This window comes from Pinus tabuliformis, chromosome 4_2 (assembly GCF_031772625.1).
Source record: "Pinus tabuliformis cultivar Carrire ecotype Pingquan chromosome 4_2, CPIR1, whole genome shotgun sequence".
Taxonomy (NCBI): domain Eukaryota; kingdom Viridiplantae; phylum Streptophyta; class Pinopsida; order Pinales; family Pinaceae; genus Pinus; species Pinus tabuliformis.
Genome location: NC_142304.1, coordinates 784,092,108 through 784,236,286, shown reverse-complemented (window position 1 = coordinate 784,236,286; position 144,179 = coordinate 784,092,108). Strand labels below are relative to the sequence as shown.

The 144,179-nt window shown below is 37.7% G+C and overlaps 2 pseudogenes; both read right to left on the bottom strand.

Annotated features, from left to right (window-relative positions):
• Positions 1-5,338: 5,338 nt before the first annotated feature.
• On the bottom strand, positions 5,339-17,222 carry LOC149171997 (3-phosphoinositide-dependent protein kinase 2-like; annotated as a pseudogene).
• Positions 17,223-35,126: 17,904 nt separating this feature from the next.
• LOC149171996 (kinesin-like protein KIN-14U) lies at positions 35,127-127,193 on the bottom strand (annotated as a pseudogene).
• Between the last annotated feature and the right edge of the window lie 16,986 nt (positions 127,194-144,179).

Below are 144,179 nucleotides of genomic sequence, written 5' to 3'. Positions count from 1 at the left end.
CCTGCACTTGTTTCACTTGCATGCATCATCATTTAGTCAAATCTACACTCAACATCACACCATCCTTCATATTTTCTTGATTTCCCACTCTCCTTGGGCATATCTAGACTCCCCTTGCCCAGATCTCACTCTTCACTTCATGCCCTGCGCAATCTGGGAGCTCAAGGCTTATGCCTTGGCTTCTAGAATTGCACATAGGTTTTCTTGGCCTGGCTCCAACTACACACTGTGTAGTTCTAGGAGCCATCCTCCTAACTTGGCCACTGAGACTATGCAATGTACAGTCTCCCTCGACCTTGGCCTAAGACATAATTTCACATTTCACAATTCCAGTCACCAGGCTTCCTGATTTACTACTGGAGTTGCGCTATATGTAGTTCCCATACTCAGCTAGTGACCTTTGTCAATCATAATTGTGAAATCTATCCCATCATCAGGAAAATTGGTTTCTAGGTCTTGTCTTGAAGTTTCCTTTGTTTTCGAGTTGACATTTGCTTGCTATCAGTGTCTTCTCTATCCTAGAGGTACAATAGTTGTTTAACGTCTCTCTAAAAGTTACAGTTAACATGGTATCCAAGAGAGATGTATCGAAGGCAACCATCGAAAGAAGTATTGGGGAAGTAGTTGAGCATATATCAGTTGATCTACTAGTTTATGTTGACACTCATTTGTTCATTGAGAAGTGTACAACATTAACATGGAAACAAATCAAATATAGAGGACTTCAAAGAAGACTTAGGGGACCGACAGGTTTATCTTAGTATCCAGCACTTAGGATAATACAAGGTTGCATGCAGGTACCCCATCTTCCCATGTGTGGACATTATTAGCTGGATTGTCTCAAACTCAGATGAACATACCATGACATTAAGCAGTGCCAACATGATAGAGCTTGCCACCTTCGAGTGGAGAAATTTCAATATATGTATCATTTACCTCTGTCGGTGAAGCACATTGATTCATTTTTATATGCCACCCATATCTTTGTGAATACTAGAGATCTCTTCAAGCATTGAGTGAAAGAGACATCAAATTTTAGACAGACACCCAATCATGTTTTCAAGACAAAGTCCCTTAGGAAGGATTATCAATTCTTGATCATCTTTACCTATAGAATATATGGTCAAGAGAAGACAAAAAACTTTCCCGAAGGTTGGGTAGTCATTCTGGACTAGTTGGTGAGTGATGGGAAGCCATTCAATAGGTCATATTTGTTGGCTCATTAGTTGAATATCCATGTGACTAATGCTCACAATCCACTCGATAACGAGCAAGTAATATTTTACATGTTCGCATACTTACTTGATGCAATCTATTCCCAGTAGTAGTTCCCTAGCATGAGCTAGGCATGGAAACCAAAGGATATTTTCATCAACGTTTATTGCAAGCTTCTTTCCAACTATAGCTATCGAGGAGTGATGGAAAAGATAACTAACCATTTTATCATTCTGTTGTACAAGCTAGTCTTTTAGCAGGATCCACCTTTCATATCCCAAGAAGAAATGGATGAAATAGTAAACATTGAAGATTGGTATGCCTCACCAAGTTGCACCTTCATCAAAGTGTTTGGCAGAGAGAATTCTATGCATGTTCTACCAAGGTATTCCACTGACAAGCTTATGATGCAAGAGGTCTCATATAACATCTCCATAGGGTTGTTAGCAGGACTACATAGGAAGAATAAAGTGCCATGGCCCACTCTTCCTTTATGGATTGGATTATATGAGGTTAAGACTTAAGGATGTAGATGCCATGGCCAAGGAGATAGTGAAATTTGAGTTCCACACCAAAGACTTTAATCATATGATGCCCATGGTATTTGCAAGGACCCCTATACGAGGATGTATTTTCCATGGATCCATGGGGCATTTTGTTTTCTAGAGGATGACCCTTGGAGGTATTGTTATAATGACTCCAATATATATAAGCCAGTTAGTATAGAAACAACTTGGAAAGCTTCTCTCAAGATAGCAGCAACATAAGAAGCAATGACAACAACAACAATAGGTAGAAATCCAGTGCAAGGAAAGGGAAAAATGAAGATTGTTGAGAACCTATAGGTGGAGAAAAGCTGCAATATGAAGGTAGATCCTCTCTTGGAGAAAGAAGCTTTGGTAGTGGAAGAAAAGGGAGAGCAGCAGATAAAGAGAGCAGAGTAGAGGAAGAGATAAAAGAAGAGGTTGCAGGAAGAAGAACTGAAGTTGTAGGAGATGAAGAAGAAGTTGAAAGAAGAATAGGAGTTCAGGAGGAGAGAAAGAGAAGAGAAGTAGAAATAGGAAGAGGAACAAAGGCAAGACATGATGGCAGTGTAAAAAAAATCCATGCAAGTTGATGAGTCACAATAGCCAACAACTAAAGAAGAGGGTGAACAGATGCAGGATTAAGAGCTTTCTCAGTATATTGAGCAACTCATTGAGGTGACAAACATGGAGGTGGAGCATGAGCCACAAAATTAAGATACTGAACTTATGTTGAGAGCACCAAAGGTCATCTCTTAGTCTCTACCACCTCCAGTGTCAGAACCAGTCTCAAGTGAGCAATGAGAATTTATGCTCCTTGATGACGATCTAGTCATGGATGTGTATAATCTATAATTTGACGAGTTGCAGAAGAGGATTTTAGAGGCATGAAGGAAGCATTTCCTGGATGATCGCACATCAATTGCATTCATAATGGAAAGGGTGATAATATCAGAAACTAGGTAGCACCTAACCACCCTTGCCCAATCTAGCTTGGCATATGCAGGAGAAAAAGCTCAAATGTTAAGTACATAATGACCGACAATGAAAAACTGGAAATGTACTTGAAGGTTCTAGGCAAGAGGTAGAACAACTCTGAGCATCATCACACAATGCAGTTTTCCACAATGGTGGATGTTTTCACTAAGAAATTTCCCTGGCTATGGAAGGAAATAGCTAAGGTAACCTAAAGCCTCCTTTAGGTTGAATTTGACGCTTCAACTTAGATAGGGATATCTTTGTGAAAACTCAACTACGCTATGGTCATTGTAGTAGAAGGTTTTGTGTAATTGAGTTCAGGTGACTAGATTTAGATCTAGGGATAAAACGGGTTGGTGATCTTCAAAACCATTGGGCATGGAGTCCAGCTATGAAACAATTGAGGTCACAGCTCCAATGAGCAAGTTGCGTAAAGAATTAAATTCACAAGTCCTTTGACTGTTTGGGAGATTTACAAGAAAGGAGGACCAAAAGAAAATAGAGTTTATAGATGACCAGAATAAAAAATATTAATGACTAATAATTTAAGAGAGGAGCATCAACGAAATCTAATCTCATAAACTATCATTCTCAAACATGGAAGAAGACAATTATATAATAGAGAAAATACTGATAGGGAGAAGCAACACATGAATTCCCTACTAGATTCTCATTATACACTGTGAATATATTCAAGATTGCCCAAATATATTTCGACTACAAGTGTTTCTCAAGTAAAATCCAACCTCTGTTACATATTCATAAACTGTTTATATAGAGGTTTACATAACAGTTTTACAAAACAATAGTTCTCACATAATTGCAGAAACAAAGATATTTTAAATCTCTCTCAAGTACATGTATGGAAAAGATACACTTAAAAATATCCTCTATGTTCTAGAATAACTATAAGAAAACATTCTTGCATTCAGGAAAAAGAAATATTTAGTCAACTACCTCCCTTAAAAGTAGGACACATCCCTAAACTGTAGTTTTATCATTTCTACTAGCATAACAGGTCCCTCTGTTACAATCCATCCAGAATTCTTCTTCGTTATTCTTTAATTTTGGTAGAAAATATTAGGCCTTTAAAACTAGAAATTGGTTAATTAATATTGATCCTCTTCCTTGAAATTTGGAGTGGTTGTAGTTGTTGTCATACAAGCTGTTATCACAAAATCAAGCACTGAAGGGCTGCTGATCAGGTAGACTCTGTGTAACTATTTCAGACCAAGCTTTTGACTAAGGATTAGCCTCCCTAGCCTGAGAGGGCTCTCTCAAGAAAAAGTTATTGATTTTGAATGTTGATAAGAGGGCTAACTCTTGTACAATAGATTTAATGAACTTGCTGGCTGGAAAAATATACAAATACATCCATTGGGCTTATGGAGTCAAACATGCTACAATAAACAATGATATTTCCTCTACATAGAAGTCAGGGCATGTGACATTTAAATGTTCAAAATATAACTCTTATAAAACCACAGTTCATAGAAGAGTACAGGAAGTCAGAGCAACATATGTGAATTCTGAGTGATTACTCCTCTAAGCAACTGAAAAAAGACATGAAGGACAAAGTAAAACAATACATTTTGAACATGGAAATGCTGTATGAATCCTGAGAAGAAAGGCATATATCTTATATTACTGCAAACTGTTCTTTACACAAGCCAAAATAGCACTCTGTTTTCATAAAATATCCAACCCTTTCTACATCTAATCTTGGCCCATATATAGGCAAGCAAACTAAAACACCTCGAGCTTCCTCCTCCAGCATGAGGGGAGCCTCGAAGGTGGCTATTAATTATTCCTACATGCTACTAACTAATGCATTAATTATAAACATGCTGGGCTGTAATTACATAAAGCCCTAATCAAACTAAAACACTAATTCTTTTCTCCTCGCAGGCCTGATGCTTTCGTGGATGCTGGACAGCTGTATGATTTCCATTATGGCTAAGATATGTTAAGGGAGCATTCACCGAGCAAGCTGGTCTCGGATGCTAGCTGTAAGACAGCTTACTAATTGATAAAATTAATCATCCTATATCCACGGTCCCCTGTCTTCCATTCCTCTTTATCATTTAAAGACCACACTCCAAGTTCTTTGAACTTTCAATTAACAACGCATAACCACCATATGCTATATGATCTGGATACTTCAAGGACCAACAGGTGTATCAACCAAAGATTCTGGTAACCCCACCAATACGCTAGTAGCTCGGTCATAAATTGCCTTTGAGAAAACTTTATGAAAATAAACAAAATATTTTATTTTCTCTTCAAGAGCTACACCTGTCACTGTTTGAGTTGTTATGAAACCCATGTATGATCTCCCTGCCTGAGTTTGAGACCTTCTTTTACCATCAACTGACCTTATCATCAAAATTCATTGTTTTTCCACAAAACAGCATTCTACAGCAGTTTCGTAGCGCGCTACGAAACTGCTGTAGATGTCAAAACAGAACCTATGTATCTTTGAAGCGTTTTCTGCTTAGATTCATGATCTCTTCAGACATTTGTACAGCTATTAGGAACCTAAATAGTTTTAAGAAGATGAAGCTTGCTTCTGTCATTACATATCACAGCCAACTTGATTAGCATCAAACCAATAAAAAGCTTCATAAATCCCAACTGGAACATAAAGTCACTGTAGTATTCCTTGCTGTCTTCAAATCTTCAAATGAGGTGGTCTTTTTCAAAGTACAGATCTTAAAGTTGGAAGAATTCAACACTTGGACATTAAGCTCCTTAGGATTATCAAACCAAACTATCTCAACCTACTGTACCAATTTAACTGGGTCTACATATATCAACTTCGGCTTGTCTGTCAGAATCAGCTGCATCTTTTTGTTGTAAAGTTTCCGAATTTTCTTAACCAATGAAACCATCACAATGAACTCCCCTGGATCTAGAAATTTCTCCCATTTAGAGTCACAGTTAATGGTGGGGCTAACTTTGGAGCCAGCATACTCCTAACATTATCCCAGTCAACTCCCTTGAAGAAAGGATGACTCTAGAGAGAAGCATACCCTTCAGGGCCAGAAGCCAATCTTTTAGATGGGTCCATATCCAGCAAACAATCAATAAGGTGCCATGCTTCAGAAGAAAAATATTCAGGAAATTTGAAATCTCTATCCATGATCCTTTGGAATGTGAGCCACTCACTGCCATCTTTAAAAGGTAATATGTCAGACAGCATCTGATACAACGCGCAACCCAGTGCCCATAGATCGTTTCCAATTGTTGGAGGTGCATGCTTAAGGACCTCTGGCGGAACGCAGGCAGCTGTACCAACAAATGTGCAGGTCTTCTCGTTTGAAGTAGTCGGAATAATTGAAATTGAGGTGTTTTCCATTGGTTTGAAGAAGTATATTCTCTTTACATCTCGGTGTATCAGTCCTACTTTGTGAAGGTATTCAAGGACATCCACAATCTCTGCAATATAGAAACGTGCTTCATCCTCTGAAAAACGAGATTTCTTAACAGCACGATTTGAATCCCATCCCAGGATAGAAAGCAACATTCCATGACAGTACTATGAAGATTGCAAACATGTTACAGATGGCAGATTGGTTAGCAAACAAATTTGTGAAGATGACACCCTCTCAATTAAGGAATAAGAAAGATGAAAGTTCTAAATCATATCTTAGCACGGTGACCTTCCATTCCATAAGTTAAAGTTATTCCTTTATAAATGTTGTACCTTCCCAACTTATTCCCAAGCATACCAGTGAATATGGCAGCTCAATGCAGAAATAGGGGAATGATACAACGGCAATGGATTTCCCCGAGACCTGTCATTCCAATTAAATGTGGCTTCATGGCTTCAACAATTTAACCATGCAAACTCTAGCCTTCTGTTCCCTTGGGAGCGTTTGGGTTCCTGCTTACTGACCAACGATCCAAATCTTTATTGTAAATATCAGAAACATTTCCACTGCAAACCCACCATGTGGTAGCCAATCTGAGCAACACTACGACAGCAGCGATTTTATGATACTCTTTTATCTATCAAATATTCATCAATATTAACAGTTTGCCCAAAAGACGGATTCTAGAAACCCCAGAACTAATCCTTGCAAATTATAAAAGCGCCATTCTATCTCTCCAAATCCAACCTTCCTTCTGTGTTTATTCAATGTGCACTCGTCTTTTAACGACATCAATCAATATCATTCCAGCTTTTGCGCCACATCTCTATCCCAGTGTCACTAACCATGGCGGCCTTATGGCAATCAAATTCTTTATAAAGCTACTTGACACTTGGCATTAATCGCTGCATTTCATAAGAGCACTTTCATGCCTTCAATATATTCATTAATAATGAAACAACGTGCTTAATAACATTTACGCCATTTTCATTTATATCAGTTATTTTAAAAGCCCGTGTGCCTTGAAGAAACGGCTGCAATGCATTTCGCATAAGCCATGAAAGAGGATTTGCTTGATTTTTTTAGGTAGCAGGGTGTGACTTAAATCACAGATAAATCCCTTTTCTAGCAAAAGCTTGGCTCGCAAATTCTCAAACGATACCATTCGTCCTTCAAGAATTCATTTACTAAACTCTTCTTCTACATTGCTACCATTCGGACCATTGTGATGACAAATACAGGGGCTATGGTTGTTGAGAAAAGTTCTGGCCTCATACCACGTTACCAATGCACAATAATTATAAAATCAACACCAGAAGAGTTCGGCCTCTAATATCTCGTTTTCTGGCTGAAAAGTTCATGTTTCATAGAATGCATAGATGAACTTTAATATATGTTACTCAATGGCTGGGAAGAAACAAATCTCTTACACCGATTCCAAACAGAATTCTCGGTGTCCCTTTTTTCTTCTGCCAGCAATAACACAATGCTGCCTATCTGTAACACTGGCACAAACTTGCTGAGCCCACACTTCGATAATGGTGGAGGGATAATTTGAAAGTTCCACATCAACTCCAGGAAATGCGCTCCTTATCATTCCCTTTAACTGGAATCAATAGGCTGACCCTTCCATCGTACATTTCTAAAATCTTGACAAAACTCACATGAATGATTTCCAACCCTTTAAAGTAGCTTTTTCATTCCTCCACCAGCAGAACTTGGGTAGTAAATCATAACACTGTGATCATATCCATGAACTGTTTTTTTCACAAAAGGCTTCATAATTCACTTTTCATGGACTTGAACAAAATCCCTTGCTCCACAAAATAGTCCAACTCTTGATAGAGGTAATCCCCGTTTACAAGTGCATACTTGGAGTGGGAATGCCAAAATTTTGAAGGCGCTCATATACCTTTCGATTATCATGGAGAGGATGTTAAGATCTAAGCTCATTCAGAAGGAAAGGCTTTCAAAGAGTAGCATAAGCTTCAACTTTCTCAAAAGGATAGCTGGTTTAATAAAAACAATCACAAATTGACCACTTCATCGTTGCTTCTTCAAGAATGATGATGTCTCCAAATATTATGATCTCAAATTCACCAAATTCCCTCAGCCAATCCAGGATGTACTTCTTGGCAGCAGAAGGAACCTTCTTTTCCATTACGCATACTCCAACTATGATTATGGAGGAGAAATCACCGACATTCATCTCCATATTTCTCAATTCCAAAGATTTGAAACAACAACTTGATTCCTATGTTGTTTATGTAGCTGGTATGAAGGAATGTTACTGTGCGATGCTCTTTGGCCACCGTGAGGAACTACACCATCAAATGCCTTGAGAGAATCGACAACCAACCCTAATAGCTCTTCAGATTGCTCTGGCCATTTTGCAAAATCCATAGATCAGAGTATCATATGCAACAACACCAGAGTTATATTCTTTAGTCAACCTTAGACCTTTAAGCACATCAACCTCATCCACAGCAGTTGCAGTCAGTGTACAATAGACATGCTATGATTCAGGCCTCCACTGAAAACTCAATCAAATCCCCAGTTTCGTAGCACGCTACGAAACCACTCAAACAGGTAGCGCTGCGAAACTGCTAAACAGAATTCAGGCGCTGCGAAAACACCCTGACTTTAAGCTAGACTAAAAATTTTTGACAACAGCATTTTCAGTGATAACACAAGCTTTTTGACTGTCCATTTGTTAACTCGCTATATTGTCTTATCATAGAAGTTCTTCCTTTATTGTTTCACCAATATTCATCAGCCCCTTGCACTTTTATCCTTGTAGCTACCGACCCATTCATCTTTTACCTTCTGTGTTATACTATCAAAGCCTTTATTCCATGTAATATAGCCATAATACCACTTTGGATCTTTTGCCTCATCGTAAATTTTTAATTAATAGATGTTACCATCATAAAGAGTTATGATGTCCTTTGGCTCTTTTTTCTTTTAGCTTCTTCCTGCATTTCTTCACCATATGACCGAGTGTTGTGACCATCGGCTTAGCCTTAAGGCATTAAGGATTTTTTTTTCATTACCAGGGGCTATTTCCCTTTTTTAAATGATTTAATTCTAAGGTTATTTGAGTCTTAATAACTTCGATCTAGCTCAAAATTAGAGACCCCTTTGATTTGAACTTTTTTAAGTGGCAAGTGTTCCAAAGATCTGATATCCTCAACCTCTTATCACCGATCATCGATTATGATGTCATCACTCCCATGTGGCACCTCATGAATGCTGACATTTGTCACCCTAATTTCCCCCCTTAGGACCCCTCAAAACATCAGAAATTCCTTCCACATGTCTGTAGTACCTCCACGTCATAGTGATGTCAGATGCCATGTAGCTCTATTGTAACTAATCATATTTCGCAACTAATCCCACTAGAGGAGAGAGAAAAGGCTTGTCCATCTCTGGTTTTTTTCGATCAATTCCTTTCTTATTCTATTTCAGCACTCCCCGATGGTTTAACACTATCAATTCTTTCCCTCATTTCCTAACACTATGAGTGCTTCCAAATCACAACATTATTAAGGTTTTTACCTTGGAAAACACCAATATGTGATTGTCGATGTGTCAATATCTGATATGTTTCGATGCACCATGTGTTAGTGCCTAAATTTGACTTAGGCTGAAGGAAGGCAAAATTCAGGGTAACCACAAACCACGCTTAGTCTGGTAGCTAGCCCTACCAGAACAGGAGAGGTCTCTCTCCAGGTCACGGTCAGGAAAATAAACAACAGGGTCTGAGATGACACAAAAATGGATACTGATTTTAGGCTAGGTAAACAAATATGATGGAGGTATTTTGAAGAATGACTAAGTTTTCTAGGATGTATGGAGCCAAGGAAAGCATGAGCAGAGAATTTAACTCAAAGACACAGATTATTTCATGAGGCAAGACAGGTGGAAAGTCTAGCAATTAAATTCAAAATAATATGAAGTGGAGAGATTGTTTAAGAGTGTGAAAAGGGCATAAATACATGAATCCTTTTCAACAGAAGAAAACATAGAACGTGAAAACTATCCCAAGGCAGAGCAGTACACTGAATTCTACCTTTTTTACTCAAAAGGATTTCACTGGAAATGAATATGAATGAAAATATGAAACATAAAGAAATACATATGAAACATAAATAAGAGACATTTTCTAAACTAACGCCAGAGGAATCTCATGAACCAGAGCTGAAATCTTTCATTAATTCTCTGTCAAAATGTACAGTGAGTGACTGGGTTTATCTTCCACAGTTTCCCAGAAATTCCAACCCTTTAAAAAATGACTCTCAATACAATAAATAAGATTTTCCATGAAAAATTCGATCAACCCAAGAGATGAAGAGCCAACCATCAGCAGTTACATTCAATTTTCTATGAGGACCATTTAGAAAAAAGAAAATATGAGTGCAGATTTTTTTGGGTGGCTGTTCCCCTTCATTTGGCCACTTGGATAGAAGCCAAAAATGTTTTTTAAACTTTTCCTTTGATGCTGAGAAAAATGTATTGTAAATGAGTGGTCCCACTTGGAGAAAATTGCGAATCGAAATTTCGCGAAGCGGGAGCGATTTTGGCCTTTGGGTCTCTGTGCGCCGCACCAAAAACTGTATGCATCACGCCACTTTGGAGCTGGTTTTGAGGCACCTTCTGAAGTCCAAATTGGGCACAAGTGTGCTTGTTGGAAAGCCCTACCTGTCTACTATCCAACCCAAGTGGAATTTCTAAATTCGGTTCCCAGTTTCGCCTCCAAAACCTCAATCTCCCAAGACTGCTTCTTGTGTGTCAAAATAGGGGCAGAGAGGTCATTTTTTTGGGTGTTTTTGACCTCCTGAGGATTCAAAATTGGCCCAAAATTCTTGGCCATGCACCAAAATTCATGATTTTACATGGAAAATCCAAAACTATAAACGTTTTTTCATTTGGAGCCTCCTATTGTAAGCGCGCGCCACGTGGCACGACGAACAGGGAGAAAAACCCTGTTTTTTGCACAAAAATTTCCAAAAATACCAAAACTGCCCCAAATTTCTTGAAATTTGGGTTGGAGCTTCCTTATCAAGTGTTTTGCTGGGCTAAAGAGGCCTCACACAATATTTGAAGATGATCGAGCTCCCTTTGCCTCTTTTGCTTCTTGATTGCTTTCCTCAATTTCGCCTTCAAATTCCTGATTCGGGCCTTGCACACTTTGTTTCACGCCATGTAGTGGAAAGCCACATGTCTCACAAATCCATGGTGTTTGTTGGCCTTGTCAAAAAGCCTCTCTAGGTGCATGTTAACTCTCTCGAGATTGGCCTCCCGATCCTCATTAATCTCTTGCTCCAATGACGTGGGCTCAACTCTTCTCCTTTGCGCGGTTTGGCGATTCTCGTGAATGTTTTCTAGCTCCATGATTAGTTTCTGATCCTCAAGCTGTTTGTTCCTCTGCTCTAGATATTTCATGTTCCATTTGTCTCTTTCCAAATCAAGGGACAAGGCTTGAATCTCTGCTTGATGCTCCTGGATGATCTCTTTAAGCTGTGCACTTTGCGGATCTGTATCTGTATCATCATCATGAAGGAGAACGAATTCAGTCTCTCATTCACCTAATGGCTCACCTGAAGGCCCCTCATCCTGCATTGGCTCCTTGCCTTCCTGTGATGCTGATGGAGGAAGCGAGGCCCCTTCCACCCCAGGTGGAGATAACACTCGCTTTGCCGCTGCAAACAAACGTCTGGTGCCCTTTTGATATGCGATGAAAACTAGCACACTAGCAATCTCATGGCACTCATACCGATGAGAAGGTTCACCCTCATGCTTAACCTCTGATACTCCCCGTGAAGCTCTGAAGAAATCATGCGAGATGAAATCATCCCAAGTGGTGCCCTGCAATGCAAGCTGATGAACCACCAAAATCTTAATAAGAGAAAAATGATAGACACTATTAAGCTCCTACTGAGGTGTTTTGCACTGTATAAAGATGGTCATCCTCTCTATGTTCCGGCAAATGAAATACGGAATGTTCATCATCCGTACCCTAGTGAAATGCATGAGCAATCTGATGTGATAAGCATAAAGATGAGAGAATCGTCCCTCACAGCTGAAATATTTCATGATCAATCTCATTAATGGAGCATATTCGTCCTTTAGATATTGGAACGAGAACACTCTCTTGAGATGCCTTAAGAAACTGGTTTTGATGTATGGCTCATAATGCTACCGGTCAATCTTCTGTTTCTTGTGCCATGGTTCACCAATGTTCGGTATACCGGTTGCTAATGAGACAGATTCTGGTGTAAGTGTGAAGGTGACACCAGCCAAGATAGCTTGATCTCCGTGCAAGTGCAACACAGAAAGACGAGCCAACTCATGATGAAATTGGACACTAGTCACCTTTTGACAAAACTCATAGCATCACTGATGCTGAAAACATGGCATAGCAAGTGGGCAGGCCTGCAATTCTATAAGGGTGGTAGTTTCCTCTATAACATGTCTGCTACTTTTATGAGGCCTCCGGGGTGCTAGTTCTTCCAAGGGAGAGTAACTTTAGGTTTCCACCTCATAGTCCGATGAATGCTTAGATGCCATGACTGCTATAAAAATACCCTGAAGACAAGATGACTACTGTGTATGAACTGTGCTTGAACTGCTCTTTTTGATGTGTTGAAATCTACCACCAAGGGGAAAATGAAACAAGGGACTGTTAGGAAGGGGAATAATATGAAGGGATTAGGGACTATGAGGAGGAATTTTATTTAGGGAGTAGGGAGTTTAGGAGATTTTATATGGGGTAGGGTTTGGGGTTTTACCTTTGACAAATGTGCGGAGGGGATAGGGAATAGGATTTTAGTAGCATTTTAGGATAGGGAGAAATGGAAAAAGTGGAATAGGGAAGAAGGGAATGAGGGCAAGAAGGAAAAATGAAATGGAGGAAGAACCTTGGCACCAACACAATGAATTTGTAACCCTAACAGCATTTGCTTTGATGATTTTAAGTGGTAGGGTTTAAGAGTTTTTGTGCAACCATAAGCCACCATAAACTATCATCATACTAACATAAAAATGGATGAAACACTGAGAGATTGACCCCACCTCGCAAATTCAAGGGATTGAAGGCTATTGGTTGCAAATTCTGGGAAAAATTGGGCTTCTGTGTATATGCGCCGCGCAGCATACCCAGTGCACCGCGCTCTCTATGTGCGTCGTACCTGTTCAAATTAACACTGGGTGGAAATCCCCAGTGCGCCACGTGCTTCCAGTGCGCCACGTGCTTCCAGTGCACCACGCCACTCCACCTGTGCGCCGCGCTCCAACTCTCAACACAGTCGTGGCCTTTTCCAACTGTAGTTTGTTCTTCAACCTCCAAATTCAACTTTGCTGTAAGATTTGATGAATGTAACTTGACACAAATGATTTATATAACTTGGAGAAATATGTTGCAAGAGTTGGATTTGATTTTTTCTTCCTCCAAAACCCATTTTGTAATGTTTTCACTTTGACACTTTTTCACAATTAATACAACTCTGCTTTTCACACTTCCTTTTGATTTCTTTGACTAAAATGATGAAAATTTTGGCGATTTTTTGCAGGGGTAGCCAACATGGAATTTGGCTAAGGAGACCAGGGCTGTGCTTGGAGAAATCCACTGAGAAACTTTTGAAATTTTTTACAAATGACAAACTGTTGACTTTTCTTCAAAACAGAGTTTTGAAGAACAGTCGTATTCTATCAACATGACGATGAAAATCTTTGAATCACAACTTTATAAGAGCCTCCCTCTGGCCTTGCTGGCTTTATTGGACATTGTTTGAAGACCTAATGACTAATCCCTAGACTTAATGACCGAAATGACTCTTGTCCATTAAAAGATCAAACCTTGACTGTCATGGACTTTAATAAACATTGATGAAAAGACCTAAGCCAACAGGTACAGGACATGAGGGGAATGAATGATAAGGCCCTTCCATCAGGTTATGGCATGCCCCTAGTGGAAAGTAGCTAAGTGGCCGGAGCGAGACACCTAAAAATTAAATGCAAAAAGAATTTTGATCTCTGACGGAGGACTGACAAGATCGACTCTAACACCATGGACCTTCGACATGTGATATGTGATCTCCAATATATAGGACCTGATGATTTGTGATATGCGATGGACCTCTAATTTCCAACCACCGATTCATCGATCAACGACATGCTAAATGCTCTAATACGCTCTATATCGATAAGCACTTTCCTCATTTTCAAAGCGTTTAAACCCTTAGACTTCAACAAGCCATATCTTTTGATCCAAGAGTCCATTTTTGGAATTTCACATACTTTTGGAAACCTTGTTCAAATCACTTTCCAATGAATAGGGTTTGATATAGGTTTTGAGTCCTTTTTATGCTTGGAAAATTACTGGAAACTTCTCTGCTTATTTACTCAGATTTGCAAAAATTATTGATATCCCTACTATCAAGAAATTTGCCTATTTATTACAATTTGAAATACTGACAGTACAACTGTCAAAATTTTCCAAAAAATACTTATAAATGTGAATATTTTATTGTGATAACAGCTAGCCCCTCAAGGATTTTGTTGATCAATGATGGCAAAAGGAACTTTTCCATAGGCCAGTTGCTTCATCCATTATAAAATTTATCTAAAAGAAAAATTAATTGAGAAATAGAACTTCATCTTTTTAAGAGATGATTTTACAGACCTCCGAACTCCAAAAGTAAAAAATACAACTGTTTCTAAAAATACTTCTTATGTTTTTGATGAATATCAGCAGAACATTAGAGCCTTATCTTTGGGCTTCAAGTCCTTTAGAAAATTCATCCATAGACTACTGCACAGTGCAAATTGAAAATGGAAATTGAAAAACTCACTATTGAAAAACCACACTTATTACATGCCATTTTCTAATCTAACCTATTAAAAGTATCTCTCGAATCAGGTGAAAAAAAACCCAATGCAACCATGCAAGTAAATGGTTACTTAACTGATTTCTTCTCACCACTAGTACAAAATGGTTAATTAGTTACTAAAGAAATGGCTAAAATTTGCATATAAACGACTATGTTTCCGTCCGTGACCAATAGTAGCTAATTTATAGTATCTTATAACATGACCAAGTTTAGTCATTTTTAGCTTAGTCATTAATTGGTTGTCTCAATTTTATTGTCTATTAGTATATTTGGTCATTTATTTGGTCATTAATTTAATCATTTATTTGGTCATTAATATAGTGATTAATTTAGTTATTTATTTGGTCATTAATTGCCACAATTAATGACCAAATATACAACAAAAAATATTACTAAATGATCACCTGAGAAAACCAATTAATGACCAAAAAAATATGACCAAGATGTTGCTCATGTTATAAGATACTGTAAATTAGCTACTATTCATATATATGCAAATTTTAGTCATCGTTTGAAACCAATTAATGAACAAAGAAATATGACTAAATTTTGGTTATGTTATAAAATACTGTAAATTAGCTACTAATAGAAATATAGATGCGAAATTTAGCCATCATTTGTAATTTTTTTTTTTATAATTTGCAGTAGACATTTATTTTTTTTGGTAGTTTCATACTCGTTATATAAATGACTACTTTAGTAGTTTATATTCATTTCATTTACTTTCATTAACAATCGTTATAAGCAACTAATTTAGTCATATATTCATTTTATTTGTGTTCATCATTAATAAACATAAATTACTAATTTAGTAGTTTGAGATTGATTTTATGTGTTTATTATTAATCAACATAAATTAATTAGTATGATTTTGCAACTAAATTAAAAAAAAATGTCATACAATGTACATGTTCATCTAATATGAAAATGCAAAGTTACATATGCTAATTACAATACTAAGTAATATCAAGTGCAACTATAAATATTTTCAACCGCATAAATTATATTATATAAAATGCCAAGTATTACAATATGGGTTTCCAACTTAATATTTGTTGGAGTACAATTTACACATGAATATTGTTTTATCACTTCAAAGCATTAACATTATGTTGCCAAGGCGTTGTAGGTGAATTCACCAACTCTGAAGATTTGACCATCAGTCTCTATGTGTTTGTCTTATGTGAGATATTGTCTTTACAGGTACCACTAGACCAACTCTCTTTTCTCTCTCTCTTTAATTTGCATTTTGTTTCTCTAGTGCTATTATTCTCCTCTTTCTTCAATCCTTGCTTCTTACCATCAATACTGAGTTCTTTTTTTGAAAGAAAAAAAGAAGATACAATGCAGAGTATAAGACATGAAAGTCGATGAACACTAGAATATAAACTAAAGTAGACTATAAAGGATTTATATGATATATACCTCAACATCAGTAATATTGTTAATGTCATTTTCCCCCATAAAATCAAGAAACTCGGACAAGTTTTCTTCAGTTGGGCAATAGTGGCCGCTATGTGGCCATATAACCTATATAAACAAAGAAAATAAAATGTCACCATAGAATAAATTTTGTACTTACTGTGTTCTCAATGTACAATATTTGTTGATGAAATGTTATCTTCAACTAAAGTAATAAATGTAAATAGGCACACACATTTATATCCCAATATTTCGAATTCCCATGCTTATGCCACACTGCAATTTTGATTTTATCCAACATAATCAAACATAGCAGAGCTAGCAATTTATACTAGGAATTTCTCATGCTCCAGTTTTGCAGTTGTATTGTTTCCTCTAGTTATCTTTAAGTAGTAAAACTCCAACCATAAAATTGGTCAGTAGAAATCTAATTGGTGGAGCAAGATATTGATAACACAATACTACAACAAGAAAGTAAAAAAAATAACACAAGACTTTGAAAATTGTGATACTAACCGGTAATATAGCTTCAATATAGTAACTTTGAATTGTCAGCATACTATTCCAGGGTAAAAAGAATCTAATTCCCAAAAGCCAGCAAATTATGTATGCCCCTTGTTTTCCCTGTAAATAATTGAGCAAGATTACCACATGAAATTTCCATTTAGAATCTCTGAAATGATTCTATAAATATTCAAAGAAAAGTTAATGTTACTCATTCATTTTTCTTTGATGTAGACAAAATTGAATATTCTAACCTGCTTTTGAGTTGGATAGTTATGTAATTCATCATGTCCAAAATCATTGCTTATTGTCATCCCTATTTTTTTAATGATCAAACAACAAGCCTATATTTGATCATAAATTTTTATAATTTAAAGCTAAATTTCCTTCCATTTTATGACATTCAAACAAATCGAAATCTATTTCTTTTAACAAGTCATTGTTGTAATATGCTACTAAATAGAAAGGTATGCAATGCTATTATTAGTGGTATAATACTAATAAATCACAAATAAGGCAAGAAATAACAACAATATGTCTTAGGTATGCCAATTCTTTATTCTCTTGGTTGGAAATATTACTTCATGAAAACAACATATTTGACAAAGAGAACTTTTCTAAAACTAACCAATGCCAGTGTATCCAACAACATTGACATTTCTATTGGCATGCCCTCAAAATGTGTGGAAGTATCAAACAAGTGTAGTGCACTTCCCTATACACACTCCTCTTTCTTCATGTGTCTTTGTAGGAAGCCCTCAAGTTCGATACTCCTACAAGTATTGCTACAAAGTTCTATCTCTAAAGGCACTCAGATTTCAAATAGATGAATGTATTGTATCTTGGTTCTAAATGATAGGCACAATGATGGAAGCATCAACTAATCCTAAACTCAATTATATGTCTCTATGAAATAGAATTACATAAATGATTTCTATAAAGCTTTAGGTCCAACTCAACAAGGACAAAAAAACAAGTTCTAACTTAGATCAGGCAAGACTTATGAGTTAATTCAAGAAATTTGGTAGAAAGAAAATAACTTGGACCAAACTTTTGTTTTTTAATTGTCAAGTTTTACGTGATTATTGCTCAAGCACAATTCAAATCTTAAGAGATTTGTACTCAAGTCTGAGTTAGACCTTGACCAAGTTAAGCTTCAACTCCATCTGATCTGCTCAAATTTAGATCCTAGATGATTCATACCGGCCAAGTTAACTCAGCTGAGTCTAGTAACTATGGCTACAAGTATCTTTACCAGTTAAGGTAACAATGGCCCAAATGGGATATGAAAAATAAATACAATGTGATGAATCATTTCTTATGATTTAGGAATGACACCTTTCAGGTGATGGAAATGATATGTTGTCATGTATAGATAGGGTTGACAAGGATATGGTGAAATGCTCAAAGTCTCCAGGTTGTCACAAATAACGGTACTATAATTCAAGACCATAACATAACCATATCATAAGTAAATAAGAACATAACAATATCACACGTAATTATCAACATAAGAAAATATTTCTGTCGTTTTTGTTTTCTAACAAAAAGAAGAAGTTTTTATATAAGGTTTTTATCTCATGTCAAGCCCACTGGAAATGTCTTCGTAAAAAGGTCATTATGTTGTGGTGAACATTTGTTCTATGGATCCTAGAATGATTGTGCACAAGATGGATCATAAACAACCCATCCCACCAATGGTATTTCTAGCCACAAGGAACTATTAGTTGTTTGGTGGAAGCCATTAGCTATTCGAAAAATATTGGGCTTCTACAAAGAGCTTCAGTCTCGAGAATCAAATTCGTATTAGACAGCAAAATGACAATTCCACCAATAAATGGAATTTAAACAGATATACGTAGTAGAAATTAAAAAAAAAAATCCAAAATTATATTAGCGTAGTTGTGCAATTTAATTGGTTTGGAGTCTAATAAAGTTATTTTCCCAAGGTCAATCATAGTTGAGTGAACATACACCGACTAGAAAACCTTGAAGTAACTAAGAAGAGAGGCACCCTTCAGAAGCCCATGGTGTTGCACAAGAATGGAAAATGAAATATGCTAAAATATTTTCTTAAGGTGTGCATTACAATAGTAAGATATTGAATGACATCAAATAAGATTCTATGTGTCGTGTAATAGTAATATATTGAATGACATCCAATAAGATTCTATAATGTTATTGTTGATGTCATTGATCTACAAAAGTTATCCATGTAGCCATAATGCATTTCTCAAGCATTTGGATACTTTGGAAGGCATACATACTTGTGTTTAAGCAAACAAAGTCAATGTTCATTTGTAATTTCATGCTTATTAGACACCCACATTCTCACCATGGCTTCAAAGATCCACCCATAAATATATCCTAATGGCAGTTAAAAATCAATCAAAAGTAACTATAGCGGTCAACAAGGTCTTGGTATGAACATAAAGAGGGTGTGTTTCATACCCTAGCTGAGGGACGAAATCCCATATCCCTTTGTCTCATGGGCCATCTCACCCATCCAAGAAAGTCATCATGACTGTGTATTCAAGTCTTGTTGGATGGGACTAGGTGTAAGCCCTTGGCATATCTGGTAGAGAAGACTCCCCATCTGTGTTTTCTTAACTAAGATATTCTTTCAAAGGTTTTAAACTAGCTATATTTCATCGTAATATTCCCATACTAGAAAAGTACATGCTTGCAACAAAGTTAAAATACCCAAATAAATAGAAATAGTTTAGTCTCTATAGTTGTACAAAACGATCCCAATTAGTTGGAAAAATCCAAATAATGCCATATTTGTTGTTATAAAAAATCAACCCAACTATCTAAAGCCCATGCAGTCTTGATCCACTATGATTTTCCCTATTTAAAACAAAAAGTAAGAAGGGAACACTAGAATCTCACCATGGATATTGTTGAAAGGATTGTGAAGAATGACCTTGGGAATAACGAGAAGGAAGTTGAACTTTTGATTGACTAGGCTTCATGAAATTAGTCTAATGTTCATGCTTTAGTGTTTGAAACTATTGATGTTGAAGGAGTAGTGCAGATGGAGGTAGAGGTGGCAGAGTCTGCATAGAAGGCCATACATATTGTGTCATAAGAAACAGAGAAGAAAGTCTTTGTGAATTCATGCTTTGGCACTCATATTGGAGGTCATCCCCTTTGAAGTGGTTGGGAGAGCTTGCCCTCACTTGATTAGTGTGGATAATAGAAATCCGTTGATGTCCAATTGTGTGTTCCTTCTATTCTTGTTATTATTATGCACTATCGATCTTAACAAGTAGTATCAAAGCAGCAATTTGACTCATGTGAAATCATTTTGTTTTGGTTTTTTCACATTATCTTGTGGTAGAATTTATCCTTGCTTGGAAGCCATATTGTAGTCACAAAAAATGCCATAAGAAGTGTAGTTGTGTCACCATTTCTGAAATCAGTTATAATTTCAATTCTAAGCCATACAAAGGAAGTTACGACCATTTTAAGTTGCACCCTCAAAACCATAGCCAAAAAAATGAGATCAATTGGTTATTATATTGTGGCATGACTTTAGTCTTTGTTTTTGTTTAGGAGCCTAATTGCAATCACACCAGTGTTATCCAAAGAAAAGTTTTGATGTCATTTTCAGATTAGGGTCATAATATCAATTTTAAGTAATATTGAGGAAGATATACCCTTAAAAATTCAACTTTCCAACTCTACAAGTTTTGGCTGTGAAAACTGGAAACTTTTCTCGTGGCTTGATTTTCTCTCTACTTGTGAACCAAATTGAGGTCATTCCAATGCCACTTGAAGCAAAGGATTGTTGTCATTTCTAATTTGGTTTCATCGTAGTTATTCTAATAAATTATTAAAAGAGTTGCAACCACTTTATGTTGTTCCATTCAACCACAAAATCCTAGTGGAAGAAGTAGATCCATTTAATATCAATATATTATTCCCCCTCATTGATGACTATTTTGATTTATGGGAAACCTACATGAAAGGAGTCCCTGAGAAAAGTTTCTACAGCCTATGAAGAGTGTAATCAAAAGTGCTTAATAGAACTTGAAGAAATGTTGAAGGAGAACCATGATCACTCAAGCATTGAAGTCATTCAAAATGAAAAACTACTTGTCATTCACCCCATTACACAAAGTACATAAAGCATGTATTCTAAATTTTAGTGATTGTGAGACAACAAATTTGAACTTTTTAAGTTAAGTTCAATAAAGGAATGGCATGAGAAAACACTACTTCCAATTCCACCTGTTATCATTTGAATCTTTTGAAAAACAGAATTAGAGAACATCCTTGTTGACATGAGCTTGAAAACCACTTAACATGGTCAAAACCCACTTCACCAGCATTATGGTTACAATGGAAGCAATAAATGACCTTTATCAAGGAGCTCTCAAGCTAGGAGGCTAAATGCACTTTGAAAAATAAAGTTGTGTTTTACTTAGTGACTAAGTAATAGGACACCTCCAAACAGGCCTCATATCTTGTATCCTAGTGTCAGACACCAATACGTGAGGATACATGTCTGACACATTTGGCACATGTCCTCTTCATAGGACACCAACCAAACATATGTCTGACACATGCCCTAAATAAAAAGGAATAGAATGAAAAATATAATATAGACAGTCATGGGAAAGAAGGAAATCACTTCATATCCTTCAGTGAGATTCTTGATATTCCCAAGCAAGAAACTTAGAGAGGTAGGAAGGTCAATAGAAACATACTCAAATATTATCAGCCTCAAGACTATCTTGGAGTCTCCCAAGTACCCTAGAATGAGCAACCACTAGCCCAATTGATCAGCTAAAGACAGAGAAGTAGGGTAGGTGCAATCTGACATCTCATAATGCAAATAAAAGCTTGGAAAATTGGAGGAAACTAATAAAATGTTATCCAAGTCAATGGGGTACTTGAAGGAGTGGGTGAGGGAAGTAGAATAGTGCAAAACATTAAACTCCATTCACAAGGTGAGTAGCAGAAAAAATTGGATAGATGCAACAAAGGCGAAATTGAGCTATTGAAAAGTTGAACCAACCCCTAGTATACCAGATTAGCTAGATCAAAGAGGGTCATGATAACCCCCCTCATAATAGAGAGAGAAGAGCGAATAGCATATGGAAAATCCACCAACCAAGAAACCATCATTGCCAATCATCATACAAAGAAATAAGCTAGTCATTTTTGACATCTAAGTTGTTTTCTATCTTAGCAAATGTTGGGATTTTGTATAAGGCTCTGCCTTCAGTTTGTCTATATCTTCATCTACAGGAATGATAGTCAAGTAGAAATGGGTTATGATTCCCATATTGTAGTTCACAGTAAGAACCACAGTAAGTTGCAGGCATGAGGAATATTTATTACAAACCGAGATAGAAGACGGATTCATTTGGGAATTCAAGAAGGGGTTTTTCTATATAGAATTACCCTGGTATAATGAGAGTAGAACTCATAAATTGATGGTGTTGGTATCACAGAGAAAAAGGTAATGAAAGGGATTAGGTGAGTATCATAACCATTTTGAATCAGTTGAAATCTTCTTGTATATGAAATGGGCACAATATCTTGAAGCAAAGACTTAATGTGGAGAAAAGCATGATTTCAAAGCTAGGAATTATGAGATGAAATACTAGCATACAAAAAGAGAAACCTCTATATTAGAAGGATGAGAGGAAAACCTTTAAATGATGCCTAGTGTTCCAATTAGACATATGTGTCTTGGAAATGTGAGATGGACTCAATGGGGATAGTTGATTTTTGATCTTTGCAATAAATTTTTAAGTATAGAACTTGAATGTCATGAAGTATAATGTCCCTATGAGCTGTGTTGGAGAAGTTGTGGTTTGAGGCTTGTTAAAATTGGAAACCAGGGAAAAACTTCATGTGTGTCATCTTATTCATGGTTGATAATATTTTTATTAGATTCCTCCCGTCGAGAGGTTTAGGATTGATATAAAGATCATCCAATTCCGATAAGTATTCATGGAGATATGAATTTATTTTGATTATGGAATTATTATCAAGCTGACCTACAACTCATGTAGGCTCAGAAGCCCAATAGTTGCATCTATTCACCCACCAACGTTGTGTATAAATATAAGAGGACTTTTCCTCATTTGGAATCACTCATCTCATCATATCTCTCTCTCTCTACTGTGCAGAAATAAGTCTCTTCTCTACTGCGCTGAAATGGGTCTCTCTCTCACACATGTGAAGCCAGAAACTGCTGAATTTGAAGCTGCAACTGCAGAAGTAAAGATTGACTTGTGTCACCTAGAATATCTCCTCTTTGTAACTGCACTATAGGTTCATCTGAACCTCCTCTGAAAGCCACAACTTTTGGTGGTGGAATGAATTCAATCCGATGAACGGTTTGCAAGATATCGACTGCCCTAGTTTGAAGCCGGAAACTGCTGAAACTGAAGCTGCAACTTCAGAAGTAAAGATTGACCTACGTGGCCTAGAATATCTCCTCTTTGGAACTGCACCGTAAGTTCATCTGAACCTCCTCTGAAAGCCGCAACTTTTGGTGGTGGAATGAAGTCAATCCGACGAACGGTTTTCAAGATATCGTCTGCCCTAGTTTGATAATGCATTCAAGAAGAAAGAAGGGAAGAAGTGCAAGAAATGCCCATGCCTAAAGGTCCTCCTGCTGCCTTTTCTTCTCATGCAAAGAAAAGAAATAATTCTGGGACTAAATCAAAAGGAAAGGCTGGACCTAACGCTAGAAGAAAATGACGATGTTACATTTGCAATAAAGCAAGTCACTATGTATGAGATCATGAGCATCATGATGAATGAGATCATGGACATAAAGGGCAACATGAGATCATGGAAATATAGGATAGCATGATGATGATGCACACTAGTTTGAGTAGCATTATGATGGATAAAATCATGGGCATGGGCAGCATGATGATAATCATGATTAGAGAAGCATGGTACAGTATGCAGTGGTGCAACTCGAAATCCCTCTGGTTGCAGTCAAAGGAATGATAAATTCAAAAGCAAAGGTAAGAGGAGAGTTGGGAATCAAGGAAGAGGACAAGCATTCAAGAAGGCTAGAAATTCTAGGATGTATTAAATACACCTGAATCCATGGATCCGATTGATCCTCATCCACATGAGCCTTCCACTTCTAGGAAGAGGCCTACATGGCTTAGGGGATACTTGATGATGCCGAAGGACATGCTACACCCTAAGGAACCTTCCATCAAAGTATGAAACTTAACAGGTATCAGGGATACCTGACCATCATGAGCACGATCATACAAAATAAACCTTCATCATTCTTAGATGTCATCAAGCATTAACTATGGAAGGATGCTATGACCATAGAATATGAGTCTATTATGGAGAATGATGTCTGGGAAGTAGTTCCTAGACCCTGGACAAGACAATTGTTACTTCAAAATGGCTTTACAAGATAAAGCATGCAGCAAATGGAAGTATGGAAAAGTATAAGGTTCATTTTTTTTCTCGTGGTTTATCCCAGAAGGGAGGTATAGACTATGATATTTTCACCTGTTGCCAGATATACGACCATCCGCTTGATCATAGCCCTTGTGGCTTCACAAGGATGGAACCTACATCAGATGGATGTTAAGACCGCGTTCTTGCATGGTTCTATCAAAGAAGAGGTCTATGTGGAGCAACCTGAAGGATTTGAGATTTATGATTGAAAATCTCATGTATGCAGGTTGAAGAAGGCTCTCTATGGGTTGAAGAAAGCACCCCGAGCATGGTATGAGAGGATCGATAGCTACTTGATGAAGCTAGGATTCACTAGGAGTGACGCTGATCCTAACCTTTACTTTAAGGTTGAAGATGACAAGCCTCTCATACTGGTGTTGTATGTGGATGACCTCTTTCTAACAGGTGCAAACCCTCTCATTCAGAAATGTAAGAGGGAGATGGCTTCTGAATTTGAAATGAAGGACCAAGGACTTGAAGTGTGGCAGAAGCCAAGGGAAATTTTCCTATCTCAAGGAAAATATGTGGTAAATATATTGGAAAGATTCGGTATGATGGACTGCAAGCCTGTGACTACCTCGAGGATCTTAACTTTTAGAAGTTATTGTTAGGATATTCCGACACATAGGAAATAGTTAAGTACAACTTGGTCTAGTATAGAGTTAGGTAAAGTGTGTTTCTTTACCATTGTACATTTTGTAACTTACAATCCGACGGTCACGATATGTAGTGATCCAACGGTTCATTCTCTCCTCGGTATTACCGAAACTTGATCCGTGGCTTGACACCCGATTGGTCCATGAATTCTATTTAAAGCGCATGGAGGGTCATTTGTAGGGTAATCTGTGCATGAGAGAAACATATGTAAATTTTCATTCTTTTATTAATAAATTGCCTGAAGTGGCCGCGTTGGCTTAGTTCGTGGACTATTTCCCTCTTTGAGGGTTTTAACCACGTCAAAATACTAGTGTATTGATCTGCGATCTGGTTGTGAGCAGTGTCCTTTTGGTGTTCTGTCTGAGGAACTTACCCTGTAAATTCCTACATGGTATCGGAGCTATTTGAGGGCCGCGTCCATTGGTGATCCAAATCTGAAGCCGGTAGAACTGCATCTGACTGTTGTTTCCTAGATCTACTGTTTCTAACTGCTTTCGGGCCGAGAGGACTGCTCTGTTGTATTGGGAGCATCTGTTCCAGTGAGGAACCCGTTTTTTTCACGCGAAAAGGTTTCCGGTAGCCCTAGCTGCGTCATTTTTAAGATCTAGAGGTATACAATGTTTATTTGTTGTTTATTGTTAGTTTCTCTCTGTTTATTTCGGTTTCGGTTTATTTAGCCTTTTTTATTACCGGATCTATACCTTTCATTTCTGCGTATGCTCTTTGCCCTGCGACTCTGTGCGATCTGGGCAAATCAGAAACAGAAAGGAAGGATTTTTCTCATGCGTATGCTCTTTTCCCTGTGCCTTAGGGTGATCTCGGAAAATCAGAAACATTGAGGAAAATATTTAGTTTCTGGTTTTCAGAGCCGTTTTTTTAAACCAGCCTGATTTTTCGAGATCTATCCATTGGAACACTTATTTTTAGCATCTTTAGCTTCAATTTCCATTGAAATGGAAAGTCAATACCAAGTTACCCTTAACAACACCAACTACTTCCAATGGTTGGCTTACATTGAGGATTTACTTAGAAGTAAAGGTCTCTACAGAATAGCCTCAGGCCAAGAAAAGAAACCGAAGGATGAAGATAAGGCTGCTAAATGGGAAAATAGGCAAGATCAAGCACGTGGATTGATAGGGATGTCTATTTCTCCAGATCTTAGATTCCATATTGCAGAAATTGATACTCCTCATGAAGCAATGAAACAAATCAATAAAGTTTTTGGGATTAAAAATGAAATTAGAGCCCATCAACTTGAAAATGAGTTGCTTACATTGGACCCTAATAATTTTTCTTGCATTGAAGATTTCTTGTCCAAGTTCAAGACCCTTAGATATCTTTTGGAAGGTGTTAAAGTTAAGAAAGAAGATAGTAACCTTATCTATTCCATTCTTACAAAGTTGGGACCAGCCTACTTTGTGTTTGTTTCCACCTTCCATTCTACAAGATAAGCCTTCATTTCTCAAGGAATAGACTACAAGCCCCCTTCCTTTGACTCTTTTTGTGATTCTTTAATAAGAGAACAAGAAAAACTCTTACACCTTGGTCTTCCTAATCTTGGAAACGCTTCCAAGAAAGCATTAGCCGCCCAGCAGCAACCAAATTCAAAGAATCCTAAGAAGTCATATCCTAAAAAGAATGGTCCTAAACCAAACAAGGGTCCTAAGAAATTTCGGCCCCAAAATGAAAAATCATTTCAACAAAATGATAAGACAAATAAAAACAAAGGGAAGAAGACTGATAGACATTGCAATTTTTGTAATCGAGATGGACACTTAGAATCAAAATGCTTTAAGAAGATGGAAGCCTTGGAAGAAGCAATGAAGAAGCATAACATCCATTTGGGGCAATCTTCAACTTCAACTTCATCTTCAGGAATGGCACTTTCTGCATGTGGTTGTCAAGCATCTCGGTCTGGCTATGCATTAAATGTATCTTCTTCTTCTCATTCTCATGAGTGGCTCATTGATTCTGGAGATTCTTATCACATGGCCAAAAACAAAGCCATGTTTTCTTCTTTAAATGATTGTAACACCAAAAATATATATGTTGGTGATGATAGATCTATTAATGTTGTAGGGACTGGAACTGTTCATCTAGACAATGGTCAGTTTAATGATGTATTATGTGTTCCAACCTTATCCTGCAACCTTCTATCTGTATATCAGATAACTCATTCAGGTGAAGGTAAAATCGTTGAATTTTCACCTCATGATGTTGTAATCAAGGACATAAGAGATCCTAAACAGATTTTGGCTATTGGCATTGTTGATGATTCTACAAGGTTGTATAAGTTTCACAACTTTGGGTCATCAAATCTTCCCTCAGTATTTGTTTCTCATAACGATGAAGTGAGCAAACTTTGGCATGAGCGATTTGGTCACTTAAACTATCGCTCCCTTCAGCATCTATGTAAAGAAAATATGGTGACAGGTCTTCCTATGGTATCTTGCAGAGATGGTGTTTGTTCCGGATGTGTACTCAGAAAACATCATCGGAACAGTTTTGAAAAACGTTCCTCTTGGCACGCCTCAGCCCCTTTACAGCTTGTGCATAGTGATTTATGTTGTCCACTTCCAGTTATGTCATTCTCTGGCTGCAAGTATTTCTTAACTTTAATTGATGATTTCTCCAGACGCACTTGGGTATACTTCTTAAAACTCAAGAGTGAAGTATTTAACACTTTTTTGGCCTTCAAGGCCTTTGTTGAAAAACAATCTGGACTTCAAATTCTTAAGTTAAGATCTGATAATGGCGGAGAATATGTTAAAAACACATTCATCAACTATTGCACTGAGAATGGAATTCAAATGCAACATACTGTTCCATATACTCCACAAAAAAATGGTGTAGCTGGAAGGAAGAATCGCACCTTAAAGGAAATGGATAATTGTATGCTACAATCTAAAGGACTTGGTCTTATTTTTTGGGTAGAAGCAATTAACTGTGAAAATTACATAATAAATCGCACTCATACTAAGGCTTTAAAGAATATCACTCCAGAAGAAGCATGGAGCTCAATCAAAACAGATGTAAGTCACTTTCGTCTTTTTGGAAGTGAAGTGTGGGCCCATATTCCAGATGAAAAGCATAAAGCTTTAGAACCTAAGAGTGAAAAATGACTTTTTTTGGATATTCTGAAGATGTCAAAGGCTATAGACTTATTCCATTTAAGTCCAAAAATTTTATCATTAGAAGAGATGTAAAATATGATGAAAATATATCGGCCTGTGAGCCTAGTCCGACGGATGTGCCACCTCTCCCTATCTCTTCTACCTTTGAAAACATTTCTTCTTCAGATGATGAAAGTGAGGATGACAATCCTCCCCCACCATCTCAGGATCCTCCTTCAGCTCCTGAGCTTCCAAAATGGGTTCGTGCTACTCGAGATGCAGCAGGTGATCTTGCCGGTGATCCTACAGATCAATGACGCACACGTTCTCAGTTCGAGAGAGCCTCTTCTTTACTGGCTCAAGCTCCAGTAAATTATGATCCTGACACCTTTGCAGAAACTTCAGGCCATCCAGATTGGGAAGAAGCTATGAATGAAGAATATCATTCATTATTGGCAAATGATACATGGGATCTTGTTCCTCTACCAAAGGGACGAAAACTTGTTAGATGCAAATGGGTTTACAGAACCAAGTATGGACCAAATGGGAAAGTTTATAAACGTAAAGCTCATCTTGTTGCTAAGGGTTTTTCACAGGTTGAGGGCATTGACTACACTGAAACCTTCTCCCCTGTTGCCAAAATGAACTCTATCCGCCTTGTTCTTTCCCTTGCTGCCTCTTTCAAATGGGAAGTCCATCAGATGGATGTTAAATCTGCCTTCTTCCATGGGGACTTGCATGAAGAAATCTATATGGAACAACCCATTGGCTTCATACAAACAGACTCCAACCTTGTATGTCGACTTAAGAAATCCCTTTATGGTCTCAAGCAAGCTCCTCGGGCTTTGTATGCCAAAATGGATAGCTTTCTTTTAGAATCTGGCTTTTCTAGTTGTCATTCTGACAATACTGTCTACACCAAGAAAATGGACAACTCCCTTATCATTCTTGTTCTTTATGTTGATGACCTTATCCTTACTGGTAGTGATCCCAACCTTATAAACCATGTGAAGTCTAGCCTTAAAAGGAAATTTGAAATGACAGACTTAGGACACTTACACTATTTTCTTGGTCTTCAAGTCTTGCAATCCAAGGAGGGTATTTCCCTTTCCCAGTCCAAGTATGCTTGTGATATTCTACGTCATTTTCACATGGAAGACTGTAAGCCAGCCCCTTCTCCCTTTCAGTCTGGAGTCAAACTTTCATTCACTTGTACTTCTCCTGAAGTTGATGCTGCCTTATACCGTCAACTTGTAGGAAAACTTTTGTATCTAACCCATACTCGTCCTGACCTTTCCTTTGTTGTTGGCCTTGTTGCGCGGTTCATGAAAAACCCCCATGAAAGTCATTGGAAAGCAACTAAAAGAATACTTCATTATGTTTGAGGTACAATTCAGTATTGGATTCATTAGAGTGCCAAAGCATCTCCTCTATTGGTTGGTTTTACTGATTCCTATTGGGCTGGTGACCCTGATGATCGGAAGTCTACTGCCGATTATGTGTTCACTCTTGGTTCAGGACCTATTACATGGGCTTGCAAGAAACAAGGTGCCATTTCTCTTTCATCAGCAGAAGCAGAGTATCGTGGTGCCGTAGAAGCTAGTAAGGAAGCCTTGTGGCTTCGTCAGATCCTATCAGAGTTTGGATTTGAGCAGCAGCATCCGACTACACTTTGGTGTGATAATCAAAGTGCCATTCAGCTATGCAAAGATCCAGTCCAACATCAACGCAGCAAACACATTGAACTGCATATGCACTTCATCAGAAAGCTCATTCACGACCATGTTCTTGAAGTGCAATATTGTTCAACAGATGATCAAGTTGCAGACATCTTCACAAAGGCTCTCATAGAGGCGAAGTTCACTAAACTTCGATTTATGGTTTGAGTTCAGGAAGTTGTCACTAAGGGGGGATAGGCTCTAGTGCCTCCTTCCTTCTCCTATTATGTCATATTTGTAAATCCTTCAATCCTATCCCAAGTTGTTCTTAAGGGGGGATGTTAGGATATTCTGACACATAGGAAATAGTTAAGTACAACTTGGTCTAGTATAGAGTTAGGTAAAGTGTGTTTCTTTACCGTTGTACATTTTGTAACTTACAATCCGACGGTCACGATATGTAGTGATCCAACGGTTCATTCTCTCCTCGGTATTACCGACACTTGATCTGTGGCTTGACACCCGATTGGTCCATGAATTCTATTTAAAGCGCATGGAGGGTCATTTGAAGGGTAATCCGTGCATGAGAGAAACATATGTAAATTTTCATTCTTTTATTAATAAATTGCCTGAAGTGGCCGCGTTGGATCAGTCCGTGGACTGTTTCCCTCTTTGAAGGTTTTAACCACGTCAAAATACTAGTGTATTGATCTGCGATCTGGTTGTGAGCGATGTCCTTTTAGTGTTCTGTCTGAGGAACTTACCTTGTAAATTCCTACAGTTATATGGTACTGATGTCGGACCAGACTTGGGAAATGCCTCTGAGTTTCAAAAACTCATTCGCACTGATGTTCTTGGTGAACCTCCGTCCGAACATATGTTTTGCAGTTAGCATTTTGAGCTCAGATTTGGTTGAGCCTCACTGGATTGATGCCATGAATCTTTTGAGATGTCTTCAGGACACAATCTCTCATGGATTAAGATACATTGCCGGAGATGTGAGACTACTTGGATATACTGATGTTGATTGGGTAGGCAGTGTGGTGGACCGTAAGAGCACTTCCGGGTACTATTTCACCTTGGGATCTGCTTCGATATCCTGGATGATCAGGAAGCAGAAGTCGGTGGCTTTGAGCACCGCCGAAGCAAGATATATTGTTGCTAGCATAACCTCGTGTGAGGTAGTCTGGTTGCGAAAGCTCTTTAGTGAGTTGTTTGGATTTACGTTGGATACCACTATGATTCTCTGTAACAACCAGAGGTGGGATTCGATTATTGAGGAATCACGTATTCGTCAATTGCTCCAGTAGATAGACATCATCTAGGATATGGTAAGTCAATGAGCAAGGAAGCTCCATCACATTAAGATGATGTACAGGTTGATACACCTTGTCAAAGCCCCGTGGAAAGATCTAATCTATGATTTTCCCAAATGACTTGCAGACGGAAAGAAACCCTTGTACAAGGGTCCTGCATGTTGCATACATTGAGCTCTGGGCGCTCTGAGGGTTTGCGGTTCCTACTGGAGCAACATATGACCACATGGTGACTCACCCTCCCCTGGTGGTGCACACTGGAACAAGATGATTCACTCTCTTGTGGGACAAGATGATTCACTCTCTTGTGGAACAGGATGATTCGCTCTCCTGTGTATCAGGATTATTAGTTCTCCTGTGAGGCCTGGATTGATGTGTTCTCCATGATGATTGTAGCAGGATTGATGTGTTCTCCTATGAGGACATGATTGATTAGCTCTCCTGTCGAGGCATCCTACCCATGCAGTCTGGGACTCATGGGAAGCACCTCTCATCTGATCAATGAGTAGGGAAATGAAGTTAGGGACCATACTAGTACCGATGGACGCATCGTTGTATCTACCATACTCCCTACACTAGGATGACCTCCATTGATCTGGGATCAATGATACTGGCCTAGGACCAGTGGTAGGAGTTGTACCATACTATGATGCTCACTTCGGGTCAATTGAGAATGGTCTCGGACCAGTGGTACATACTCCGAGACTGACTTTGTGTGAGTGCAGTACTCGTTTGGGACCAATGAGAGTGGTACATACTATGACGCTGACTTCGGGTCGGTTGAGACTGGTCTAGGACCAATGGTACACTCTCTGAGATTGCGATACTAGTTTGGGACCAGTGGTAGGAGTTGTACCATACTATGACGCTGACTTCGGGTCGGTTGAGACTGGTCTGGGACTAGTGGTACATACTCGGAGACTGACTTCGTGTTAGTACAGTACTGGTCTGGGACCAGTGAGAGTGGTACATACTATGACGCTGACTTCGGGTTGGTTGAGACTAGTCTGGGACCAGTGGTACACTCTCTGAGACTACGATACTGGTCTGGGACTAGTGGTAGGTGTGGTACTTACTATGAAGCTAACTTCGGGTCGGCTGAGACTGGTCTGGGACCAGTGGTACGCACTCTGAGACTGACTTTGAGTCAGTGGAGGATGATACTGGTATAGGACCAGTGGATTTGTATTCACTATGACGCTGACTTCGGGTTGGTTGAGACTGGTCTGGGACCAGTGGTACATACTCTGAGACTGACTTTGAGTCAGTATGATACATCCTCGATCATTTCTTCTTCTTCATAATTCAGACAAAAGTAGAGCAAAACAGAACAATGCAAGAGCAGAGCAGAACAGAGCAAAACAGTACAGATCAGTGCAGGGCAGAACAAGACAAATCAGAATAGGTAGAATAGAGCAGAGCAGGGCAAGGGTCAGGTTGTACAGGGTAGTGCATTTGATGGATGAATATTAACAACCGATAGATAGATTGCAGATGAAGTTCTCCATGGTTGAGAGGGAGTGTTAAAATTGGAAACCAGGGCAAAACTTCATGTGGGTCATCTTAGTCATGGCTGATAATATTTTTATTAAATTCCTCTCGTCGAGAGGTGTAGGATTGATATAAAGATCATCCGATTTCGATAAGTATTCGTGGAGATATGAATTTATTTTGATTATGGAATTATTATCAAGCCGACCTACAACTCATGTAGGCTCAGAAGCCCAACAGTTCGCATCTATTCACCCAAAAACGTTGTGTATAAATATAAGAGGAATTTTCCTCATTTGGAATCACTCATCTCATCACATCTCTCTCTCTCTACTGCGCAGAAATACGTCTCTTCTCTATTGCGCTGAAATGGGTCTCTCTCTCACACATGTGAAGCCGCACACTGCTGAATTTGAAGCTGCAACTGCAGAATTAAAGATTGACTTGCGTGGCCTAGAAGATCTCCTCTTTGGAACTACACTGTAGGTTCATCTGAACCTCCTCTGAAAGCCGCAACTTTTGGTGGTGGAATGAAGTCAATCTGATGAACGATTTACAAGATATCGACTGCCCTAGTTTGAAGTCGGAAACTGCTGAAACTGAAGCTGCAACTGCAGAAGTAAAGATTGATCTGTGTGGCCTAGAAGATCTCCTCTTTGGAACTGCGTTGTAGGTTCATCTAAACCTCCTCTGAAAGCTGGAACTTTTGGTGGTGGAATGAAGTCAATCCGACGAACGGTTTGAAAGATATCATCTGCCCTAGTTTGATAATGAAGCCGCTAGTGCTGATGTTGTTGATCTAGGGCTTGCTACTGCTGATATGAATCAGATTTATTGTACTATTTCTCTGTGCTGAATTATTGAAGATAAAAGAAGATTTGATCAAAGGGTTTCCCCACACATTGTGGGGTTTGTCCCTGGCTAGCGCCACATCTTGTGTCTCTTGACTTTGCTTGTTTTCTGTTGAACATTTAATGTTTTGTTAATGCTCGAATTTGCCTCAGGCTGAGGAAGGTAAAACTCGAGGCAACATCATACCACGCTTAGCCTCGTAGCTAGCCCTACGAGGACAGGAGAGGGCTCTCTCCAGTCAAACTCGATAAAATGAGCAATAGGGTGCGAGATGAATCTAAAATGGGAATTGATTTTAGGTTAGTAAATTGATAGGAAAATAAGTTTTAAATAAATGTTTGGGTTTTCTGGGCTACATGGTACCAAGAACAGCGTGAGCAGAGATTTAATCAAAGGCACAGATTATTCCATAAGGCGAGGTAGGAGCAAAATTTAACAATTAAATTGAGATTAAACGGAATGGCAAGACTGCTGAGAAGTCGACAAGGGCATGTGTGATGAATCCTTATCGAACAGAAGAAAACATTAAATATGAACACTTCCTCAAGACAGAGCAAATAAATTGAATTCTGCCTTTCTCACTTAAAAGTATCCATTTAGAAATGATTATAAAATGAAATGGAAACATTACAAAGACATATGAAATAGAAGAAAAAACATATGTTAAATTTCCACACCACAAGAATCTTACAGATCAGAGCTGAGCCATTTAATTAATCTCTATCATTCAACTGTACAATGAAATGCTCTGTTTTCCTCCACGCCTGGCAACTCCACTGGGGACCAAACCCAGAATCTCTGGTTTTGCAGAGATTCTGTTAGGTCTCTCATACCAACATTTATTATTTACATAGTTCCTTCATCTCATTTTCTTCAATGGGGGATTGTGAGATAGGTTTTGATAATGTTGGCATGGGTAATTGTTTGCAATTCTGCTCATTTTGAGATGGATTTGAACTGTCTTCATTCTTATCATTTATAACTTCCTTTGTCAATGTTACTTATATTTTCTCAATAGCAGGAGTAGATGAAATATCTTTGTTTGGTGTTTTATTGGGTGATGTTTGGAAATAAATCACCCTTTTACAGTGTGGAATTGATGAACGTACTCATCTTCGCTCGGGTGTATTTCCCTCTGACAAGAACTAGTACTTGGCAATGGTGAACTCAAGATATGCACCAATCACCTCATGTTCAAGAAATCCACTATCTTTAGGACTATTACACTCTGAAAGGCATTGGGATTGATCAATATTATACTACTTATAATATTTTTCATTGGCCTTCTTTTCATTGCCCATGGGTGTCTTACCCTCAGAAGAGCATTGAGATTCAGAAATGGTACTCTACTTGGAATAAATTCCAGTCCTAATCTTATTTTTGGAGATTCCACCAACCTTGGGTGAATTTCTGTCTGAAAATCATAGTAATTCATCAATACCACACCTCTTAGAATAAATTTTATTCATTTTCTTTTTGTTGGGCAGTGAGGAATGCGTAAGAACACTGTCATGAGATACATAGCTTTCTGAACCACAAACTGATTGATCCATCTAGGGAAAAGTCATACTTGTGGCATTCTCTGATAAGAATTTTTTCCTTTCATTACTCAATTGCATTCTCTTTTTTGTTATTCCTAGAGTTTTGAATTCTGCATCCACTGACTTACCTCAGATGTGACTACAAGCTGTGGAATTCATATATCTGGGCAAGCCCATGGACCCTTGTGCTACATTCCCTAATTCAATATTGTATGTCATCTTTGTTTCTTGACTAGCTTGACTATCTGATGTTTCTTGGTACCCTAAGGATGGATCACTCTTTGCAAGATGTTTCTTCTTTTCTCTCAAAAGAAACTCAATGGTTTGAATATTGTTTCTTGCACTTTGGCAGTCATCTTCAAGGCATCTCATCTACTGCATCAGTTCAACCATGTTTGCTTTTGTCTGAACTTTGACTTCCTGCATGGCACAATAAGAATAAGCATGGTACTCATTCCCTCAAAAATTGGAATCAGTTCTATGATAAATTTCTATTACTAGGCATTCTATGACCACTAGACAAAGACAAAGAAAAGTGTTCATTGCATATATGTAGCACACCCAAGACAAGGAAGAGGGAAATAGACAAAGACAAAGAAGAGTGCGCATTGCATATATGTAACACACCCAAGACAAGAAAGAGAGAACTTGACAAATGGTTTTTATTCTAAAAGCAACATAAAGTTGTCTACTGTATCACAAGTCCACTGATTGTACCTCACAAGAGTCAGATATAAACTAACACCACTCAAGAAAATATGCATGCAGCAATATCAAAGACAAGAAAGAGACAACTAGACAAAGACTGGCGTGAAATGTATATATGTAGCACAACCAAAGGCCATGACAAGGAAGACAAAACTAGACAAATAGATTTTATTTTAAAAGCAACATAAATTTGGTTGTTGTATCGCAGGTCCACTAATTGTGCCTCACAAGAGTCATATATAAACTAATACCACTCAAGGAAATATGCATGAGGCACTGGTTGTATACAACGATCTTTGGATAATAAACCTTTTCATAGAACATGCCTGTTAAATACCTAAATAGAATGAACACGTGGCTTCCTCCTTTGGGCATAAGGATTTACATAAGATAGTTCTCGTCCAAGGTGAACCCCCATTTCTCTAGTTGTAAAACTCAAAGAATAAATCATCTCACTTAGATCATCTGCCTTAGGACTAACATGGAAAAGCATCAATGTTTTTGAGTCTTCTCCTACATTTTTTCAAAAGAATGTGTTTTAGAATCTAAAATTAATGAAATAAGACACCATAAGTCCATGTGCAGAAGAACCAAGAAAACAAACCTTCACGGCATACAAAGAGAACAAATGGACAAAAAAAAGTGAATTGGTTACCTATTGAGTCTCTTAGGATTTGCGTAAGTTTGTTGTTCCCAATCATGTAAAACTTTATATAAGTAATCACTCTATAAAATCAGACTACAAAATGCATCAAATGTAGTGAACAAACATGAAACTAGGTACTCCTTTTGGGCTTGCAATCAGCAAATCAAGATTTTGTTTTTTTTACACTATAAAGACCACTAGATTTTCTCGCCTCACAATGCAGAATACCATTACAATATGAAATTCTTGAGTATGAATGTAGATCTCCATAGGAATTTTATCCATGCATCCCTCCCAACATGAGTAAATATATTAAATTAAATTACTATTTCAAAATAGACAGAAAAGTGTTGATTAATATTAGGAAATATGAAATTACAATCCACAATCAAGGAAGCTTTCTGCAAGCTCCAAACCCTAAATCTGGTAGCACAAGAAAGCTACCAAACTCAACCCAACAATAATTCACAAAATTTATCACCACCTCCTCAGTTGGAGTATCCCTTACAATGGAATCCTTTTTAACCACTGAAAGAGGCACATAACAAACTATGACTAACTAATTCTAATTCAATAATACATTTTCGTGTGCAAAAATGTGTGGGGCGGGTGGGTAGGTCTAAACTAGCCTAATCACTAACATTCCAAGTATTGTGGTTTTTAATACTGACTAAACTAAACAGTGCTGCCAGTAACTACAACATTTCCTTAATTTCAGGAAATGCCTAATCACTTAACTGAACTAAACACTACACTCTAACGGCAGTACTTTTAGCAAGCTGTCCTTAATCTCAACAAAACTGGATTGTTATAGACAAAAAATAAATGAGTACACTCTATAAACCTCAAGGAATTATTATACATGTTGCCCTATTCCTCAAGTGCCAAAAAATTAGCTCTATTTTTTCCATTTCATGGGCTCTTTGTAGCCTTTATATGTAGCATGCCTTCTTTTTACAGATCTCATAGGAAAGTATTGACCGAAAGGGATCCACATCTTAGAATATGAAAAATGTAGAATCCCGAGTCCCTGACCGATGTGACAAACATACTTTGGAAGCTTCGCATGAAACTAGTTGCACCAAGAGGTGCATTCTACAGCCCAAGTGGAGAGATGTGCAATGTCTGTGTGTAACACTTACGCTGTTGACCTTTTCTATATGGAAGGAAAACAAAAAATTTAATACTTTAATGTTCATTTATGGTATAATAATAATATATCGAGAGAGGAGAGTGTTTTAAACCAGCCTAGATGTGTCCTAACCACAGATCTAACAAACACCAAGAGAGATCAAAGACCTCTAGGTGGAAACCTTTCCTCAAGTATTTGCACTCTAAAAAAGATTTTCACCTCAAGGGATTTTATCCATCTCAGCACTTGATAGATCCAAGGTAAAGATGCACCTAGGCTGGTTAAGGACTCAAGAGTATTTACCTATAAGGAATGTGAGCTTGCTTATTCTGTAATGCACTAATCACATCACCAAGAGCTGAGAGGGACATATTTATCACCTTCCCTTCCTCCATAGTCTGACCTGTGGCCTGTGTCTTTTGCAAACATTCACTTCCACCAAGATCTACCATCCAAAGCTTGCTGGTATCTTTGTATCTTTCTAGAGCACCCGAGCAACTGATAGCAATCCTGATTAAACTACAGACAACAGAAGAATTACCTAGATGAATGAATGCGACTAAATCCCATCTTTATTGCAGGTGCAGATGATAACAACAATTAGCTCCACCCTTTACTTTGTGGGGGGACTTATCTTCTTTGGTCCACCCTTTTGCTAGCTATGCTTTAGGGTTACTAATTTAGATTTAGATTTAGGACTCATTTCCATTTTAATGTTGTTTTTTTTGTTAGATGCATTATGCACTCCCTTTGTAGCTGCTAGTGTATGTAGTAGTCTCCACTCCCATTGAGCCATTTTTGGTCATTCATGGACATTAATAGAACTTCAAATTCAATTTATAATTATATTCACTGTACCAATCCAGTATTGTCAGTCAAAAGAGGTGCGTACCAATGTGATCTACTAGATGACTCATTGGCATTGGTCCAAGCTATAGATCGAGCTCTGCTACCTTTGCTATACAATTTTCTTGCTTGGCTGAAATTGGTCATGATCACTTCCCATAGGTTCTCAATATCAACTCTACACTTTGCATCCATTTGGATAGACGGTCTAAACAGAAAGAAGAAAAATAGTCTGATTGCATTACAACTCCATAGACATTTAACTTTTGAAGAAGGATACCATGTTGTCAGTGTAAAATATCATTTTGGAAAAATGGTCTACTAACTTTGTTGATTGAGAGGTAAGTAAATCCCTCAAGTGTCCCATGTATAGTTCTAGCATGATAAATGACAATGTGAAGCTAACAGTCCTGTCTAGAGAGGCCTCACGAAATAGTTCTCGTATCATATGGAGAACTATCCTAAGACAATCTGGCATGCCTTCCTGCAAAATTTGACAAGAATCAAATAGTTAATAGCCTAATTGTATCCACCAAGTGGTTAAGAAACAATACCATCATTATAGATGGCTCAATGAGAAGTCCAAAATAGAAAATACCAACCATAGTAAAAATTTTGCCAGTCCCTGTCTATCCATAGGCAAAAATGCATACATTGTGTCCATCCAAAGCTGATCTGATAATTGGCTCCACTTCTGTAAAGATTTCATCTGTAGAATTGCAAGACACATTTTTTTATATAATGTACTGCTTAGATATACTGATGACAAAAAAGTGAAGCTTCTATTAAACAATAACCTACAGTCTAACTGCAAAATATAGTGTTTTTTGTGCACCTTGTGAAGCACCAGGAAGGAAAACCTTGTCAAAGTTGTATTCTTTAGTTTTCCCTCCAGCTAATTTTATGACCACTTTGTCTAGATCAGGAACTACAAGAGGCCCAAGTATTGCCTACTTCTCACTAAAGAGGAAAGGCCTCACTCGACAAAAAACATGGATGTTTCCTACATAATTCAAAATGTATGATTTCAAGCATGAAAATCATGGATCAACTTTGAAACCATCTATGCCATCAAGAGCATCTTGCTAAGTATATTAAGTTCACAGGGCTAATTTAAGGTCTAAAGGATTTTTAATGACTTTCATAAGGTGAATGAAAAAAATATGAAAAAAGGCATATGACTGTTATGGTTCCCAATTCAAGTTAAGCGCATGAATGGGTCAAATGCGCATAAAGAAAGTTACATGGGCTGTGTTTCAAAAATGAGTTTGCAGAAACACTTGCAGATATTTCATGGTATACAAAACTTGTAATTGGAGGCAATTTGATGCCATAGCAGAATTCAAATAAAGACTTTCTGAATGTGGTCACAAATGTTTTGTGTGCTTGGATACTTTGTTCTGATGTAAAAAATGATAATGTCCATATCAAACCAAAAATGGAAGGTCTACAGGATACACTTATATTACAGAAAAAAAGCATTCTTCAACACAAAATTCAAAGTCTAACAGAAAATCCCAAAGGAATTAAAAAAACATCAGATTGGAAATGGTGTATATAAAGGCAAGTGACCTATCAAGCACTTGAAAAGAAATAAGGTGTAAACACCTGAAATTCACTTGAATCAATATAAAGGGATGCTATTAATGTGTTATGGGCTACTTTTAGACACAACACGGAAAGACTGCTCTCTTCAAGCTTGAATTTTGGTGTGATATGTTGTAATGAAGCAAAAAATTTCGGCAAAACCTTTCCACAATGAAGAATTCTTAGATCAGATGCAAACTCAAGCCTCCTCGGGGATATCAAAAGTCTATCTAAACTGTGAAGCCAGTTCTTTGTGCCTATTTGAGATTTTATAGGAGCAAGGTAAGACACTTCTATTTGTATTCTTAAAAGGGCTGCTTAGGTTATATCTATATATATATATATATATATATATATATATATATATATATATATTTGAGCGAACCTGCAAGCTGTATTGAAACATATTTCATGGAGGACTAATTTATATTGTGTTTTCAATCAGTTATTCTATATGGAACCGATGCATATCATTACAACAATTAGGTGTCGACCTCTGTTTTGGGTGAGTTATAGATATGAGAAGTAGAGATAAAGCCTATTTGAGAGTATTGTTAGCAGATTTGTATGTTGAGCATTCACCTTAGAAGATTTTTCCCACATTTGTGGACACTTGGAGGTCTCATGCACATGATAAGAAGAGTTGTTCCACCTCTTCAAAGTTAGATGTGTCCACTTTGAATCCACTGTGCTGATTTTCTAAGAGGGTTTGGGATCATTCTTGACAGGACAGGAGGAGAAGACCCACCATTAAGGGCAGACAATTTACTTTGGAGCCCATTCTTTTACTTTGGAAGACACCTAGGGAGTTTACTAGTTGATTTTTAGAGGAGAAGCACCTTTGAAGGGCCTTTGGATGCTGGATGCTGCACCAAAACCATTTTTCCCCTCATTTGTTAGAGATGTGTCACTTTTTTGGACCTACTACCTCTCGTGTAAGCATGGGTACATATGAACATCTCGCAATAATTATCACCATTATTGTAAGCCCAAGGTCACATTAACCCTCTTTTAGTAGGGGTAGTCCAAAAAATTTGGACACACCATATAATCCCAAAGAATGTGCCTTATAGCCTTGTAAAGTCATGTGGGTGTGTGTTATTTTGTGAAAGTGACTCTAAGATCCCCATTGGTGTGGATGTTCCTGGCTAATTTTAGTTTTGTTTTATTCATGGTATGCCTAGATTTATGGCACTGTTGACTTCCCCTTGGTGGGCAGTAACTCCCTACCTTGATGGGTATCATTGCAATATTTATTTTCAAATTTATTTTAATTTCCCAAAAAGTATTCTATGAAATTTCTTCAGGAAAAGCACATAATAATTCTTGCAAGAATTTGAGTGATTTAATTTTAAAATCAATAATTGCAAAGTTTGTAGACAAATTCTATTGTAAAAATCAACTCCTGGTTTGAAGCAACACCATCACTACAAACACATAAACATGTTCAACTTTCAGAGGCCCCAAATGAAAATGATCAGATTTTCTATAGATACAACCTATCTTATTCAAAACTAATTACCTATGACCTTTGGGGTGGCTTGTTACGAGATGGAGTTTCTGATGGTATTATTGGAATTTTGGTTGCTTGCTTGTCTTCATATGCCTTGTTAAATATGGGGTTTCTTTAACTCAAGGCTCCAACACTAGGGATAGGTGCACCTCTGCCAAGCTGCAACATGTTGAAAAACCTTGACATCAATGAAATATAGAGTTGTTCCTTTGAGAGAGTTATTTCTTTATGAGATCTTATGTTAATGCCATTAACCTTGTAACAAATATTCATAGTGCTCAATCAATTTGCTTCAGCCAAGAAGCTGCCTAACCAAATATTAATGGATTCCTCTGACCTGTCAGATAATACACAATAATATTTTAATGTTTTCCTAGAAGTATAGGTATAATAAATATCCATATTGCAAATTTTGATGCAAAGTTAGGCCCTGCTAGTACCTAACTTAAGAAGGCTTCACAAAGACCTATATTGTCTCACAAAAGGTGCAAAATCATTGGAACTTTTAGAATAATTAGTTTGAACAATAGGTTGTGAGAAATGTCCTTAGTCAACCTAAAATCTTTAATTTCAAATGTTACAGATGAAAGGGCCTTTATTTTAATCAACCTATGCCATTAATAATTTCTCAAATCAGTTGTGTGCAGACTTGGTTTGTAAGTACCTAAGATTTGTATTCATGGCTTGCAGGACGCTCACAAATTTTGCACGCCCATTCTCCACAAAGCATGTAATTTCATGGCTTGATTTCTAAAATCTTACTGAAAGTAATAGCATATCTTGGTCCTAGACAGACAAATTTGGAGTTATATTTATAAAAGAATTAAATATAATAAATTATTCTATTTAAAAAAGGATATCTATCAATCCAAGATCATGGCTATTCAAACCACAAGAAAAAAATAATTCCCTTTTCCAATGTTATTGACCACTTTATCCAGTGACTAATTAGAAAAATTCAAAAAATTTGGCTTATTTCTACATTCGGAACTATTACCTTAACAGGCATTCTAACATTATAAATTATGGTTTAAATTTGAATTATGTCTGTTTTGACTGAAAGCAATTTACAAGACGGAAAAACTATGAAAGAATTACGATTTCATTGGTTCGTATGTTTCCATCATATGACTCTTGCCCAGTTGTTGAAGGTGGTAACATGCACTCTGCTCCGGTTTGTTCCCAAATATTTGGCATATGATACCCTCATCTTCCTTGTTAGAATGTTCTTCATGGCCAGGCCTTGCACCTCTAGCAACATGGGCACCCTCAAAATAAGATGTGTAACCAGTATCTTATTTAGTATTCTAGTTCCCAAACTTTAGAACATGTGTTGGCCATTGTGTTTTGGCCAAAACTACCACCCTATTGAAACATGCTCTTACAACAAATTTCCAATGGGTCCCCTAGAAGTTTGACTTTTCATCTTTCAGAATGATATTTTTTATCACATGGATGTCAACTCCTTGTCGAGTCAAATTTTCAAGGCCTGATGGCAAAGCCATTAAATATACCTCTGTTGTATGGATCATTCATGAGACAGCCTGTCCCTTTATTCTATCCCTTCATCGGGATCTTTCGATCTTCACAAACATGCATGATACATTGGCGCCCACACAAACCATCACCCCTACCCTTATCATAATCATTTGTTTCTTTAACTTGCAAAACCCTCATCGCGTCATTATTCCCATTACAACGCCTTATAACGAAAATCCTTCATAAAGCATGCATAAATCCTTTTAGGGCCTATCGCAATTAACACAACGTATTCATGATTTCCAGACCCGATAGGTTGTGTTCACCGAAATGAATATATCTTCGGGTCCGAAGCTATATCATGCATCGCTATTGGCCTTGTCCCAAGGCTTATACATACAGCGTGCCTCTGTCTGCTGGATCCACCAGCCCTATCAATAATATCACATACATATATTGGGTCTGGTGTTAATCACTTATCGCTATTGACCTAAGTCCAAGGTTTATGTATATATGGCGTGCCCCTATCCTCCAGACCTGACACTATTTATAAACTTCATCATATATCTTTTAAGGTCTAGCTTGAGCGATCAGGGTGCAATTTCTTGTGTTTCCATGCGTTTTCCAAATTTTCTGAATTTACAAAGGGATCGGGTTTTCAGTGTAAAGGGCGGGCCTGTGGAGTCCCGATAGTGCAATTGCGCATCAGGGGAGTGGAAGGCATTGGTACTGTGACCAGTGGGGGGCTGATACCCGATTGCGATTTAATAGAAGCCTTCAAAAAATAGTGCCAAGCCTATGGGCTGAGCAGGAAATTGTATGTTGGTTGTGTATCGAGAATAAATCCTTTACACTCTTGTTCCATAGTTTATGAAATGAATGAAGGCAGCGTTTACATTTGATTGAACATTTATGTTTTATTGTTCTCAATCATCAAGCTAATGATAGCTATCCTTGCGGGTGAGAGGTAAAGGACGCAGATGGGGATTTGAAGAGCCATATATGCAGAAGCATTGCGTTTAAGGGTCTATCTGCAAGCATGCCGGGTCGGAGGCCCAAGCATTGCCTATACATTCCGTAAGCAGAGCTGTCCCAGTCTTCATTATGGGAAGGAAACACACAGTCACTCTTTTGCTAACATCTGTTCTCTTCCTCAGGAAAGGAATCAATCCAGCCATTATGATTTCTACCTACCGGTAGTCACACTGAAGAGCCTACCTCTGTGTACTCGATTGGCATATCTGAAACAGTGGAAATATGAAGAGGCAGGCTAGACATAGAGTCAAGGGCCACATAAGTATTACCTCGGAAGAGGAGAAAGGGCTTTTGATTTTCGAGAAGAATAGTGTTTCTTTATTTTGAATGAGGAGGACTGTTTTTTAGGGAAGAAGGAGCCATTAGTTTTAGACTTATTGTATTGTTTTGGATCAGAGTTTTGTTATTGGCATGAATGTAAATGTGGTTTATATTTATGCATATTGATGACTTATTGTTCACTATTAGTCTTGTTAAATTGAATGTGATCTAGTTTCATGGTTAACTTGTGAATGGTCTCTGATTTGAAACTAAATTAAACATCACTTGTAGTTTTAATCCCATAGAAGAATGTGGATTCCTATATGAGTGATTGGATTGCAATTTAGCTTTAATACAGTCTTGTCCGGTTGTGAATTCAATGATTGATTAATTTGGACTTGAATCTATGCATGATGTTTAACCTTATTTATCACGCTCATGTTGAACATATATATGATGTTTAGACCTCTGTATCATGCTCTTGCAGGATAGATTAGAGTAGTTAGAAGTAGTATAGATAGGATTTAATACATAGAGATTAGCTATTTAATTTTGCTAATTTAATTGAATTCTTCCTCCTGGAAGCAATCTTTCGACATGTTCAAGTGATTTACGGGTTCCCTTAAAACTCGTCAGAGCTAGCTAATTCAAACAAAATCAAGTCTAATTGGGGCTAGTGATCAGGTTAGTTTCCCTTGTTAGCATTGCGCACATTTGCCATGTCAACAAATTGGCACCAGAAGGAGGGCCTGAACCACCCTCTCCAGCTTTTCAAGATTTCATCTATAAGTGCCACGCATGGATTCAAAAGGATTAGTGTATGGATCGTAAAGGTCAGAGATATCTTGCCACACATTTGAAATTGCCTCATCTTGAAGAAACATAGACCCCTCTAAGTCCTGTTTCTGAGTCACCCAAGGAAGAGAGACAGTGGGAATATCCTATCACTCAGTAAAAACCCGTCAGAGCACTTACTCGGGCTTATGCTCATTCCCTCTCTCAGATTCCCATCTTTCACTCCTTACCTCCGACAACTAAGAGAAAGCCAAGGATCTTTACCCTGAAAGAAGATACATCAGTAGTCACCTCTCTCGAAGACATTGTGCTAGAATCCTTGCAAATTTTCAACACCCCTTGGGAAGAAATTCCTAAGGATTCCTCTTTTAAAGGTAACTCCTTGCTTGATTTTGAGAATCCTAGTGGAGAAGCCTTCGACCAAAACTTCCCTACCCATAATATGGCCAACGTTCCCCCTCTAGGTGGGAATCAACATTCACCTCCTCCTCCAGGTGGGAACCAACCTCCACCTCCTCCTCTAGGTGGGAATCAACCCCCACCTCCTTCAGGAGCACTCCCTCCATGGCTTGCACAAGATGTTGTAGTGGTACCTGGGTAGCAACATCTTGTACCCAAAAATAAAGAAAAAGTGTTACGTAATTTCAACCTTGAGTAGGGAGATGCCGTTGATAACCATATTCACCCTTTCTTCCTAGCCTTGCATAGGCTGGGGGTTGCCGATGAAGATGTGGTGTGCTGCCTATTCTATTTTACTTTGATTGGTGCAGCCTCCACATGGTATTTTAGTTTGAGAATAGGGTTGATTACCTATTGGAATGCTTTTCAACATGCCTTTTTAGACAAGCATGGTGATGACAAAACACCTACGGCCTTAGTTTTATAATTATCCCATTTGAAAATGGAAACCAAGGAGAAGGTTAAGGATTTTAACATCTAGTTCAACACCTTGTTCAACTGAATCCCAACCACCACTAGACCTACTGAGGAAGTGCTCATAGAGTTCTATATCTCTGCTCTCCCTGTCCCTACAGTGATGTGGGTTAAAAGGAGTAATGTGCAAACCTTACAAGGTGCTATCGATGAAGCAATAAAGGTCGAGAATGAAATGCTCAGTCTTGTATCATGCCACCTTATAACTAGAGAAAAGAAAGGCTCTCAGACATCCAAGAAGAATAATGGAAATGATAACAAAGGGGCTCAAAATAAATAAAAGGACACCATGAATGTGGATGGGTTGCATCAGATAATTAAGAAACTAACGAACACAATCATTGATATGAAAAGGAATCATGGAGACAGTAATAGTGGTAAGAGAGGAGATTATAATAACAAAAAACCCTTCAAACCTTTCTACCAGAAGAAACTAGAAGGCAGTCATGGCCAACTTGCATTTCCTGCTCCACCTAATGAAGGGGCTTTAGACACAGAAGAATTGGCTCTGATTGGATCACTCCTTAACAAAGAAGAACCTATACTGGAGTTCGAACCAGAACAAGGAGATGGGGAGGAATACCAAGTAGAAGAATCGTTAGAAGAGGAAACCTAGATTAATGTGTTGTGGGATTTCCATAGTAATGAGAACGACGACGAGGGAGATAACACTGCAGAAATCAATGCTAATGAAATCCACACACAAAGTATAAGGCCGCTCCCAGGTGTGATAAAACCCATAGACCGTGCCAAGCAAGATGCTCACCCTGTGAAAACATCCACTCCCAAAGTTTCTGTTGGAAAAGATAGATCTAGTGGTGATTCTCAGAATACCCCAGTTGCAAACCATCTAGAAATGGATAAGACATCTCCCACTACAACTAAGGCTACTCAACATGGTAAACTCCCACTTAAAAATGGCAAGACAGGTATGTTTACTCTACCCTATCCTATTTATGACATTGATTATAATATTGTGGATGATCTTAAGAAGTCTCAGACTAATATCACATATTTTGACTTCTTAAAATTAACGCAGCAAGGAGATTTTCTGCTGAAAGCTATGAATGAGCTGAACTGCAAAACCCCCACCACCTCAAGCACCCAAACCAAGAAGCCAATGTCCAAACCTGTTAGTATGGCTAGCACAACCCAAATACCATCAGCTATGGAGGTCACGTTATCTAAAATGAATTGAAAGCCCCAAGATGCCAGTGCAACCATGATAGGGAAGAAATCAAGATCTATGACTCCACCCTTCCTTATCACATTCGAAATCTTCAACATGACTGTGCATAATTGCTTGGTAGACTCTGGCGCCTCATCCACTATTATGCCTTACACTGTTGTTAAGACACTTCAGGCAATACCTGATAAAACTGAAACTCAAATTATGCAATTGGATAGAACGAATGTGAGAGTTATTGGGAGCTAAAAGACGTGTTGATTTGGATGGCTCCCAAACCTCAATACACTCAGGTCAATGATATAGTGGTAGTGGATATACCCGAGGCTTATGGAATGCTGCTTAGTAGGGACTGGTCATCAAATCTAAATGGATATTTCTCAACTAATTGGTCCCATATTTTGTTGCCTTAGAGGGGAAAAAGTGATATGCTGAGAGTGGATCGAGAGAGATTCATGAAGTACATGGTAACGGAACCAAACAGCCCCAATGAACCTGTAATGTTCTATAACTCTATCCTTGAGAATTTGTTAGGCCCTTATACTGCTAGTGTAACCCCTTATTGTTATTAGTACAACCCCCTTATTATATTGTTCTACTCATGTAGTCCCCATATTGTTATTGTTGTGCCCCATAGAAGCCCACTATTGTTATTATTGTCTCCTTACATTATTATTTTTATGTCAGCTCTGATTATATTATGAACCCTTAGACTCCTATATATAGAACGGATGTATTTTCATTTGTATCATCCAAGAATTGTTCATTTGTGTAATGTAAAGGAGGTTTCCCCCTCGAAGAGGCTGAATTCTAAGGCATTCATCTATGTTTTCTATCATTTTGTGAGCTGGTATCATAACATTTGGTGTCAGAGCTTGGATTTTAGGGTTTTCACTGCTCCAAATAGGTCATCGTGGCATTTTCGCTATAACCTTTTTTTTGTGACATTTTAGAAGCTAAAAGGTAAACCCATTTGAGACGAGATCTCGCTGAACCTTGGGTCCGAATTTTAGAGCTTGTCTTGCTATATTTGCATAGATATGATCTGAGGAAGTTATAGATTTTGCAAGCTCCAGAATTTCATCTAAAACTGTTAGGTCCCTATAATACTAGTGATTACCCCATTACTATTGTAGTTGTATCCCTTATTAATATTGTTGTGCCCCTATTGTCCCCATATTGTTATGACTGTGCCCCATAGAATCCCTCTATTGTTATTTTTGAGGCTTTATATTATTATTGTTAGGTCGACTGGGTTATATTGTGACTCCTTAGACTCCTATATATAGAAAGGACATTTTGTCATTTGAATCATATAAGAATTGTTCATTTGTGTAATGTAAAGGAGGTTTTCCCCCCGAAGAGGCTAAATTCTAAGGTGCTCAACTATCTTTTCTATCTTTTTGTGAGCTGGTTTCATAACATTTGGTATCAGAGCTTTGGATTCTAGTGTTTTGCTACTCCAAATAGGTCATCGTGGCATTTTTGCTATACCTTTTTTCTAAGATGTTTCAGAAGCTAAAAAAAAACCCATTTGACAAGAAATCACACTAAATCTTGGCTCTGAATTTCAGAGCCTTTTGCACTATATTTGCGGAGATATGAGCTGAGGAAGTTGGTCTTTTTGTAGACTCGTGAATTACATTCCAAGTAGGTGACCTGGGGAAAATTGTCATAACTTTCTCTTTGAGCATCGGATTGAAATTTCATAAGAAGGTGCAGAAAGAGGATGGACTTTAGTTTCTTGTATATATTGTTTAGAGCCAAAGGTCAAAACAGTGACTCGTGGCACATCATACAATTTCGTTCTACTGAACTAGTCTATAATCAGGTCACTATGGGAGATTTGGCATAACTCTTCCCTGGAGAATCCAATTTGGATCAGACTAGTGGCATTGGAAATAGGAAACAGAGGGCTACTATAGGTCGCAATTTCAAAACTAGATTATTTGAAATTATAGAGATACATCAGATTCAATATCAAGCTCCTACAAAGTGAAAAAAGGTGTGTAGTTTTTTTTTTAATTTTTGCATAAGCTTGGTTTGAAAAATTAGTTTGAAGGAATTAAAAGGGCATAGTAAAGCATTATTATCAGTAATTGATGCCCTGAGGAAAGAAAATGCAAACACCTAGTAAGAAACTTGAAAGCTCTAGCATGACTCATGAAGAAGAGGAAGAAATGCAACATGATATATCAAAATTACGAGACCAAGTGCAACAAGTGTCACTTGCACAAAAAGTAACAGAATCTAAGATGGATGGTTTAAAGAAAGATGTAGAAGCTAAGATGGATGGTTTAAAGAAAGGCATAGAAGCTAAGATGGATTGTTTAAAGACAGGCATGGAAGATTTGAAGACAGATTTGAAGACAGATTTGACAAAGTTTCCACAAGAAATGCTTACTAATGGTGAAAGGGTAGTAAAGGAAACTCATGATGAGAACAAAAGAAATGTTAATAATTATTTCATAGACTATAATGTTGGATCGAACACCCACCATATTCGAAAAATAGATATGAGGAAGTTTGATGGCAAGGATCCCGCAACATGGATATTACAGATGGAGCTATTTTTCGATCTCAATAATGTGCAAAACACACAAAAGGTACGTATTGCAACTTTATATTTGGAACCAAATCAGTTTGTATGGTATCAATGGCTTTGATCTCGTAAAAAATTTATCACTTGGGCAGTTTTTACGAAATAATTGACAGCACATTATGAGGATACAAAAAGCAACACTTTTTTTAGCCAATTGAAAAGTCTCAAACAAAAGGGTTCAATAATGGAGCAGATTGAGGAGTTCCAAAAATTGAACATAAGGGTAAAAAATATTCCAGAGGAGCATAGAATTGATGTGTTCATAGGTACTTTAAAGGATAATATCCAACATGATGTTCGCCTTTGGGAACCTGATTCATTAGAGAAGGCATTCAGGTTAGCAAGAAAAATGGAAAGAAAAATTATGGCAACCAGGAAGCATACCACTCACAACTATAAAGATGGAAGTGTTGTTGCCCCTAGTCTTCCACAACCTATAAGGTTGACACCACAACAATTGGAAGAGAAAAGAGCAAAAGGGCTTTGTTACAGTTGTGATATCAAATACACTAAAGGTCATAAGTGTGCTGAGAAGAAATTATTCTACATAGATTGTGAAGAGAAAGAAGAAAAGGAGCAAGAAAGGTCAAAAGAAGAGGATATACTCCAAGAACAAAGCCTAGATAAAGAAGAAATGAATCCGACCACATCTTGTAATGCATTGGCTAGAATTACCACTCCTCAAACCATCAAGATAGAAGGACAAATCAAGAAGAAAAAGGTAATAGTGTTGATTGATTCAGGAAGTGCCCACAATTTTATTCATTGTAAGATAGCAAAAGAATTGAATTGCTTCCTGTATCCAGCACCAGAGTGTCAAGTGATGGTTGCAAATGGAGTAACCGTAAATTGCTCTAGAAAGTGCCATAATATCAAGCTATATATGGGAGAATATGTATTGACTAGCCCAATGCTTTCCATTCCAATGGGAGGTGTTGATGTTGTACTAGGAGTGCAATGGCTACAATCCTTGGGTACAATAGCTTTTAATTTTCAAGAACTTTTCATGAAATTTTCTATGGAAAGAAAAGAAGTTGAATTAAGGGGTATTGCAGGGAAACTGGGAAATATAATTAGCTCTAACGGTATGACAAAGCTTCTAAAAAAGGAACAAAGAGGTGTAATTTCACAATTATGTTCACTAGATGTTTTCATGTCAGAATCATATATTTCTCCATATCTCCCAAAAGTCTTGGAAAATCATTCCAAGGTATTTGAGACTCCGAAAGGTCTCCCAGCTATTCGTGATCATGATCATGCTATTCATATGATTCTAGGAACTGTTTCTCCAAACATCAGGTCGTATAGATATCCCTATGCCCAAAAGAGTGAAATTGAACGTATGGTTGTAGAAATGCTAGAGGCTGGTATAATTCAACCTAGCCAAAGTTCTTTCTCTACTCCAGTAGTATTGGTGCACAAGAAGGATGGATCATGGCTCATGTGTCCGGATTATAGGGAGCTCAACAAGCTCACTATTAAAGACAAGTTTCCCATTCCCGTCATTGATGAATTACTCGATGAATTGTATGGATTGATTTACTTCACCAAGTTGGATCTTCATTCACAATATCATCAAATCAAAATGAAGACTGAAGACATTCCGAAAACAACATTTAGAACTCATGAGGGTCATTATGAATTTTTGGTCATGCCTTTTGGCCTTACCAATGCACCTTCTACATTTCAAGGTTTGATGAATTCCATTTTCAAACCCTTTGTTAGAAAATTTGTGTTAGTATTTTCTGATGATATACTAATCTACAGCAAGTCTTGGAAGGATCATGTTGAACATGTTGAGAGGGTTCTACAACTATTGGAGGAGAAACAATTATATGCAAAAAGATCCAAATGTTTCTTTGGAGTACAAGAGGTGGAATATCTGGGTCATATTGTATCTCATGAAGGAGTTAAGGTAGATCCTAGCAAAATTAAAACCATTAAGGAATGGAAAATCCCCACATCCATAAAGCATCTGCGAGGATTTTTCAGGTTGATAGGGTATTATCGCAAGTTCGTTAAGAATTATGGGAGAATAGCAGCACCTCCGACAAAATTATTGAAGAAAGATGCATTTTCATGGACTCCAGAAGCAACACAGGCCTTTGAACATCTTAAAGAGGGAATGTGCCAAGCACCAGTCTTAGCTACACCGGTCTTCACAAAAACCTTTATTGTGCAATGTGATGCTTCAGGAAATGGAATTGGTTCTATTTTAATGCAAGATGAAAGAGCCATTGCTTTTGAAAGTCATCCAATCAAGGGAAATTTTGTACATAAAGCTATTTACGAGAAGGAAATGTTGGCAATATTACATGCACTTAAGAAATGGTGACCCTACCTAATGGGAAGACACTTCAAGGTAAAAACAAATCATGATAGCCTTAAATAATTTTTAGAACAAAGATTATCCTCAAGAAGTGAACGTTCACATCGAGAAAGAATAAATGCACCCAACCATATCTTGTAATGCATTGGCCGAAATTAGCACTCCTCAAACTATCAAGATAGAAGGACATATCAAGAAGAAAAATGTTCAAGAAGTGAAATATCACATTGAGCATCAAGAAACGAATCCGACCATATCTTGTAAAGCATTGGAAGAAATTACCACTCCTCAAACTATAAAGATAGAGGGACATATCAAGAAGAAAAAGGTTCAAGCAGTGAAAGGTCACATCGAGCATCAACAACAAGTTCTCCAACTTTTAAAGGATAACAACACTTTGGTGCAGAATCGAATGAAAGAACAGGTAGATCAACATTGCAGCGAAAATTGTTTTGATGTATGTGAATGGGTATTTTTACGGCAACATCTCAAGCAAGCTATTTATGAGAAGGAAATGTTGGCAATACTACATGCACTTAAGAAACGACGACCTTACCCAATGGGAAGACACTTCAAGGTAAAAATGGATCATGATAGTCTTAAATACTTTTTAGTACAAATATTATCTTTAGAAGAATAGAAAGATGGGTCACAAATATGTTGGGTTATGACTTTGACATCATCTATAGAAAAGGGAAGCAAAATTTTGTTGCATATGCACTCTCAAGAAAGAATGGGGATGTGGAAGCATTGTTCTGTGCTATTTATAATATCCAACCAGATTGGATAAATGAAGCAAGGGTTGAATGGAAGAAGGACAAAGAAGTGTGGCCACTCATTCAAAAGCTGCAGAAGGTCCCAATTCAATCAATATTTCTAGAACTTGAAGAGGAAGGAAAAATCATATTGGAACCTAGAGTAGTCATAGAAACAAGAACCCAACAGCTATGAAATCAATCAATTTTAGAGTATCTCATCAAGTGGAAGGACTTAACCACTGAAGATTCCACATGGGAGGAAAATAATTTCATACGGAAGCATCAAGAACTACTCAAGCGTTGATGACGACACTTTTTGAAGGAGAGGGGCATGTTAGGCCCCTATACTACTAGTGTAACCCATTATTGCCATTAGTACAACCCCCTTATTATATTGTCGTACCCATGTAGTCCCCATATTATTACTATTGTGCCCCATAGAAGCCCACTATTGTTATTATTTTGCCCTTACATTATTATTGTTATGTCGGCTCTAACTATATTATGACCGCTTAGACTCCTATATATAGAAATGAGATCTTCTCATTTGTATCATCCAAGAATTGTTCATTTGTGTAATGTAAAGGAGGTTTCCCCCTCGAAGAGGCTGAATTCTAAGGCATTCATATATATTTTCTATCTTTCTGTGAGCTGGTTTCATAACAGAATTATAGTTCCGATGTTTATGCCATAGAAACCTGTTTCGGAGAGTGCCATTCAGAAATAGTCAAGGAGGCTTTGACAAACACACAGTTGGAAGAAAGAATTAAACACCCCGATAATCCAACTGATGAATTACCTTGTATTATAGTAGGTGATAGGACTAATTTCATAGGAAGTAGTTCTTTTAGTATAACATTCGAGTTTATTTCCAGGACACTCCACTTTGGTGACTCTAACCGTCCTGAAAGTGTAGACACTGGGAACATTTTCACCGACCCACTAGGGAACCAACATCTGATGGCCAGCCGGTTGGAATGCACGCGCACCAGTTACACATCAGAAGATGAAGGCCCGCTAAACGGGTTGAGAAGAGCCATTGAAAGGAATGTAAAAAATCTCAGAGTTTTTGATGGCCCACAGATAATGGTGAACAAGGTAAAGAAAAATATACACTACAGTCTGCCACACCTAGTGAGGTACCAACATGAGATATGGAGTTTAATTGACAATTTTGATTCTTTCAATGTCACATACATACCTCAAAAGTATAACCACGATGCTGATCTGATGGCTACTATGGCTGCGAAACGTTTTCCCAATATTAGATTAAACAAGAATAAATTTTATGTTGAATTGATTTTCAGATCATCCGTAACTGATAACATCTCAAATTGGCAGGTGTTTGAAGGTGATTATCAAATCCTTGAGTTCCTGCATTGTGAAAGAACACTCAAAAACACAGCCATTAACAAAATCGAGCATCACAAACTTATAAATGGAAGTGAAGATGAGGTGACATATTTCATTGAGAAATTTATTTACTTTTCATCTCTCATGAGTGAGACAACAAGTAAGCACACAAAATTACAACACTCATGGTTAAGCCCATTACAAGTTGTGGAAAAAATTGGTCATGGAATTTACAGATTGAAAACCTTACAAGGAGAATCTCAAAAACTCCCTGTTAATGGCCAACATATCAAGAGATACTTCCAGTAGCCACCACATGGTGGTTTCCTCCTGAGTAGGTTAGAGTTCATTTCATTTCACTATTAGTGTAGTTGTATTCCTGTCCTTTCTTTTTGTTTTCTGCAAAGTGTATTTTCCTGCTATTTTGAATTACATTCCTTTCAACCAACTGATTGTAGTCCTCCAGTCTCGTTCTACCCTTTATATTTTCCCTCATTCACTACTCTCTGCCTTTCCCTTCCTCAGTAACTTGCTGATGATTTTGTTGATCTTGAATCCATTATTTTCCCTCAAATCAAACAAACTTTCTATCAGCCCATGGGCACTTGAGAATCAACAAAGGAATGCAAACCAAAACCCCCCATTGGCATCTGTTGGGAACTGTGTGAGATCTGTTGGTAACTTGGACATCTAGAGCATGTAGGGGCATCTTTATAAAACAAAAAATGTGTAACTACAGCTGGACTAGCATGGAGGAACGTTGCATTTAAATAAATCCTACTCAGACCTAGCCTATACTTGTTTGTAACGTTTACAGTCATTCTCCATGGTCCCATCCACCACACTAAATGGTCCAATACTTGTTACTCACAAGTAAACCTCCATTCATGGGCTAAGCTCACTATTTCACATCCTGTAGCAAGTCTAATTGTGCTCTAGTCATTATACCTGAAACTAGAAGGACTTATCTAAAAATAGATGAAATGTCAAGTCCGTGTTCCAATCCGAAAGGATAGGTTGTTTGGGAAGCTAGTTAGAGTAAGGACTATTGCTGGGCTCAGAGTACCGGTTGACATGGCAAGCCCAACCTTGCTTAAGCAGTTTAAAAATATGGCATGATCCATGAGTGCACCCCATTCAATCAATGAAAATACAACACTGAAATTCTCATGTAAAGTGCAAGAAAAACATGTCTATATCAACCTTGATGAGAAATAAATAGCTGAGGTACACACCTAAACAGATATGGACACACCAGTGATGGCCCCAAAGGGATTTTTGAAAGTGGGAAATAGGTAAAGGAAGGTCAATAAACCCCATAATACTGCCATTGGAGAATGCCTGTCAAAATCATATCAGTAAGTAGAAGCTATTTTTCTCTATCCCTCCTGAAGTAGTTAATGTTTAAGTGGAACTTGTTCTTGTCCATCTATATAGTTTTCATTTCAAGTTTATCTTAACACCCTGATATTTTATTGATCTGAAGGTTATTTGGAAACAGAGATAACTGGTTCACCCAGCGGTTCGTCGTTTATTGTGGCCACAACTACCACCCTATTGAAACATGATCTTACAACAAATTTCAAATGGTTCCCCTAGAAGTTTGATTTTTCATCTTTCGCAATGATCTATTTGATCACATGGATGTCAACTCCTTGCCGAGTCAAATTTTCAAGGCCTGATGGCTAAGCCATTAAATATACCTCCACTGCATGGATCATTCATGACACAGCCTGTCCCTTTATTCTCTCCCTTCATCAGGATCTTTCGATCTTCACAAACATGCATGGTACATTGGCACCCACACAAACCACCACCCCTACCCTTATCATAATCGTTTGTTGCTTTAACTTGAAAAACCTCATCGCATCATTATTTCCATTACAAGGCCTTATAGAAAAAATCCTTCACAAAAAATGCATAAATCCTTTTAGGGCCTATCGCAATTAACACAACATATTCATGGTTTCTGGACCCAACCGGTTGTGTTAACTCAAATGCAAATATCTTCAGGTCTAGAGTTATATCGCGCATTGCTATTGGCCTTGTCTCAAAGCTTATACATACAACGCACCTTTGTCTGTCGGACCCGCCGACCTTATCAAGCATATAATATATATATATATATATATATATATATATATATATAGTTTTGGGTCCAAAGTCCTATCACATGTTGCGATCGGTGGAGCCCCAAGCTTGTGCATATTGTGATATGTGATAGGCCAGACCCAAAGATATTTATAAAATCTGTCATATAACTTTTTAGGTCTGGCTTGAGTGATCGAGGCAGAATTTCCTGTGTTTCCATGTGTTTTCCAATTTTTTTGAATTTACAAAGGGATCAGTTTTTCAGTGGAAAGGGTGGGCCTGTGGAGTCCCGATAGTTCAATTGCACATCGGGGAAGTGGAAGGCATGGGTACCTGACCCGGGAGGGGGGAATGCTCAATTGTGATTTAAAAGAAGCCCTCAAAAAACAGTGCTAAGCCTATGGGTTGAGTGGGAAATTGTATGTTGGCTCTGTATCAGGCATAAATCCTTTGCATGCTTGTTCCATTGTTTATGAAATGAATGAATGTAACATTTACGTTTGATTGAACATTTATGTTTTATTGTTCTCAATCATCAAGCTAACGATAGCTATCCTTGCAGGTGAGAGGTAAAGGATGCATGAGGGGATTCGAAGAGGCAATAAGCGCTATGTTTAAGGGTTTGGCTGCAAGTGTTTCGGGTCATAGGCCCACGTGTTGCCTGCACATTTCGTAAGTAGAGATGTCTCGGTCTTCATTATGGGAAGGCAACACACAGTCACCCTTTTGCCAACATTTGTTCTCTTCCTCAGGGAAGGAATCGATCTAGCCATTATGCTTTCTACCTGCCAGCGATCACACTAAAGATCCTACCTCTATGTACTCGATTGGCATATCTGAAATAGTGGCAATATGAAGAGGCAGGGTAGACCTAGATTCAAGGGCCGCATAAGTATTACCTTGGAAGAGGAGAAACGGCTTTTGATTTTCGAGAAGAACAATGTTGCTTTATTGTGAATGAGGAGGACTGTTTTTGAGGGAAGAAGGAGCCATTAGTTTGAGACTCATTGTATTGTTTTGGATCAGTGTTGTTACTAGCATGAATGTAAATGTGATTTATATTTACACATATTGATGACGTACTGTTCACTATTAGTCTTGTTAAATTGAATGTGATTCAGTTTCATGGTTAACTTGCGAATGGTCTCTGATTTGAAACTAAATTTAACATCAGTTGTAGTTTTAATCCCATAGAAGAATGTGGATTCCTATATGAGTGTGTTACACAAAAATATCATCACCATGATTATTTACAGTCAGTATGGGTCTATCATCACTTGTACTGTCCCCCTAAGCAAGTCTCAGACCTCAGCTCTTCAAGTCAAGCTTTGAAAATGAGAGAAAGACATTGAAAATCAACAAAGTTCTGGTTCCGCACTTTCTCTCACTATTGCCTGCGGTCCCGCACCTTCTGTTCACAAAAACTGCGGACCTGCCCGCTTTGTCCCTAAAGGTGTGGATGCGGACCCCTGTAAAAGTCAAAACGATGCAAGTTTATTCTAAAAAACTCACTTTGGGTTAATTCTAGATGATTCTAGAATGAATTTTGACGTGGATTGGCCGCTTTTAGGTGGTTCATGCATCCCAAAAGAAAAGGAGCTAATCCCTTGATGAGAGGAGCTATCCCTTTAAAGGAGGGTTTTATCCCTTTGAAGGAGGACCTAGTAACTTCCCTTCATTGCACTATAAATTCAGGCATTGGGCTGGTTGCTAGAGAGGTTAGAAGCTGGACATTTTTGAGGGTAAATGCTGGTGAAATTAAGACTTCCTAGTTGAGCTTAAGAGGAGAGATCACATACCTTTTTGGCTTCATTGGGAAGAGAGTGAAACTTGTCAAAGTAGAGGATACTTCTTGCTGGACCCTAGGAGGAGCTTGTACAACGTCAAGGCACAGGTTGTAAAGTTCTTCTTGATTTGAATTAATACAATCAAACTCATTTTTCTCAACAAATTGTTTCATGTCATTTGTTTCTGTTGGACGCCTAATCCTAAGTGGGTTAGTGTGGAATTTGAATGGACAAAAGGAGTCCAAGAGACCTTGGGATCTGAAACCCAAGAGTCACATAATGTACTATAAATGTAGATCTCCTGTTAATAAAAATGTATTGCATGATTTATCCTTCACATTTGTTTGCTGTCCATGTGTGTTTAACATGGTATCAGAGCAGGCGTATTCCTGACCTGCATAATTAGTGTGAGCCATTTGCCTTATGGCCTTTATGTGCAGATCATCTCTGCCATCTATTCTTCATTTCATGAAGAATATTTTCTCAGCTAAAATTTAGCTGCAACCTGTTATTTTCCAGTGCCATTTTTATTCACCTGCCTTCTAAAAAAAATGTTCCTTGTTTAGACCTGCCATCTCTGCCGCCCCAGCAAGAACACACCTCTGACTTATCATTGTTGGCACGTTTTTTACTAGTGTAACGTCTCTTGATCTTCCAGAACTGGAGCGTTGAATCTCTATGATGACTGCTCAGCTCCCGCGTCGAATCTCTATGATGAAGGCCCTCTAAAAGACCTGCTGTAAACACTGTGTGAGTGTCATAGAAGTTTTATATTCTCTGTTTTCCTGCCACATATACTGTGTTGAATCCTCTGGCTGCATTAATTCTCTGCGCTGAATTGAAGGCTGTGCATTCTTGTATCGCTCCTCCACACTCTACTCCCGCAATAATCATAACTCCTATAATAATGATGCTGGCCTGTCCGTTGCATTGGCCTGGTGCATAGAATCGTTGGGCGGAAGTGTAGTGAACCTGACATTACAACTCTCAAGAAAGAAGGTGAATTTGAAAGGAAAGTAAGGCTGCTGTAGCATAGCTCGGGACCCTTGAAGAGGACGAGTTAAGCATAAGTGTAGAGACAATTTTCTCAGCTGAAGGATGCATTGAGTACTGAAGGTAAATTATTCTCTAATTTTGTGATGATCGTGAGTTCATTCTTCTTGCCGCTGGTGCATTTGAAGGGACAATGCAGGTTTGCAACCACGTTACAACTACATGTGCAGTGCATGATTTTTCCGACTCTTTTTAATATATTTGCCGTGATGTCATGGGGACGCGGGATCCTCTCTGTCTTTGTGTTGTGATGTGATAAAGATAGGCAAAATTCCCTTACCTTTGTTGCTTTTTAATGAGACGAATCCGCCAACGGCTCTTTTCACGATCTCGGGCCATCTATATATATCTATTTTCGCTCCTTTTCTTCCCGTCCTGGTTACCAGTGATAAGACATCCAGAACTTAGAAGCAGCATAAGCATTAGGGTTTCCCGTCCTGGTTACCAGTGATAAGAGATCCAAAACTTAGAAGCAGCATAAGCATTAAGGTTTTTGCTTTCGCTGGGCTTCTACAGCACCAGAGGGAAATACAAAAGCAAAACGTGTCAAGCAACTCACTACGTGATTGCACCGTGAACAGTAATATTTCATTATCACGTTTCTCAGAGGGAAATACAGTTGAGGCAAAATAAAAGACACAGAGGCCAATCCATCGACTATCTTCATTCTTCGCGAGCCTCGTGTTCTGAATTATAACGGTGGCCAGACAATAGCATCATCTGATGGCTTGAATTTCCGCTTCTCGAGAATGATGGGGGTAATCACCATAGTCTTACTATTAGCCATGGTCGGCCCAATAAAAATATGAAAGAACCAGAGTTACATGCCAATTTTCGAATACAAGACTACCAGACTTTACCAAAAGGCAAAGTTGCCCACTATCTCTCTTTAAATATGCCGAGTGTGAGTGGAGAGTTACTGTGAAAAATGAAATTGGTAATGGAGTTGTGGTATAATTCTCACACAGCCTTGATGCTGCCAAATCATTAGCCCAGATGTTTCTACCATCAATGACTCCAGCGAAAAATATATATTGACGTCCCATCACCTCATTTCAACCATCAATTTTCGGTGAGGAATTCAGTGAAGGAGATTTGAAGAAGATAAGAGGCTGAAAAAAAAAAGGATTACTATTTGGGAAACTCTTTATGAACTCAGAGTTGCAGACTTGTTATCTTGATATATATATCTAACCACCTGTGAAATTAACGAACAGGCCTGTGGAATGGTTTGAGTGCATGCGCCTTTTTTCTGGAGCCAGTAACAAGTTAAGTGTTGTTCTTGAGTAGTAAGCGGTAATTTCAATTTTGTAGACATCACATGCTTATGCATGGAAGGTCGTGATCTGTACCAGTTTCAATCTGAAATGAGATGAGGTTGTGATCTGTGCGAGTTTCAATCTAAAATGAGATGAGGTTGTGATCGAGGCTTGAGGCGCTTTCTGGTTTCGATCCTTTGTTAGTAACTGGAACCAGCAGAGGACGTTGGTTTCTATACTAACTGGAACCAACAGAGGACGCTGGTTTCTATACTCTGTTAGTAACTGGAACGAACAGACCTTGGAGTATCATCCTAGAGCACATTGTGAAGCACTTGAAGAATTGATTGGTGCAGAACTTGAGCAACTTATTGAAAATACCTTGAACTATCAGCTGCTAATTTTTTTGAAGTAATTTGTTGGTAGGATACCTTCATTTTCGGAGTTGAATATTGTTGCAGAGGAAGTCAATAGAGAAGCAGTCCCAGGTTCCTGCATATTCTTCCTTCTAATTCTGTCTTCAAAATTCTTATCAATCCTGTTCTCAAATGATTTGAAGAAATTTGTTTACAATAGTACAATGATTGTGAGCCTTATATCATGTACAAACCCGAGTCTTGTATTAGGTGTTGAGTGGGAATAATGTATGATGCTTATGTTGTCAACAAGAATATAGTAGAGTTGGAATTTTGTATGTGGTCAAAGAGTTAAGTCTTATTCATTTGTACGTTGGTAAGGTACCTTGCTGGAGAGTATTCTTGTACACAGTATTGCAAGCTGATTGATTTGAAGTTGTTGCCATAAGTTTATTTGGCGTCCATCTTTTCCTCATTGTTTTACTATCTTTTGAGGTTAAAAATGGCTCCAATCGGTGCAATATTAGAGTTAATGGAAAATCTAATACTCTCTAGTATGAATAATACAGTCAAAATCAGCAAGGATTTTCTCACCGATATTCATAGTTGTTTGCAAAATGTACAAGAAAAGATCGATTTTTTGCAGCTTGAATCACAGCTACAGCAAGAAGAGCTACGGCAAAATAGACACCATTCTGAACCTGTTTTTGTTCAGAACATTGAGACAACCACCCATCAGCAGCATGTTAATAATGTTACAGTTCATTCAAATAAAGCAACAATTGTATATGCAGATGCAGAAACTCAGTCTGCACTTCCCAAGCCCATCATCAGACCTTGGGAACAGCTTGTCCACAACAAGCACATAACTGGTCTTGGATATGACAAGGACTTGTCCTTTCATATTCCAGACTACTCAAAGCCCATTCAGTTTCAGATTGTTGGATTCATTGATGACAGTTCACCTGCTTCTCATAACAGTTCATCTTCAAGTGTTCCAGATTCTGCCCCTCTTCCACAACAACAACAACAACAGATCGTGAAATTCCAACACTGTGACCGAGTTGGCCATTTGAAAGATCACTGTTTTGATCTTCATCCATGTAAGCACTGTCATAAAACTAGTCATTCTTCACACAGATGCTTCAGAAACAAACGTTCTGCAAGAACAAAGATTCATCTTGGATGGATCGCTTCTTGGCAATGGGCATCAACAACCAAGAAGATATTCCAAACACATGTCAGAACTTGTTCCAGAATATTGAACAGTCTTGCAGTTGAGTTTCCTCCATCATCTCACCTTGTATCTGACAGGGGGGGAAATGATGGTCATCTACAAGCTTCAAAGTCACATCAAGCGAGCCTGAGCCACAACCTGCCACACCAGTTTCAGAGTTGTAGCCAGCGACAAAGATGCCCCTGAACATGCCTTCAGTTGGCAATCTGGGATACTTCCTCTAGCAGAAGACTCCAGCTTCTTGCTAGTTTTGGAAGAGTTCCAGGAATTTCATTAAGCATTCCAGAGTTGTTGGTCATCCTTAAACCATCGCAAATTAAGAACACTTCCTCTAGCAGAAGACTCCAGCTTCTTGCCAGTTTTGGAAGAGTTCCGGGAACTGCACTAAGCGTTCCAGTGTTGGTGGTCATCCTTAAACCACCACCCTTTATACCAACATTTCATAGAGCACATTCAGCCTAGTGCTGCCATGCATATTTGCACATTTTGTATTACAGCTCTCTTCTTGGACTCATACATAACCCTTCGGATTAAGGGGGGGAATGTTGGACACCTAATCCTAAGTGGGTTACTGTGGAATTCGAATGGACAAAAGGAGTCCAAGAGACCTTGGGATCTGAAACCCAAGAGTCACATAATGTACTATAAATGTAGATCTCCTGTTAATAAAAATGTATTGCATGATTTATCTTTCACATTTGTTTGTTGTCCATGTGTGTTTAACAGTTTCATGAATTCCTTGACTTTCATGTTAAATATGTCTTATGATATTGGCTTTTCAGGTGATATTTAATTTTTTTTCTTGTTTGTGTTTGCAGATTCGCAACAAAGGAGCTCATCTGGATCGAAGGAGCGAAGGCTTCCACAAACTTGCGTTGGACCTAAGGTAGGCCTAAAACACTTGTTTGCCCTTGTTTATAAAAGCATATTTAGAGAAAGATAGTGTGTGATTGGTTTGCTTGTCATTAGGTGTTCTTTAGATTCTAGGAAGGTCTATCTTGTCTGCAAGATCGACTTATTCCGTGTGACAAAATGGCGACTCCGCTGGGGAGCTTGATTTTTTCCTTGTTTTTACTTTGACTTGAGAAACTGTGTTTTTGTTTCTGTTTTTGGCTTGTTGTGTGTGGAATTGGGTAGATTTAGTTGATCTAGGATTATTTTTTGTTTTTCATAACTTTGGGAGAGGACCACACCCTTGGCTTGGAGCACAGTGCGGACCTATCCACACTTTTTCTTTTATCACAGAGCGGTACCGCACCTGTGTGAACTGTGGGCCTGCGGACACTGCTAAAATTTTGAAAAACTTAAGATTTTCTCTTTCAGTCAATTTAGTTTTTGTTTAGATGTTGTTAGCCTCTGCCCAGATCTGCACGTGACTTGTCAGGAACTTGTCTTAAGTTAATTCCATTGCCATTCTTGTTTTAAGCTTTTATCAATTGGGTGTTTTGAGTCTCTTTTTTGAGAAATTCTTAATTTGATTTCCTTTGGTCATTACTTGGAGGTTTGTCACAGTCTTTTCACAATTTTGTATGAGTGTTAATTGCCTTTGAGTGTTTTTATTTTTTTTGATCTTTGGAACTCTCACCCAAATTTCTTGACTTTCACTTGATTGGTTCTTAGATTACATTAGAATCATCTTGTGTTTGAGAATTCTCTTGCATAGATCACATTTGCAGAATTAGAATTCTCATTTTCAGAATATGAATGAAAAATGTGCATAGATTACATTTGCATACTATTCAAGTGAATTGTGCATAGATTACAATTTCATAGTTTACATTCTGAAAAATCAATCGTAGATTTAGATTAGTTTTCTTTGATTTGAATTTACATATTTTTATGCTTGTTTTTAACACATAGAAATAAAAATAAAAAATGTTTTGAAATTGATTTGCATTAGTTTTTCTTGATGAAATTAGCGCATTAGAGAATTTGTTATATTTTCTCTTAGTGATCAATTTTTGCATTGTCGGAAGTGAATGGAAGCTCTCTCCTTACTTTAGTTAGGATTCATCGAATTGAAAGGATTACATTATCATAATCGATTGCATTCAGTTTTGAGTCGGGTCATAACACCATTGTTTTCATATCCATTTACCCCTTTGAGTAATAACAACCTAAATAACACAGCGCTTAATTAAAATTCATCTAATAATTTTTACATTTTTAGGGCTCTTTCCACCAATCTAGCTTAGGCTAGTGTCTTGGAATAAGTTTTAGTTAACTCTCCAAGACAGTAAAACAAACAAGTAGCTATATCTTGCGGTAGGAGATAAATTCCAATTGTTACATCTATGCTCTGGGAAAGCTCCTCTTAAAGGAGAAGCACGAGATCATATCTGAACCAGTTGTGGAATCAATCCTTCCTCATTGGGAACGATAAAAGATATTCACGTATTAAAAATGGTAAACCTCAGATTGACCATTGTCGAGGAGCCTGGGGTCACTTGTTGGTAAACCTTGGATTATGTCAAGGAGCCTTCAAGGGGATTGAGCTTGTTACTCTGCCCTTGCGTGCGTATCGGATCGTAGACTGTTCCCCCAGGTATGTTTGTTTCAGTTGGTAACCTTAGTGGCAATAATCCATAGGATTCTTTCCTCAGGTGACAGTGGTGAGAAGATCCCATTGTACCTGTAGCAGACGTCGGCTAGACTCACTTGGATTTTCTGGGGGGTTCTCTTCACTCGAGACGGTTTAGTGGAGAAACTTGTGCCAGTCTATTCATTAAGCAGGTTGTTGGGGTAACTGTTCCAACTGCCATTTCTGTATTGAATTCTGCGACGTTGGATTTCATCACCAACTAGTGTTTTTAGTACGGAAAGTTACTGTTTGTGTGTGGTTTGACTCCTAGATTTGATATCACGTGTTAATTTGTTTGTTTATACTTTTAGAGACCATAGCTGTGAATTGTGAATTTTAATTTTTAGGTGTGAATTGTGAATTGTTAATTTTAGTTTTAAATTCAGTGAAGTTGAATATAATGGCAAGTGTTCCGGAATTTACCGACCAAGGAACCCCTCTTAACGAGAATCCTAGTACCTTTCCTTATTTTGGAAATGTTGGTACTCCTTATATGGCTACTTTGGCATTACCTAGATTTACAATAGGTTTACCGATATGGTTATTTTCAACTTCGTTGGCCCCAAATACTCCAATTGTTCCAACTCAACCGAATGCTTCACCTCAACAGTGTTCAGCATCTCAACATCACCAACCTTCTGTTGACCCTTTACCTTCTTCACCTAATTTTTCTTCCTCCATTTCTTCCTCTTCGCTTGGTAACAGCCTTGACGCTAGTAACCAGGTGTCTAAGAAGAAGAAGAAAGGGAAGAAGAAGAAGAAGAAGAAGAAGCAAGATAAGAAAGAAGTCAACCAACCAACCATGGCTGTAAGTGTTAGTTGTGTTGAGGAAAACTCCGACATGCATCGTAAACCCAAATACCCTTGCAGGCTTTGTAAGGGTGACCACTTCCTTATCAATTTTCCTGGTATTCCAAAGGTCTTGGAAGTACGGTCAGAAAAATCTCATCAACTTTCCATTGATCCATCAACCAGTGATATTCAGATTCCTGGGAAAAAGGGTAAAGTTAGGTTTCCTTGTAAGTTATGTAAAGGGAGTCATCAAACTCACATTTTCCCTCACATGGATGAAGCCTCAAAATTGTTGGAAAACCTTACTGTTCCACAGCAAGAATTTCCAACTGGTTACCGTAAAATTTCTCCCAACCTACCGTCAACTAACAGAGTGATTGATCTAATTTCAAGTACAGTCGATCACACTCTTCCATTGGAGAGTGAAACTCATGTCACTCAGGTTGATGATCCATTAGTTGATCAAGTGGTCGATTCAATTTCATGTTCGGTCGATCCCACTTTCCCTTTAGAGAGTGAACTTCATACCGCTCAGGTTCTTTTTGTTACGTCAGATTCTTCTACACCGGGGGGCATTTCACCTGTTTCTACAGAACCCCCTCCAAGTACTGAGGTCTTTTCATTTGATTGGAATATACTGACAGAACCTCGTCTTCCTTCCTCCATCCCTTTCCAAATCATTGTCAAGATTGGTCGTAGGGACATGCATTGCACATAGGTAGATGAAGGTGCTTCTGTTAGTATTTTATCCTCAACTGCTTGGAAAGCTTTGGGTTCCCCTCAGCTTGCGCCTATTACGCAGAATCTGAAAGCTTTTAACAGAACCATTAGTGAACCTTTAGGGATCGTTCCCAAGTTTTCTATTACCTTGGAAGGTAAAACTGTCTATATTGATCTTATGGTAGTTCGAGGTCCCTTGGATTTCAATTTACTCCTTGGGCGAGACTATGTTTATGCAATGAAAGTTGTCGTATCGACACTCTTTTGCGTGATGTCTTTCCCTCACAATGGAAATATTGTGACTGTAGACCAGCTTTCGTTCCCTAGTCTTGTTTCAACTACCAATAATATGACAGCCCTAAATGTTCCTGATTCTCAAGTGGTATCTACCCCGCCACGGGTTAATTATGTGGCAACGGGTCCCATGTTTTCAGTTATTGATGTAAGTGAGCCTCTCACTGTTTGCTCATCTTCCTTTGATTTAGATCCAGTAATTGACATGGAAAACTCTATGGGATTACTTGAACACGATGTTCTTATCCCTTTTGAGTCCCTTCACATGTGTTCCTTCCAGAGAACTATTCTTCCTTCTGATGAAGACCTCTTCGAAGCCATGATCAAGGTGTGTCCATTGACATGTATTTCTTCCAATTGGAAGCCATGATCAGTGAGTTGCGAGGATAGTTTTTTCCTGTATAAACCTCGTTAAAAAATGAAACAGGCTGCCTTGAGGATAGTTCTTTTCCTGTGCCAACCTCGTTAAAAAATGAATCAGTTGGTCAGAGGATAGTTCCTGTTACTGAGTCAACCTCGCTAAAAAATGAATCAGGTATGAGGACAGTTCTTTTCCTGTGTCAACCTCGTTAAAAAATGAAACAGGATGTCACGAGGATAGTTTTTTCCTATATCAACCTCGTTAAAAAATGAAACAGGATGTCATGAGGACAGTTCTTTTCCTGTGTCGACCTCGTTAAAAAATGAATCGGTGAGTCAGAGGATAGTTCTTGTTACTGAGTCAACCTCGTTAAAAAATTAATCAAGTATGAGGACAATTTTGTTCCTGTGTCAACCTCCTTAAAAAATGAAATAGGATGTTATGAGGATAGTTCTTTTCTTATGTCAACCTCATTAAAAAATGAAACAACTCCCTTTTCGAGTTGAGATTTCGAAAGTAAAACTTCATTCCATCCACTTGGTTGAATGCAATGAAGCTTGGGGGGCATGTACCTCGCTTTGCATCATTATTCTAGGGGCATGCGAACTTCTGGAGCATAGTTCCTTGTCTTGTGTCAAGCTCATTAAAAAATGAAACAAGGAGTCTTGAGCATAGTTCCTTGTCTAGTGTCAGGCTCTTTAAAAAATGAAACAAGGGTAGGTTATATAGGTAGATTGTAGAGAGTAGAAGCGAGGATAGTTTTGTTCCTGTGTCAACCTCAGTAAAAACTGAGACAGGGTGTTAGAGGATAGTTCCTGTTACTGAGTCAACCTCATTAAAAAATGAATCAGGTAGATTTTAGGATATAAAGGTAGATTGTAGAGAGTAGTCATGAGCATAGTTCCTTATCTTGTGTCAAGCTCATTTAAAAATTGAAACAAGGGTTTTGAGGATAGCTCTTTTCCTGTGTCAACCTCACTAAAAAATGAAACAACTCCCATGAGTATTTCCAAGATTTTGAAAGTAAACCTTCATTTCATCCACCTGGTTGAATGCAATGAAGCTTGGGGGGGATGTACCTCGATTTGCATCATTATGCTGGGGGCATGCGAACTTATAACAAGCATAGTTTTTCGTTTCAAGATTGCATAAACACGAAACCGAATCCAAGCATAGTTCTTTTCCTGTGTCAAGCTCGTTAAAAAATGAAACAAATCCTCCTCTAATTGAGTCGAGAGTTCGACTAGATCTCATAAATGTTAAGTTGTATATTTAGGTTAGTTATTTCAGTTTTTTGCATAATTTTCTTACAGTTGTAGGTCGAGTCTTTCAAATGATCTCGTAACTAAACCTTCATTCCATCTAGCTATCAATTACCACCAATGTACTCAGTTGAATGAAATGAAGCTGGGGGGCATGCGCTCTATCAGTTATGCTTAGGGGGCGTCAAGCACAGTTTTCTCTCTGTTTCAAGCTTGTGTAAAAATGAAACTACTTTGAAGCATAGTTTTTCTCTGTTTCAAGCTTTTGTAAAAATGAAACCTATCTCGACTCAATTTCAGTTATTTTCAAGACTCGTTAAACTCATGAAAATCTCGAGATTATTTTGCTATCTTTCATTCTCGTAAAACAAATGAAAATGGCGAGTTCTTTCCGTCTTTTCCTGCTCGTAAATTAAATTGAAAGTCGGCCATATGAGTACATTTTTATCAATTTTTTTGAACTCATTAAAGCTTACGAAAAAGTGAAAACCATGAGTACATTTTTATCATCTTTTCGAACTCGTTAAAACTTACGAAAAAGTGAAACCTTAGAGTCACCTTTAAGCTCTTTTCTGACTCCTGAAACATGAAAAGTTTGCCGAGTTTTTCTTTTAAACGCGTTAAAACGGAACTAAAAGACGGTCCACTTACAGCTCTTTTCTGACCGTAAAAACATGAAAAGATTGCCATATTTGTTGTTTCAAATTCGATATTGGTTATAAAACGACGTGTCGTTGATCGCTTTTTTACTTTTTCGGATCAGGGGCACTAATTACGAAAATTACTCCTTGGTCGTAAAGATCAAGCGGTTCTCTCAAGTATTATTTTATAGTTTTTCAGGCTTGGGAGACACAAATTTACGAAAAAGGTCAACCCTGGAGTCTTCTTAAGTTTTTTTAGACTCTCTAAAATTGAAAAACGCTGAGTTTCTCCTATACTAGACTCGTTAAAATTTCACAGTAAAGGACCTGTTCAATTACAAGCAGGAACGAACCACTCCTTCTTAGGGTCCGCATTTAAGCTAAGTTGGAACTCATCCGAAGGATGAGCTTATAATCAAGCAAATGTTATCCTCCTCAAGCTTGTCAAAAATAAAGAGGTACTTGCCAGAAATGGTGGGGGAAAAGAGAGAAAAATGAGCTTGTTTGTCATACTTTATAACCACTCTTGAACACGACACTTTTATTCACTTGGGTTGGGAAATCCTTTGCCTAACAGTTGATAAAACCACATTGAAAGTCTTCAGCCAGTTTCTGGGTATTAACTTTGGGTCAATTGTCACCAAGCCATCTGTTGCGTCGTTATGTGTTCAAGAGGTCATTGCCAATAAGCCATTCATCTGCAAAATATCTGTCATCAATCTTGACCATCCCTGAGTCAGTCCTTGCAACTAAATTTCTTCAACTTGATCTATGATTTCAGTTGTGGGCTTGCCTGTGATGGATTGCTTTCTATTGACTTCAGCTCATTATCTAGAAAGATGATCTAGAAATTGTAAGTACCTTGGGATCTGCATGCCTCAATGGCAGGTTTCTTGCCTTTGACGACAAGTTGCATCATTGACCTTCGATCAAAGGATTCCTTGACATGTTCGACATCAACACATTTATTCACATCTCATGGATTGTACTGGGTACTTTGAGAGCCATTAACATCATTGGTGGTTTCTCTCACACTTGTTAACAGTTTACATCATTGACTGGTAATCAAGTGGTTTCTACCATGTTCGACTTCAACACATTCATTCACATGGATAGAATCGTACTGTTTCGGGAAGTAGAAATGAAGACCCTGGATCTAGTTTCCACAATCCAGGCTGCGAGGAATTTTGTATTCATTATATAAATGGACTATTCATAAACAGATAGTTGCGTCCATACTGTGTCCACATGAGTCTATGCTTGTGATGTCTTACAAGATAATACTGTATCAGAGCAGTAGTTAGTTTTCTAAGTCAGTTTTGATCTGAGTATGGGAATGCCTACCTCAGCGATGATATGATCTCATATATATATATATATATATATATATATATATATATATATATATATATATATATATATATATATAGATATATAGATATATCGATATATCGATATATATATATATATATATATATATATATATATATATATATATATATCTTGCATTGAATTTTTTTACAGGTTCCGACCGGGCTCTCCACGAGATGATCCTCGAAATGATAAAGTACTTCACTCTTCCTAAATGATACATGAAATCCTCATCTACTACAGACTTCGCACTTTAGGGGGCAATCTGTTACACAAAAATATCGTCACCATGATTATTTATAGTCAGTATGGGTCTATCATCACTTGTATTGTCCCCCTAAGCAAGTCTCAGACCTCAGCTCTTCAAGTCAAGCTTTGAAAATGAGAGAAAGACATTGAAAATCAACAAAGCTCTGGTTCCGCACTTTCTCTCACTATTGCCTACGGTCCCGCACCTTCTGTTCACAAAAACTGCGGACCTGCCCGCTCTGTCCCTAAAGGTGTGGGCGCAGACCCCTGTGAAAGTCAAAAAGGCACAAGTTTATTGTAAAAAACTCACTTTGAGTTAATTCTAGATGATTCTAGAAGGAATTTTGACGTGGATTGGCCGCTCTTAGGTGGTTCATGCATCCCAAGAGAAAAGGAGCTAATCCCTTGATGAGAGGAGCTATCCCTTTGAAGGAGGGCTTTATCCCTTTGAAGGAGGACCTAGTAACTTCCCTCCATTGCACTATAAATTTAGGCATTGGGCTGGTTGCTAGAGAGGTTAGAAGCTGAACATTTTTTAGGGTAAATGCTGGTGAAATTAAGACTTCCTAGTTGAGCTTAAGAGGAGAGATCACATACCTTTTTGGCTTCATTAGGAAGAGAGTGAAACTTTTCAAAGTAGAGGAGACTTCTTGCTGGACCCTCGGAGGAGCTTATACAGTGTCAAGGCACAGGCTGTAAAGTTCTTCTTGATTTGAATTAATACAATCAAGCTCATTTTTCTCAACAAATTGTCTCATGTCATTTGTTTCATGAATTCCTTGACTTTCATGTTAAATATGTTTTATGATATTGGATTTTCAGGTGCTATTTAATTTGTTTGCTTGTTTGTGTTTGCATATTTGCGACAAAGGAGCTCATCTGGATCAAAGGAGTGAAGGCTTCCACAAACTTGCGTTGGACTTAAGGTAGGCCTAAAATACTTGTTTGCCCTTGTTTATAAAAGCATATTTAGAGAAAGATAGTGTGTGATTGGTTTGCTTGTCATTAGGTCTTATTTAGATTCTAGGAAGGTCTATCTTGTCCGCAATATCGACTTATTCCATGTGACAGAGTGACTGGATTGTAATTAATTTTTAACACAGTCTTGTCTAGCTGTGAATTCAGGGATTGATTCATTTGGACTTGAATCTATGCATGATGTTTAGCCTTCTTTATCACGCTCTTGTTGAACATATATATGATCTTTAAACCTATGTATCATGCTCTTTCAAGATATATTATAGTTAGAAGTAGTATAGATAGGATTTAATACATACAGGTTAGCTATTTAATTTTGTTGATTTAATTGAAGTCTTCCTCCCAGAAGCAATCTTTCGACATGTTCAAGCGGTTTACAAGGTCCCTTAAAACCTGTCAGAGCTAGCCAATTCAAATGAAAGCATGTCTAATTGGGGCTTGTGATTAGGTTAGTTCCCGTTGATGGCATTGCGCACATTTTCCATGTCAACACGTTGTTGTAAACAAATACAAGAAAAATGCTTGAAAGATTTCAATTTATAAAGACAAATACAAGAAAACATCCCTAGATATCAAAGTTCACAAAAGAAAGGGGAACTCTAAAATCCCTTGCCTTCACCTTTTGGGGTACCATTGTTGTTTTTTCTGTTGTAATCCTTCATGTTCCATGATGTACTTAGATCTATGAAGTATATATGAAACATTTCTGAATGAAAAACAAGAGAGGGAGACCTTCTATGCGAAAAAAGAATACTTCAAACTATGTCAATGGGACTAGGAGGACAGTATTTGACAACAACCATAAGGAGTGCCTGGAGAATCTATTAACCATTTCTAAAATCTAAGAAGAATGAAATAAGATTAGATAATAAAGTAGAAAAGGAAGGGAACCCAAAATAGTATCCCTAGAAAGTAGAATTGATAATAGATAATACTTGAGAGAGAAAATCCTCTAAGTCATGATTAGTCGTCTCGAAAGCAAAGACTATGGAGGTGAGTAAGTGCAACATCCTTACTGGAATTTGAAACAAAGAGGAGCCATCAACATCCACCACCATAAATGTGTCAATTTTGACACAGTTACCCCTTGGTTTGTGCAAGAAATCACAAGGAAAATTGAAGGTCTAGAGGATTTTTAATGACTTTCAGAATGTGAATGAAAAAAATGTGCAAAAGGGCATATGAAAGTTATGGTTCTCAATTCAATTCAAGTAGCACGAATGGGTCAAATATGCATAAATAAAGTTACATGGCTTATGTTTCAAAAGTGACTTTACAACACCACTTACAGAGTTTTCATGGAAGACAAAACTTATAATTGGAGGCAGTTTGAAACTTTGATGCCAAAGAAGAATTCAAACAAAGACTTTCCGAATGTGGTCACAAATGTTATGTGTGCTTGGATCATTTGTTCGAAAGTAGAGAATGATAATGTACATATCAAACCAAAAATGAGAGGTCTATAGGATACTCTTATATTATAGGGGAAAAAAAGCATTCTTCATCACACAAGTCAAAGTTTGATAGAAAAGCCCAAAGGAATTAAAAAACATCAGATTGGAAATGGTGTATATAAAGGCAAGTGACCTATCAAGAACCTAAAAAGAAATAATGAGTAAACACCTAAAATTTCACTTGAATTAGTATAAACTTGATGGATAAGTACATCTACAAATGGTATCCCAACAATTAAGAAACAAAAGCTGGGAAGTAGAGTCCCTATGCGGCCTTGGTAAAGAATGCATTTGCCATTATTCAAAAATAAGGAACAACACAGGGCATTTACTGGAATGGAATATGGATGATTGAAAGATCCCTAGCTTATGTACAACCTTGGTATGAAAATTTGATTGAGCATTCACATCTAGATTCTACACATAAATATCCTCTCGATCATATTTCTAAGATAGAACTCATTGATCAAAGGATAAGCAAAGTTCCATCCTATGAATATATTTGTGGATTTTCTCCAACAGGCTTATAGCATGAACAATATTTATTTGTAAGAAGGTGTCCTTTTTATCTATCCTTGGATTATTTTAGTGTGGCTTTAGGTGGTCCAACACCTGCAAGAGCTTTATGGAGAACGTGAGAATCAAAGCTTGCAATGCATGTAAGTCTGGTTAAAGCTATATGTAGCTCCTTCACAATGTTTAGAATAAATGGAGCTATGGTTGTAAAAATAGGACAAACCTCTCCAAGCATTGATCCACTCTTAGTTGTTAAAGCAAAATTGTCCCTTGCAAGTCTAAGGTTTGATGAAGCTGCATGAATGAAGCTTAGGTTTTAGTTTTTGAATTGAATGAAATATCTCACATCTCTCATTATAAATTCATAGAATGGATTTTTATGGTTGTGTTGTAGGAAACATCATACATTCCCCACAGTCACCAAATGTGCAGGATAATGAAGTTTTGAGCAGCATTTGTGAGATGTTCTTGGTCTTCCGCTAGCTGATGCATCTATGAAAATCCATGATATCATTATGTATAATTTTCTTAGTGAATGAAGATGAGGGAATGGTGAAGGAACTAGTATGATTGGCAGATCTACATGAACTCTATTCATAAGAAAGGGTTGTTTAGGAATCAATAGAGGAATATTGGTTTTGTTGGATGCTTTCTTCTAGCCATGCCCCGTTTCGTGATCCCTTCTGTTCTTATTTCTCTGATATTTTTATTTTTGTCAGTGATGTTTGATGATCGATATTTGTCATTGTCCTCTGTTTTTTCATGGGTTCTCAGTCAACAAAATTGGCTTGCTATGATCACAACCTTATCAACATGAAAGAATAACTGAGCCTCCTTCAACATGGAAAAAGAATAATTGAGACTCTTCATATGTGAATTTATCATCCTTCTCTACAGAGAAAAGGATCATCTCTCAGCAGGTAAACACAATGCTCACACAGTTATTCCTCTGATACCGCAGATGATATTTTTTGTACCTTAATGGTGCTTCTTCGTTTGCTACCAAGGGTTCCTTTAATGAGGGAAATTATTCCACCTAGTTAACCAGATATCATTTTGACTGATATATTTATGACCTTCAAATCTAGAGCTGCATATTTTATGCCTTGAAACTCTGCTCATAAAAAATGTAATCCAAAACTTTATCGCCTTTAACAGTAAGAATTAGAGCCTCTTTGTCTCCAGGGTGAAGTCCACTCAGAACACCATCCATATTCATCTGTTCCAAATATGGAAGGAATTAGGGGGACTTGGATTATGAACTATTGCCCTATAGTCACCTTAAATGTGAGTGAAATTGTCCATAACAATCTTCTTCCTGGTCACATCTTGGGCAACAAAGCACACTCCCACAACATTCTCCTTCAAGTCCCTGCTTGAGCAAGCATTAATGAGTAAAAATACTGGGCCTTTTTCCTCCTCTGAGCCATGTCTTTTTAGCTTAATTTGAAAATTTTGCTTTTTGGCTTCTTGCAAAGCCAAATGTAGCATTGTTCTCAGTTGAGGTTTCCTCAACGATATTGATTACACGCTCCTCCAGGACCTCTTCCACTAGCAAACCTCTAAGTTCGACATCTTCTCTATTCCATCCATTTATTACTCCGTAATCAGTCTCACCATCTCATTTTTCACTGCATTCAACTCATCCATTTCCTAAAGTTTCAAATCAGTGAGTTTCCTATTTATCGAGATATTTCTACTACTGTCAACAGTGTCTTTGCAGGAACCTCACAGTATTAATTGCAACGAATGGATGGCATCCATCTCAACATCCTCCCAAGGAAAACTCCTAATTATTACCATTTCAAGGAATGCATCAAAAAAAGATTTTGGATGCATTTTCTTACCATCGTCTCTCTTCTACAGGTCATGCTTGGCACCTCCCCATTTGATTTCTTTTGTAGTATGGGATCTGAATGAAGACAAAATTCTTTTGAATTATTTCTCACCACAGAAATTACACAAACTACATTCCCTAATGATCCTGCTCTAGGATAGCCCACATAAAAAGATTATCTGTGCTCAAACATGTGGAATCCATGTGACGCTTAGACAACCATGCAACAATATCTTGGATATAAGCCTCAGTAGGAGTTACCCCCAGAAGCCAGAATTTTTCTTCATTGTAAAGGGCAACACCATCACATCTGACAATATCCATGATGTTGGGCTTCTAAGTGACAATTCCCAACGGTGTATTGGAAAGCATCATGTCACAGAGCAATGCTAAGTGCGTAGAATTCACTTTTCTCTCAGCTGAGTAGCCAATTCAACTTCCTTATTTAGATTAATTCCAAAAAATTACGTTAAGAACTCATAGGCATACCTCAAAGGAAATGAAACATAACATGGACTAGTGTGATGACAAACCACGAGTCCCTAAAGCCTTCTTCCCTTCTGCTGCATCTACCCCTCGCTACCTTCATCGAATTCCTTCTCATCGATTACTACAGTCATTATTAGAGATGCTATCAAACCCATGTTGGCCATGTATTGAGCATGGCAACCATGAGGTGCTATCAATGTAGATCCACAAAAAATTAGGTCTCTAGGAAATCTCTTGTTGTGACTCACTGTTATAGGTTGTGCATAGAAATAAAAAATCATTCTTACTATGTTCCTCATAAACAAAAATCTTGAAACCTGAAGGAAATCAATTGGAGGGTAGTGAAGACCCAAATAAGGTTCTATATCATATCTTCTAATCATGGATATCACCTCGCCATGATCATCATCATGAAATTTATACGCCATAACACAGACATAGCCAATAAGGTCACACACCTATTGTACAATCATGTAACACAATAACCCAATATTTCCACTAGAGATCAATTTGAAACCATGATATTTCCTTTCGCAGCAAGCTTATAGGATTGTAGTGTTGTCATTGCAGAGGTGGAAACATTTGAAGTCCCAATAGGCTCAAAATCTATCACCAACACCACATCAATTCTATGGAATATAGCATAGAAGGGCTTACCGGAAATCTTGGAAGGGACCAAAATAAGATTCAGAAGATTGAGTTCTTCAAACTTGGTAGCCTTCTACAATGACATGGTGCTCGAACGAGTGAACAAGGTCCTTGATTCACTACCAATACAAAGAATTTGCTAGTCCTCCACACTGGCAACTGCATGAGTTGACACTTGAAACATATCTGGGGGGTTTTCATCGTAAGCAATCACTTCAAAGGTCTTCTCATTCACTACAACCATGCACCCAAATGGCTGAAGCAGCTTTCTCATTTGTATTTGCTGCATATATGCACTAACTACAAATGATGGACCAATCTCTAAATCCTTCTTATTTGTTATGGAGTCACAACTTTCAACACCTTGAATTTTAGGCCAGGCATCCCAGCTTTAAGAAATTTAAGAACTTGTCTCAATCCTGCATCTCCCACATCTACATAATCATTTTTCTTTGTTTCAGTATTCGAGTCTTCAATAGCTTTAAGTGATAATGGAAAGGAAGCATTTGCAAATTGCCCATTCTACTATATGTACACCACCTACTCGTATTTATGATTTTTGTTAAGAAACTTCCAAACATAGGAATGTCTGGAGCTCCTGCAGCCTTTAATGCCAACAAAATTTGCCGATATAAACAATTTTTAACAAAAAATTATATGTGATAACATGACCAAATGCGTGAGAGAGAAGGCACCAAGGGCTAGCCTCAGTTCGAGACTTGCAGAGTCAGAAATCAGGGATTTGGGTTCACAATGCTAACCTTCTTCCCCGCATATACCCTTTGATGCTAGACGAACATGAACACAAGGACTATGGAGCCCCTCCTGGAGAATAGATCTCAAATTTGGCGGGCATGCTAAGCGAAATTGGCATGGACCCTCATCCTTGCAAATGTGCCCTTTCCTTCTCCTTCTTCCCCATGGACAAACATTTCAAATGGAGGGAAAGAAACAATTTTGATATTCTAACAAACCTTTCAAATGGAGGGAAATAAACCATTTTAATATTACACATTTTCTTAAAGTGGAAAGAAAAATTTAAGAAATGGAAACTCAAACTAGAATCTGAATCCAATCCCTCTGTCGATGAACAAAACAAACTCTACCATCACTGATGAATCTAGCAGACTAGCCATAGGGTATCAAAAAAAATGAAAACCACATATTGCCTAATGATATAATTGTTCCTTTTGTTTCAATTGTGAATTGTCAAGCTCATGATTATAGCCATAATACTTTCTATTCTCAAAACCAAGGTGTGGCAATATAAATTATTGATTCTACTGGAATGAAACTTCAAAAGAAAGATCCTGAAATGGAAACATCTTAGGTAAATTCTAACCTTTTAAAGCTTCAATCCCAATTTCAATGTCATTTTCCAACTCTTATAAAAAATAAATTTTATCTTTTTAGATACATTTGCATGACTTTAAATAAGAATAAAAAAATGAAGAAAATTTTTCATCCACTTCATCATTAGTGTACATATCATTCCATTCTTTAAAACCTTCAATGCAAACAGGGTCTACTATAGATTCTCCATCCATGTTTCCAAGAATATAATCCAAAATATTGTTATGGATGTTATGGACTTCACAGAAAAACATCCAATCAAATTTTTGCACTTCCCCTTGAATGAGTCATAAAATAACCTCATGTATACATCTTCACACTTGAATTTAAGAAGATCAGTAAAGCCAAAAAATTTGCAATATGTTTCAAAGTCAAGCTCAAATTCTCTCGACTAAATTTTAGACCATTCCGAAAAAAATATTCATCCTTGGGTAAAGGATTAGGAAAACCAGGAAATTGTAAAATCTAAACTTCCATACTTTGAAACAATAGTAGCAGCATCTGAATTCTTCATTTGCTTAGTAAAATGACCATTGAATGATCTAAGCTATGAATCCTTCTAACGGTGGAGTCACCGTGGAATTTTCTAACTCTGCAATATTGAAAATGGACTCTCCAACAAAAGCACTTTGCAACAAAACTTGGTATACAAGTGTTTGTTTTCCCTCAAAGATCCGATCTTCAACAATCAAATTGTTAGGGGAAAAAATATGATTTCCATTCCCCAACAACGGCACCAAAATGTTATCACTCAAAAATTTCCCTGGATGTGGAAGGAAATAACTAAGGTAACCTCAAACCTCTTTTAGGTTGAAGTTGGCATTTCAACCCAGAGAGGGATCTCTTCCTGAAGACTCAACTACCCTATGGTCACTGTAGTAGAAGGTTTTGTGAAATTGAGTTTAGGTGGCCAGATTTAGATCTAGGGATAAGATTGGTTGCGCGATATTCAAAACCATTGGGCATGGAGTCCAGCTATTAAAAAAATAAGGTCATAGCACCAATGAACAACTTTTACAAAGCATGAAATTCACAAGTCCTTTGACTATTTGGGAGATTTAGAAGAAAGGAGGACTGGAAGAAAACAAAGTTTATAGATGACCATAATAACAAATATTAATGACTGATGATTTAAGAGAGGAGCATCAATTAAATTCAATCTCATAAACTAACATTCTCAGGCAGGAAGAAGAAAATTATATAATAGATAAAATACTGTCAGGGAGAAGCCACACATGAATTTCCCACCAACTACTCATTAAACACTATGAATACATTCAATATTGCTAAAATATATTTTGAATACAAGTGTTTCTCAAATAAAAGGAAACCTCTATTACATATTCATAAATTGTTTATATAGTGCTTTACATAACAATCTTACGTAATAATAGTCCTCACATAATTACATAAATAGAGATATTTTAAATATCTCTCAATTTCATGTATGAAAAAGATAAACTTAAAAATATCTTGTATGTCCTAGAATAATTATAGGAAAATATGCTTGCATTGAAGCAAAATAAATATATGGTCAATTGCCTCCTTTGAAAGTAGGGCATGTCCCTAAACTGTAGTTTTAGCATTTCTGCTAACATAAAAGGTCCCTTTATAATAATCCATCCAAACTTCTTCTTCGTTCTTCTTGAATTCTAGTAGAAAATCTTTAGCCTTTAAAACTAGAAATTGGATTATTAATATTGATCTTCTACCTTGAAATATGGAGTGGCTGTAGTTTTTTTCGTACAATCTTGTTGACTATGCATTTTTTAACACTATAATATCTTATCGAAGAAGTTCCTGCTTTATTGTTTCACCAATATTCATTAGCCGCTTGCAATTTACTCCTTGCAATTGCCAACCCATTCAAATTTTACCTTCCGTGTTATGCTATTGGAGCCTTTATACCCTATAATATAGCCACAATACCACTTTAGAGATTTTGCCTCATCAAATGTTTTACTTAAGAGATGTTATGATCACAGCGAATTCCGATTTCCTTTAACCCCTTTTCATTTTAGTCCCTTCCTACATTTCTTTGCCATATGACTGACGGTTGTGACCATATTCTTACCCTTAAGCCATTAAGGATTTTCGTCCATTTTTGGGGGTTATTTTCATTTTTTAAATGCTTTAAACCAGAGGTTCTTTGAGTCTTGATAACTATGATCCAACCCAATACCGGACCCCGCTCTAATCGAAAACATTTTAAGTGGCATGTTTTACAAAGCTCCCATAACCTCAGCTTCTGATCATCGATCGCCGATTATGATGTCATCACTTCCACGTGACACCTCGTGAGTGGTGACACATGTCACCTTGATTTTCCCCCTTAGGCCCCTCAAAATGCTAAAACTACCTGCAACGTGTCTGTTGTACTACCACGTCATACTAATGTCAGATGCCACATAAATCTATAAGAACCAATCATATTTTTCCAAACTTGCCGCTAGAGGAGAGAGAAAAGGCCCGTCCGTCTCTAGTTTTTTTTATGAATTCCTTTGTTAACCTATTTCAACACTCTCTAGTGGTTTAAAACTATTAGCTCCTTCCCACATTTCTTAACCCTATTGGCGCTTTCATATTTCAACTTTCTTAAGGTTTCCACCTTGGAAAACGCCAATATGTGATCACTTGTGTTAATCGCTGATATGTTCCAATGCGCCATGGACCTCCCACATGCGATATGTGATCGCTGATATACAAAACACGGTGATTTGCGATATGTGATGGACCTCCGATCGTTGATTCACTGATCAACAAGAAGCTAAATGCTTTGATATGCGCTCTCCTCTCTTTCAAAGGCTTTAAACCCTTAAATTTCAACATACCATATCTTTTGATCCAGGAGTTTGATGTAGGTTTTGAGTCTGATGTAGGTTTCAGAGGGTCCGATGTAGATTTTGAGTCCTTTTGATGCTTGGAAAATGACAACAAACTTCTCTTCTTATTTACTCATATTTTCAAAACGTATTGATAGCCCTTCTATCAAGAAGTTCTCCTTGTTTACTACAATTTGAAATGCTGACACTACAACTGTCAGCATTTTACAAAAAATATTTAAAAATGTGAAAATTTTATTGTGATAATAGGGGAGATGAGGAAAGTGATACTTGTTGAAGTATCAACACTTTAGAGTACCATGCAAAATCTCTATGACAAATTTGTGACTACACATAAAGGATTTTTCCATGTGCATGGCCTACAACAACAGAGAAAAGAGTTTGTTCAAACTCTCAAAAACATACATGTTGTCATCACCCATGTGAAGGAATGGACAATGTGGTACAAAGGGGACCTGTTTCACTTAGCCAAGAAGATGAAGCCATAGGAAGAGTTGGATAAAGAAAAGTTTCGAATGTTTTTCTAGAACTACAAGCAGGTCGCCCCATTCCTTAGCAACACACATACCTCATATGCATGGTTGTACAACAATTCAGATGTCATGGTGAGAATGCAAAAGATCCCATCAATTGGTTTTCTCATTGAGACTAGACCCAAGAACCAAGTCTAGCTAGATGTCAATGAGTATATGGAGCAACGAAGACGAGAGACCACCAGGGAAGACTTGGGGTTGAGAACATATAACATGCAGAAGTGCATTAGTGGTCCTGTCATTGTCAACACAATGTTGCACATGCTTCAACATGATTTGGATACAGGTTTCAAGACCATATACCTAGATTCCATGGAGGCAAGAGTCCGCTATCAGAAAGACACCATCAAGAAATTTGGAGACACCATCACACTGTACCAAGCTTGGCATCAATATGTGATCGAGCAGCACCAAGTGGAGGTTGCCGAGTTGGTCTTTCACCAAACTTCAGAATCATAGTATATTTTCTTGTTAGGTTGTCTCTAGCCTATTTTTTCTTACATGGGTACATGTGGAAAATGTAATATTATTTGTAAATATGTTGTAAGTTAAATTCCAAGTGTCATTAGTAGAATGTGAAAGGTAATCATGTTATGTAATGAGTTACGTGTAAGGAAGTTAAAGAGTTGTGAATGTACTCAAAGAGTCACAAAGGGGAATGTAAAGGGTCAGCCCACCCTTTGTTATAAATAGAACTTGATAACTCATACAAAAGACTTTTGGGATCCAAACTTTTGGCTAGGATTAGGCTTAGAAAAGGCTTGGAAGTATTGTGAAGAGATTTGGCTTCTCCATAGCATAGAGCTAGTATACTTGTTTGGAGGAGCCGACGTTCTTGACTGTAATGGTCCACTATTTGGGCTATTGGTCATTAATGGTGTATGTATGTATGGAACTTTTGTTTATAATAATAATATCAGAGCCAAGACGTTTCCATGCATATGTTTTTATTGTAGTTAGAATATTTTGGTTGATTTAGAAATGTATGTTGTTTAAATTATGCATTTTCTTATGAACTACTTTGTATGTAATTGTAAGAATATTGTTGTTTTATGTGTTGTTGGATTAACTCATGACTTTAATTTTTGGACTATTTTGCATTTTTGCTCGTGATGTCATTCCTCTCGTGTGTTCCTTTTGAGATGCATACTATTACAGGCTTCTAAGGCATGCAATTCCTTCTCCCCTCGGCGTGTGAGAACCTTCATGCATCACACTTGAATCTCCATGGGGTCACACACTTTTTGTCACCCAAATTTATCTTACTTACTTCTACGTGCCACCGTGGTCAAGGTATTACACTACCGCCCACTCTTGGGACTCCTACTCCAAACTGTTTGAGGTCTAGTTGGGACTTCATATTGGGGAGATCCCTTGAATGTTGGCGGGTCCATCACCGTACACACAATGAAAGGAAAATCCATGAACACACCATTAACACTAAAACTACTAGATTAAAGCTAATTTTCTTATTACCTGTCATTTTGTTATAAGTAGTTTTAAATGTTATAAGTAGTTTTAAAAGTAATTTTCTTGTTACAACTAATTTTGTTATAACTTGTAAAAAGAAATAGTAGTATCTATTTATATTTTCTCTCCCAAATGCCTCTTCCTTCCAGAAATGAATGAGGGCCTCTTATGTTACAAGAACTACTAAAATTTTCTTGATCTCAATGATCCTCTTCTCTCATAAATTTCTCAAATCATTGTAGATTTCAAATTACAAAACTCTGCTAACCTAGATTTCTCAAATTGGTGCATATTTAAATTTATAGAACTCTTCTTAAAATTGTATAACTCTACTATTTCTAAAAATTAGTGAAAGATATGTGTAAAACTAAAATTTTCTATTCTTAACACAAAATAAAAAAATATGTATACAAAATTCCAATGTAACTACACTTACTTTTCTCTTTGTTGGATAATAGTAGCTCCTTGTAAGTGCCATTTATTTGAGTTTCTTCAATTATGTGAACAATTGCACAAAAGGTGGCTTTCAATAGAATTTTTCCATTTCCATCCTATGCAACTTCATCACACATCTCTCTAATTTCATTCTCCATAGCTCGATTCAGACATTTTTCAATATTTCTCTTTTCTCCATTTGATTTAAATGTATCTCCAGTTGAGTCAGTCTTAAATGCAAATTATCTGATTGGGTGTCATCTACTTGTGCACAGATCTCCTTTACAACTCTCACTCATAACCCAAATTAGGTTTGTTGTAGTTCTATAGGGCTAATTATCTATAATTTGTTCATTCCAATTTTTTGTAATTCCATTACCCATCTCTCCTCCTATATTTTCTACAATTTGATTATTCTTACTTGTACTAATCGTGTTCCTTGCATTTGGGTTTTCTGTACCTCCAATTAACATTTTTTTCTCCTCAATTTCTTTAATCATTTGACCATATCTACAATTCCTCCTATTGGGATCTCTGTAATTGCACATGGATTGGCCCCAAACCCTTCACTCATCTCTCCAACTATTGGGCATGGAATCCCCCCCTAGCATGTTTTGGGACTCAAAGCACAAGTTATGGTCAAAGGTTTTGTAAGACTCTGCGAATTGTTAGCACGGAGTGCGAAGTAGAGGTCAAGTCAATGGGTTTTCTGCCCTAAAGTAATGTAATGTAATGTAAAGTCATGTCGGCCTATCCATTGTCCGTGGACCATGGGATTGTATAAATAGAGCAAGGCTCTAAGTTCTAAAGAAGGAGAGAGTAAAGTGAATAGAAAAGGAATGGTTTGAGCTTAGAGTAGGATTCTAAGTGTATTGGGTCATAGTAGTGTGAAGGGGCTCTTCAGTTGAGTGCGCAGACACCTAGAATAGTCCACAGTTAAGTGCACAGACCCCTGCACCTGAGTGTGCAGGGCAGTGTAGAGTCTTTAATCGAGATTGAAGATTAATAAAGAGAAGTTGATACTTATTTCTGTGTATTTGTTGTACCTTGCATTCTTTACGTTTACATTGGCTTACTTGTCGTGCACACTAATATGATTGATATGCTATAATAATTGTTAGTCTTACATGAACAAGTTAAGTAATAATATAATCATAGATTAAATAACAAGGAACATGGGTATTATACGGGTTGTGCCCCGAATAGGGCTATGTGGAAGTATCACCATAGGTTGTGAAGGGATCGCAAGTGCGTGTAGTGACGGGTCAGATTGCGGAATTCCAGAAGCCCATCAGACATCCCAAGGGTGCAATAACCTGGTTCTAGCACCCTCCCATACTAATTCGAGTGAGATCTCAGTCCGCGCTCCGCGGACTGTTATCGAAAGGGCTAGTAGTACCAAGATTTTCTTGGCTAAATCACCTCTGAACCTGGGTAAGGCCCATACAAGCCAAAAAATGGTTCCGTGGTTAGGACCAAGATCTACATAAAGTATGTATGATGATGTACCACTAGAAGCCAACAAAGAAAGAAATTGAAGAGTGGTTGGACAAGAAGATTCATGAGTTCATAGTGCAGGAAAACAGAAATTAGTGAGTATCTAAGGAATATGGTTGGAGTGCTACTTGTATATAGAAATCCACGAAATTTTCTTTACATCCTTTACTTATGAGTTGTATGAGTGGATCACGAAGCTAGTAGACAACCAGGGAAGGTGTAGGCTCGACGAATCAATAGTGTGGACTCCGGAATTAGTGCGCAAACTAGAAGCATCAGGAGATAATATAGCGCGAGCTGTGGACCATTGGCTTGACTAAATAATAAGAGGATTTATCACTGAGTTCGCGGTAGGCACAACTGTCAGCTACAATGAGGTAGAGCGACATTTTCTCAAGGGACCATGAGGTAAGTATATTAAATCTTTGAACAATTGGATTAAGATGCTATTGTGTGAAAAGTGGGTTCTGCGAATAAATTGATGTTTGGGACTATGTGAAGTGAGAAGGTCTACAAAAGCGGAAGTAGTGAAGAGTTGGAAAATAGTCCCTTAATTTCACCCTCGTGGGAGAGCAAGGAAGAGCTCACAAAGATTTCTCCGAGAAGCACGGTAATTTTGAGAAGACAGTGAATTTTGCATTTACCACCTCCACCCACAAAGCCACCCGCTTCACCCCCCTCACCTCCATCTCCAACCACTCCACCTTTGCGACCACCACCACCACTGCAGTTCAGTATGGCGAGTGCGATCAAACTACCGGTGTTCACAGCAGTAGGGAATGAAGATCCAGACCAATTTTGGCTCGTGGTAAGAGAAGTATGGGAAGCACAGGGTGTCGTGGATGATAACATTAAAAAGGCTATGTTGGTGAGCACGCTACAAGATCATGCATTGATGTGGTATATCAAGCATTCTAATGACCACCTAAACGAAGGAATTGCAGAAACCCAGGTTGCACTGAACAGGAAATTTCGCAGGCCAAAGTTAGAAACATAATCAATCATTGGGTTTAAAGAGATCGCAATACTCCCGGGAGAGACCCCTTGGGATCTGGATCGAAGGCTAAAGAGTACAATCCGTGAAGCCAATATGATGTTACTAGATGTAAAACATCACGCATGGTTTGTGGCCTCACTTACACCACACTTAAGGACGCCGTTGTCACAGCAAAAACTTTCCACCCAGGCCGAAGCATTGGAGATGGCAATAAGATTGCATGAGACCCCTATATAAGACCCTAGGTTGGGAGTCCAACAAATCCACATGCAACTATAGAATCTGTATCTAGCAATGAAAAGTTTGAAGCAGGACAGGACACCTCGATTGGAGGTGTGCAAGGAAGTATGGTGCATAAAATGCAAAGGCCAAGGGCACAACAAGGACCATTGTCCAGTATTCGCGAACTACCTGGCAGGAGGAGCGGTAATGCAGTTAAGACTGGAGGCACAGGTAGGACCAAGCATGGCATCTACATTATGGTGCATGATCTGTTAGATAGGAGGAAAACACACCACAAATAATTTTCATCTGCTGTAGAAGTATATGTAGACATCCCAACAATTGTTTTGTAATTTCTGTAGCTCAATAGGCCATGAAGAATGCACATGTCGAAGCTATGAACTAATAATGGATCAGACCCCTGCCTACAGGGTGTAGACCAAAATGAAATCCCTCAACCCAAATGCAGGGATGGTGCGAGCTGGGTTCCAGCGGCGTGGTGAAGGTCAAGGTAGAATGGGGCTAGGAAGGCGACACAGACAAATAATTTGTTACAATTGCGAAAGGTCAGGGCATTATGCCCATGATTGTAGAAATCAGACATGAATATGATGTTGGTATTGTACTCAGTTTGACCATGAGGTAGAAGAATTCCCTTCACTGATAGCGAGGATGCGCGAAAAGGGGGTACTCCAGCCCCCTACGACCCATAATTTACAAATGATGAGATCTGAGCCACGCGAAGAAGACCCAAGTGTAAACATGATGCTCAGGAGCGGTATGGCCACGGGAGATGATAAATGGAAGCAGCTAGAAGAAAGTATGTGGGTTCTCAAGGCTCCTACAAAGGAACCCAATTTTGATCTAGAACGTGCAAAGGAGACATTCATGGAAGCTATGAAGAGCTTCACGGAGGCCTCCACTTTAGGTAGTAAGGATCAACTAGAACTAGGGATGGATCCTTCAATGCTCACTACCTTTCTGGAGACATGCATGAAACTGCTGCATGACAACAAGGAAGTCAAAGGACTACAGGAACATATCACTAGGTGAGCAGGGTCAGGGGAACCGTGCATGGTCGAGAAACTTGGAAAGCATGCATTGCACACAGGAAGGGAAATGAGGTTGACTGTGCAAATAGGTGAGTATGAAATGGATCAGGTAATCCTAAATTTGGGTTCGGACGCGAACGTACAAACAAAACAAACATGGGAGCACATGGGTAGACCTGCGTTACAATAGTCCCCTATTCAATTACAAATGGCGAAAAAACAGAAGTATTTTGCCCATGGTAAGACTGCAAGGGGTGACAGTAGACATTGAATGTGCGAGTGTGCAGGCGGATTTTGAAGTAATAGAGATTGTCGATGACAACAATCCCTATCCTGTTCTACTAGGAATAGACTAGGCTATCAATATGAACGGGGTCATAAATCTAAAGAAGCACAAAATGATCTTTGAGAAGAAGTCACTACGCGTGGTAGTACTGCTAGATCCAACCAAAGGAGCATTAAACACTAAATCGATGCATGACGACGATAGTGATGACGAACTCAACTGTATTTACAAGATAACTGCATAAGGAGAGGATTGGGTGAATCCAACTGCAAATGGAAGGATTTCACGGGAGCGTGAAAAATCCTACACTTTGGATTCAAACGAAGAGATAGAGCGATGGCAGAATCGGTTGCACGAGGTAACAATGTTGAATTGCAACATGATGGTTCGATCACTACATTGCATGACTACGGAGGCAAGGGAGCTCCCGACATATGATGGATTGTCAGCGCCAGATGAATTTTTGAGCAAATTTGAAAGCACAGTACTAGAACAACAGTTGTTTGATGCGCTAAAGCGGTCACTGTGTGCAGCACCCACACGATGGTGGGGTACGCATCAAGGAACTTTTGAGGACTGGCGCGGATGTAGAAGGATGACGTGCCTACAATTTTGGAAACCACAAATATGGATATTCTACAAATATGACGGACAAGATGATCCACACACACACCTCGTGAAATGAACCAAGGCCTATAGAGAAGAGCCCCAGCCTGAATGGGTACATTTATTTTACCATACCCTGGATGTCATACCCATGAATTGGTATATTAAGACGGAGGTCCACCATGGTACGGGGGAGTGGGATTTCTTCCCCAAGAGATTCTTGTTAACATTCACATTTGAATATCATTGGTTAGATACTATTGATGATGCGCTACAAGCAGTAAAAGTCGTTATCTTTAAAATACCACAGGAGCCAATGGGATTACTTCAGCCTGAATGGGCGACATAGTTAAGCAGCGCACTGGAGTGTTATAACATGAATGTTGAGGAGGATGATGAGGACCCACAGAACATTAATATTTCAGAAACAAAAAACTCTCACAAGATTCATGGACCATCACTCGAAGACCCCGACATCACCGCACCACTAAACACGATGTAGGTCAATATTGGAATAGAGGCAGAACCAAAGTACGCAGTGCTTGGAGACTATTGGGATGATGCCATAGTCAATAAGGTTGCTAAATTACTCTAGAATATCAAGACTTGTTCTCGACCAAAATCACAGACTTAAAAGGGATCGCTGATGATTTAGGGATGATGAAGATCACCCTGAAACCCGATGCGAAGCTAGTGAAGCAACAACCTTACCACTTGAATCCAAAGTATAAAGAAAAGGTCCACGAGGAATTAAACAAAATTCTCACAATCGGAATTATTGAACTAGAGGAAGAATCTGACTTGGTGAGTCCTATGGTAGTACAGGAGAAAAAACAGAAGTGTGAAATAAGAATGTGCGTAGACCTTAGGAAGCTAAACGATGCCTCTGTACATGATCCATTCCCAACACCATTTATAGATGAAGTACTGGAGAATTTTGGTGGTCGGGAAGCATACTCGTTCATGGATGGGTTCTCTGGGTACCATCAAATCAATATCGCACTAAAAGATAGGAGAAAGATGACCTACACAACAGAATGGGGCTGCTTTCAATACACCGTTATGCCGTTCGAACTAAAGAATGCGCCTGCTATATTTTCGCACATCATGGTAGCCATTTTCAAAGAGTACATCCATAAATTTTTGGAGTTTTATCTCGATGATTGGACTATTTTTGGATTATTTAAGCACCGTGTAGCAATCTTACGTTTGACGCTGGATACTTGCCACCGACACTAGATTGTGTTGAACCTGAAGAAATACGCATTCCTCGTTCCCTTTGAAAACGTACTAGGACATGTGGTCTGCAAACAAGGAATGATGGTGGACCCTGCAAAGATTGTTGTTATCCTCAATTTTGAAGCACCACGACGTGTTAAACAACTGCGCACTATCTTGGGACACACTGGATACTATAGGAATTTCATCAAAGGTTATGCCCAAATGATCGCGCCAATGGAAAAGATATTGAAAAAAGATGTCACATATTGCTGGAATGATGATTGCATGAAGAGTTTGGATGTCCTGAAGGGGAAATTGTCCTCTGTGCCAATTCTGGTCTTCCCAAAATGGGATGTGTAATTTCATGTACATGTTGATGCGTCGTGTATCGCATTGGGAGTCGTACTCACACAGAGGGTGTACATCACCGGATCGTATTCGTGAGCCAAAGATTGTCCAAAGTAGAAAAGAACTACTCTACCATCGAGCATGAGGGGCTGGCAATGGTGTACTCCAAAAATACCGACACTATTTACTTAGAGGACATTTGAAGATGTATACTGACCATTCTGCATTGAAATACGTAGTGAACAAGCCTATGTTGGGGGGGCGAATATGCAGATGGATTTTACTATTTCAAGAATATGATTTTGAGGTCATTGTTAAGTCGAGACACTTAAATGCAGGACTAGACCCCTTGTCATGAATTGAGACGGGTGAGGAACCAACAAATTTGGAGGAGGGACTACCTGATGCATAACTCTTTGCAGTACACATCATGGATGGACACTTTGAAGATATAATCCATTTTCTAACAATAGGGACTACACCGAAGGAGTACTCAATCCAATAGAAGAAGGAATTGGTGGTGCATGTGGTGGACTTTTCTGTCATCGCGGGGCACCTCTATAAGATGGGAAACAATGAGATATTGTGAAGATACAAACCTAAATTTGAACGAGGTCAGATCCTCACCAAAGCACATGGGGGCACTATAGGAGGACATTATGTGGGATGTGTGACCGCTCAAAAGATTCTTTGCGTAGGATTATGGTGGCCGACCCTGCACCATGATTCGAAAGCGCACTATAAGGCCTGCAATATATGTCAAAGGAGGGGAAAACCATCATGAAAGGACGAGATGCCACTAAATCCCCAAATGAAACTGTAAGCTTTTGACAAATGGGCGATTGACTGTGTGGGCCTGATCAAACCTCAGGGAAAGACAAGTGCATGCTACATCATCACCGCGACGATGTACCAAACACAATGGGTAGAATCACAGTCGGTCAAGGACTGCACGGCCATTACAGCTGCAAATTTTTTGTTTGAAAATGTATTGACAAGAATTGGCTGTCCAAAAATCTTAATGAGTGATCGTGGAACACATTTCATGAATGAAACCATTAGCGCACTCACAGAAGAGTTCCAGGTGTATCATAAAAAAAGCACACCGTACCACCCATAGGCTAATGGAATAGTAGATGCATTCAATAAAATATTGGAGATTGCACTGACCAAAGTATGTAACATGCAACAGAACGATTGGGACCTGCGCGTACCCACTGTGTTATGGGCGTACAGGACAACGTACAAGAAATTAATGGGACAGAGACCATTCGGGTTGGTCTATAGAAAGGAATCAGTCATGCCAATGGAATACATCGTACCTAGTTTGTGAATAGTAGCACTTGTAGGCATGACAGACCGCCAAGCTCTGGAAGAAAGGCTTGCGCAATTAGAAGAACTCAAGGAAGAATGATTTCTGGATGGATTTCACTAGCACGTACAAAAGCAACGTGAAAAGACCTGGCACCACCACCATATCAAGTCGCAGACCTTCAAGGTAAAGGACTTAGTGCTACTGTATGACAACAAGTTTGAAAAATTTCCGAAAAAATTCAAAATGCACTGGCTCAGACCATATTTGGTAAAGGAGGTCACAGACGGAAGCACAGTTTAGCTAGTCAAACTCAATGGAGAACCCTTCCCAGGAAAATTCAACGACAACTGCTTGAAACCCTACATGAGTGGGACAACTTTCTGACTAATCGACAGAAGCACAGTCTTCGCGGCTCGAGGAGCCAGACAAGGACATGAGACTATAAACACAAGCACTAGAATCTAGTACCAAAGAACGGACATGATTTAGAAGCAGAGGATTCAGAAGCAGGAATGCAGCAGGTCTAGCAAACCACAAAACAGTGCACCGCGGACCTCTGGGTAGTACGGGAAAATTTGGAGGGGCTCCCTGCCAAGATCGTCACACAAGCAGAGTGATTCGAGACGAGTCACGATGATTGTGTTGGGGGCCTGTTGGGCACGAAATCCGCCCCATAGCATGTTTTGGGACTCAAAGCCCAATTTTGGTCAAAGGTTTTGTAAGACTCTGTGAATTGTAGGCGCGGAGCGTGAAGTAGAGGTCAAGTCATACGGTTGTCCGCCCTAACGTAATGTAATGTAATGTAAAGTCATGTCGGCCTACCCATTTTCTACAGACCATGGGATTGTATAAATAGAGTGAGGCTCTAAGTTGCAAAGAAGGAGAGAGTAGAGTGAATAGCGAAGGAATGGTTCGAGGTTAGAGTAGGATTCTAAGTTTATTGGGTCATAGTAGTAGGAAGAGGCTCTACAGATGAGTGCGTAGAGGCCTAGAAGAGTCCACAGCTGAGTGCGTAGACCTCTGCAGCTGTGTGCATAGGGCATTGTCGAGTCTGTAATAGGGATTGAAGATTAATAAAGACAAGTTGATACTTATTTCTATGTATTTTTTGTACCTTACATTCTTTTTTTATATATTAGTTTACCTGTCACGTGCACTAATATGATTGATATGTTGTAATAATCATTAGTCTTACATGAACAAGTTAAGTAATCAGATAATCACAAATTAAATAATGAGGAACTTGGGTATTATATGGGTTGCACCCCGAATAGGGTTGCGCTTAAGCAACACCACAGGTTGCGAAGGGATCGTAAGTGTGTGTAGCGATGGGTCAGACCGCGGACCTCCAGAAGCCCATCAGACATCCCATAGGTGCGAAAACCTGGTTCTAGTACCCTCCCATACTACTTCGGGTGAGACCTCAGTCCACGCTCTACGGACTATTGTCGAAAGGGCCAATAGTACCTGGATTTTCTTGGCTAAATCACCTTTGAACTTGGGTCAGGCCCATACAAGCCAACACCAACTAAGTTCCTATTGACGGTGCTAGACCCGCCAACATCAGTGGATCTCCCCGGTATGAAGTCCCAACTAGACCTCACACCATTTGGTGTAAGAGTCCCATTCAATACGATGGCCAGGTTGCCATTATCTTAAAGGTCTTACTCAACTCTTGCTTGTTAGCACAGGAGAGTGGTTTGCTTTGTCTTCGAGAAGTGACGTTGATGTGCCTGGTGAGTGTAAGTGTCACTTGCATCAATGGTTCTTTCACTATTGAGGGAGAGGGTGATTCCAGGTTGATTAGGAGTAGTCCCAACACTACTAGAACACACAACACAATAGGACATGCATAACTTCCAGAGGAGAAGTCCACACAGATGTGTCAATCACAACATACATGGTAAGATAACACGTACAACACTCAACGGATTAGTCTGAATGAGTGTAATGGTTGTTACAACAAGCTTCATGTGAAAGGTCTATTTGATCTTCAAGAGAGCAATCTACACGGACAAGACAATGTTAACATCATATATAACACATTTCCATTACTAGATTATGCATTACAACAAATGAAACAATTCATATGTAGAACAATGGTTAAAGAAACATGGATTATAAGTGTTAAAGATTAGTCTTATACAATATATGAGTGAAAATGTATTGCCCTATTAGCAGACTTCTGAATTAAGTGAAAGTTCCAAGACACATTGTTACACCATACATCACTAACCGTGAGTGTGAGGCATTGGAGCCACTACTTACTCCTCAAAGAAAATATTACAGACTCTGTTGGCTATGTGGGAGGAGCTGACGTGAATAGTCCTTTGCATGTACAAATGAGGGGCTATTTATAGCCAAGGCTGAGACTGACCCTTGTGGTTGTCCAGCTACCCTCATGACCATTTGGCTTCCATGAATTTTCAACTTACATGACTCTTTGTTCAACAAGTGTGTCTCTTGGACTTCCACATTACATCACATCGATTTAAAACATAACCCAAAGTGGAGATGTGAGCGGCATGACTTAACATGACAGTGTTGGTACATTCGTGCTGCTGCTGAAGTGCATGTCGAGCTATAGTGTTTCTAGATGATGAATGCCTCCATGGTGTATCATAGCTTCACCTCTGCATGGCAAAGTGCACGGAGTCTTCAATGGTCCTTAGTTCTCTTGATGAAGCTTTAGCATGCTGTTCCTTGCTTACATGCTGGAAGGCTTAATAGGCTCATCTATTCACGAAGGTGCATGTTCGTCGCATTCGTCTATTTCGCATGCTTCATTTGTTTATCTATTGGTGAACTTGTCCTTCTGCATGTGCCCCCTTTGTTCATCCCATTCATCATCTTGCCATGTTTTTTGGTGTACCTATACCTGCAGTCACTCATGACGAGATGACATCAAATCCAAAACCTCCTATTCTACCGTGGCACATGATCATTTCAGATGCAGGTGTCTGGGAGAGGCAGAAAGGTTGGGAAGCGGGATGATGGCTTCGGGCATTGCTGATGAAAAGTGTGCAAGAGTCACTGAGTGATGGAGATGGGAAATTTGAGTCAACACTGATTCCCTGTGAGGCCTGGCTCGTCTGGGAGGCAAAATTGCACAATTTTTGGGAGGGACAGTCTAGGCTGCAGGAAGGCAGGGCAGGCACGTTTTGCACATTTTTTCGAACGAACAGGGAGTGGTGGCTAGAAATCCATATTTGCGCAATTTTCTAAAGGAACGGGCCAGCTTGCATAAAGGGTCAACAGACAAAAATTTCGCAGTTTTTAGGAGGAACTACCTAGGAGACTCGAAGCCAAAACTGTGCAATTCCCAAAGGGAACTGGTAGTTGGATACTGGGGTCACTAGAAGCCAAAGCTGTGCAATTCCCAAAGGGAACTTACAATTGGCTGGTGGGGTCACTGGCAGTAAAAACTGTGCAATTCCCAAAGGGAACAGGCAGTCTGCTGCTAGGAGCTACTGGCAGGGAAATTGCACTGAAGCTGGGAAGCCAACCTACTGATCACCTCTACGCAATTTATGAGTTGAGTGGACTATTGGACAACAGAAGGCCTACTCATGAAAACTACACAATTTCTTGGATGAGAAGCCGGTCGACTGTCCGGACGACTGACTGAGAAAACGACGCAATTTTTTTAAGGGGACAGAGACGGGCACTTGGTATCTTTTTGGCCTATCTGTGCAATTTCATCAATTAGTTGAGTGAGTGAGGTCAGTGGCCTCTGTGCAATTTTTGAAAGGAGTTAGTCCCGAGGTGACTGTCAGGTCTGACTATCCGAGTGGTCAACATGGAAGTTGATTGAACTACTTGTGGGCAACGCAACTTGAAAATACTAGCTTTGTGCTTCTGCACTGTTTTGGTTGACAATCGATCGACTCGATGGTGGGGTGATGCTCTGGCTATCAGAGGGGACTCTAGTCATCATGACTTCAGCAAAAATGACTAAGTGTGTGAATGATCGAAAGATGCATAAGTGATCATGTAAACACACACTAATCTGACTTGAAAACGACTCAAACCATCTAGACACATGTTCAACATGACTGACCGACGGTGCAAGTGACAAACGTTGCACTCGTGATTGACCATTCATTGATCGAGATGACGCTTATGCGATAGTGAACATGACTTTGTGTGTGAGTATGAGAGATGCTTTCATAGCAAACACAACAAGCACATACAAAGTGAAGACTTTGATCATAACCAGAACATGGTTGCAAGTAGGGCTTAGACATCAACATTCAGAAACTTGAATGAAATCAACAAGTAAGGTGGATGCGAGGACTCACATGAGCTCACGGAGTGAACCCGCGTGTGTGTAGTCATCAAGTGAAACTCTCAAGGTAGGCTCCGAAATTGGTGCAGGTCAAAATTTTGGAGGGTACTTGTAGCCACTACAACAGTTCCCCATAATTACACATGGATTGCTCCAAAACCCCTCATCCATCACTCTAATTGGGTGCTCTACAATGATATTTGGATTTTATTCAATTTTTCCACTTAGGTCCTCTCCAATTCCATCACCCATGTCTCCTCCAGTTAGTTTCTTTGTAGCCCTATTTGAACTCTATACAATATTTCCCTATTTGAACTCTATATAATATTTCCATTTTGGTTGCTGCAAAACCTCCATTTTCAATCCCCGAAATTCACTCTTCCTTAGGGTTTGGGGTAAACCCTAGCTCTACCTCATATTCAACCTGGAAGTTGATATCATCAAAGATAATCCATTGGTAGGTTGAATAGCTTTCACTTGTTCCTTCGGTGCAAATCTTTCACTCATTGTTTCGCTACAAGTATTACTAGAGGGAGAAGGCAACCTCATCTTGACCTTGGGCAACAAATTGTCAGTTTCTAAAGGGTTGGCAAGTCGTCAGACATCTGTGGGTGATCCAACAACCAATTGCCATGCCAGAGATCAACTACCTCTGTAGGGATCGTGCATGCCCTTGTGCTTCCAGAAAACAATTCGTATAATGGAAATGAATCATGGATAAACACAAGCCAAACTGGCCAAGTAACAAGGTTCCCCTTCAAGTTTGACAATATGTTTATCAGAATGTCCTTTGAAATACAAAAAATATGATTCATTCACGTACTAGACAGGTTCATATGATGGTGAAAGCGATTCGGTAACTTTCTTCACCCCAGAGTATACCACCACTTGGTGCAAATGATTGAGCCAACCAACAACTCCTTTGTATAGGCCTCATTTGAATACGTTGTCTAATCACACGTGTAATAAATTGTTAGCTACTTCATCTTACACCAACCAGTCTATTACTGTTTTGGTAACGAAGGTCCAATTCTATGGATTTCATGTTGCAACACGAATCTTTTCTATTCTTAATGAAGCAAGTGGTGGAACTAGATACTTATAAACGTAAGTTGTCGAGGTTCCTTCTAGATGTAATGTTTTCCTATAGCAAGTTTTGTTGCAATAATATGATTGTTGCTTATACAACGTTAGGGAAGCATAAATTGAAGTCTTCTTAACTATGTTTATTATAATATAAATGAAAAGTGGAATTTTTCTCCATTACAGGTTTATGTTTCTTCTCATTTTCATGACTGGTTATGGGATTTTGCATCAATCTCTTTATGACGTTCCACTATTTCGTTTAATTTAAAAATTTAATAACTTCTAAATCTATTTTTAAATTTACTTAAAATTTATTTTATCATGATTTTTTTCATATAAAGTTATTTTTTTTTTTAATTGAGACGGTCTTAATTATTTTTAACTTAAGTAGTTTTATCACATGATTTATTAATTACTTCCAATTTTATATAATTTATATATAATTTGCATGTCTTTTACGGTTTTAGTCTTTTCATTTAATTTTGTGAGTTATTCAAAATACATGTTTTACAGTTTTAGTATTTTCAATTGAATTTTATGAGTTAATTAAATACATTCACCATAGATATGACAAAGAAAAAAATACCAGATTAAGCATCTCAAATTTACACATGAGTTCTTTAGTTTTTGGCAATATTGATAGGATTTATTGAGAATTAAAAATAGATAGATGAACTGTTTTCCGTGAACTAAATTTTGAATGAATTGAGTAGGACAAATATTGAGTGTTGTAAATGTCACTTTCTACTCACACCAATTATATAATAATCTAAACTAATTATCTCATAACACTATTTATATAATAATTATCTGCAGGGAGCTCGCATCTGTGGTGCAATGAGATCCGTTAATCTAGGTTGAGGACATATCACATTGAAGAACATCATTGTAGTAGCATCATTAACGAACAGTAGAAAAGTAAATCTGCGGAGGTTGAATTCCTAGTGTCTATATGATTATTATTGATAATTAAATTCATAGATAAAAATTCTAATTACGAAAACCAACTATTTTAATAAAACCTTCAATCACATAAATGGGAAATCGCCAACAGATTCGATATTAATCTTCTTATCAAGTTTCTCACTGAAAAACCACACTTCTTCATGAAAATTGAAATTTTAATCTTAATAGAAGATTAGGATTTGGAAGGACATATAGAAGAGAATTCAATAATTTGCAAGGGCATCTACCGGAAGCTAGAGAACTCGACAAAAAAATTCAATCACATCACCATATTTGTGACGAAGGAGGAAGAACGTGGAAGAGCGTTAAAGAAAACTGGATAAACAATCTCAATCACATCAACCTCTATAACAATGTCCACGGTGGGTTTTAGGTTTCTCGGTGTCTGCAGGGAATGTACACTGGCGGATGTTCACTTGGCGGTCGTGTTTCTATCAAGAACGCCGATCGCATGCCTATAGTTAACCAACTGCGGCGTTTCGCCCAAGTATTTGTGCACCGATTCTGAAATGGAGGTTGAAACGCCCATCAAATGCTCATAATGACATTTACCAGCTATCGGCGGATGCCAAAAGATACTTAGCAGTGAGTGATTAAGGTCTGTATATGTGTAACCCAAATCTGAATATGCTAGGCATCTCTATTTACTACTGCTAGCTCTCGAAGCATGGCACTCAAAGAGCAAGAAAACCCACTGGATGTCAGGGACTCTTGTCTTGAAACCCCAGTCTTCAGTTCATCAGATTGATCTGGCGGCCCCTTGTAAAAATTTCAGACTCCCAGGAGCTTGACTGACTTATACATACCGACCATATTCTTTTCAATTCTACCCATTCCATATCGATAGCTCAAGCCAACCGCAATAGAGTCTGCTGCTATCAAAGCTGGTCCTGTAAGAAATGTAACGGTCATTGCAAACGCTACAACAGAATGTCCACAGTGTCCACATACTATAATCCTTGGTTGCAAAGCCATGAACAGACCTGTCAGTAAGCAGTCATAATAAAACTTCAGAACATGTAAAGACTGTTAGGAAGACATTTCGGGATCTCATTAGACTAGTCTAAACATCACATCACTCCCATACAGCAGCAATACGTTTGCAGCGATGGTGCGCAAAACATTACTCCCATACGAATGCCTCATATGATTGAACAGTCCACAAAATCAGCTGATAGATCAAAACTTCTCATATTGTTAACATAAAAACAATGACATCAAACTTGAAAACTTCGAATTCTATTATAGAAATCAGATTCAGTTCATGAAAGCGGTAACCCCAGTCACACCAAATGCATGGCCCCACTGCTGCAATGAAAACAGTGCGTTTGGCATGAACAAAATGGCCAGATTCACCAAACAGATGACCGGACTATAATGCGTTTGGCATTGGTGATTGTACGATCTTTTCACTGCAGACCAATCATGTGTACAATTTTAAAATCTCATAAAAAATAATGATTTATTTTTATATGTAAAAGAATCTTGTTTCATTGTTATTATAATTAAAGATTAGTAAAGAAATAATCTTATTGTTATCGTTAAGTGAAATTAATTTGGTACGGTGTAGATTTCCACTAAACAAAATGTTTACTGGTCTATTAGTTGGTATTTGGACTACACTAGCTAAACAGCCTTTGTCCAAATACACAGATTTCCGAAAACAACACCACACAACAAAACCATAAATCTGCACTACAATGAAAGAGTAGAAGTTGGTGCACATGAGCTCATTCCACAAGGCAAGAAAGCAAGACTATTCAGATCTTGGTTTTCAGAACTGAGCTTTCTATTATAGCTCTTAATTGAAGTGTGCTTTATATTTGGATGCAAATCTTGTTACAAGTTTCAATTTCATGAAGAATTCCTAGCAAGGTTTTTGTTTGATTATATAGTTATATCTTTAAAATTATTGAAGCCATTGTTATGTTAGGGGCATGAACCATAGTTTTGCAGTTTTATGTTAAAATTGTTGACAAGGTTGATACTATCTAACATGGAAGCCACTCGACTTTGAATTGGTGCAATGTTGAGTATGTTGAGTAGTAGAGATCAACATACGAGATTTGATTATATGATGCGATTTGATTATATGATGCGTCATGTGAAATTGATGTTGCAATAACAATTGAATCCAATGTTGAGTAATAGAGATAAGCCTAAGCCTACATGATTTGATTATATGGTGCCTCACGTGCAATTGATGTTGCAATAACAATTGAATCATGTCTTTGTAAAGCTTCCAATAGGAAACTTTTGAAGTATGTGATTCATGCATCAGCCTAAGTTACAAAACATGTTAACGATTTCCTTATCATTCGTTATCCAACCATCCATACCTCCACCTTCATCTATGGTTAGGTGTGATATACTTCTTCCTTGGTATGATTCCATTTACAACTGTGGACCATCGAGATGGTAAAAATTTTTGAAGCCATGCGTGATTGCACCAACAGTGGAATAATAAACTCACTAGTAGAAAGAAGAAGAAGAAGAATGATCTCCTCACATTAAAGAGATCAATTCACTTTTCACACTCAAGAATAGATTTCTCCATCTTTTCTAGGAACCAATGCTTTATTCATCCACATCATATATGAGTGATCCCTCACGAGATCTCCATAAGAAAATCTAGTTCTTTTCCTCGTTAATTCGAACAGAAAAGCTTAATGAATTTAACATCCCACATAAAAAAATAGAGAACAAGCCTAAAGAAATCAATTGTCCATCTTATTGGAGAATCTAATTCCAACCACCTGCTAGGTGTCACATCTGTCCATCCAAGTGTCCTAGTTCAGTTTTAGTTAGTCGAGTTTAGTTCAGTCTCACTGTAGTCATTTATTGTTGATGTCTCCAATGTAATCTTATTTAATTGATTCGTAATATTGAGAATAGAAATCTTCTACTCCAAATTTTCTATTCATTCTCTCTCATGGTATTGAAGCATAAGTTGCATAAGACTACTTGAGAGAAACAGAGAGAAGAATTTCCACATTGCATAACACTCCAGAGAGAGCAATGTCTCAAATTTTTTGTAGCAAGTATCGTCAAAGTTCGTAGACGAGAGGCCAAGGCGAAAGCAGCTTGAATTTTGCACCTGTGAAGAAAAGGAAGTTCATCAATTGTGCATCTGTGAAGAAAGCCTAGCGTGTCACTTTCACACCCCAACAAAGAAGAAAGTACACAAATTGTCCAAGTGATCTAATATTGATTGTAAACTAAAATGAAGTAGAAGTGATTATTTGCCAACAGTGAATTGATCATTAACTTTAAGTGCTGAATGTGGAAGACTAAAGGAAAACGGTTGATTTAAGACTTAATCAAGAACTTAAGAAGCATAATTAAACATGAATTTACAGCAAAAGTAGATATATAAGACAACAAACATTGATTACAGAGTTCGTCCCATATGGACTACGTCTTCGAGTCTGCTTTCAAGATGGGGGTCGGATTTATTAAGGATTGATCCAAGGAAGTTTTTACATAGCAAAAATACCAGATTGAATGTCCACGAAGGCACTTCTAGTCTCTATCAATAGAAATCTCTCTTTCCTAGCTTTCCAACGTCTCTCTCGGTTCCCAATTCTGCCTCCGGACGACCAAGATAGATTGAAAACAAGAACTACCTCTCTAGCTCAACTTCTACATACAAGTCTCAAAGTCACTCTAATGCCTTTTACTTAAACAAAAGGTTCAACTTATAGACTTTTAGATGAATTCACAGCCCTAATGGCTAAATATGGCATGTATGTGCTATATTAAAGGTTGACGGTTACGGTCTTGTCACTTTGTGACACTTCATGACCTAGTCACATGGTGGGTACATTAAAAATAGAAGAAACAGCAACAAATCCCAAAAAACAGACTTTGGCTATCTATGAACCCGCTAACAGACAACTGACAATGCAGAATGTGTGTTTAGCTGGCATGTGACCTGGCAGTCTAACCCTTGGTGGCCACCTGTGTTGTTTATCCCTGCGGTTCTGGCTGATGCTGCAGTCAATCCGTTGTGGTCACATGCTGGCTTACGTCTGCTGTGTTATTACACTTACCAGCTTCCAAACCACATGCCAACTCCGATTGCTCATATGGCCCGACAGTTAATGGATCTCCGACGTAGTGAAGACTGCAAATAACTCCAACTGTGTGGTTATCTGTGCTGTTCACATGATCTGAAGGTTCTGCTATGGTTAATCTGACCTACGCGGTTTGGCTATGTATTTTAATATGATTTTAGCATAAGGTTTATTACATTGTTTAGTGCTAGGTATTTAAGTTTTAGAACTTAGGTTTACATAAAGATCTTCCACCTTAGCTTAGGATCTAGGACTTAACCTTTAGCTTAAGTTATTTGTTAGGATATTCTGACACATCAGAAATAGTTAAGTATAACTTGGTCAAGTGTAGAGTTAGTTAAAGTGTGTTTCTTTACTATGTACATTTGTAATTTATAATCTGATGGTCATGATATGTTCTAGACATGAAGTGATTTGATGATTCATTCTCTCCTTGGTATTACTGACACTTGATCCATGGCTTAACACCTGATTAGTCCATGATCTCTATTTAAAGAGCATGGAGGGTCATTTGTAGGGCGGTTGTTCATGAGAGAAGCTTATGTAAATTTTCATTCTTTTATTAATAAATTGCCTGAAGTGCCCGTGTTGGCTCAGGCCGTGGACTATTTCCCTCTTTAAGGGTTTTAACCACGTTAAGAATACTGGTGTATTGATTTATGATCTATTTGTGAGTGGTGTCCTTTGGTTCTCTATTTGAGGAACTTATCAAGTAAATTCCTACATGGTATCAGAGCTATTTGAGGACCGTATCTATTGGTGATCCAAATTGGAAGCTAGTATAACTGCATCCGATTGTCTTTTCCTAATCTACTGTTTCTGACCACTTTCAGACCGATATGACTGCTCTATTGTGTTAGGACCATTTGTTCCAGTGAGGAATCCCTTTCGTTTCACGCGAAAAGGTTTCTGGTAGCCCTATCTACATCATTTTTAAGATCTGGAGGTATATACTCTTTATTTGTTGTTGTAGCTATTTATCTCTCAGTTTATTTTGGTTGATTTATCTCTCTGTTTTTTATTAGCAGATCTATACTTTTCATTTCTACATATTCTCTTTACCCCTTGACTCTGTGCAGTCTGGGCAAATCAAAAATAAAAAAGAAGGATTTTTCTTATGCATATGATGTTTTCTGACATGCCTTAGTGTGATCTCATAAAATCAGAAACATCGAGGAAAATATTTGGTTTTTCGTGAAACCTAACTTCAAACCATAAGGGTTTCTTTTTTTATATATATCTATGTGTTGGGTTTTGTGGTTTTTTGTTTTGTAGGCAAAAAGAGCTTTTTCAAGTAAGCATGCACCCCAAAGCTTTAGTGAAAAAAGAAAAAACCTTCCTCTTTTCCAAAATTTACCAACCTTTTAAACTAGCTCACTTGGTCGAACGTTACTTTATGAGAATAGAGGTCTTGGGTTCAAGTCTTTCCTTTTTGAGTTACTTTTCAAAAAGCACATCTAACTTATGTTTTAAAGTTACTTTATGTAAAAGTGTTCTCACCCATTATAAAAAGTGAGTCATTTATTCTAAAGTCTCTTTATCTTTTATTTAAGTTACAATTTATTGGGTAGCTCATAAAGTACCATTGTAAAAGTGACTTTCACTTATTTATAAAATTGGATCACATATTTTTTTTTAAAGAGAGCTAATTAGATTAAGCTTGGAAAGCGGGTGTGGGGGAAGGGGGGCTTTTTTTTTAAAATATAATATTGTCATTCATTTCTGCACATTCATGCACTTTGTCGATGTCTTCAACAACTTTCTTCAAAAATCCATAACTTCTTTATCCGGAAGATATTTTCAGAGCCATTTTTTAATTGACGTAATGTTTCAAGATCTTCCATTGGAATGCTTAGTTTCAGTATCTACAACTTCAGTTTCTATTGAAATGGAAAGTCCATGCCAAGTTATTCTTGACAGCACCAACTACTACAAATGGTGGTCCTACATTGTGGATTTACTTAGGAGTGAAGGTCTTTACAGAATAGCCTCATGCCAAAAAATTAAACCTAAAGATGAAGATAAGGCAGCCAAATGGGAAAATAAACAAGATCAAGCACGTGGGTTGATAGGGATGCCTATTTCTCTAGGCCTTAGATTCCATATCGCAAAACTTGATACCCCTAATGAAGCAATGAAACAACTCACTAAAGTTTTTGGAATAAAAAATGAAATTAGAGCCTGTCAACTCAAAAATGAGTTGCTTATGATGGACCCCAATTATTTTTCTTCCACTGAAGATTTTTTGTCCAAATTCAAGACAATTAAAATTCTCTTGGAAGGTGTTAAGGTTAATAAAGAAGATGGTAGCCTTATCTATTCCATTCTTACTTAGTTGGGACCAACCTACTCTGTGTTTATTTCCACCTTCCATTCTACTAGATAAACCTTCATTTCTCAAGGAAAAGACTACAAGTCACCCACTTTTGATGCCTTTTGAGATTCTTTAATAAGAGAACAAGAAAAACTCTTACATATTGGTTTTCTTAATCCTGGAAACTCTTCTAAGGAAGCCTTAGCCGCCCAACAACAACCAAATTCAAAGAGTCCTAAAAAACAGTATTCAGAAAAGAATGGTCCTAAACCAAATAAGTGTCCTAAGAAATTTCATTCTCAAAATGAAAAATCAATTCAACAAAATGATAAGGAAAAGAAAAGAAAAGGGAAGAAGACCGATAGACATTGCAACTTTGTAATCAAGATGGCCACCTCGAATCCAAATGATTTAAGAAGATGGAGGCCTCGGAAGCAGCAATGAAGAAGCATAACATCCAATTGGAGTAGTCTTCAACTTCAACTTCATGGTTGTCAAGAATCTCGGTTTGTTTATGCACTAAATGTATCTTCTTCTTCTCATTATCATGAGTGGCTCATTGATTTTGGAGCTCCTTACCACATGGGCAGAAACAAAGCCATGTTTTATTCTTTAAATGATTGTAACACCAAACATATATATGTTGGTGACGATAGATCTCTTAGTGTTGTAGGGATTGGAACTATTCATCTAGGCAATTGTCAATTTAATTATGTATTATGTGTTCCAACCTTATCTTGTAACCTTGTATCTGTATATTAGATAAATCATTTAGGTGAAGGTAAAATCGTTGATTTTTCACCTCATGATGTTGTAATTTAGGACCTAAAAGATCCTAGACATATTTTAGCTACTAGCATTGATGATTATTCTACAAGGTTGTATAATTTTAACAACTTTGGGTCATCAACTCTTCCCTCTGTATATTTTGCTCATAATGATGAAGTGAGCAAACTTTGGCATGAGCAACTTGGTCACTTAAACTATGAGTCCCCTCAAAATATATGTAAAGAAAATATGGTGACATGTCTTCCTATGGTATCTTGTAGAGATGGTGTTTGTGCGGGAGGTGTACTCGGAAAACATCATCAAGATAGCTTTGAAAAACATGCCTCTTGGCACGCCTCAGCCCCTTTACAACTTCTGCATAGTGATGTCTGGGGTCAACTTCCATTTGTTTCATTTTGTAGCTACAAGTATTTCTTAACTTTCATTGATGATTTCTCTAGATGCACTTGGGTATACTTCTTAAAACTCAAGAGTGGAGTGTTTAACATGTTATTGGCCTTTAAGGCCTTTGTTGAAAAATAATCTGGACATCAAATTCTTAAGCTAAGATCTAATAATGGCAGAGAATATGTTAACAACAAATTCATCAACTTTTGCACTAACAATGGAATTCAAATGCAACATACTGTTCCATATACTCCACAACAAAATGGTGTAGCTGAAAAAAAGAAACGCACCTTAAAGGAAATAGCTAATTGTATGCTTCAAGCGAAAGGACTTAGTCTTAATTTTTGGGTAGAAGCAATTAACTGTGCAAATTACATAGTAAATCACACTCCTACTAAGGTTTTAAATAATATCACTCAAGAAGAAGCATGGAGCTCAATTAAACAAGATGTAAGTCACTTTCGTGTTTTTGGAAGTGAATCATGGACCCATATTCTAGATGAGAAACATAAAGCTTTATAACCTAAGAGTGACAAATGTAATTTTGTTGGATTTTTTGAAGATGTCAAAGGATATAGACTTATTCCACTTAAGTCCAAAAATGTTATCATTAGAAGAGATGTAAAGTTTGATGAAAATATATTGGGCTATGAGCCTATCTTAGCAGATGTGCCACCTCTCTCTATCCCTTCTACTTCTGAAAATATTTCTTCTTTAGATGATGATAGCGAGTATGATAATCCTCCCCCACCTTCTCAGGATCCTCGTTCAACTCCTCAGCTTCCAAAATGGGTATGTGCTACTCGGGATGCAGTAGGTGCTCTTGCAGGTGATCTTATAGATCAGCGACGTACATGTTCTCAATTCGATAGAGCCTCTTCTTTACTGGTTCAAGCTTCAGTGAATTATGATCCTAACACCTTTGCAGAATCTTCAGGCCATCCAGGTTGGGATGCAGATATGAATGAATAATATCGTTCATTATTGGAAAATGATACATGGGATCTTGTTCCTCTTCCAAAGGGACAAAAAATTCTTAGATACAAATGGGTTTACAAAACCAAGTATGGACTAGATGGGAAAGTTGATAAACATAAATATCGTCATGTTTCTAAGGGTTTTTCACAAGCTGAAGGTATTGACTATACTAAAGCATTCTCCCCTGTGGCCAAAATGAACTTTATCTGCCTTGTTCTTTCCCTTGTTGGCTTTCAAATGGGAAGTCCATTAGATGGATGTTAAATCTTTCTTATTGCATGGGGACTTGCATGAAGAAATATATATGGAAAAACCTATTGGCTTTATACAAATAGAGTCTAGCCTTGTATTGCAGCTTAAGAAATCTGTTTATGGCCTCAAGCAAGCCCCTCAGGCTTGGTATGCCAAAATTGATAGTTTTCTTTTAGATACTAGCTTTTCTAGGTGTCATTTTGAAAATATTGTCTACACCAAGAAAGTGGATAAGTCTCTTATCATTCTTGCTCTTTATGTCGATGATCTTATCCTTATTGGTAGTGATCCCAACCTTATAAAACATGTGAAGTCCAACCTTAAAAAGAAGTTTGAAATGACAAACTTAGGACACTTGCATTATTTTCTTGCTCTTCAAGTCTTGCAATCCAAGGAAGGTATTTCCCTTTCCCAGTCCAAGTATGCTTGTGATCTTCTACGCCACTTTCACATGGAAGACTGTAAGCCAACTCTTTCTTCCTTTTAGTCTAGAGCCAAACTTTCAGTCACTTGTAATTCCCCTGAAGTTGATGCTACCTTATACTGTCACCTTGTAGGAAAACTTTTGTACCTGACCCATACCCATTGTGACGTTTCCTTTGTTGTTGGCCTTATTGCTCAGTTTATGCAAAACCCAGATGAAAGTTGTTGGAAAGTAGCTAAAATAATACTTTGTTATGTTCAAGGTACAATTCAATTTGGGATTCATTACAATGCAGAGGAATCTCTTCTATTGGTTGGTTTCACTAATTACGATTGGGCTGGTGACCCTGATGATCGGAAGTCTACTACAGGTTATGTCTTCACTCTTGGTTCTGGACGTATTACATGGGCTTAAAAGAAACAAAGTGCCATTTCTCTTTCTCTAGCAGAAGTAGAGCATCATGGCACCATAGAAGCTAGTAAGGAACCAATGTGGCTTCAGCAGATCCTGTCAAAGTTTGGGTTTCAGCAGCAGCATCTGACTACACTTTGGTGTGATAATCAATGTGCAATTCAACTATGCAAAGATCCAATCCAACATCAGTGTAGAAAACACATTGAACTACACATTCACTTCATCAGAAAGTTCATTCATGACCATGTCCTCCAATGACAATATTGTTCAACCGATGATCAAGTTGCAGACATCTTTACAAAGGCTCTCACAAAGGCAAAGTTTACTAAAATTTGATTTATGGTTCGAGTTCAGGAAGTTGTCACTAAGGGGGGATAGGCTCTAATTCCTCCTTCCTTCTCCTATTGTGTCATATTTGTACGTCTTTCAATCCCATCCCAAGTTTTTCTTAAGGGGGGATGTTAGGATATTCCGACACATAGGAAATAGCTAACTATAACTTGGTCTAGTGTAGAGTTAGGTAAAGTGTGTTTCTTTACTATGTACATTTGTAACTTAAAATCTAATGGTCACGATATGTTCTAGACATGAAGTGATCTGACGGTTCATTCTCTCCTCGATATTATCGAAACTTGATCCATGGCTTAACACCCAATTGGTCCATGATCTCTGTTTAAAGACCATGGATGGCCATTTGTAGGGTGACCGTTCATGAGACAAACTTATGCAAATTTTCATTGTTTTACTAATAAATTTCCTGAAGTGGTCGCGTTGGCTCATGCTATGGATTGTTTCCCTCTTTGAGGGTTTTAACCATGTCAAGAATACTGGTGTATTGATCTCTAATCTGTTTGTGAGTGATGCCCTTTGGTTTTCTATCTGAGGAACTTACCCTGTAAATTCCTACATTATTTACACCTTAATTTAAAAAAACCTTACAAACAACATTGTCACATTATGACAATAATAAACACAAGCACACTGGATTTAATACCTCTGTGGTTTATATCTTTTAATTTAGAAGCCGAAGAACCCATAGTATTAACCATTTCTTTCATCAATGTTTCAAATCCCAATTGGGATCCATCACTAGGACATTCTTGAATGATGAGAGTAGAAGAGCTTTAATGGGGGTTTAAATAGTTTATAATAGTATGAGGTGGGAAGATATGTCGGCTAGTATATATCAGATATTTTTTCTAATCATTATTATTATTATTATTATTATTATTGATGATGATGATGATGATGATGGTTAACGTCCACTGAGACCAAATTGGTCTATCGGACCTACAATTTTCTTAATTTTTACTTGTCTGGCTCCTCGTCTTTCTTAGCGAGATTGGTGTTGTAGCTTTCTTTCTTTTCTCTACGGTCTTCCAACTTCCTTTGTCTTGTATCTCCTTCATCTCTTCTGGTTCTTGGGACATTGGTGTCTTAGCTTCACGATCTATAGTCGGAGAAGTTTGGTTTAGGAGATCTGCTTTGCTGTTAAATGAAGATTTATTTTCTGCCGTATTCAAATTCTCATAACTGTTGATTTGTTGGGGCAGGCTTTCTCCTTGCTTGCTTTGAGAGTTGTTTCCTTCTTCCTTGATTTCTTGTGACTCAGAGTTTTCGGTAGAATATTCTTCTTGTTTGATGACAGTGTAGTGTTATTTTTGTGCTCCTTCCCACCATGTAGATCTGTGGTGGTTTTTTCTAGCAAAATTTTTCTCAGAGGCTTTTGGGCAATTTTTGGCTAGATGCCCCGTCTCAAAGCACGATCGACATCTGAAGAGGACACTTTCATAATCAAGCTTCTGGTTCCACACGTAGTCTTTACTTGTTAGGTTTATTTCAGCTGGGAATCCGGCGCTGAAATCCATTTCCACACAGATGCGTGCATAGGTGGTTCTGGCATATTCCTCTGTTTCTGAGCACTTGCAGTAAAATTTCCCAATTGCATTTCCGATGGCTTTTAGCGAGGAGAGATTCCAGAGATGCAAGGGTAGGCATGGCAATCTCACCCAAACTGGTGCTGAGGTTATCACTGCTGTAGAGGGATCGAATGATGGGTTCCATGGCTTCATGAATAGGCCTGATTTTTCCCAAAACCAAGGGCCGGAATCTAGAATACATTGTCTGCTTTCAGGATTTTCAAAATCTAATATAAAGAAACCTCTAGCACAGGGGTAGATATTAATTTCATCAGAAATGATAGGCTTCCATACCTCCGAGATCCAATTGTGGAGTGCTATCAGCCGCGGCCAAAAACCATTGAACCGGAAAATTAGGGCACTTTCGGAGAACTTCAAAGCTTCATCGAGTGAGTCCTGGACCACTTGGATAGTGGGAGCTGGGGCTTCACTCACGATATGGGCAGGAGATTTCCCTCCAGAGACGGATGAGCCACCAGTTATTTTTGCGAAGCTCGGAGCCATATTTGCAGATCTGCACCAGATCGAAAAAATGCTGGAACAGCAGCAAATATTTGAACCGCAGACCCTAAGAACCTCCACACGTTCCGCTGCCTCCAAAACTGATGTGATCAAAGGAGCTCACAAGTAATAATTATTATTCTTATTTTCAAACACATCAAAATAATAATTATTAATTATTAATTATTCAAAATTATAATAACAAGTTTATTATTTGAGTTAATATTCAATACATATTAATAATAATATGTGAATATTTTTAATTTATTATTATTATTATTATTAAAAATAGTATTTAGTGTATTAATATATTAAATATTTAAATATTAAATATTAATAATAATAATATTAAACTTAATAATAATATCAATGTTTTCTTTTTCTATATAAAACTACCTAAGCACCCATGGGGGATTTGAACAGGTGACCTATCGCAAGGAATGCCTTAACAGTGCACCCATTCACCATCAATCCAAAGCCCCATGGGCAATAGTATTAGTGTTAATGTATCAATAATTATTAATAATTAATGATAATATTAATGTATTAATAATAAATGATAATTAATAACTAATAGTTAATAATATTAATGTATTAATACTCGATAATTAATAAGTAATAATAAATGATAATATTAATGTTAATATATTAATAATAACTAATAATTAATAATAATATTAATGTCAATGAATTAATAATAATTATTAATAATTAATATCAAATAATTTATAATAATAATGTATAATAATTGTTAATTAATAATTAATAATTATTAACTAATAAATATTAATAATATTAATGTTAAAGTAGTAATAATAATAATAATAATAATAATAATAATGATTAAAACAAACAACCGACATATCTTCCCACCTCATACTATTATAAACTATTTAAACCCTCATTAAAGCTCTTCTACTATCATCATTCAAGAATGTCTCGATGATGGGTCCCGGTTGGGATTTGAAACATTGATGAAAGAAATGGTTAATACAATGGGTTCTCCGGCTTCTAAATTAAAAAAAAAAACACGAGGACATTCTAAACCACATCCATCATGAATACTTTAACCAACACTAGACACTGAAGAACACTGGAAAAGCTGATGAAGCTGAAGATGACCTGAGCTCTTAGGATACATTGGATTGAAAAGATCCTCCTGGATCAATCCTCTCCACTTGAAAGCTTTTGGACCACAAACGTTTGATTTAAGCAGACATCAGTTGAGGGTATAGTTCCCTCACTCTTCCGATCTCTATCCACCCCACCTTTCTCAAATTCATGCCCTTGAGTCGCACTCAAAGCTATTCAACACCTCCATGCCTTGAAGAACAAACCTTCTTGTCCAAGTTAATATCTTCCTACAACTCATTCATATACTCATGTGCTAAATCATTAACAGTCAGAATTTGTATCTTCCTCAAGATCCATGATCATCGGAGATTCATACAACTTCAGATTTTCTACATTTACAACTGAGTAAATATGCATGTAAGGAGGTAAATCTAAACGTATTGCATTATTTCCAATATTTTCCACAATCTTGAAAGGACCATACCTGAACGTGACTTGAAAATGATGATTGACTCAATGCTTGTCATGGCACATTTTGTACTCACCCTGACTCTTCTCTAACTGATCCTGTACTGCTTCATGTATATGTTGTATCCATTGAATGAACTTAACTGCTTTGTTTGCATCATCATGTTCACCCACTTTATCCTCTTCACCGAATAGGAAATCCATCATTGAATTTGGTAGATACCAAAAACATGTTTCAAATGGCAATCCATTAGTCGACAAATGTAAATCTCAATTGTAAGCATGTTGCACATAAGGTAAAGATTCATCCCACAACTTAGGATGTTTACCGCAGTAACCTTGGAGACTATGTATGACTTTTTTGTTCACCACTTCTATTTGTCTATCTGTTTGTGGATGAAAAGATATGATCTTCTTCAACTTTGTGTCCACGAGTCCCCATAAAGTGGACCATTACTCTCCTATAAAACGAGTGTCTCGATCAGATATAAATGAAGTATGTAACCCAAAATCAACCCATACCTATTTGAAGAACATCTTTGTAGTCTGTTCAACAATCGCTTTCTTTTTGCACGAAACAAGAATGCACATCTTGCTGAATCTGTCAACCACAACATACATGTAATCATGTCCTCTCCTATACATCGTAAGTCCTCCAACAATGTCCATGGAAATGTTGTCCCATTGTCACAAAGGAACTGGAAGTGGCATGTACAAACTGATCTTTCGATAGGTTGGCTTGTTGATCAAACATATCACACACCCTTTAGTGTAATTAACAACTATTTGATACATGTGAGGCCAGTAACAATACCTTTGAATTTGTCCATAGTCTTGCTTACACCAAAATTTCCTGAAATGCGAGAAGAATATGCTTCCCGAGTGACATGTGCTCTTTCTATCTGTGGTATGCACAACTTACTGTGATTATATAACAACCTATCATGAACATGTTAATTGATTTCTTCCACCTAAGCACCATGAGTTAGTGATTCATAAATATATTTGAAATCAACATCTGTACTATATTGTTCTATATCACTTTCATGTCTTAACGAACTATTCTACAAAACTACTGAAACATTCAAAGATGGTCTAGATAACATATCAGCGACTTTGTTTTTGACACTTTTCTTGTACTTAATTACTAAGTGAAATTGCTGAATAAATCCCATCCATTTGTAATAATTAGATTGTTGCAACTTACTTTGAGACTGAAGGGACTGAAGCGGCTGATGTTCTGTGTGAATCACTGTTTCCTTACCCATTAAATAATGTTTCCATTTCTTAACACTTTTAACCAAAGAAAATAGTTCTTTATCATATGTTGGATAATTCATTACTTCTTTAGAAAGAGTTTCCGAATGAAAAGAAATTGGTTTCCCTTTTTGAAGTAAGACTGCACCCATTGCATAACCACTAGCATTTGTTTCAATTTCAAATGACTATTGAAGATCTGGTGAAGCTAAGATTGGTGTTGTGACAATTTTCTGCTTAATTGTATCAAAAGATTTTTGTTGTTTTCCTCCCCATTGAAAGGGAACCTTAGAACCTGTGAAAGCATGTAACGATGATGCAATCAAAGAAAACTGAGCAATAGATTTCCTCCAATATTGGATTGCACCTATAAAAATTCTAACTTCAGTCACATTCTATGGTCTTCGACACTTAACAATCACATTGATTTTAGTTGGATTTATTTTCAAACTTCCACCTCCAACTATGTAACGAAGATAATTCCGTGAAGTTTTCCCAAACCCACATTTGGAAAGTTTAACGTACAAGTTTTCACTATGCAACACTTCAAAAACTTGTTTAACATTCTTAGCATGCTTTTCCATACCTGAAATGAAAATCAAAATATCATCTAAGTAGATTATGACAAATTTATCAATGTATGGGTAAAATACATCATTCATAATCTGCATGAAAGTTGATGGTGCATTACACAAACCAAAAGGCATAACTAACCATTCAAATAGTCCTTGCCTAGTGTTGGGCCACTAGTTTTTCATTATTATCATCACTCTTTAACGGCTATTTCATCCATTTATACCATTATTTATCACATCATTTATCATACTTTATCATATAATTTCATTTTATACTTATTTATGCTCTTATGGATAAATATTATTTCTTCTCCTTTATTTTTAATAAATTGATGATTATTATGAATTATTTTACCAATGATGGTTTATTAATAAATTTTTTGTAACATCACTCACCATTTTAGCCTCCAAGATATTTTCCTGATTGTATATTTGATCTCCAGCTCATCATTAAATATTCCAACTCAGAAATTAGCTCGAATAAGAAGTGACAGTTTTTCATTGGATATTTCGGGAAAATGGAGATGAATTTGGAAAATCTGAAACGTGGGTTTTGTTCAAAACGGACCGAATTAGTTTCATAACTAGTAGTTTTCCCAAACTCTGTTCGTATTAAGAGAAATGGAAGGTTTTCTGAAGACATTTCTCTCAGATTCATTGTTGCGGCCGGTTTCCAAATTATCTCAGTTGCAATAGCAAATTTGACATGTTCCTGTTGAATGCTGATGGAAGGATATTTTAGACATGATCTTGGTGATCAATTTGTTGTGAACAATCCAATTTTGATCTGGGAATCATTTTGTAATAATCTTTGTTGTAACTTCTCCCTGGTCTCTATGTATTTATATGAAAACAGAGATCAAAGAAGGGGATTCAGGATGGATTATTAGAGATTAGATTAGAGATAGATAGGATAGGATAGAAGGAGATATAATGGAGAGATTTAAATTTTCGTTGGGGACCTCAATTGCAATATATAGAATATTATTTTGAAGGACACATCGTGCTATAATGAGGATTGAATTCAATGGTTAATACATAATCTATGTTGTTGTTCATTCTTATTCTTTGAAGTAGGTCAACAGTATTCGCTGGTGGCTAGGGCCCAGCCCCTGGTGGATCAAACTGTGATTCTCTGTGTTATATCTTTCTAATTCATGGGTGTTTAATTGGATTGATGTTTTTCCATTGTCTGCTAGTTTATCTTGTTTTCTACTTTTCAATTTCATGTATTGCAATTAGTTTACCTTTCTTTAATTCTAACCTTATGTGCTTCATAGCTTTGTCATTAGATTCAATTTATGCTTCCTGTAGATTAAATTATTTAGCCGTTAAGACAATGAATCCTATTGATTTAATCAGATGTAAGAGTTTGGTATTGTTATAAAACTCTCAGTTGACATCATTTCTATTTGGATTGCTTAGTTGAGATTGAGTGGGATTTAGATTGAATTATGTAAGAAGAGATTGGTTATTTCTACTATGCTCTCACTTGATGCTATTTTCAATTCAATTGCTTGCTTTAGATTTGATTATGGTTTTTCTTGAGATTAAGTCCTGATGCTTAGATGTATTATATCCTTTAAAAGTTATAACTTGAGATCTATGATTGCATCTAGTTACTCTTGTATCAAGTTTTATAGTTAAACTTAAAAAGCATTACTCTCTGGATTTATAGTTTGCACATATTGTGCACACTATTGAAACAAAAAGACTTACCCAGGCTGATAATTAATGTGAGGAAATTAGGAGTTTTAAAAGACACCTTTTAGCACCCAACATTTTGGCATTGTTTCTGGGGAGAGTGTTGCCATGTCACAGAGAGTGATGAATTTTTTGTTTCTTGGAAAGAATTGGGTATTAAAATGAAAGGTAAGAGCCTACATAATGAGCAAGTAAAGTTCTTGCTCCTCCACCCTCTTTTAAGCACAATTTCATAGAAGTTGAAGTAGGTGTTTAATATTTTTCTACTGTGAAAAAATTGAGTATTAAAAATGGAAGGTAAGAACCTACATAATGAGCAAGTAAAGTGCTTGCTCCCCCGCCCTCTTTTTAGCAGAATTTCATAAGAATTGAAGTAGGAAATATAAAGGTATAATTTTTGAAAAAATATCATAATTACACTCGAGTGGTGATGTAAGCAGCACCCATTTCACTAACCAATTGACTGGAACATTTGAAGAATGAGCCTAAAAGAAAAACATGAAGAACATCTTCTATTACGGTAAGAAATGGCTCACATTTATATTTTTGAATTCCCTATCCAACATCTAGGAGGAATGACACAAATGCATATAATTCCCCCATATTCTCTACCAAATTCACATGGTTTGGCAAACGAATACCCAGATACATTTTTATTTGAGTTTGGAATACTTTGTAGAGGATATTATTATTATACTAATGATCAAAGGTTGAAAGTGTTTCCTCTTACTTTGAAAGGAGTAGCTCTCCGATGGTTCATGAGCCTAGGTGGTAACTGCATCCAAGCATGTGAATACATGAAGAACATATTCTTGAAGAAGTACCACAACTATTGCAAGGAAAATGAAGATATTTTCGATATGATACAAGGGGAAGATGAAAGCTTGGAGGACTATGTGGAGCGATTTTGATACGACCTTCAATAATCAAAGCATAAGTATTTGAAAAAAGAGATCTTAAAAACACTCCTACTCAAAGGAATCAAAGATGATTTTTTAGAACTCTTAAATCTGAAAGGAAAATGTGATGTTTCTCAGTTGTCATATGATGATGTTTTTGAATTGTGCATAAGGTATTCAAGAGGAATCTCCAAGGCTGGTAAGAATTCTAGAGAATTTTCTTCTTTCTTTTCCAAATCTACTACAAGAACAGGAGACATAAGAGCTGAAATCAATGTTTTATTTGAAAATTTTAAAGTTGATTTTATTAGCTCTCTAAATTCAAAATTGGATGTTTTGCAGGTTCAAAAAAATCACGAAATTGAAGAATTTTTTTTTCCCTCATTACCAAAAGGAGCATCCCACAGATAGTTGTTCTTCCTTATCTAGGATGGAAGTAGGATATCAAAGAGATGAGAAAGCTGCAACAAGGTCAAAACCATGGGAAGCATGGCCTACAGGTATGGTTCAAAACACTTCCTCTCCATCTTCTTACTTGCATAATCCATTATGGAATACTCATGTGTTAGGGCAACCATGTCAATCTCAATATAACCCCCACAAATCTTGTCTACAAGTTTGGCATGGTTTATCTTATGATTGCATGACTACTCTCCTTCATCTTGTAGCACAAACACATCCTCTATATTCTCCACCAACTCTTCCACAACATCTTTCTTTCCTATCAAAATCATTCACTCAACCCAATCAACTACATCATCAAAATGCTTCATTCCTTACACAATTTCCTGTTCAACTCATTCTACACCCCCACCATAATAAACTAGTAAAACATGCTTACAGTGTTGAATTGAAAAACTTATCCACCCTTCCCACCCATTCTATCTCACATGCACCATTGGAGAAAACTTATACTAAGATTCAGAATGTTTCAAATCCAAAAATTGTAGAGGTTATGGAAAAAAATGAGGCTTCTTCTAGTTTGCATCAACAAGTTGTTTTAAAAGCTCAAGAACTTCATGATATGATGGCTACAGGAAATCAAGAAAGTAAAGGATATATTTAAGATTGGTTTCACTCCATCATTTGTTTGCAGCATCACTCTATACTTCAACAATTTCTTACACCATCTTTTCAAGGGAAGTTGGCTTCTCATACCCTAATATTTATTAATATGCATTTTTCAAATTTGGGTATATACATACTTGAGGCCTTATTTCGAAAATGGCTCCACTGGAAGTACTCTTATACGTAATCATATTAATTTTTCAAATTAGAATAGGTTAGTATAGAAAATAAAATAAATAAGGAAATGACATAAACACATTTTTTTAATGTAAAAATAGTTGTTTTTGTTGCAACACACTGTGGAAATCAACATCGGTGATAAATTTTTAAATTCATTTGTATATGTAGATGAATTATAATGAAAATTACACTTCTACAATCACTCATATTAATTTTTGTCACCAATTTGAAAAAATTCTTGAATATCATATTTTTTTGGCTTGTGGGCTTGATGAAATTTCTGGAAACACAGTCGGAATAGTGATGTTTTGAAGGACCAAAAGCGAATATTTTTAAAAATGAATTTCTATCCTAATTGGCCGTTTATTTTTTCTTTCCAACCCAATTTTAATCACTTAATTTGAATTTGAAATGAAAATCTTATAACCAAAACAATGATTTGGTGTCTAGTACGTAGCTCAGGAAAAAAGTTGGTACAGTTAGATTTTGGAGGCCTAAATGACTATATTTTGAAAACATGTTCCTATGGTATATTCCCCTATGAATCTAGTTTACAATGTAATTTGAATCATTCATTTTTGATATCATATGAGAACATTATGACCAAAATACTGACTATCTACCGCAAATTAGCACTCTTAAAACTCTGCTTTTCCGGCTGTTCACTAGAGTATTTGACCCATCAATTCTTTCTGTTTTCAAAAATATTTCTATTGGAGATAAATAAATGAATATAATTTCATTTCCAATTTTAATCATTCGAATCCGTCATCAAACGAAAAAACTATGCTTAAAATATCCATTGTTGTTCTAAGTGGGAAATCGAAAATGACTCTGTTATGCAAGTTGTTCTGAGTAAAATTGACATATCATATCATAGAATTTTCAAAACCTATTTCTATTGGTGATATAGCTTTGAATTAGCTCTCATTTTAATTTTGAATCACTTGAATCAGACAAAAAAAAAGGAGTTGTGATTAAAACACTACTGGTTAGTATGGTCAACCACTGCTCTCTCGCAGGTGACAAATAAATTTTACTTTGTTATTTTTTCCATAGATTTGTTTTACAGAGTAACTACTTGTTAGTTTTTTCATTATTCCTTGATTAGGGGAGCCTGATCACCTCTCTTTCTCCATGATTTAATGTTTTATTGCAGGTAGACACTCGTTCTTTTGCAAGTCTTATGAGAATAAATAAGGTTAATTTATGGACGAGCGATTCTTGAAAGAAATTTTAATGAAACAAGGGCATTTCATTTGATTCATTACTTAATGGAATCATACATAATAAATGAAGAATTTATTTCCATTCGAAGATTCATGTCACTGTTGCCAAAACATTTTTCCAAAAGATCATTATTTTCCATTGACAAATTGATATTCCCTAGGAACTAACATCATAGTTGTTGTAACTTTATTTATTTATTTATATATTGTTTCTAAATAAAGTGTTGTTTCTTTTATGATTTTTCTTATTTTTTTTGTTTCAGGTGTTGCTTCCTTCAAATTGAAGTTTCCGCTCCATTGGAAATTGAACAGTGAGGACCCCACCATGCAAGTTTTAGTTGCAGAAGGCAACTCTTCGGCAAACCCAATTCTATAAAAAGTTATTTTTGAGACTTGTGATTGTTTTTTCTATTTTTCTCAATTTTCTTTCTTTCGTATGGTTTCCATTTTGTTGTTTAGAGCAGTAGGAATGATTGCTTGTTTGTGTTGTTTTCCTCTCGCTGCTTTCTTTTTGTTGTTCCCTATAGGGAACAACACCTTTTTGTGTGCATTTTTTGTTGTTCCCTATACTTTTTTTGTGCATTTTTTGTTGTTCTCTATAGGGAACAACACTTTTTGTGTGCATTTTCTTTTTTTTTTTGCTACAAGGAATAGTTGTTGTTCCCTATAAGGAACAACACTTTTTTGTGTGTATTTTTTGTTGTTCCCTATAGGAAACAACAGTTTTCATGTGCATCTTCTTTGATGTTCCCTACAAGGAACAGTTACTGTTCCCTATAGGAAACAACACTTTTTCGTGGGCATTTTTTTTACTGTTCCCTATATGGAACAACACTTTTTGTGTGTGTTCTTCTTTATTGTTCCCTCTATGGAACAACACTTTTCAAGTTTTGAGGGAACAACACTTTTTTTGAGTGTCTTTTTTTTCTTGTTGTTCCCTCAACGGAACAATACCTTTTAGAGGTTTTTTGTTCCCTCCAAGGAATAACATTTTTAGAGTTTTTGTTGTTATCTCTAGGGAACAACTCTTTTTTTGGGTGTTTTTGTTGTTCTCTCTTCGGAACAACATTTTTGCTTCTTGTGAAGTTTCGTGTGTTGTGAATAACACCTCCTTCCTCTGGCGGGATTATTCCTAGTTCATCTCAACCACATTTTTCTGATTCCCTTTCACGGCATGAAGTATAATATTTTTAGGAGGACAAGAATTATGGAGTCTATGGAGGCAGGTGAATATCCTTAACATTATGATCCTTAATAGGGCAGCTTCTGGATGAGAGGTTATTTTTAAGAAAAGGGACACATTTATTTATTGACTACTTTACTGCATCATTTTCTACTGTACATGATACTGATTGATCATCTTAGTACCATGTTGGTTCTAGCCTTTCAGGTTATAATATTCTCTGTCTGTAATAAACGAGATTATGGGTATATTTTTTTCTATTGACATGTTCAACTTCTTCCACCATCCCTACTCTTAAGGAGTATTGATCCTCCCTCTTTTTGTCATAAAAATGTGTAATAACAACAAAATTTTGTTTGCAGATAGAGGATAGGGGGTCTCATTACGAGCCAGCCTACCATGTCCATAAGGCTGTAACAAAGTGACATTCCCATTATGGTCACCACACCAGGGTTATGATCAATTGGATAGCCAAATTATCCTAGGAACAGGAGGTCTCATCACGAGCTGACCTGATCACTTTTGCTACATCCAAGTGAATGGAAGTGTGGTTATCTAGTTACCATGCCAACACACTGATCTGTTCTGTAGAACAACACTGGAACTCTCCATTTATAAATTGAGGATCCTAGCTCATATGGGTTAAAAAGAAACCCTGCCAAGGCTATGGACGCTTGCTGGTAACAGAGGCTCTACATATGGTATTAAAGTCATTTCTTATCTTCAATTAGTACTACAATACCCTTTTCTTATTTCTCTTTTTTATTGGAGAAGTTATTTCCTTAATTTCTCCCCGTTTTGAAACTTTACACGTGAGAATTTGTTTTCAGATCAGTCGCATCATTTTCGGCTAAAATACCGTCAGCAAAGCATATTTTTGGCATATTCTTCTCCTTTTATTTTTCGCATAACTTATCATATGTTAGTGTCAATCTTCGCAGCCTTCCTCCAGTGATCAAATATGCTCTTACAAAGTGGTCTCAGAGTGTCAAAGTCAAATTTTTTCATTTCAGTGAGTTTTCAAGTAAAATTTGGTCATTAGGTATTAGGTCTAGGGTTTGTTTGCACTCCTTTCAAAATTGTCCAAAGGTCAGTCCATGCCACCATTCAGCTAAGTATACCATCATCCAAAGGGTTTTCATCATCATTTTGGGTTCCAATGGGTCATTTTACACCTTGTTCGTGTTTCAGTTGTACTTGGGTAAGGCTCATTTCCCTCTCCTAGGGTTTTGAAGGTAATTTCCCTTGGATGGTAAAATCATCAACAAAGCTTGTATCCTAATGCTCATACACCTTCCCCTATCCTTAATGTACCTTATTAAAGACTTTCCATCACTGATATCTCTCAAATTTCTCATTTTCCCACAAACCCTAGTTTCTTGCTACAATTTGATAATTTTCTAGGCTTGGCCTGTGTTTAGCCCTTTTGGACCACTTCCCCTCACTCAATATTTTAAATTCTACTTTCCCATATTCCCTAACATCCCTCCCTACTTCCCAAAATTTTCTCAAGATTTTAGAAGCCCCTTATCCCCTTCATTTCCCTTCATTTCGACAAATCCCCTATTCGACACATCGGGGTAGGTTTTACTCCAATGATGTTTCTGACAAATAGAAGATGAATTTGGCGAAAGTGAGAGAGGCGTTTTTCCAAAATAGGCCAAGGAAGGAAAATATCCTTCAATTTTTACACAGGTGTCATGGTTTTATAGAAATGTCAAAAATACAGTTGCCTTAGGAGAATTGATGCACCTTTGAAGTGACCTTGGTAAAACAAATATTTCTCCTAGCTTGGTTGGCCAAATTACTTGATTTATGGGTGAAATGCTAATTAGACACAAAGAGATTTCCAATGGGCTATCATTAGCTCAATTGGTATTTGAGGAAAACCTTCAAAAGTTGACTGCAACAACACTCTTTCTTTAGACAACCTCATTTTGTACATTTTGACCAGTCTTGGGAGATTTGACTTTTGACAGGGCAAATGAACTCAAAATTGAAAAATTCAAGTTGTGTTGGAAATCAGACTCAATAAGGTTTCCAACAAGATATCGTTCACCCAATTTGGACACTGGGAAGGCCTATAAAAGCATCTTGGAAAAATCGTTATGCGCAAAACAAATGGTGCTATGCACAAGATGAAAAAGTGCCAATTTTCCTCAAAAACTTTGTTTTCTCGCCTAGTTTTCTTCTAGTTTGACTTTTTCTATTTTATGGTCAAATTCATGATGTGACATGATATAAATTGATGTACTATGATGTAAAAATGATAAAAAATGACTTGATAAGGTAGATACATCAGTTGTAGGTGGTTTAGAGTTGAATGAATAAGTTTCCTAGGTTTTAGAGGCAAGTTGTTCCACTACCTATTTTTATGTTCCTAGTTTAGATATGGTTGAAACCACCCCTATTCTCATATATACGGCCCCTGATGGATAGCATAGATAGTTTGGAGGTCTATATCATGTGTTTTTTCAGTCATTTGTAAGGGTTGGACTATTGTGGATGCTTTGAGCACTACTGTACATCAATTATACAGTTTGGCAAGGAAATAAACCAGGGTTTTGCAGTATTTTGTGCGATTCTTGTGGTAATGTGAATTAGCATTGTTTTATTCTTTGTTATTAATTGATCTTATGTTTATGTCTGCCATCATCTCTACTATTTTGCATAACTAAATGAATCAAGTGTAAAAGGTAGAATTCATTGATGTTTCAGTGCTCTACCTTGGCGTTTATTTAGTTTTACATGTTTTCTACTATTTGAAGAGGATTAATGACATTCTCATGCCCTCTCCAGCTCCTCATCAGTCTTTAGACTCACCATTACACTCATTTCTAAGTGCTAAAACACTTGTCTACCTCTCCCCACAGAAACCTCTGCAAATTTGTGTTCATTTCCGAGACCCAAAACTGTCTTCCCATCTGATCCAACAACTCAACCATTAAAATCAATCAAATTCCTCTAAGCAAGCATACCTAGCCTAAAATTAGTTGTTATATCAGTCATCTCAAGCCTTCCTTGATAAAGTTTCATTGAGATTGATAAGGAGAGAGCCCTCTCCCGACCTGGTAGGGCTAGCTACCAAGTTAAGCATGGTTTGATGTTACCCTAGACCTGCCTTTCTCAGCCTGGGGTAGATTTAGGCACTAGTATCATCAATCCAAAACATCTTATCTTTTATTCATAACTATCTTTACACACTCTGCTCTCATTATAACCATACCTCTTGTCGTCCTATCATTGATATGTGTACTCTGCTTCATTTACTATCGTACTATTCATTCCCTTGCCTTGCCATTAGAACAACACTTTTCCTATGCTTTATGGTCATGAACGCCCTTTTCCAATTGTAGGGGGAAGGTATGCATTATGGAATAACATGCGATATAATTACTACACTCTACCATAACTTGTTGATTTGACAAAATATTAGTATTGCATTTATACAAAAGTTTTTCTGATTGGTATTTTTGCATACGACTTATCTGTTATTGTTCAAAACTAAAACTGTGAATTCAAGAAATTTGCATGCAAAATAGTGATTTGTTTATAGGAGAACAACAAGTATGGGGGGAACTCTATTCGTAGCAAGGCCACACTATTGCAACTAACAGAAGGGGCTCGAGAAACTCGCGAGCACGAACAATTGTTTAGACATGATGTGCTTGCCTGGATTCCACCTTTTGCATCACTTTCAACATCAACTCAGCCTACATCAGCTTCAACAATTTCCAGTCCATGCATGTCATTCCACATTTTTTTTGGAGGTAAAACTTGAGGTAAAATAGCATAATTTTATGATTTATTACAAATTTAGGAAAATTTCATGAAAATCCATTGAGAATTATTTATCATCATTCATTTCACATCTTTACCACTTCCAATTTTTCAATGACATATATTCTTTCAGTTTGGGCGAGTGTTCCTTTCATTTATTTATTTATTATGACCATGCCATTAATATTCTTTGTCATCCATTGATCTTCTTATTTATTCTGAACACCTCCCTTATTCCATGTTGTTTTACACCAAGCATAGATTTCAATAGATTGTAGCAACCACCTCAATTTGTTTTCTAGCATTGGATGAGGGCATGCTAGTTCTCCAGTTTGGGGGAGGAATTGCTACACATGATGGATGTTTTCTACTTTCTTTCACATTTAAGGCATACAATTTCATTTTTATACAATGTAGAAATTGGTTTGCGTATATACTTAAAACTATGAATTGAGTTCTTGCGATTTATGAAAAACAAAGAGGTATTATTAAAATACACAAACCCAGATAATTTCAAGTTAAATTAGTTCATAAAATTTTGGAAATCTTTCACTATCACCTATAGCCATTTTTTTCATATCTCATGATCCGTGCATCAAAGCGATATGATTTGGATCATAGAAGCATTAATATAGTAGAAATTTGTTTGCAAAATTTTAGCAAAATATGGTTTGCAATTTTTGAGAAAATGGTTAATGAAGTCTTTTGTTACTTATATGATATTTTGATGCAGCTTCATATACAGATAGTCGAATGTCAATGTAAAAATTGTTACACCTTCATCAACATTGCTAAAATTGAATATTCATTATTTGAAAAAGAAGTCATTTGTTCCATCCATTTCATGAGTTGGGATGAACAATTTTTGTATTATTGCTTGGTGAATAAAGAGGCTTTGGGTTGCATGAGGACATGCAATATATTCAGTTTGGGGGTATGTTGGGCTACTAGTTTGTCATTATTATTATCACTCTTTAACGCCTATTTCATCCATTTCTACCACTCTTTATCCTTTCATTTGTCATACTTTATCATATAATTTCATTTTATAATTATTTATACTCTTATGGATAAATATTATTTCTTCTCCATTATTTTTAATAAATTGATGATTATTATGCATGATTTTACCAATGATGGTTTATTAATAAATTTGTTGTAACACCACTCACCATTTTAGCCTTCAAGATATTTTCCAGATTGCAAATTTGATATCCAACTCATCATTAAATATTCCAACTCATAAATTTGCTGGAATAAGAAGTGATAGCTTTTCATTGGACGTATCGGGCAAATGGAGAAGAATTTGGAAATTCTGAAACATGGGCTTTCTTCAGAACGGACTGAGTTATTTTTTTGTTGTGCATTCTTCTCAAATTCGGTCTATATTAAGAGAAACAAAAGGTTCTCTGAAGATGTTTTTCTCAGATTTTCTGTTGCGGCCAGTTTCCAAATTATCTTACTTGCAATACAGAAATCGACTTGTTCCTGTTGAATGTTGATGGAAATATATTTTAGACATGATCTTTCTGATCAATTTGTTGTGAACAATCCAATTTTGTTATGGCAATCATTTTGTAATCATCTCTGTTGTAACTTCTCCCTGCTCTCTATGTATTTAAGTGAAAACAGAGATGAAAGAAGGGGATTCAGGATGGATTATTAGAGGTTAGAGATTAGGTTAGAGATAGATAGGATAGGATAGGAGGAGATATAATGGAGGGATTTAACTTTTCTCTAGGGACCTCAATTGTAATATACAAAATGTTATTTTGAAGAACACATCGTGCTATAATGAGGATTACAAATAATGGTTAATACATAATCTGTGTTGTTGTTCATTCTTTTTCTTTGATGTAGCTCAACAGTATTCGCTAGAGGCTATGGCCCGATCCCTGGTGGATGAAGTTGTGATTCTCTATGTTAGATCTTTCTAATTCATGTGAATTTAATTGGTTTGATGTTTTTCCATTCTCTGTTATTTTATATTGTTTGCTATTTTTCGATTTCATGTATTGTAGTTAGTTTACCTTTCTTTAATTCTGACCTTATGTGCTTCACAACTTTGTCATTTGATTCAATTTAAGCTTCCTGTAGATTAAATTATTTAGTCTTTAAGACAATGAATCCTATTGATTTAATAAGATGTATGAGTTTGGTTATCGCTATTAAACTCTCGGTTGACATCATTTCTATTTGGATTGCTTAGTTGAGATTGAGTGTGACTTAGATGGAATCAGCTAAGAAGAGATTGGTTATTGCTTCTATGCTCTTGATTGATGCTATTTTCAATTGAATTGCTTGCTTCAGATTTGATTATGGTTTTTCTTGAGATTAAGTCCTCATGCTTAGATGTATTATTTCGTTTAAATGTTATAGCTTGAGATTTATGATTACATCCAGTTACTCTTGCATCAAGTTTTATAGTTCAACTTAAAAATAATTACTCTCTGGATTTATAGCTTGCACATGTTGTGTACACTCTTGAAGCAAAAATACTTACCCAGTGTTATCACAAAATCGTGTACTAAGGGCTGCTACTTAGCAAGATCTCATGCAACTACTTTAAACCAGACTCTTGGCTAAGGATTAGCCTCCCTAACCTGAGAGGGCTCTCTCAAGATAAACTACTGATTGTGATTAACACTAAGAGGACTAACTCTTGAAATGAGAACTTAACAAACATACTGGTTGGACAGATAACATAAGATTTCTTCCATTGGGCTCATGGAGTCAAACACCGTTTCAGTAAACCATTCAACTACTCATTCATGGAAGTCAAGGCATATAATCTCTAAACACTCAAAACATTTCTCAAAGGAACCTCAACTCATAAATATGCACAGGAAATCTGAGCAACTAGGTGAATTCAGAGTGATTGCACACCTATGGAGCTGTAAAATATGAAAGATAAGACAAAACCACATACATTTTGAGCATTTGAACACAATATGAATCTTGAGAAGAAAAAGTAATCTCTTATATTACTGCAACAAGTCTTTTTACATAAGCAAAATGTAAAACTCTGTTTTCAATAACATCCAACCCTAATTACATCAGAGTTTTCGCTATATATAGGAAAACAAACTTAACTACTTTGAGTCTCCTCCTCAAGCATGAGGGGAGCTCGATGACATATCATTAACTATCCTTATCTACTTTAAACAGACTCATTAAATACACAAAGTGTTGAGCTGTAATTACAAAGAGTCTTAATCAAACTAAAACTCTAATTTCATCTCCTCGTAGCATGATTCTTTTCTTGATCTTTGACAACTGTCTTTTGTTGGTTAGGCTGAGATGACTGAGCTACAGGTGCAAGGAACGCTGACTTTGGATACCTGAAGGCGCTGATGGATCATTTATCATTAGGATCAAAACCCCTATTTTTACGGTCCCTGTCTCCTACCATCCTCCGAAAATCAAGCAACATGTCCCAGCTCCTTTAATATCCCAAAACTTATGAGCCTCACCATACTTCAAATGCGTTGGAAGTTTCATGGATAGCCAGGTGTATGAACCAAAAAGATACTCCTCGTATGCCATTCTGCTAAACCCTAAGTTGTCATGAAGTAGCTTTACAAAAGTTTAACTTGAGACAAAAATTTTACCTTTAGCAAAAGGTCCACCTGTCATTCTCTGAATAGCTAGGATAGCCTTGAGTGATATCTCTTTCATTAATTTGGCGTTTCCTTCAAAAATCTGCTGACCTCACCATTAAACTGCTCATCTTCCTTATAAAACAACACCTACAGCAGTTTCGTAGCGCGCTACGAAACTGCTATTTTTGCTAAAACATAGTATATTTGCCTTGAAACGCTTTTTTGCTTAGACTAATGACTTCTTCAGACCCTTTCTACAGGTGTTAGGGACCTAGATGATTTCAAAATGATGGAGCTTAAACAAAATTTATCAAAACTTAGAAAGGCACCTTTCCCTTTAAATCAGTGAGCTAGTTTACCTAGCTTCTTCTTCAAATTGGTAACCTCCTTCTTCAAAGCTTTGTTTTCTGATCTCAGGCTCATGTTCATTGTCATCCAGGGTATCTTCAACAACAGCTTTAGTAGCACTATCATTTGAGAAAACTTTCCTTCACTTCAGCTTCATATTTAATCCATAAATCTGCAATCGAACCAACTACTCCCATATGTTCTGGCTGAAAGATATGTCTTGAGACAGAGCTCGTAATTTCTCACAGAAGACGTATTTCGAAAAACTGAAGGAGGTTTTTGTGAAGAAATCCGTACTTAACAAAAACCTCTTTTGGTTTTTTAAAACACTACTCCAGCTGCCCAGAATCTGTCTTTGAAGAAGATGTGTAAAACAGGAAATTAAAAACTGCACCTACAGCAGTTTCGTAGCGCAACGTTAGTCACTCGTTTCTCCCAGCTCATAATCAATTTGAAGAAACGGAAAGAGGTTTTTCTAGTTCATTATGTTAGGAATAAAAACCTCTTTCAGTTTTCGAAAATATACTTTAATCTGCTCAAAATATCTCCTGGAAGTTGACTACGTAAAGCAGAGAAATCTGCCTGTAGACATATGCGGTTAGACTAGAGTCCGCCTTTTACTTTGGCATAATCCAAGTCCACTGACACCATCCTTTACTCAATAGTCAAACAACACATCATCTAGAGATTCCAATAGTTCATTATACTTCTTAGCTAATGAACCGGGTGTTATAAAATTATCATGAGCTTTTGTTCTATCTGCTGCTTTTTTTACTTTGGTTTGCATCCACAGGAGTTGAAACATCACGTAACCGTTTCCTTAATATAGAGGGAGTATTCATAAAGTTCTTGGCAGCACTCTTCAGTATAGATCCTGGGCTCTTGTCATTGAAAGTAGATCCCCATGGGTTGCTAGGAGGAGTAAAACAATCAACTGATGACATTATCATTTGCCGCACACCAAGTGGACTATATGCCAGATGAAGATAACCACATGAGTTAATCAAATCACAATTAGCAGATGGAATATCCCAATTTGACAGACGAGGTGGCTCATAAAACAAGGACTCAGAATTTGGATTTTCTAATTGAACATCAATATTACCCCCAGCACCCATTTCACAAACCACCTTCCTATTAACATCGGCTGTCATTTACAGTGAAGCTGATTGAGGACTTTTATCCAGGTTAGCAAGCTTTAAACTCTCATTAGAAGGCAAGCAAGCCTGTAGCAGCCCATCACAGTGCCATAACTCAGATGAATTACAAACTCCACCATCAATTTGCAGAAACAGGCTTTTCTATGCATATATCATATTCCCCAAATTTATCAAGAATCCATGCACAATGCCTTCATTTTCATTTGTCACAAACTCACCTGTCTCTGCCATGTGTCTTTTGATTTCTTCCTAGCAGCAGTCTGGAAATAGCTGCACAATGTTAACTGTGCCTTGGGAGATAGTATATCTTTACAGCAGGGGCAAGAGCTAAAGCAACCATCATAAAATCAAAAAAACACCAAGAAGAAGAAGTTAAGATCGAGCCTGCCAGCGAAGATGTCTCAGATCAGCGAATCCCCAATTTCATAGCGCAGCCAGTGAAAAATTATGAGTTATGCGCTACGAAATCACCTAAACAATGTTGCGCTGCGAAACTGCTAAAAGGATCTATGCGCTGCAGAAATACTTTGTCTTTAAGCTAGTCTGAGCAATTTTGGTAACAAAATTTTCAGTGATAACACCCAGGTTGATAATTAATGGGAGGCAATTAGGAGTTTTAAAAGACACGATTTAGCACACAACGCCTAGTTTTAAATGCAGTTCTCCAGATGCCATTTTCTGCAATGATAATTTGATGATACTCACTTCGTAAATCTAACTTAGTGAAATAAAAAGCATTTTTCAGTTGATCACGTAAATCATGTCCTAGGAAGAGGATACCTGTTTTTTTATTGTGATCTTGTTTAAGGCCCTAAAGTTGACACACATTCTCCATGTCCCATCTTTCCTAGGAATCAAAATTATAGGTGAGCCACATGGAGTTGAACTCAGTCGAATAAAACCTTTTCAATCAATTCCTAGATTTGCTTCTTTATTTCTTCATTCTCTATAACTAACATTCTATACATTCCAATATTAGGAAGAGGGGCGTCAGACATCAATTGTATCTCATGTTGTATTTCCCATTTAGGAGGAAGATGTTTTGGTTCTTTAAATAGAATTTTAAAAGAATCTACCACTTTAATCAATCTATCTTTAAACTGACATTCACAACCTAAAAAAGCATCATGTTGATGCTTATGTTATTCTTATAAAACCATGAGTACATATCTCTTACGTGAACTTATTAATCGCTTCATCTGATTAGCTAAAACTAAATCCAAGTGTGATTTGAGTTTATGTGCCCTGACAATATATTCAATCCCATCTTTCTTAAGATGATATTTATGCTCTTTCCTATGAAACACTGCATCATGATCATAGAGATAAGGACTTCCTAGCACTACTCCACATATGTATGCTGGAATCACATCTAAATCCACTTCATCAATGTAATTAGCTGTAAATGCGAACTTTAACCAACACTAATTTGTGACATTAATATGAGTTTCTTTATTCAGCCAACCTAATGGGTATGGTCTTGGATGATTTTGAGTCTCCAAACCCAGTTCCTTAACTAAATATCTAGATATTAAATTTTCATTTGATCCACTGTCAAATAATGTATCTATTTTCTTGTTCTTAGAAGTTATCTTTATATGAAATAATTCAACCCTTTTATCCTCATTCAGATGATTTATGTTTGAAGAATATGTAGAAGTACTAGAACTTGAACGAGTGTCATAAGTTTTACCTATTGAAACCATTGTGGTTATTTTGCCTTCATCACCTAAGTCGAAGCCTAGATCTTGTTGGATTGCCACATTAGCCTTCTTTTGACCTTTCTTCTTTTGGAACTTCTTTGGTATGAGTTTTGGGTGAAGTTTCCAACATTTGGATTCATCATGTCTAATCCTCTGGCAATGAGTACAAGTAGGTCTTTCACATTCCTTCTGAGTTGTCTCTGATCTCTTTCCCTTCAAATTTCTTCCTCTTACTGTCTTTGGAATCATTTATTTCCAATTGCCTAGATGCTTTCCATGAAAACTTGAATGGTATACCACCTGGTTAAATATGTATGGCTTGAACACACACTTCATCAAAGTCATCAGGATTAAACATCAATAATGTATGTTCTAAATATGAATGTAAACTGCCAATGTACTTTAATAAAGATTCATGGGTATCCAATGGAATACCAAGTGTCAAAGCTTTCTTCCTAAACTCCTAACTAAAATCTTGAACATTCTTCCCTTTACCTTGCCTCAAATGTTGCCAATCAATAACAACTTGTTGCATGTATCCCAAAGGATAGAATTGTTTTTTGAGAGCTTTTAAAAACTTAGACCATGAAGAGATGACTTTACCGTTTCTCTTTATATCCATTTGAGTTTTACTTTCCCACTAGATTAAAGATGTTCACCCCATTCTAAGTGTAGCTAATTGATTTTTTTTTTCATCAGAAATATTCTGAATATGACAATAAACTTCTAACTACTTAATCTAGTTATCAAGATTTTTATGATTCGTTTCGCCATAATAAATAGGTAGTTCAAATTTGACATCATCTTTCAAAATATATGATTTATTAGGTTTCTTTTCTGTTTCAAAATCAAAACTAGAAGAAGAAGAAGATGAAGGTAATGTTGGATATGATGGAGGAGAAGGAGGTTTATCAACCTTTCCTTTTCCCTTGTCCTTCTTCGATGTTTTTCAAGAAGAAGTTGCATCTCTTGCCTTCTTATCTTTGTAGAGTTCTCCCAACAATTGATGCATGCTAAAAAACACTTGCTGAAATTGTTCCTCATTCATGACCTTCCCTTCAAGAGTTTCACATGCATCGAATCCTATCATTGTCAATCAATGAATGACTTTTTTCTTTCCAGTTCCTAGATCGAACTCCTCAAGTGTTCCTTCTCCAAGTCGCGACCTTGACCTGGTTAACATTAACTGGCAAAAAATCTACAATACGAAACCTACTCTAATACCAAATTATATGTTTTGATATTCATCATAAACTAAATTGAAGTAGAATTGATTATTTGCAAAAAGTAAATTAATCATTAAGTTTAAGTGCTAAATGTGGAAGAATGAAGGAAAGCGGTTGATTTAAGACTTAATCAAGAAATTAAGAAGAATAATTAAACATGAATTTGCAACAAAAAAAGAGATAAAATACAACAAGAATTCATTACGAAGTTCGTCCTTGATGGACTACATCTACGAGTTTGCTTTCAAGATGGGAATTTAATTTATTAAGAATTGGTCTAATGAAGTATTTACATAACAAAAATATTAGATTGAATGTGCATGTAGGCACTTCTAGTTTCTGTCAAAAAAAGTCTCTCTCTCCTAGATTTCTAATGCCTATCTCGATTCCCAATTCTGCCTCCAAATGGCCAAGATACACTGAAAATAAGAACTGCCTCTCCAGCTTAGCATTTGAATACAAGCCTCAAAGTCACTCAAATGCCTTTTACCTGAACAAAAGCTTCAAATTATAGTAATTTAGATGCATTCAAGGCCCTGATGGCTAAATATGGAATGCATGTGATTCATTAAAGGTTGAGGGTTATGGTCTTGTCACTTTGTGACACTTAATGACCTAGTCACATGGTGGGCACATTAAAAATAGAACAAACTACAACAAAATCCAAAAATAAACTTTGGTTATCTCCGAACCAACTAACAGTCAATTGACAATGCAAAATGGTTGTTTTGTTGGCATGTGACTAGGAGGTCTAACCCTTGGTAGCCACCTATGCTATTTATCCCGGTGGTTCTCGCAATGGTGCAGTCAACTCATTGTGGTCACATGAGGGCTTACCTCCACTGCATTGTTACACTTGGTACTTTCCAAACCACGCCCCAACTTCAACTTCCTATATGACCTAATAGTTAATGAATCTCTGATGCGGTGAAGACTGTAGGTGTTGGAAATAATACTGAGAGGGGGGGTGAATCAGTATTATCAAATTCTTTTCAATATATCTTCCAGATTTATACTTTAATTTATTATTCAGATATTGATCATTAGTTTGTATGTCAGTACCATATAATAATGAGCAAGAATAGGAAAAATAAATAATCTCACCAAAGAACATAAGATATAAGGTGGAAACCCAATGTGGGTGAAAACCACCTGCTGCAATATGTCTCTATCTTCTTTTAATTAGAAAGTTCTTCTTACAATGTACTGGTGCAGTCCTTTACCAGTATGCAGGCCGCAACCTGCAGAGAGCTACAAGCCTCTCTCGTTCTCCAGCTTCTCTTGGAAGGGAGCTACAACCCCCTTTGCTCTTGCACTAGCCAAGATACTAGTACGTAGGTGTTGGCCTACTGAAGGTTACAACCTTATCTTTCTTCCAAGGACCACGTTTCATAATTTTCAGATTGGATCCATCAACATCAAATAATCATCAAGTACATGTGAATCTCCTTTTTCAATCAACCAATGAATCAACCAATAACTACTCAAAATGCAGTAACCAGAACAACAATACCACTAATCTAAACCCAGAACTCTTTAGCATTAGATAAAAGGTAGCCAACAAATATTTCAAGAAAATTCCGCAGCTTCACCAATAGAAACCTGTGAATATCCATAGCTCTTCTGTGTCTAAACTGCACAGATCCGAACCTGGTCCTTCTTCTGCTCTGCGGACCTCCACACCTACTCCTTCTGCTGCACTGCATACCTCTGCGCAGATCCACACCTGCACTATCTGCATGACGGTGTACCTCCAAACCTGGCCCTTCTATTCCTCTGCATACCTCCGCACCGTGCCTTCTGCTGCATTGCGTACCTCCGCACCAGCGCCTTCTACTTTGCTGTAGACCCCTGCACCTGCGCCTTCTATTGCGCTGCGCACCCCCGCACCTGTGTTGTGGATCGCCTGCAAACCTTTGAATAGAGCCAAATTAACAGTCTTCCAATGTGCCACAGATAGTCAGATCCACATATTTGATCATGTGCCCAAGAGATCACGACCTATCAATAGATTCGCCTTAAATTTCACCTTGATTTAGATCTAGCTTTTCAAACCGATCACCCAAAATTTCAGATCTTAAGATATTCAAATTTCACAAGTGACTAGCCAAGTGATCTCCTTTCCTTTTTATAGGCAAGCCCTTATTCAAACCATGGGACAAAAACATCGAAAACCAATACAAGGGATCCAAACCGGGGTTCAATAATTTAGATCCTATACCACAGACCAAAACCATAGAATCATGAACATCGAGCTAGATACCATGGGCCAAACATAAGAATTCCCACGTGTGCGCAATTCTCTACATTGTAGTGAGTGAACTGGGGTCCACACCTTCTGTTCGGATAACCTGCAAACATGACCTCACTTTGTGAATGGCGTACCTGCGGGGCTACACCTTTTGAATGGTGTACCTGCGAACCCCTTATTTTCCATCATTTTGAGAGCGTGAACAGAGATTTTCCACTTGAGTGAGTTGCCATCAAGTACAACACCTGTGCCATAGCGCCAAACCTGAATCATAATGCCAACAATCTCCCCCTTTGGACTTGATGGCAACCCCAAGATCCTCAAAGTCATTCTCCCCCTTTGACATCAAGGGCAAAGGGTTATGCTCCCCTTGAGAACATGTTGAATTCTCTGCTCTGTTGATCACACTCCCCCTGACTATAGACCAGATCTGCAAAAGAAAAATTCTTCAAGAAGAACCATAATCTACCATACACCATACATGACCTTGACAAAAGAGATAGAGACATATTAACAACGATATTCATATCAGCATCCATGTTCTCCTTCTATGCTTTCTCTTCCAATACCTTCTACCATAATGCCAACAATGCATTGTTAGAAGAATATATGCTCCCCCTGAACCTGTGCCATTCGATCTTTCACCAATCCATAACCCAACAAATGTACGCGTATACCTCATATGAAACTCGCGTACAACCAACAATCTATAAAACAGATGAGATTCAACAACAAGATGATGCATCAAATACCCCCAGCTTTTGCCTGAGGTATTCAAAGGTCTCCCTGGGCAGTGGTTTGGTGAGTATATCAGCAACTTGTTCCTTAGAAGGAACATACTCTAACTTGACCTTTTGTTCAAGCACTTGTTCCCTAAGAAAGTGATATTTGATAGGTATATGCTTGGTCTTTGAATGCATGACTGGGTTCTTTGAAATGTTGATAACACTTGTATTATCACATAAGATGGAGATAGGTGGTGTACAAGTGATTTGAAAATCCTGCAAGGTTTGCATCATCCAAAGGAGTTGATTGCAGCCTGATGCAACAACCACATATTTCGCTTCAGCTGTAGATAAAGCAATCGAACTCTGTTTCTTGCTGAACCAAAATACTAATCTGGAGCCCATAAAGAATGCACCACCATTTGTGCTCTTCCTGTCATCCACGCTTACGGCCCAATCTGCATCTATATAAGCATGAAGTGTGAGATCTGTATATCTAGGATACCATAAGCCATAGTTCTGAGTTCCTTGAAGGTACTTGAATATTCTCTTAACTGCCTGAAGATGAGTTTCCTTGGGCTTTGCTTGAAATTTTCCAACTATTCCCACTGCATGCATGATGTCTGGTTGGGTACCTGTCAAATAAAGTAGACTTCCAATCATGGATCTATAGCTTGATTGATGTATTACTGTTGATTCATCATTTTCACCGAGGTTGCATCCTGTAACCATAGGGGTACATACTGGTTTTGAATCTTCCATGCCATACTTCTTCAAAATCTGCTTGAGGTGCTTGGTTTGAGACAAAAAGATACCGCCTTCATTTTGTTGGATTTGTAGACCAAGAAAATATGTTAGCTCTCCAAGTAATGACATTTTGAATTCTTTCTGCACCACCAAGGCAAATTTTTGACTCATAGTTTCTTCTTTGCTGCCAAAGATAATATCATCTACATACACAAAAAGTATTATCAATTTGTCATTTTCAATTTTTACATAAAGATTGCTATCTGATGATCCCTTTGAAAAGCCTTGCTGATGAAGATATTTGTCCAAACGATAGTACCAAGCCCTTGAAGTTGTTTAAGACCATAAAGAGCCTTTTTTAGTCTGCAAACAAGATTTGGATCATTCCCAAGAATGAAACCATCTGGTTGCTCAATGTACACCTCTTCTTCTAAGTCTCCATTCAGAAACGCTGATTTCACATCCATTTGAAATACTTTGAACTTCTGAAATCTTGAGAGAGAAAGGAACATTTGGATGGCTTCAAGTCTAGCAACGAGAGAAAAAGTTTCTTCAAAGTCTATTCCTTCTTGTTGAACATACCCTTTATAAACAAGTCTGGCCTTGTTTCTAATTACTTCCCCATTTTCATTCAACTTATTTTTGAAGATCTGTTTTGTCCCTATGACATTCTTATCTTTTGGTCTAGGAACCAACTCCAAAGTGTTGTTCTTTTCGATCTGCTCAAGTTCATCATCCATTGCCTTGACCCAACATTCATCTTTGCATGCCTCTCTTACATTTTGTGGTTCAGTGGAGTAGAGTAATGCCAAATAGATTGAAGCTTCTGCAATTGTTCTTCTTGTTTATACGCCTGCCTCCTTTTGCCCCAAGATTTGAGATTCTGGATGATTCTTTTGAACATACCTGGATGGAGTCTTCTCTTCTATCCTTATCTATTCCTCTGGTGCCTCTTGAGTTTCTTCTTCATCATCAGTCTGATTTGAAGGATGATCTTCATCCTCTTCGATATTTTCATAATTTACTTTCCTAGGAATGTTTCCTTCTTCATCAACCACTACATAAATGTTGTCAACTATTCTTACAAGTCTTTTGTTGTAACACTTATATGCTTTGTTTTGAGGAGAATAACCAAGGAGAATCCCTTCATCTGCTCTAGGTTCAAACTTGCCAAGATGTTCATCATTATTCTTAATATAACATTTGCCTCCAAAGATTTTGAAATGTTTTACCGAAGGAGTCTCACCACACCAGAGCTCACGAGGAGTTTGAGTGATGTTCACCCGAACATTTGTTTTGTTGAGAATATTGACCACAGTAAATACAAATTCACCCCAGAAGGTTGCGGGAGTTCCAGATTCATCAAGCATTTCACGAGCCATTTGTTGAACCATTCTGTTCATCCTTTCCACTACTCCATTTTGCTGAGGAGTCCTAGCTGTAGAGAATTCCCTTCTTATTCCATGTTCTTCACAAAAATCGAAAAATTCATTTGAGGTAAACTCCCCACCTCTATCAGACCTGAGGCACTTAATTTTGTGATCTGATTCGTTTTCAACCAAGGCTTTGAAAGATTTGAATTTTTCGAAGGCTTCGTCTTTGTGCTTCATAAGTCCTATCCAAACCATCGTGGAGAAGTCGTCAATGAATAATATAAAGTATTATTCTCCTCGAGGTGACCTTTTCTTAGATGGTCCACATACATCTGTATGGACTAGTTCAAGAGACCTGCTAGCTGATCCTTCCTTCTCAGGGAAGTTAGTTCTCGTTTGCTTACCAAACTGACATGATTTGCATGTTGTATTGTCTGGAATTCTGATGTCTGGAAGACCACGAACTGCCTGGTATTTGCATGCTTTCCTTATCTGTGAAAAGCTTAGATGCCCCAACCTCCGGTGCCATAACCAGTGTTCATCATTCTTTCTCAAATAGCATTGTTGTTGTCCTTCTTCAAATATGTATAAATTATTTAGAGTTCTTATGCCTTTGATAACTGTTTTTCCTATATCAAGATCACGAACACTACATCCATTTGATCGAAATATTACCTCAGTTACTTGATCGCACATCTGACTAACACTCAGCAGATTATGCTTCAAGCCATCAACATACAAAACATTTCCAGCCTTGACTTTCTCTTTCAACTGAACAGTGCCCTTTCGTTTTATGACTGCTGGGGTATCATTTCCAAAAGAAACTTCCTTTCCTTTTTCTAAAGAACTATATGATTGAAGTTTTTCTTTATCACCTGTCATATGCTTCGAACATCCACTGTCAATGTACCATTGATTTTCCTTTCCTTCTGCATATAAAGCTATCCCACATCTTTCTGGTTGTGGTTCCTTCATTCTCCATGTTCTGGCATTTGAGGTTTGTTCCTTCTGAGTTGTCTTCTGAAACCTGCTCCTGCATTCAGACTCTTCATGACCAAAGTTATTACAAATAGAACATTCAATTTCACTTTCAAGGGCGGAAAAGTTGTTATAGGTCCTTTTCGTGATTCCAGTCATACTTCTTTGTTTTTGAGCTTCTCTAGTCATGATTGTCTTATAGGCAACACATTGAGCTACTTTGTGACCAAAGTTATGGCAAGAGAAACATTGGCCATTGAAGAAACTCCTGCGATTATCAAATCTATCAACCAACCAATTGTAGTTTCTACTAACATCCATTCTTGAGGAAAATTGGGAAGATTTTACCTGTGGCTAGTTGTAGCTTCTATTTGTCCTTAAGGTAGCTTGCCCTCGATTTTCTTGATAGTCTTCGTTAATTTTTGAGGTAAATTGTCCCTGGTTTACTTGATGATTTCTATTAGGCCTTTGCTCGCTCCTCCTTGCAGCAACAAGATAACTTTTGGAGGTGGATGCTTGAGATGCTTCTCCATTATATCCCAGACCTGTCTTGATTAGTGGAGAACGCTGCACATTGATAATCTCATCCAGAGTTTCAAACCTTTTAACATATTTAATATTAAGAGCTTTTGTTTTCTCAATCTCTTTTCTAAGACTAACAATTTCACATTCCAATTTTTCGTGATGTTTTTCCCTTTCAGCCAGTTGACATTGCAGAGAATCAATAATCACATTTTTCTCTTCTAAACAAATTTTTAGACTAGAAATCTCTTCATAAATACCACCTTCATCTATAACATCCATATAATCATCATCTTCAAAAGCCATTAAAAGTTTATAATTATTACCTCGTTCATCTTCGTCACTATTTGAAAGTCCATCACTATCTTCATTAGTGTAATAGCTTTTCTTATTTGCATTATGTTTCTTGTTCCATCTAACAGGTTCCTTCCCCTTGTCAATCTTATCCTTATGAGGACATTTGGCAGCATAGTGACTGACTCTTCCACAAGAAAAGCATTTGAAAGGTAACTTACCTCGGAATCGTCCAACACCCCCTTGAAGGTTTTTGACAAAATTTGATTCTTCTTCTTCCTCTGACACATGTCCTAACTCATAGTAATCTCCTTTGCTGGAAGCCTTGAAGGCATCTTCTCTCCTATCTGATGGTCCTCCTTTCCTCATTTCATAAGCAGTCAGAATTCCGTGCAGCTGTGACATGGTAAATTTTTGTAGATTATCCTTTTCTTCTATTGCAGAAACTTTAGATTCAAACCTAGGGGACAAAGATATTGGAACCTTTTCAACCACAACAGCCTCTTTTATTTCTTCACCCAATTTTTTCATACAATTAACAATCTCATACACATGAAGGAAATAGTTAGCCACACTTTCATCGTTGTGCATTCTGATATTTTCATACTAAATTCTGAGGGTTTGAAGTTTTTCTCATTTTACCTGATCATCTCCTTCATAGCTCAGAACAATCTTGTCCCATATTTCTTTTGCGGATTTATACTGCATAACCTTCACGAATTCTGATTTAGATAGACATCCTAGTAGAGTATTGATAGCCTTTGCATTTTTTTCATATTTCTTCTTCTCAGCTGGATCTGTAGGAGTTGCTGATGGAAAAGTGTACCCTGTATCTATGATATCCCAGACTTCTGTACCAAGAGATTGAAGATAGGCAGTAACTCTTACCTTCCAATATACGAAGTTTGTCCCATCAAAAATTGGTGGCCTGATAGATGCTTCTCTCTCATAGTTTCTCATGATGATGGATCTTCCTTCAAGCGATCAAGCTTCTTCAGAAGGACCTGCTCTGATACCAATTGTTGGAAATAATACTGAGGGGGGGGGGGGTGAATCAGTATTATCAAATTCTTATCAATATATCTTCCATATTTATACTTTAATTTATTCTTCAGATATTGATCATTAGTTTGTATCTCAATACCAGATAATAATGAACAAGAATCGGAAAAACATATAATCACACCAAAGAACACTAGATATAAGGTGGAAACCCAATGTGGGTGAAAACCACCTGCTGCAATATGTCTCTATCTTATTTTAATTAGAAACTTCTTCTTACAATGTACTGGTGCAGTCCTTTACCAGTACGCAGGCTGCAACCTGCAGAGAGCTACAACCCTCACTCGTTCTCCAGCTTCTCCTGGAAGGGAGCTACAACCCCCTTTTCTCTTGCACTAGCCAAGATACTAGTACGTAGGTGCTGGCCTACTGAAGGCTACAACCTTCTCTTTCTTCCAGGGACCACGTTTCATAAATTTTCAGATTGGATCCATAAACATCAAATAATCATCAAGTACATGTGAATCTCCTTTTTCAATCAACCAATGAATCAACCAATAACTTCTCAGAATGCAGTAACCAGAACAACAATACCAGTAATCTAAACCTAGAACTCTTCAGAAATAGATAAAAGGAAGCCAACAAATATTTCAAGAAAAGTCCACAACTTCACCAAAAGAAACCTGTGAATATCCACAGCTCTTATGTGTCTAAACTGTGCAGATCTGCACCTAATCCTTCTTCTGATCTGCGTAGCTTCGCACGTACTCCTTCTGTTGTACTGCGTACCTCTACGTAGATCCACACCTGCAATGTTTGCCTGACAGCGTGCCTCCACACCTGGTCCTTCTGTTCCTCTACGTATGTCTACACTGTGCCTTTTGCTGTGCTGCTTACCTTCGCACCAACGCCTTCTACTTCGCTGCGGACCCCCTGTTATAGAAAATTTTGTGCCTTACAACAACAAGCATGAATTGTCAATAATCCAAGGGATCCAAAGTTCCCTAAACATGATGTTCCTACCCCTAGAGGAACAAGGTCAGCAAACCAACAGCTCTCAGATCAGTTCTCCACCTGAAAATACTCAAAAACAAGCAACCCTGAAATCAAAGCAGGTGCTCCACTAGGCTTCTGTGCTGAAACTCAGATCCTCCATGGTGTACCTGTGTTGCAAAGCAAGTGGAACAAAGGTCACCTGCGCTGAGCGAGATGGGACAATTGGCACACTGAGTCATTTCTCCAAAAATGACACTTGGATCAGGGATTTCACCTTGTGATGAGTCAGAGGCTCTGTTTCTCCAAGTGGAAGCAAGGTTCTCCAAGTGGACTCAAGAACTGAAGATCAACTGAAGAGAGAGAGGACACAAGGCAGCTACACATCAGTTGCAAGATGACTCATCCTTTCTCAATTCATCTATATATTGAGCTCTCTCCTATGAGCTCAGGAGGCTGGAATTTTGTGCAAAGTAATGATATGCTGTTGGTTTCACTATAGAGCCATTGGGTGATTGCTTGAGAGAGGTGAAGAGGAGAAATTCTTTCTGCTAGGAGGTGTTGCTGGATTGGGGCCTTCAATGGTTGTAACGCTCTCAGAACCTTTACTTCTTCATTAATAAAAGCTATTGAGGTTCTTCTATATGCTCTTGTTTCAATGATATATTGTGATAATTGTATATTTGGTTTACACTAATCCTTGAACCAGTTATGATTGCATGCCTCTTGTAGTTTCCTTCTTTGTTATTTTGCAGGATCTCATTGTAGCTGGGCCAGCAAAAGAGCAAGGAGCTAGGAGCAAGCGGCCAAAGAAAAGAGTTTGGATTCGACATTAAGCGCAAGGCAACGGTTAGTGCATTTCTCCACTCTCTTTTGCTTTCATAAAGAAGTAAACCTTAAGTAGTTTGCTTTACAGTTGTTGCTGAGGTACTATCACCCTTAGAGTGGGATAGGGTCATCCGAGTCAGATACTTTTCCCTACAACAAACTGGCGACTCCACTGGGGATCGTATCTGTTTGATTGTGTTTGTAGTATTTTGCTATTCATTTCCTGAACAAAAGAGTACCAAATCGAAAAGCTTTTGACTATATCAAAAGCGAAGTAGAGGGCAGCTACTCTAGCTCATTTCTAAGCATGTTCATGATTTGAAGAGCTGATCTACAAGGATCCTTGTAAGCTCTTAGTGATATATTTTCACCTTCCTTATCATCCCTTTGAGTGTGCTTGACTGATTGCTTCTGATTTGAGCAAAAACTATGCATTTTTGAGAAAATTATGACCCGGAAACTGTGAAAACGCAACTTTCGTTTTCCAAAGCAGGTAGTACACAGGCTACCTACTTTGCAACGCAGGTCCCGAAGGGGCTACCTGTGCTGAGAGCCAGACTGGCTGTGCAGCACCTGCGTTGGCCCAATTCTGCCTAGTGCTGTTGGGGTTTCCTCCTTTTCTCTTGCCTGTTTTCACTATAGATTTGGCTGCCAGTTACCAGTCTTGCACCTGTTCTGAAACCAACATTACTTGCCATCATTCTGCCTCTGTTATATAATGAAATTGTACTTGTTCTTTTGTATTTCTTACTCATTTACAATTTCCCATAACGAAGAGTAAACTAGTCTTGCTTTTGGCCTCTTAGATCTGAACCTATGTTAGGCATTTTGCTGGTCTAAAGAGTTAGCTTGTTTGCTGTCCATAGCTGATTAGTCATTTTACTTTCATCATTATGGTTTGATTTCATGCATTTCCAGTGATTAAGCAAGTAAATCTTAAGGTTTCTTTTGATTTTGGACAAGCTTGTTTGTTTTCACTTTAAATCGAAATCAAAGTTATATAACAACTTTCTTTTTGTAACCCATCTACATTAAGAAAGGGAAAAGAAAATACATGCATTGTGCATTTTGCATTTGACTGTTTTCTTGACGATTTAGGGAAAATTTGCATTTAGTGTGTGCTCTATGATCTGTGTGAAAAGATTTGCCTTTCTTTTCCCTCAGTAGTTAAGGTTTTCAATGTTGAAAGATCGAAAAGTTTGCTTCTCATCTTAGACTGCATTCAGGAATTTGTTACATACATCTCGTGGTGATCCTTAAAGACAAACTGCTAAGCAAGATCAACATTAAAATAGATCCAATTTACATAACAATGCTTTGTAACATAACACGAACACATAGAGGTCTAGGTAGAGACGTGTTCCGGCGTCGTTAAACATAGTGACTGTCGATCTCTACGAAGGTGGGTGATTCCTCCTGAGAGTCGGTGGCACTAATACGGACTTGTGCTCCCACGTACCGTCGCGTATATATTGGGAGACCCCTATAGGCAATTATCCTTTATCCATAGGAAGCCGTGTCGGCCGCCCTACTGATCGTGATGCAGTGAACAAAGCATTCACGAAGATCGACCACCCGTACCGTAAAACGTATTCTGTGGTTTCGCGAAAAGTTTGGCACACCCTCTGCCTAGAACTCCAGAGAAGTTTCTTTTGGCCTTTTTCAAACTCTATAACTGAAAAAGTCCATCCGAGCATTTGTCACTTCAGGCTCGTTAAAACATCGAAGGCGACTACAGTCATCTTTAGCTTTTTCTCGACTCTTAAAACATGAAAAAGCAAGTTTGTGTCTAAAAGCGTCGTTAATAAAATTTATTTTAAACGGAACATAATCACCTGTTATTCCCACGTTGATCTTTCAGTTGAAAAGTATGGAGCCCACCAACCAAGGAAGTAACCTTGGTGGAAGTCCAAATCCCTTCTCCTCTTGGGGAGATGTTGGTGCGCCTCATATGGCCACATTGTCACTTCCAGGATTGACAATTGGTCTACCTGTATGGCTCTTTTCAACTAATGTAGTTCATATCGCCACTAATCCTGAGCAGTCGAATCAACAGTCAGACCAGTCTAGAACTACCCACCAGCCTTCCACTTCTTATAATTCTCCCTCTGATCCTTCATCTTCACAAGGTAGAGCCGGCAAAAGTAAGCCTCCCATGGAGAAGAAGGAAAAGAAGAAAAGAGAAAAGAAGCAGAAGGGGCCTATGGCGAAGGGGACTGGGGGCAAGCAAAAGACAGCTGACAAAAATCCACACACTGCACCGACCGGGCCTAAATCGCCATGTGTCATTTGCAAAGGGGCCCACTTCCTTCGTGATTGTCCTTGTATTCCCCGGATACTAAGGGACTGGTCCCCAAGGTTGCACAATCTGGTAGCATCAACCTCTGGTAGTCATGTTGATTGCAGTCCATCAACTAGCGAGAGCGAAGGATGAAGAGGGAGACCAAGATCACCCTGTATGTTGTGTGAAGGCGATCATGCCATCCACCGATGTCCATTCTTAGATGAGGCAAAGAGAGTTTTGGAAGATCGTCCGGTTTCACCGTTACGACTTCCTCCTGGATACCAAAAACTCGCGCCTAATCCCTCGATAGTTGAAAATCCAGCTGACCCGCTCAAGTGGTCGGCTGAAGTGTCGGTCATTGAGAATGAACCTACTGAATCCAGACCAGACGAAAGTCTAAAGGTCGAAACGGCAGTTGACCCGTTCTTCCTTCGAGGTTTCATCCTCCAATGACTCCGTCATTGAAGACCCATCTTCAAATGACACCCTCACTGAAGAGGATAAGGATGACACCGTCCATATTCTTTTCATCAACACAGACTCTAATGAGCATCAGGGCAATGCACCCATTCCTTTATCGCAGGAAGGAACATCGTCAGGGTCGTATCCGGCCGTATATTCGGTCCCACCACCAAGCAACCTAGTTGTATCCTTTGATTGGAATCAACTAGGCAGACCCCGGTTACCAGCCAGTATCCCATTCAGAATCATAGTCCAAATCTACAGAATGGTGATGGCTGGAACTATCATTGATGAAGGGGCATCTGTGAGTATCCTTTCCTCTATTTCTTGGAAAGCACTGGGTTGCCCGACGCTTTTACCTGAGATGAGAAATCTATCAGGTTTTGATAAAGGAACCAGTCACCCGTTAGGGATTCTCCCCAATGTTCCAGTTACATTGAAAGGGAAGACAATTCATATGAACATCATGGTCGTCCAGGGACCCTTGGTTTATAACTTACTCCTTGGACGAGACTATATATATTGCATGGAGGCAATAGTGTCCTCGCTCTTTAGAGTCATGTGTTTTCCGCACGAAGGAAGAATGGTCAAGCTCGTAGACCAACTTTCATTTCCAGGATCACGCATCGCAAATAGTCAAATACCATCCCTTAACGGTTTATTAACTCAAGGAATGCCACCACCCCCGGTTCTACTTCCCGATGAATGCGAGTAATTCGGAAAGAAAGAACAGGGACCCAGGGGGCATGCAGCCTGGCCTGCCTTGGGCAGAGAAAACCTTGGGTATAAAGTTAATTTCCGCAGAAGAATGGACTAGTCTGTACCCCGTCCGAAAAAGGAAGAGAGGGTTGTTCTAGGATAAAATTCTTTTGTCAAAGTTATGTGAGCGAAAAGATCGTCTCCCTTTGTCTAAAAAAGTAGGCTCTCCTAAGGAGGAGATCCATTTGTGGCAGCAAGTAGCCACCATCTTTGAATGTCAAGCCTCACCCATTAAAACAATATGTTTTGAAGGATAAGTAGGGGCAGTCTCCAAAGAAAGAGATGAAATTGCTGAAACAAGTAGTCACCATCCTTAGCAACCTAATGATAGACATCGCCGAAAAAGAGAGTTTAGTTTGCGGCAACGAACAAAACCATTTTTCGGATAATAAGTAAGAGGACTGAATCTCGAAATTATAATTTATACCTGGGGGCATGCAAACCTTTTGGAGTGCAAGCACGGGACGACTATTTATTTTTTAAATTTTTAGGTCCTCCCTTTAAACCTGTAGGTCTAACCCGTTAAACTCGTAGGATTAGCCGTTTCTAGCTTGCATAAAGAAAGGATGAAGGGAAAAAGTTAAAACCTGCCAAATTGGAGTAATTAGTGAGGTATCGCTCCTTAAATAAGATTACCTCACCTAAGGCATTCCTTGTATTAAGACTGGTGTAATTGAGCAAGGTTTGAACGCATTCAAGCTTGTTAAAAAATGAACTACCCCTTAAAGTTTAGGGGGGGCATATGCCTCATCTGCATTATTATTATGCTGGGGGCATCATCGAGCAGTTTTTGTATA